At 43.8% G+C, this 144,179-nt stretch overlaps 1 protein-coding gene across 1 annotated transcript; it reads left to right on the forward strand.

Moving 5' to 3' along the window:
- Positions 1 to 21,052: 21,052 nt before the first annotated feature.
- Positions 21,053 to 109,678, forward strand: ITPKB (inositol-trisphosphate 3-kinase B). Its single transcript, XM_073671837.1, has 8 exons — positions 21,053 to 21,458; positions 28,638 to 29,946; positions 86,075 to 86,174; positions 86,395 to 86,608; positions 97,163 to 97,367; positions 101,468 to 101,569; positions 101,990 to 102,061; positions 108,802 to 109,678. The coding sequence occupies exons 2-8, from the start codon at positions 28,804 to 28,806 to the stop codon at positions 109,015 to 109,017; spliced, it is 2,052 nt and encodes a 683-aa protein (XP_073527938.1). The 5' UTR covers positions 21,053 to 21,458; positions 28,638 to 28,803; the 3' UTR covers positions 109,018 to 109,678.
- The last annotated feature ends 34,501 nt before the right edge of the window (positions 109,679 to 144,179 follow it).

Raw genomic sequence — 144,179 nt, forward strand, 5'->3', positions numbered from 1 at the left:
GTCATTATCCTGTACCCCAAGTGTCATTATTCTGTACCCCGAGTGTCATTATTCTGTACCCCGAGTGTCATTATTCTGTACCCCGAGTGTCAGTATTCTGTACCCCTACTATCAGTGTCATTATCCTGTACCCCGAGTGTCATTATCCTGTACCTCGAGTGTCATTATCCTGTACCCCAAGTGTCATTATTCTGTACCCCAAGTGTCATTATTCTGTACCTGAGTGTCAGTATCCTGTACCCCAAGTGTGTGTCATTATTCTGCACCCCGAGTGTCATTACACTGTACCCGAGTGTCACGAGTGTCATTATCCTGTACCCCAAGTGTCATTATCCTGTACCCGAGTGTAATTATCCTGTACCCAGAGTGTCATTATTTCTTTACCCCGAGTGTCATTATCCTGTACCCTGAGTGTCAGTGTCATTATCCTGTACCCCGAGTGTCATTATCCTGAACCCCACTAGCAGCACCTCGTTCCTCCGCCGGTGTGCGGTGATCATCTCCAGGGTCGGCAGGATTCGGGCTGCTTTCTCCTGAAATCTGATTTTAAGTAATTAAACGCCCTGAAAATATTATAGCTTCGCTTAGCAACCGTGATCTAATTTCAGAGCTTATTTAAGGCTTTATCTCGTTAAATCTATTAATCACAAGACATCTATTAAACCATAGCAACCAGTTTATGAAGAGACACCGGCCCAGAAGCCCGAGCCCGAGAATCCTCCTGCAGCAAATCCTGGCCGGTGATCGCTGCCCCGAGACGCCGGCTATAATGGACGCGTTATAATGTCACCGTACTAGTGAGGGTCACATGTGTCGCCCTTCAGTCAGGACCATTCCTCACATGTTCAGATATTTTACCATAATGAAAAGGCGCAGCGTGCTATACCCAAATACAAGCCAAGTGCCCCCCATTATAGTGTATGGAGGCTGTCTGTGCTATGGGTATCTGTCATGGGATGGATTAACCTCTTACAGTCATTCTGTATAACAAAGCAAGGCAAAGCCTATCTAGTAGAGATGAGAGAATACATTTGGGCTTTACAAAAGTCCAAACTCAACAAAATGCAGATTTTTTGAAATTCACTTCTGTGCGGATTTAGCAATATGGCGGCCGCTGGTCACCATTTTTCTGAATCATCAAAACGTTAAAAAAATACACTTCTCCAGCGCTCTGCTCCTCACCACCACCTGTCTGGTCCTCAACCCTCCCACCTTTGGATCGGCAGTGATGGTGGTGCTAAATTCCCTGGGCCTTGGTCGCTAGGCCGAGGTTTCCAGGTTTGCTAAGCCCAGGAGGGTTCTGTGCAAGGCCACGGTGACACCACGGATGTGACACAAGCTTTGCAGTCGCATGCACAGGACCCTTCCCGGTCTAGCAAGCCTGTAAGCCTTGGCCTAGCGACTGAGACCCAGGCAATTCAGCACTGCTGCCACCGATCTGAAGATTCGACAAGGATGGTGACGGTGAAGAGCAGAGGGGCCAGAGAGGTGAGCGGTGAGGTATTAGGATTTTTAGAATTTTTTACATATTACATTTATTATTCCCTGGGATCTGGAGAGACGCTGGAGCATAATAAAGGACATTAACTTCACCAAGAATAACGTCTTTGAGAATCAAATTTCCTGGGTAAAAATGTGTGAACAGGCGAATTCAAATTTTGTCTGATCCCATCATCTCTTCGATCTATCTATTATCTATCCATATATCTATCTATTATCTATCTCGTATCTATCTATCATCTATATATCTATTATCTATCTATCTAACTATTATCTACTATTATCTATCTATCATCTATCTATTATCTATCCATATATCTATCTATTATCTATCTCGTATCTATCTATCATCTATATATCTATTATCTATTATCTATCTATTATCTATCTATCATCTATCTATCATCTATCTATTATCTATCATCTATCTATCATCTATCTATTATCTATCCATATATCTATCTATTATCTATCTCGTATCTATCTATCATCTATATATCTATTATCTATCTATCTATTTATCTATTATCTACTATTATCTATCTATCATCTATCTATCATCTATCTATTATCTATCATCTATCTATCATCTATCTATTATCTATCTATCGACTCCGGTACACAATAAACTCATTAGAAACAGCAGGATGAACCAAAATTGTAATGTGTATGACGGTTTCTGGCTGTCCCCTGATAGATGATGTGAGGGAAGAGAAAGGCTGCCATGTTGGATTTCTAATGCACAATCCTTTTCTTCTCTGGGAGATAAGTTGGAAGTCAACAGAGCAATGTGAAGGAAGACAGAAAAATCTGAAAGGTCACAGAGAAGTGTGGAGGACAGAGGGATCTGGAAGAGGAGGACAGGGGAGTCTGAAGAAAAACAGATTGTTTTGAAGGAGGACAATGGGATCTGGAGGATGACAGAGAAGTCTGGAGGACAACTACAAAGGAGTCTGGAGGAGGACAGAGGGATCTAGAGGTGGACAGAGGTGTCTGGAGGAGGTCAGAGGAGTTTGGAAGAGGCCAGAGGAGTCTTGGGGAAGACAGAAGAGTCTTGAAGAGGACATAAGAGTCTGGAGAAAGAAAAAGGGATTTGAAGGAGGACAGGGGAGTCTGGAGGAAGAGGACAAAGAAGTCTGAGGATGAGGACAAAGGAGTCTGGAGGAGGAGGACAGAGAGATCAGGAGGAGGATACAGAGGTCTGGAGAAGTTGAACAGAGGGCTGTAGAGGTGGACAGAGGGGTCTGTAATCAGGCAGAAGAGTCTTGGGGAAAACAGAAGAGTCTTGAAGAGAAAAGTGGAGTCTGGAGAAGGACAGAGGAGTCTGGGAGACAACAGAGGAGTCGGGAACACAACAGAGGAGTCTGGCAGCGACTTTTTCATAGAGAACACAGGAGCTAAGGTGAGCGTTCCTATGTATGGGGACTCGCTCACAGCCATCCAGGTGACAGTTATGTGCACGAGATCCATTTACACAGTGGTCAAAATTGTTGGTACCCCTCGTTTAATGAAAAAAAAACCCACAATGGTCACAGAAATAACTTGAATCTGACAAAAGTAATAATAAATTAAAAATCTATGAAAATGAACAAATGAAAGTCAGACATTGCTTTTCAACCGTGCTTCCACAGAATTTTTAAAGAAATTAAACCAACCAGATTATCATGGAACAAGTGTTCTCAGGAAAGCTTATTCAAGTTAATTGTGCAAAGTAAATGCCCCTTTAATTGTCTCATATCACCTGTATCTGTGAATCCTCCGCTCTGTACAGAGAACCGTCCAGCCAATAATACAATGTCATACAGATAAGCTGACAATTTAAAGAGATTGTCCTCCTTTGGGGACAATTTTTGTTTCTTTTTACTTAAATGCATGTTTTTGAGAATAAAAATCATTTTTGCAATTGGCTTTCATTAAAAATTTGGCACCGCTAGGATACGTTACCACTATGAGCTTTCATCGACCTTTTGAAGTCACAGATTTTCTGCACCCATTAAGTAAAATAGGTTACTTGCTACACATACTCAACATGGGATCGTAGCCTTAGGCTTTTACAGATTCTTTGTTTCCCTGGGCATTAAACTTTGATGGGGGTTTGTGGCTATCAATCAGCTGAGAGGCAGCCAGAAAAAGTCAGAGCTAAGATCTACAAACTCTTCTCTTTTGTCAGAATGAGCTCACTGAGGGACTCTCAGTTAACTCATTCTACAGCCAGCAATAGACAGCACAAAACCGAGGTTATAGCTAGCAAACTTTTGAATGAAACCTAATTGCAAAAATCATTTTTAGCCCCAAATACATGCTTATAATTAAAAATGTCCCCATAAGTAGACAGCCCCTTTACGGTACAGTGGCCCTTTATGGTAAATTGAACTATATTTTATAACATTATTAATTGAGTATTTTTGTGACTATAGTATTTAATTTCTAACAATACAATAACTGTGTGATAAAAACTCGACGAACATCCTAGAATTGACTTAGAAATCTGTGAGAAGTTTCTGCCAGTGGGCAGTAATGTCTTCTCCATTGAAGGTTTCGACAATCGGGGAACGCCAGCATGGGATAAAATGTCTTACAATTTTTTTCCGTGCTGTGCATGGTTCCTTGTCTTGTAATTGATTATCTCCTCACCGAGGCTGTGAGACGGCAGGATCTACTATCAAAGGGACAGTGGGAGGACGCGACGCAGGTCCCTTTTCTTTGTCTCTGTCCTATTAAAACTGTTACATTTCCCATTATCTGAGACGCGATACAGGAGATTAAGAGACAGACCTGCTTTTTCCCCATCTCTCGCGGTTACTGTATGCGCAATGGGCCCTGTAACGATTTACAAGGAGAAGACGCACGGAAAACTTACACCGACTCTTCACAGTGGGGTTGACCCAAATCCATTGTCTGCAAATACTTAAATGAATATGGAAAAAGTTACAAAAAAAAAGTTAAAGTATAACTTAAAGCAGATGTCTGAGTAATGCTTGAAATTATCTGAAATTAATCAAGGATTTCAGCTACTGTCCAGTCTCATTCTATGCTTTACCCTGCAGCTTTGCTCACTGAGATTGAAGGTATTTGTGCAGCTCACTAGGAAATTACTATTACAGTAAGTAGAGAATGATGATAAAAATACAATCAGCTCATCTACCAGTGAGAAAAGGAAGGTTATCTGGAAGTAATAGAGGAAGGAGCCTCAAAAACCCTTTAGTGCTGCTCACACTCAAGAACAAGAGAAATTGTACATTTTTGATGTTAAGGGCATTAGCGACCCTTAAAGAGAGGATGCTCAGCACTGGTGGGTCTAATCTAATTTGCAATTGGGTGAAAGAACCTGTACTGGATGTCCCACCCAGAGGTGCTAAAAGACTATGAGCAGGAAGCCCCACCCCAGAGGAACTGAACCTGTACAGGACGTCCCACCCCATAGGAACCAAAAGACTCTGAGCAGGATGCCCCACCTCAGAGGAACTGAGAGAACGTGTTCAGGATGTCCCACCCCATAGGAACCAAAAGACTCTGAGCAGGAAGCCCCACCTCAGAGGAAGTGAGAGAACCTGTACAGGATATCCCACCCCATAGGAACCAAAAGACTCTGAGCAGGATGCCCCACCTCAGAGGAGCTGAACCTGTACAGGACGTCCCACACCATAGGAACCAAAAGACTCTCAGCAGGATACCCCACCTTAGAGGAACTGAGAGAACCTGTACAGGACGTCCCACCCCATAGGAACCAAAAGACTCTGAGCAGGATGCCCCACCTCAGAGGAACTGAGAGAACGTGTTCAGGATGTCCCACCCAGAGGTGCTAAAAGACTATGAGCAGGAAGCCCCACCCCAGAGGAACTGAACCTGTACAGGACGTTCCACCCCATAGGAACCAAAAGAATATGAGCAGGATGCCCCACCTCAGAGGAACTGAGAGAACCTGTACGGGATGCTCCCTTCAAAAGGAACTGAGAAAATGTGTGCAGGATGCCCCACCCCATAGGAACTGCATTACCAGCAATCAAGAGGGAGGTAGGCCGAAGAAAGTTTCTGGAAGGAGAAACAAGCCAGCAGATCCTTTTGGGTGGCAAAACCCAGCAGCATAATGGAGCCACATTTTGATGTTTGTTATGGGATCCCCTCTCTACTGTACATGTCACTGCATGCCCTGCCCCAATCAGCTTATGAAAGCCCAAAAGACCCAGAAATGTCCACTTTTGGCACATGTCTCACTGTCCTACCCTTTAAAATCCAGAAAATAGTTTATATTTCCCAAACAATGGTAATCCTATTGATCGAATAGTTTGTAGTAGTGGGTAAGGGGTACAACCAGCTCTTTACCTGGGAGGAGAAAACTCTTTAACCTCCCATTAACGATAGAGTGGAGCATGGTCCTAGCCTAGAGAACTATGCAGCTATTGCAAGTGGATCAGGATGAGCTGCAATACCAGATACTGACCACAGACAAAGGGAGCGCTATTTCTGGAGGTAAAAGAAAATTCCAATGGTAGGTTCACTTTAAATATAGCTGTAGAGCATCTGAGGATAGGGTGGTCCGTCAAACCTCTAAAATTACAAAAGCAGATTTTGTGCGGGAGTTTGAGCTCAGGATAATATTTCTCCATGACAGTCTTGACACACAGCTGGTAACATTTTCTTTCCTTGTTTTTCCTTTGCTAGAGTGGGTTCTCATTAAGATACTGTAAGGAGGCCGGAGCACAGAACGAGGGGCGCGGGTGACGGATCAATTTCTTCCTTCTCACATCCTTGGAATGTCGTGAACCCTTCAAATAAACATCTGTACATGGAAGTGGAAACAGGAAACGCTCTTGTTCTCTTCTGACTACGTTGGAATTTTCAATGGAGCTCAAGAGTTTATGTTTCTGGAAACTTTTTCAAAGTATTTTACTTTTTTTTTGTTTTGCTTTATTTTGAAAACAATTCTTGTATTATACCGACCCAGATCAACCTCTAATAACTTTTCTGCCCCTTACCATCCATACCCCTCCTGATTATTGCCGGTTCCTTCCTAGGATCCCCCTTCCGTCTACCTCTGTTTTCCCACTTTGGTGACCTACCATTTTGACTAATCCGTCAACACTCTATTTGACTTGAATATTTCTCATTACTCCTCCTTATGAGACTTATATAGATAGCTCTTTGTCTAGGTATCAGTGAACGGGTGTGCTACACTGGCTCATTTCCATCTGGGACCTTGAGAAGAATTTGGTGGTCATTAGGATCGATACATTGGATATTCCTATACATCTCTTAAAGGGGTCGTCTCATGAAGACTACTGCTGCTCAATTGTTCATTGATATTATGGAGGGAGTTTATCCCTTTCTGAAAGAGTATTAAATAGTTAAGTAAACCCATAGCAGTAACCAAAAATTGCCTTCCCAATGAGCCTTAAATTTTCCATCCCAAGACAATCTGTCTTGTGAATTGATGACTGTAACCAGTAGAACAATGGTGCACAACCTGCGGCCACAATGTCATTGTGTCCCCCAACCATCTGGTGACAGACATGTCCTCTGGCTACTCACAGAGGAGGAGAGGTGCTGTGGAGTCATTTGTCATTTTTGCCCCAATGCAAATTCTATAAAAGTTTCGGGGCCCCCTGCCCTGTCCCTACACTCTTAAAGGAGGAGATTCTTTGCCTTGTATTGTATCAGGATTCAGGAGTCATGTTGTATAACACGGAGCTGTCATGTATATACACGGCCAGGGGTGGATTAAGAGTAGCAAGGGCCCCGGGCAGTTTAGAAGGCGCACCCCCCCCCCCCCCCCACACACACACACACACCTGATGTATCACGTGACATGTCACATGATCCCCTGTGATAGATCATGTGATAGTTCACGTGAAATTAATTTTGCACAATATTAATTCTAATATTTTTTTTTAGGCTGTGTGCCCACTATGCGTTTTTTAAGCGTTTCCGCAGCGGCAATTACGCTGCAGAAACGCTTAAAAAACGCTTGGTAGAAGGTCTGCCATGTTCCCCAATGATAATTCGCATGTGCTGTGCACATGCTGCGGAAATTTCCACTGCGGATTATCATTGCGGAAAAATCCGCAGCACTATTTATTTTGCGGAACCGCGGCGTTTTCGCCGCCATTGACCTGCATTAGATCGCATGGAATCCGCATCACTGCATCTGTACATGCAGAATCCATGCGTTTCAATGTGCGGATGGTACCAGGGTGTGGAGGACAGGAGACTCTCCTCCGGACCCGGGTACCATAGTACCTGTAAAAAAAGAATAAAATAAAAAATAAATATTATACTTACCTTCTGATGGCCCCCGGTGTCTTTATCCGATGCGTCCTGGCTTGCCGGCAGCTCACGATGGTCTGAAAAGGACCTGCCGTAACATCATTTAGTCATGTGACGGGTCACGCGACCACTGACGTCGGCAGGCCATCAGAAGGTAAGTATATATTTATTTTTTATCATTCTTTTACGGTCATGTCGGTTGCATGGATTTATATAGTGTGACCAAGTTGTCAAGCACTTTCCAAGTGATGCTAAAATCTCTTGGAAAGCTCTTGTCAACCCGCATGTGAAGAACATCCGCATGTCCCTGGCAGGAAAAACGCATGTACAATCCGCATGGACAATCCGCATGGACAATCGCAATGCGTTTTTTCAGCCAGGGAGATACAGAAACGCTCAAAAAAAATCCGGAGCATTTCTGCATCGTGGGCACATAGCCTTACATTAATTGTATGCCTCAATATGGAGCACACGTAGCCATCTATACACAGCGGGAGGCCGCACGTAACCATCTATACACAGCAGGAGGCCACACGTAGCCATCTATACACAGCGGGAGGCCGCACGACACCATCTATACACAGCGGGAGGCCGCACGGCGCCATCTATACACAGCAGGGAGGCCGCACGGCGCCATCTATACACAGCAGGGAGGCCGCACGGCGCCATCTATACACAGCGGGGGCCCGCACGGCGCCATCTATACACAGCGGGGGCCCGCACGGCGCCATCTATACACAGCGGGAGGCAGCACGTAGCCATCTATACACAGCGGGGGGCCGCACGGCGCCATCTATACACAGCGGGGGGCCGCACGTAGCCATCTATACACAGCGGGGGGGCGCACGTAGCCATCTATACACAGCAGGGGGCCGCACGGCCCCATCTATACACAGCGGGGGGCCCCACGTAGCCATCTATACACAGTGGGGGGCCGCATGGCGCCATCTATACACAGCGGGGGCCCGCACGGCGCCATCTATACACAGCGGGAGGCAGCACGTAGCCATCTATGCACAGCGGGGGGCCGCACGGCGCCATCTATACACAGCGGGGGGCCGCACGTAGCCATCTATACACAGCGGGGGGGCGCACGTAGCCATCTATACACAGCAGGGGGCCGCACGGCCCCATCTATACACAGCGGGGGGCCCCACGTAGCCATCTATACACAGTGGGGGGCCGCATGGCGCCATCTATACACAGCGGGGGGCCGCACGGCACCATCTATACACAGTGGGGGGCCGCACGGCGCCATCTATACACAGCGGGGGGCCGGACGGCACCATCTATACACAGCGGGGGGCCCCACGTAGCCATCTATACACAGCGGGGGCCCGCACGGCGCCATCTATACACAGCGGGGGACCGCACGGCGCCATCTATACACAGCGGGAGGCCCCACGTAGCCATCTATACACAGCGGGGGGCCGCACGGCGCCATCTATACACAGCGGGGGGCCGCACGTAGCCATCTATACACAGCGGGGGGGCGCACGTAGCCATCTATACACAGCAGGGGGCCGCACGGCCCCATCTATACACAGCGGGGGGCCCCACGTAGCCATCTATACACAGTGGGGGGCCGCATGGCGCCATCTATACACAGCGGGGGCCCGCACGGCGCCATCTATACACAGCAGGAGGCAGCACGTAGCCATCTATACACAGCGGGGGGCCGCACGGCGCCATCTATACACAGCGGGGGGCCGCACGTAGCCATCTATACACAGCGGGGGGGCGCACGTAGCCATCTATACACAGCAGGGGGCCGCACGGCCCCATCTATACACAGCGGGGGGCCCCACGTAGCCATCTATACACAGTGGGGGGCCGCATGGCGCCATCTATACACAGCGGGGGGCCGCACGGCACCATCTATACACAGTGGGGGGCCGCACGGCGCCATCTATACACAGCGGGGGGCCGGACGGCGCCATCTATACACAGCGGGGGGCCCCACGTAGCCATCTATACACAGCGGGGGCCCGCACGGCGCCATCTATACACAGCGGGGGACCGCACGGCGCCATCTATACACAGCGGGAGGCCCCACGTAGCCATCTATACACAGCGGGGGCCCGCACGGCGCCATCTATACACAGCGGGGGCCCGCACGGCACCATCTATACACAGCAGGGGGCCGCACGGCGCCATCTATACTCAGCAGGAGGCCGCACGCAGTCACGCACACACAAACATATACAGACATATACGCATAAACACATTTGAAACACAAAAATACATATAAACAGACATCACACAATGATACACACCACACACAATCACCCGGCTCGGCTCCAGTCCTCATGCTCTTTTCCGGTGCAGCACTGCAGGCCGGGTGCGCACTGCGTGACGTCACAGCTAGGAGACACGGCCGTGCACAGAGACGTGTCTCCTAGCAGTGACGAGGCCGGGCCAGCACAGGGAAGTTAACTGCTGCAGTGCTGGCCCAGCCGAAGAAGAAGCAGCGGCCGTGCGCCGCTGCTGGGGGAGCGGTCAGGGAACCCCCCCGCCACTGTCTGCCGGTATGTTCCGCGGCGCCCCACATATAATGAGGGCAATCTGGCCATAGACACCCCGGAGCCCTGGGCCCCCTGGAGGTCCGGGCCCCGGGCGGCAGCCCGGATTGCCCTCATTATAATCCGCATATGTACACGGCTGTGCATGGTATCAGCATCATTCCCCCCAGACACACAACATTGCATTATTATTATTATTATAATAGCGCCATTTATTCCATGGCGCTTTTACATGTGAAAAAGGGGTATAATACAAGAACAATTACAATAATCTTGAACACAATGTGACAGCGACTGGTACAGGAGGAGTGAGGACCATCACACTGACTGCAACTGTGTCTAAAGGCTCCATATACTTGTATGGGAGGAAGGAGGAGGGTGTAACCAAATGACACAACGTTCCCACATGTCTGGCCAAAGTGTGGATGAATATGAATTCCAATATGTTTCTAAAGTGATTTCACACTCAGGAAACACAAATAAAAATTATACCAGCTGCAGATATGTAACAAAATATGCCCAGGTCATACCAGCTGTACATGTATAATTATATACATGAGAAACCCAGGTTATACCAGCTGTACATATATAATTATATACAGGAGATGCCCAGGTCATACCAGCTGTACATATAGAATTATATACAGGAGATGCCCAGGTTATACCAGCTGTACATATATAATTATATACAGGAGATGCCCAGGTTATACCAGCTGTAAATATATAATTATATAGAGGAGATGCCCAAGTTATACCAGCTGTACATATATAATTATATACAGGAGATACCCAGGTTATACCAGCTGTACATATATAATTATATACAGGAGATGCCCAGGTTATACCAGCTGTACATATATAATTATATACAGGAGATGCCCAGGTTATACCAGCTGTACATATATAATTATATACAGGAGATGCCCAGGTTATACCAGCTGTACATATATAATTATATAGAGGAGATGCCCAGGTTATACCAGCTGTACATATATAATTATATAGAGGAGATGCCCAAGTTATACCAGCTGTACATGTATAATTATATACAGGAGATGCCCAGGTTATACCAGCTGTACATACTGCATATAATTATACACAGGAGATGCCCAGGTTATACCAGCTGTACATGTATAATTATATACAGGAGATGCCCAGGTTATACCAGCTGTACATATATAATTATATACAGGAGATGCCCAGGTTATACCAGCTGTACATATATAATTATATACAGGAGATGCCCAGGTTATACCAGCTGTACATATATAATTATATACAGGAGATACCCAGGTTATACCAGCTGTACATATATAATTATATACAGGAGATGCCCAGGTTTTACCAGCTGTACATATATAATTATATACAGGAGATGCCCAGGTTATACCAGCTGTACATATATAATTATATACAGGAGATGCCCAGGTTTTACCAGCTGTACATATATAATTATATACAGGAGATGCCCAGGTTATACCAGCTGTACATATATAATTATATACAGGAGATGCCCAGGTTATACCAGCTGTACATACTGCATATAATTATACACAGGGGGTTTTCGTCTCATGTAATAAGTGAACACTTCTCGGAGGTATAAACAGTGTGCGGTGCGGTCATTAGTTATACTCTATGATGGTGGCGCTCGGCGTTCTTCATCCTCGGGCCGGGTGTGTAGATCCCGTGTAATCAGTGTACACAGCAGATCAATCACAGATTACTACAGGTCAGAATATTATTTCCTGTGAAAACAGGTTACAATGTATCACGTCATGACAAAAAAGCTTAGATACAACAGCAAGAATCACGTGATAAGATTAGATAAAACGGTTCAGCCGATAGAATTAATCATCATTTTCTCAGCTACACAAGCTCAGCGTCTAGTACCATATATAATTGGATTAGATACCCTGACATGTCAGGCTGTATCACCTCACAGGGTTAGATATGTCAGCTCAACAGCACAATATTGAATATCAGCTTAGATACACCAACTTAGCAGGCAGTGTGAAAAATCATAGGCTTGGATAGGCACATTCAACTGAGAATATCACACATCAAAGGCTTGGATACACTGCAGGAGTACAGTTTAATATATGATAGGATTAGATACAGCACCTTAGCAGACAGTGTCACACACATGCACCATAGTACAGCTCAGCAGACAGCATCAAACATGATAGGCTTAGATACACAGTCCAAAAGACAGTATCACATATGATAAGGATGGATACACAGCTAGGCAGACAGTATCATATATGATAGCATTAGATACACCTTAGCACATAGTATCATACATAAGCTTATATACAGCAGTTTAGCAAATAGTATCACTTATGAGTTGATTAGATACACAGTTCAGCAACAAAGTATTGCACATGATAGGCTTGGATACACAGCTAGGCAGACATTAACATATATCATAGATACGGCACCTTAAGGCATAGTATCATACAAAAGCTTAGATACAGCACATTAGCAGAAAGTATCACAAACACCATAGGATTAGATACACAACTCAGAAAACAGTATCACGCATTATAGCATTAGCTACAAAGCTCAGCAGACAGTACCACACATGATAGGCTTAGATACATAAGTTAAGCAGACAGTATCACACATTATAGGTTAAGATACAGCAGCTCAGCAGACAGTATCACACATTATAGGCTTAGATACAGCAGATCAGCAGATAGTATCACACATAAGCTTAGATACAGCAGGTCAGCAGACAGTATCACACATTATAGGCTTTGATACAGCAAATCAGCAGACAGTATCACATATTATAGGCTTAGATACAGCAGCTCAGCAGAAAGACTACATTATAGGCTTAGATACAGCAGCTCATCAGAAAGTATCACACATTTTAGGCTTAGATACAGCAGCTCAGCAGAAATAATACATTATGGGTTTAAATACAGCAGCTCAGCAGGCAGTATTATACATGATAGGCTTAGATACAGCAGCTCAGCACACAGTATCACACATTATAGGCTTAGATACAGCAGACAGCATCACACATTATAGGGTTAGATACAGCAGCTCAGCACACAGTATCACACATTATAGGCTTAGACACAGCAGTTCAGCATACAGTATCACACATGATAGGCTTAGATACAGCAGCTGAGCACACAGTATCGCATATTATAGGCTTAGATACAGCAGACAGTATCACACAATAGGCTTAGATACAGCAGTTCAGCATACAGTATCACACATTATAGGCTTAGATACAGCAGACAGCATCACACATTATAGGCTTAGATACAGCAGCTCAGCAGACAGTATCACACATTATAGGCTTAGATATAGCAGACAGTATCACACATTATAGACTTAGATACAGCAGCTCAGCAGACAGTATCACACATGATAGGGTTAGATACAACAGCTCAGCACACAGTATCACACATTATAGGCTTAGATATAGCAGACAGTATCACACATTATAGACTTAGATACAGCAGCTCAGCAGACAGTATCACACATTATAGGCTTAGACACAGCAGTTCAGCACACAGAATCACACATGATAGGGTTGGATACAGCAGCTGAGCACACAGTATCGCATATTATAGGCTTAGATAGAGCAGTCAGTATCACCCAATAGGCTTAGATACTGCAGACAGTATCACACAATAGGCTAAGATGCAGCAGCTCAGCAGACAGTATCACACATGATAGGCTTAGATACAGCAGCTCAGCACACAGGATCACACATTATAGGCTTAGATACAGCAGCTCAGCAGACAGTATTATACATGATAGGCTTAGATACAGCAGCTCAGCAGACAGTATTATACATGATAGGCTTAGATACAGCAGCTCAGCAGAGTACCACACGCTAGGCTTAGATACAGTACATTAGTTGCCCTTCGCCCCTATACATGGTCTCCGCCTGTCAGTAATCAGAGACAATTCTCACATCTCTTTTAAAGGTAAGAGCAGATTGTGCGTCGCTGGTGGGACGCCCGGAGCCTGGACCGCGCTCACATCCGCAGGCCTCAGGGAATTCTTTTCTTAGGCGAGAGACGTCTTGAGTTACAAGTTCTTACAGATCTTTCTTATGTTCTCCTGAGACATAGGGAATCTCTGCAGGACTCTGCGTCGTGGGATCCGGCGTTTGCAGGGGTTAATGGACGGCACGCGCTCGCTCATGAATTCCTCATTTGGTTTGGGTTTACATTTGTCTTCATTTAGCTGATCCTGGCTCTGCTCGTTACCAGGCAATGGATCCACCTATGTGATCTAATAGAGCGCGCCAAATGTGATTACACTGCAGCCTGACAGCCGGCTGGTGATACCGTAATACTTGTGTGGGAGACAGCTTTCAGTACCAATCTTGGCCACTACAAAATGTACGGCGCTGTTCCATTCCCATAACATTTGATCAGCACCACCTCGATCAGTTTCAAGGGAAAGCGGACAAGAAAACCCCTTGAAATAATATCCTCCTTTCTTGCTACTTCCACTACCAGGAGATACTTGAGGACTGATTAGTTGGATTTTCTGGGATCTGTATAAATCCCCTTTGATTTAGAGGGAGGTCCTAAAATAGTTTGATGTTTCAATGCAATCAGTGTTTTATCAGCAGGAGATTATCACTGCAGGTCTAGGTGTCATGTGCAAACCAGTCCAGCTAATCTGTGCAACCCCACCACTGATTGGCAGCTAGCCGACAATGTGCACAGGAAGCACCCAATCAGGAATGTGGGCGGGGTTATATAGAGCTCAGCATTTGAGCACTGCTAGATCTACAGCAGAGAAAACAGGGATTCTATTAAAACTGCAGCAAGCAGCCCAGTAAGTGATACATCGCTGGAATCAGGGTCTCTGCCCCTACATCATGCTGATTTCAGATTATATAGATAAAACTGCTGGCAGATTCCTTTTAAGGTGTAATTGAGTTACATTATATTTTATACTCCACTCACATCCAAAGTTATATCCAGTATTCTACTGAAACAGACAAACAGCGTATCCGCAACACTTCTCTACCATCGTTTTATTCATGTAAATGTCATTGCACTGCTTTCTGGTAACAGGAAACCAGTACGATTATAAATGCAGCTTTGGCTGTGACTAGAGTATAAGACAAAATACATCATTTAATTTTTCTGAATATTTCATGTGAAATAGTTGCTAGTTCTACCTTTTAAAGGAGATGAGCAGTAAAAAAAAAATTAAATAACAATCCAATGATGATTTATGACATTTTTACTATACAGTACGGAGCCACCTGGTGGTCAAAGTATATAACAGTGTGTACGGCCACCTGGTGGTCGCACATGCTTGGCCTCTGTATAGTGATCCTCTCAACTGCAGAGCAACCAATAGAAATAGCTTTCTGCCTGCTCGTCAGGAAAGGAGCAGAATAGTTCTATGGCAGTACAGTGGAGAGACTCCTTCTGCATGGGCAGTAAGAAGGGATTATATTGTCAGCTGCCAGAAGGGGAAGAGGACTGATTCTGTCCAACAAAGTTCTGAAAATGTTATTTTTGTTATGTGACAAAAACTGCAAATTACTTTTAAACAGCCATAAACAGTATTTTAAAACCTCTTCTAACATCTAAACATTTGTCTCTTGCACAGAGTGAGTTTTTCCGCTCTGCGGTGCGTCTCCCGTTCCCGGCTGGGTGCGCCCTGAGAGTTCATTTGCTCTGAATAAATAAAGCAGAATACACAAACAAGTCGTGTTTGTTTTCTCCCTTCTGTTGTTTTTCTTATACAGCAACTACCATATGTGTACAGTACACACGGCGTAATAGCCGGCGCCGTAACCATATACCGTATACACGCTATGACACATCCCCTATATAGACAGCCTTCTTTACGAGACAATGCCTCCCGCGTTACTATAGATACCTTGTTTTTTTATTTTATGGCAAAACACGACCATAATCCTTCCTATAGTCTTACATGCCAAGCAAACAACATACAGTGGACGTTTGCAAAACACACTGCAAACACTAATGTCCTCCTGTGTAATCCTGTGCTACTTAAAGGGGAACTCCACTTTTGAAAAAAGATTTACACATGACTGCTAAAATCCACATCAAATGATCAGTAACTTTGCAAATACTTTGCTTTACAAATTTTGTACTGATTTTCAGTTGAGAATGACATTTTGAAAGCTCAGATGCAAAATAGAGGTAAAGCCCTGGTGTCACGTATCTGGCAGGGGGTGCAGCTAAAGGGTCTGTTGTAAAGGGTCATCCGAAGCAGTTTGAATGCGAGAATAGATCAAATCTAAGAAAAAAGTAAAAAGAAATAGTAAAAAAAAAACCTTTGTATTCATGTATCCCCTTTGTTACTGCTATTAATTTGTGCTGCTGGACAGAATCAGTCTCCTTCCCCTTCTGGCAGCTGACAATATATTCCCTTATTACCCTAAAGAAAGAGTCTTCTCTACTATACTATCATACTACTGAATGAATTCCAACTTTAAAGGGTGAGGGTGTGACTGCAATTAAGACCTTTAAACCCTTCCCTAAACATACATCCTGTAGTTACAAGAAGGTGGTGCTAGTGTGCAGTGATGTAATAATTGGACTAATATATGATCATGCACTGTAAAGTTATAGCACTAGAACTGGAAGGATTAGCAAATATATAAACTGCCGCAAAGCACATAGACATTGCACATGCACACATGTATATACGCAGAGCACATACATGCACACATACAGTGCAGACCAAAAGTTTGGACACACCTCATTTAAAGATTTTTCTGTATTTTCATGACTATGAAAATTGTACATTCACACTGAAGGCATCAAAACTATGAATTAACACATGTGGAATTATATACTTAACAAAAAAATGTGACACAACTGAAAATATGTCTTATATTCTAAGTTCTTCAAAGTAGCCACCTTTTGCTTTAATGACTGCTTTGCACACTCTTGGCATTCTCTTGAGGAGCTTCAAGAGGTAGTCACCGAAAATGGTCCTCCAACAATCTTGAAGGATTTCCCAGAGATGCTTAGCCCTTGTTGGCCCTTTTGCCTTCACTCTGCGGTCCAGCTCACCCCAAACCATCTCGATTGGGTTCAGGTCTGGTGACTGTGGAGGCCAGGTCATCTGGCGTAGCACCCCATCACTCTCCTTCTTGGTCAAATAGCCCTTACACAGCCTGGAGGTGTGTTTGGGGTCATTGTCCTGTTGAAAAATAAATGATTGTATAACTAAAAGCAAACCGGATGGAATAGCATGCCGCTGCAAGATGCTGTGGTAGCCATGCTGGTTCAGTATGCCTTCAATTTTGAATAAATCCCCAACAGTGTCACCAGCAAAGCACCCCCACACCATCACACCTCCTCCTCCATGCTTCACGGTGGGAACCAGGCATGTAGAGTCCATCCGTTCACCTTTTCTGCATCGCACAAAGATACGGTGGTTGGAACCAAAGATCTCAAATTTGGACTCATCAGACCAAAGCACAGATTTCCACTGGTCTAATGTCCATTCCTCGTGTTCTTTAACCCAAACAAGTCTCTTCTGCTTGTTGCCTGTCCTTAGCAGTGGTTTCCTAGCAGCTATTTTACCATGAAGGCCTGCTGCACAAAGTCTCCTCTTAACAGTTGTTGTAGAGATGTGTCTGCTGCTAGAACTCTGTGTGGCATTGACCTGGTCTCTAATCTGAGCTGCTGTTAACCTGCGATTTCTGAGGCTGGTGACGCGGATAAACTTATCCTCAGAAGCAGAGGTGACTCTTGGTCTTCCTTTCCTGGGGCGGTCCTCATGTGAGCCAGTTTCTTTGTAGAACTTGATGGTTTTTGCAACTGCACTTGGGGACACTTTCAAAGTTTTCCCAATTTTTCAGACTGACTGACCTTCATTTCTTAAAGTAATGATGGCCACTCGTTGTTCTTTACTTAGCTGCTTTTTTCTTGCCATAATACAAATTCTAAAAGTCTATTCAGTAGGACTATCAGCTGTGTATCCACCAGACTTCTGCACAACACAACTGATGGTCCCAACCCCATTTATAATGCAAGAAATCCCACTTATTAAACCTGACAGGGCACACCTGTGAAGTGAAAACCATTTCCGGTGACTACCTCTTGAAGCTCATCAAGAGAATGCCAAGAGTGTGCAAAGCAGTCATCAATGCAAAAGGTGGCTACTTTGAAGAACCTAGAATATAAGACATATTTTCAGTTGTTTCACACATTTTTGTTAAGTATATAATTCCACATATGTTAATTCATAGTTTCGATGCCTTCAGTGTGAATGTACAATTTTCATAGTCATGAAAATACAAAAAAATCTTGAAATGAGAAGGTGTGTCCAAACTTTTGGTCTGTACTGTACATACACACATATACACAAAGCACATACATACACACATGAACATACACAGAGCACATACATACACACATATGTATACACAGAGCACATACACTATAGAGGACTTACCAGTCTGTCTTCTGTTCAGTTCTTCTAGAGCCCTGCAGAGTGTAGAACCTTTGTCACATGACCATAATGTCATCAAAGGTCTTGCTGCACTTTTAATATTGGAAGTTGCACTAATAACGCTGGACTGGTATTTAGTGCAATTCACGCTTGTAATTGCCAGAGACCCTTATGAGGATGGGGGCTTGAGCAATTGCCCTTTATGAAAACCCCACACACACACGTAACGCCGGCTCCGGGTGGGAGCAAAACATAAACACATTTAAAAAAAGAGCTACAAATGATTGAAATTTTCATGAAAACCTAAAGAAAAAAAGTGTTGTTATAGATTATAGATCCCTTTGGTGGGAGCAGAGGTTTCAGTCTATGGCTCTGAGGATCTACCAAGAAAATGCCAATGCCATGGACCATGAACATGTGCACCAAAAAAACAAGTGCATCTGTGTTATACATGCATGTGGCATTTTGAGCATGTGAGTCACGTGTCAGATTCCCCAGCCTTTGAATCATTTCATGTGCAGAACGTCTTGATGACATAGGACGGTCTCCTCCTAATGAATGACCCTAATAAGAGATATTAGTATATTAGTGATACCCAAAAGTATGGACCTTGGGGGTTGAGACAGACCCAAAGAGGGTGTGAAGAGAGAGGCCTGGAGAGGGTAAATAGATGCCCATGGATTGTAGGGGTGAAACCCACAGGGGCCTGAGAGGCCCAAGTGGTGGGTAGGCAAGAATGATGGAAAGAGGTCCAAAGAGGATGATCAGAGGAGGGTAAAGAAAGACCCAAGGAGGGAGAAGAGAGCATCCTAAAGGGGAAACCCATGGCTTCAGGAGGACATGGAGACTAAGTTAGGTCAAGGATGGAGAGGAGGCCATGAAGGGGAAAGAGAGAGACCCTAAGGCTGCGGAGCGGACGGAGGGAGGAAAAATACAGGAACAATTACATAAAATAAATTCTGTATGGTAAACATTCCCAGACACTGTCCGAGCAAATAGTGTCACCGATTATAGGATTAGATACACAGCTCAGCAGACAGTATCACTCATGGTAGGATTAGATACACGGCTCAGCAGACAGTATCACTCATGGTAGGATTAGATACACGGCTCAGCAGACAGTATCACTCATGGTAGGATTAGATACACAGCTCAGCAGACAGTATCACACAGGATAGGATTAGATACACGGCTCAGCAGACAGTATTACACAGGATAGGATTAGATACAAGGCTCAGCAGACAGTATCACTCATGATAGGATTAGATACACAGCTCAGCAGACAGTATCACTCATGGTAGGATTAGATAGAAGGCTCAGCAGTCAGTATCAGTCGTGATAGGATTAGATACACGGCTCAGCAGACAGTATCATACAGGATAGGATTAGATACACGGCTCAGCAGACAGTATCACACAGGATAGGATTAGATACACGGCTCAGCAGACAGTATCACTCATGGTAGGATTAGACACATGGCTCAGCAGACAGTATCACACAGGATAGGATTAGATACACGGCTCAGCAGACAGTATCACTCATGGTAGGATTGGATACAAGGCTCAGCAGACAGTATCACACAGGATAGGATTAGATACACAGCTCAGCTGACAGTATCACTCATGGTAGGATTAGATACACGGCTCAGCAGACAGTATCACTCATGGTAGGATTAGATACACGGCTCAGCAGACAGTATCACACAGGATAGGATTAGATACACAGCTCAGCAGACAGTATCACTCATGGTAGGATTAGATACAAGGCTCAGCTGACAGTATCACTCAGGATAGGATTAGATACACAGATCAGCAGACAGTATCACTCAGGATAGGATTAGATACACGGCTCAGCAGACAGTATCACTCATGGTAGGATTAGATACACGGCTCAGCAGACAGTATCACACAGGATAGGATTAGATACACGGCTCAGCAGACAGTATCACTCATGGTAGGATTAGATACAAGGCTCAGCTGACAGTATCACTCATGGTAGGATTAGATACAAGGCTCAGCAGTCAGTATCAGTCGTGATAGGATTAGATACACGGCTCAGCAGTCAGTATCACCCATGTCAGGTTTAGATACACCATCTGAGCAGCGCACTCTCCCCTAGACCAGTTCATAGTGTTTCTTTTATCACATCTGCCTCCTTCTTGTCTTTTACCCCTCGGTAGGAGTGATGGGCAGGAGTTATGCCCGGCTTTACACCCACACTGTGCCCATGCCAGGCAGCCCGGGCCGCCATTCATGCCAGTCTTTATTCCTCCTATCCTTCAGCCATGGAGCTGGCGTGTCCTCCTCCTGCATCCAGTGATTGGATGGGAGAGGAGAGAAAAGCCTTCTCCCGGCTCCCAGGCGCAGCAGTGGAAAGTAGCTGAGCTGCAGAGGGTGCACCGAGTCCTGACAATGGAAACTTTCTCAGTTCCCCCAGTACAAGGAAGCTTGTAGAGTTCAGCCCCAGACAAACTACACAACTTCCTTCCTGCTACATACTTTTACATTGCACATTGAACAAACACTGCAGAGGAGGCACAAAGAAAGCTGCAGAGCGGCTGATTCTGCTCATTCAGAGACCCCTGGGCTGCATCCAGAGACCCCTGGGCTGGATTCTGACTCCACAACTGGCTTCTTGCAGAAGAAAAGGTGCCCACTGGCGAGGAAGGCGAGAAAATCCTGCAGGAGACAGGGCTGTGGGAGCTGGACACCAGGGACTAGGTCCTGGGAGCCATCCCTTGTACAGGTAAAGTGTATCACACTGTCTTTGCTTAGATATAGCTACACCCCACAACCGTAACTATAATATACACCCATGGGGTGGTTTCAGGGTCGTGGGTGCCCGTCACTGGGTGCCCTGTGTGGGTGGATGTCTGTCTGTATTTGGTGTGCACTAATAATGCATCTGCTGCGCCAGGAACAGTTTTACTGTAAAATTTCTGTAAAAATTTTGCAAAAATTTCGCCCGATGTTGAAACGATAATGAAGGGAAATAATCGCCCCAAATAGTGGTAATCGCTGCCATGAGGATAAGAGCCAAATGACGAAACAACTTTTTATTTGCAGAAAAGTTTTGTGCATAACTTTTCGGACACATATTGGTGGGGTTACCACCCCCATCATGTGATGAAGGTAGTAGTACTATGTGGATTTTGGATCCGGTCTTAGTTACAGAAGCTATTAACCAGAAAATATTTTTAAAGGTGAAATTTCACTATAGAATATAAGGGAAATGCATAAATAACAATTCCCCATATTGTATCCATTAATGAAGGTCGCTTCTGCTGAAAACACCAGACCGGGGTGTTATAGCCACCTTAATTATCTCATTACACCTGCAGGAAGAACATATATATATACCGTATATATATATATATGTTCTTCCTGCAGGTGTAATGAAATAATTTATACATAAAGTTTATATTAATGCAGGAAATGCTATTTATGCAATTTCTCCACCTATAACAATTGTGTACGTCCATCAATACTCTAGGCAAACTTTTTGCAATAGCTGTAGCGTATATCATCTCAAGTTATCGTACAGTATGAATGGATATTGCACTTTAGGTGTACCTTTATTAGGGAATTGCATAAATATCAATTCCCTCAAATATATGCAATCACCCCCTATACAATGCGGTGGTCATCCAATCGTATTGATACAGAATTTCCATGGATCTGTAAATCTTTTTACTGTCCTTGCTCATTTTTGGAGATATCCCAATACAAGTTTGTATTAGGGTATTGCTTCATATGCAATTGCCCCACATATTATTAACACTTTATTGCCCTATGATCTGGTGCAGCATTATCCATTTGGTAATGGATCATTATTTTACTAACATCATTAGTAATTGTTCATAGGCCAGATTGCATTGCTCGCCAGCTGCCAGTAAATTCACTAACAGTTTGTGATCTGCAGAGTATATGAGTATGTGCTACAATAGGGGGTGACCCATAGAGTAAACTAAGCAGCCGCATAACATGAGAATTATGTCACCTGCGGGGACTATGAAAGGTGTGAACGCCGTAATGACCGGCAGTGGATCATTGTCGGTCAGGTGAATGATGGCAGGGTGACATATTGTTATGTTACTATGTTACCATATTGTTAATACTCCTGCAGATGTGTGGAGGGATAGGTCAGGCAGAGCTACATGAAATAGGTTCACTACTTTTGTCAATAAGGCATTAGTGAGCATACCCAGTGATCCAACCTACCATGAAGAAATTGTCACAACGCCTTGAAATGTACCATCATCTGTACTGTCTGAAGTCGTGGACTTCCACTTTAAATATGTAAATAAAGCATAGTGTTAATGTGCTAATAATTGAGGCTTCTTGTCATATTAGCATTATATAGTAACCATTAATATAGCTGACATTAAATAAGTAACAATCAAATTGAGTTCTGATTTACTTATCCTGTACTGATCCTGAGTTACATCCTATATTATACTGCAGAGCTGCACTCACTATTCTGCTGGTACAGTCACTGTGTACATACATTACATTACTTATCCTGTACTGATCCTGAGTTACATCCTGTATTATATTCCAGAGCTGCACTCACTATTCTGCTGGTGAAGTCGATGTGTACATACATTACATTACTGATCCTGAGTTACTACCTGTATTATCCTCAAGAGCTGCACTCACTATTCTGCTGGTGCAGTCACTGTGTACATACATTACATTACTGATCCTGAGTTACATCCTGTATTATACTCCAGAGCTGCACTCACTATTCTGCTGGTGCAGTCACTGTGTACATACATTACATTACTGATCCTGAGTTACATCCTGTATTATACTCCAGAGCTGCACTCACTATTCTGCTGGTGCAGTCGCTGTGTACATACATTACATTACTGATCCTGTACTGATCCTGAGTTACATCCTGTATTATACTCCAGAGCTGCACTCACTATTCTGCTGGTGCAGTCGCTGTGTACATACATTACATTACTGATCCTGTACTGATCCTGAGTTACATCCTGTATTATACTCCAGAGCTGCACTCACTATTCTGCAGGTGCAGTCACTGTGTACATACATTACATTACTGATCCTGTACTGATCCTGAGTTACATCCTATATCATACTGCAGAGCTGCACTCACTATTCTGCTGGTGGAGTCACTGTGTACATACATTACATTACTTATCCTGTACTGATCCTGAGTTACATCCTGTATTATATTCCAGAGCTTCACTCTCGATTCTGCTGGTGAAGTCGATGTGTACATACATTACATTAGTAATGTAATGTATGTACACATCGACTTCACCAGCAGAATCGAGAGTGAAGCTCTGGAATATAATACAGGATGTAACTCAGGATCAGTAATGTAACATTACTGATCCTGAGTTACATCCTGTATTATCCTCAAGAGCTGCACTCACTATTCTGCTGGTGCAGTCACTGTGTACATACATTACATTACTGATCCTGAGTTACATCCTGTATTATACTCCAGAGCTGCACTCACTATTCTGCTGGTGCAGTCACTGTGTACATACATTACATTACTGATCCTGAGTTACATCCTGTATTATACTCCAGAGCTGCACTCACTATTCTGCTGGTGCAGTCGCTGTGTACATACATTACATTACTGATCCTGTACTGATCCTGAGTTACATCCTGTATTATACTCCAGAGCTGCACTCACTATTCTGCTTGTGCAGTCACTGTGTACATACATTACATTACTGATCCTGTACTGATCCTGAGTTACATCCTGTATTATACTCCAGAGCTGCACTCACTATTCTGCTGGTGGAGTCACTGTGTACATACATTACATTACTGATCCTGTACTGATCCTGAGTTACATCCTGTATTATACTCCAGAGCTGCACTCACTATTCTGCTTGTGCAGTCACTGTGTACATACATTACATTACTGATCCTGTACTGATCCTGAGTTACATCCTGTATTATACTCCAGAGCTGCACTCACTATTCTGCACAGGCCCTTTGCTTCTACTGGATCCTTTTCCAATGTGAATCTTGCATCCAGAGACAGAGTGGCAGCCTGCCATGACTGTTGGTTTCTCATGTGGTTCCCTTCTCACCATAGTTTGTGCCCGGCCGCCCTTCCACCCCATAGTAACCCCTTTTGATGCCCTGTGCCCCTTAGAGATAATGGTTTCCCTATGTCTGTCAGGATTTTACCGCCTAGCCATTCTATTCTGGTTCACAACCCATTCATCTTTCCTGTAGTATTGGAGTTGTGTTTATGCAATGGATGCCAGCTGCGGGGGAATTCCCTGTGTATCCCGGCCATGGACAGTGCGGATAATTCTCTGCAGTACAAACACTGCTGCCTTGTGCAGAGCAATCACCTGTCGCTAAAACTGGTTCTGCATAATACCAGGGCTGGAAACGCGCCAGGCGTCAGGTTCCCATCCTGTTACTGATGAGCTGGAAGATGCGCCATCCATTATAATCTACAACATGTCGCACAGTACAGGTTTTACATGAGAACAGAAAGAAATTCATTTTTCACTTAATATTATGTGGTCACGAGGCAGACAGTAATGGCGCTTGTGTCGCTATTGCAATAGACCCAATTTTTCATATCCATTGCATTGAGTACAATAGGATTTGTGCTGCAATATTTTCGATACGTTACTAGGCCTCATTTATTCTTGTTGTCCATAGCAACCAATAAGGACTCAGCTTTCATTTCCCCACAGCAGTTGAAACTGTAAAAGCTGAACTCTGATTGGTTGCTATGGGCAACAGTGAGGCCTACTTTTACAAATGAGGCCTATGCAATGTAATTGTTTACTTAGTTATCAACATTAATATCCAAATCACAAGAAATATCCTGAAAGAAAAGCCAGAAACCATCCTTTTTAATACATATTTGCATAAACCATCCCATTTTTCTCTGGGAACTGTTAGCACGTATTTTATTAGTCAATTCCTTTCCTTTATCTCCCGGGCAACTTTTCCATTTACCTCCCTTTCTTCCAAGAGCCATAAATTTTTTCATGTATGTATTTTTTCCTTGACACTATTCATTTTACCGCAGAATGTACCGAAAAACTGGAAAAAACATTTAAAGTGGGGTGAAATGGTGAAGAAACACAACCCGCCCTTACTTTTTGGGTTTCACCTGTTGTATTGTTAAAATGGCTTGACAACATGGTTCTCCTCAGTACGATTACGGCCATACTGAACATGGAGAACTTTTTATTTTTATTTTAGTTGTTAAAAACAATTCAGAACTTTGTAGTAGAAAGTAAAATTAAGGTTTTTTTTTGCCACTTTCCAAGACTGGCAATTTTTTATTTTTCCATCCATTGAGCTGTATGAGAATTTTTTTGTTTTTTTTTGCATGGCCAGCTGCAGTTTTGTTGATAGCATTGTGGGGTACATTCAATATTTTTATTACTTTTCCTTCACTTTTTAAAGATGATTCAGTGACCAAAAAAACTGCAATTCCGACATATATATTTTTTACTCTTCGCTGTGTTCATTAATTTTTAATTTGAGTCTACGTTCCCACGATGAGCTTTTGGTGCATTTTTGTTGCCGCAGAAAGAACACAGCGTCTTAGGCTATGTTCACACATGTTGGGTTTTTCAGCGTTTTTTGCTGCAGATTTTTATGCAAATTTTCAGCTGCGTTTTGCAGTACCAGCAAAGTCTATGAGAAACCAGAATTCTCTATTCACACATCATGTTTTTTTTTGTTCAGGATTTTGTGCCTTGGTTGGGTTTTTTGGAAAATAGATCATGTCACTTTTTTCAGCGTTTTTTCACCCATAGGAAGTAATGGGTGGTGAAAAAAAACGCTGAAAAAAACGCACCAAAATTTGTATCAGCGTTTTTGATGACAAAATAGAATGGGGTTCTTTTTCTTCACAGAACTTTATGTACATGAATAGATAGAGACAGAAGGACAGTGAAAAAAACGCATTAAAAACGCACTAAAATTTGTGTCAGCGTTTTTGATGGCAAAATAGAATGGGGTTATTTTTTTTTCACAGAACTTTATGTACATGCATAAATAAAGACAGAAGGACAGTGAAAAAAACGCTGAAAAAACGCATAAAAAAACGCAGCAAAACCTGCGTTTTTATGCAGCTGATTTTCTGCCAGAGATTAGGTTTTGCTGCAGATTTGTGACGCTGAAAAACCCAACATGTGTGAACATACCCATACAGTTATAGCAAAGTGGATGGGATTTATAGAAATCTCATGCCCTGTGCTTTTATTTTTACGCAGCGTAAACTGACCTGCGGTGCGTGTTTCAAATCCGCAGCATGTCAATCTGTCTTGTGGGCACGCTGAGTTTTCTGTTCAGATTTTCCCCACAGACTTAAATTAGATGCGGAAAATCTGCAGGTGAAAAATGCGTTTTTTACGTTGCGTTCCGTTTTTAGTGCATTTCCGCGGCAGAAACACATCAAATACCCATGTAATCCGCACCTAAGTATGTCAATAAGCCAAATACCAGGAAGCATCAAAAACCAAGTAGATTTTAAAACATGATACACCAACAGGAGACAAAAACCACAGCGTCAAAACGCGCTAAAAACGTATGTTAAAAAAATGCACCCAAAAACGCAATGAAAAACCGCAAGTAACCCAATTTAAATAATAGCTGCAGAAATTCTGCAGCGTCAAAAACTGACCAAAAGCTCATCGTGTGAACGTAGCCTAATGGTTCAGTGGCGATATCAAATACGTTTATTTTTCTCGTTTCTTTAGTTTTGACCTGGGATTGTGATCTGATGTTGCGAGTCAATCTTTTATATTTTTAATAAAAAAAAATTTTTACTATATTTTTTAGTCCCCCAAGGGAACTTTATCCTGCGATTATTTGATCGCTTGTTCTACACACTGCAGTACATCAGTATTGTAGTATATAGTGAGCATGATTGGCTTCACAGGAGTACCAAGACAATGTTGGGGGAACGATAGCCACCAATCCACACAGAGATGCCGCTGTTGGCGATTAACAGTGGCATTTAAGGGGTTAAACAGCAGTGATCGGAGCTAGCTCCAATCACTGCTGTATATAACACATCATACATCGGGAAGATGAGCCGTCTGACAGCTCAGACCAAAGCCACCCTGTGTAAGATAATGCCATGGTAAATTACAAAATGACATCTAGTATAAAATAAAATCTATAAAAATATAATATAAAAATACAAAATAAAAAATCGAAATTATTTTTTTTAGAACATAAAAGTATATAAGGAACAACCCAAGTCCAGAAAATAATTTAGCCGATGCCTTTTCATTTATTTTGGGGAATTGATGTTTTTTTTTTACCTTCTACTGTATTTTTCTTTTGATCTTTTTTTTTGTGTGTTATCCCTTGCAAAATGGAATTTAAAGAAAAATGACAAGATATATGATGTTGAAAATATTGCCATAAATATTGACTTTTTTTGTTTCATTGTAATTATTATCCATTATGTGTCTAAAAACCAACCCATAATTCAATCCCTTCAAAATAAAAATCACAAAAAATAAAGAAATAAAGACTCATTGTAAAAAATTGTTAAAAATTATGGGGAAAAAATGGGTGCTAGAGGCCAATAGTTAGCCCTAAGGGGTTAGTGTATGTTTTTTTTTTTTTTACAATTTTTCCCACACTGTGCTATGTATATTCCACATTGTACATGGCACAAGAGGTTAAATAATGGAGAGGGAAGCGGCTCTGGGAGGGCTCTCTCACATTTCTGACATGGTTCTACATGCCCGTTCTTGCGTCTGACATCACGCCTTGTTTACAATACAGGTTGTAAGTCTTGGGCAGGTATATGCAAATGGCGTCCTCCTTTATCGGAGTGAATGACGGCCGTGAACTGCAGACTTTTTTTTTTATGATCTTGCAGGTAGAAAGAGTCCGGGTCAGCGTCATTTACATTTCTCTCTTCTCTTCTCATTTACAGCTGATTTGTTTATGGAGGTCTGGGCACTTGCCCGGCTCAGTCGTCATCTGCTCAACTCTTCTAACAATGTCGCTGCTGTGGACGAGAAGACGTCTTTGGGACCCGTGTGTGTGAGCCGGCGGTGCCCTGCACGCCCCGTATCTGCCGCTCCTCTCATCACAGGACTATGGCTGTGTATTGCTATGCCTTGAATAGCTTGGTCATGATGAATAACAACGGTGTGACGAAGACGAGCCAGAGACCCGTGCTGCCTGTGCCAGAGAGACGTAGCGCCTATTGTCCACTGTTGGTTCGATCACCACTGCCTATCCATAGCCCCGGTTCCACCAGTCCCGGTAGCTCTCCACGGAACCACAACGCAACCTCTTTTGTCTTTCCTGAATCTGGTGAACGATCCACGTCAAGAAGTCGAAGTCCAAGTTTTAACGGCAAAGAGGAGCACTCTCCAAGGCTGGCAAGGTTTAGAAGGTGTCCCTCGCCTTTGCGACTTCATGGAGGGAATGTTGGGGAAGCGGTTTCTGTAATAGATTCACGAACGGGGTCATTGTTGGGTTTGGTGCATGGCAATGGGTCAGGAATAGGACTTGGAGAATCGGAAGAGAAGAGACGTCTTGCTCAGATACAACGAGAACTTCAAAACGTTCAGGTCAATCAAGTGGTGGGACTCTTCGAAGCCCATATTCAAGCCAAAAACCAGTCGGTTTCTCCAGTGCTTAGAAGTCCTCGTCTGGGCAGCAGATCCCCCTCACCTCTACGATTTAGTAAACGGGAGAATAATGTGTTTAGTTTTACTCACGATAGAGGACATAAATCATCATGTTCTAGCTTGGAAGGAACATCAACCCCTACATCACCTATATCACCATCAGTGGTCCCAGTATCACTATCGGTGGTTCCACTATCACCATCGGTGTTCACATTATCACCAACAGTGGTTCCACTATCACCATCAGTGGTCTCCTCTTCGGAAAAGGACAAATGTAGAACTTACAATAGACCCAAATCTGAGCAAAACCTCAACACCCCTGAGGACTCAAGCAAGACCACCCCATCTAAGGTTATTTCTCCAGGACTTATCCCTGCTGTCATAGTCACTGACCACGGAGAAGACTGTGAAGGTCAGGTGGACAGTAATAGCCTAAGCATCAATCCTACTAATCTTCCTAGGAAATTATCCTCGTCTTCAGCTTCATCCACTGGCTTCTCTTCTTCTTGGGACGAATCTGAGGATGATGTATCCAGCGATCCCGAGAAATCCCCAGAACACAGCACCCCATTTCTGCAAACAATTGAGCAAAAGCCAAGAGTGGTGAGTAGTCAACTGGTGATGATCTAAGCTCGTCACCGATGCAGCAGAGCTGAGCTGGGGCTTCATTATTGACAACTTTCTAAGCTGAGAGTATATGTTATCTGACATTTTCAGCTCTGCTGCATCATCCTCACTCAGATCTGCGGCTTTTTGTCATTCAAAGTTTCGGAGTTTTGCATTGTGCCTCATCCATATTGCTGTGTCTGTGTTTTTACAGATTGTTGGTTTCGCATCGTTGTGCAACAGTCAGAAGTTTTTTTGTGCAGTAAAACTACTACTTTGCAAAAGTATTCAACCCCATAACAACAAAAAATTGCTAATTTTTGATTGTGGTGTAACCATCAGATGTGGATAAATGATGTATCATATATGTACGGTAGAGTGGAGCAAAGAACTTCTCAGGACCCGGGTCCAGCGGGCACGTCGGTAGTCAGGGGACAACAGATCAGAATCCTGCGAATCTCTTCATACCCTTCGGCATCTTTTGATTTTGTGTCATTATTGCGTTGTGACTTGACATCGCGGGGGTCTACTAGCCAAAAGAGGCGCTGAGGATGCCAGCAGTTAGGAGAAGGTTCACATGGTTCTGATCTGGCAGTCAAAGACAACCGATGTGGATGCTGGACCAGTGTACTATGGCTTGCAAAAGTATTCAACCCTGCAAGGAAAAAAAAATAGTTGGTTTGAGATTGTTGTGCAACCATCAGATGCTTATATAATATATACCATGTACAGGGCCTGGACAAAAGTATGTACACCCCTCCAAGAGACTTTACCAGATGTTATTAGGGGGTGAAAACATTGTATATAGAAATAAACAATAGGAAATAGAAGATTGGAAATTCTTTGTGGATATTTCCATTTTACTTCTGCTTTAGAATCAGCCCTTTTACAATTCTATGCATGGGAGGAAGCTATGGGGCTGTTCATCCTGAGCCTCCTGGTTCATGGTTAAAATTCCAGACTACATCTCCCAAAAAAGAGTCTTCTGTATATTTGGGGTATTTTTAATGAGTTTCAATCACACAAAGCAGAGGAAACATGGCATAAAATGTGGCGCCCAGCCCTTGCATTAATTCCACCACACCCTGCTGCATGAACTTCACGTGGTACCCGCGACCTTCACCAAAATACAGAACCTGCCTGTAGATACTTTCTTTTGCAGAAGTTATATTAAGGTCACTGGCAATACTAAACATTTACTGTAGACGCTTATAGTGCGTAGACCTGGGGGGTCATGTCATCAGTTTGGCGGTTTTTACGCAGTTTCAGTGTCACAATTATTTTTTTGGGTCCCGTAAATTAGACCGTTAAGTTAGTAACAAAAAGTTACAACAGATTACAACCTCTAAAGGAACAGGCACTGTATGCTTCTATTATTTGGGCACTGTATGGCTGTATTACACGAGCACAGTATATGGTGTAAGGCTTAGGCACTGTATAATTCTACTGTATGGACACTGCATGGCTGTATTAATGGAGCACAGTACTATGTAAGGTTTAGGCACTGTATGGTTCTACTGTATGGACACTGTATGGCTGTATTATTGGAGCACAGTATGATGTAAGGTTTAGGCACTGTATGGTTCTATTGTATCTGCACTGTACAGCGGTATTATTGGAGCACAGTATATGGTGTAAGGCTTAGGCACTGTATAGTTCTCCCTGTATCTGCACAGTATGGCTGTATTATTTGAGCGCAGTATTATGTAAGGTTAGGCACTGTATGGTTCTATTATTTGGGCACTGTATGACTGTATTAATGGAGCACAATATTATATAAGGTTTAGGCACTGTATGGTTCTATTAGATTTGGTCACTGTATGGCTGTATTATTGGAGCACAGTATGATGTAAGGTTTAGGCACTGTATGGTTCTATTAGATTTGGTCACTGTATGGCTGTATTATTGGAGCACAGTATGATGTAAGGTTTAGGCACTGTATAGTTCTACTGCATCGGCACTGTATGGCTTTATTAATGGAGCACGGTATTATGTAAGGTTTAGCCACTGTAAGGTTCTATTATTTAGGCACTGAATGGCTGTATTATTGGAGCACCTTATGGTGTATGGCTCAGTCACGTTATATTTCTGGTATTTGGGCATTGTGTGGATGTATTATTGGCACACAATATGGCTTATAGTTTAGTCATTGTATAGCTGTAGTATAATGGCATTATATTACTATGTTATATGGGCACAGTGTATAGTATAGTTTATGTATTGTAATGTTCTGTTTTATTTTGTAGATTGAATGTCGGTGTTATATGTGTACAATATGGCAGTATTATCGAGCACAGTATAATGTATAGTTCATGTACTATACAGTTCTTGTATTTGGGCATTGCATGGCGGTGTTATATGGGCACAGTATGGCTATATTATGGGGCATAGCATATTGTATAGTTTTTGTACTGATATTTGGGCATATTACGGTTGTGTTATATGGGCACTGTAGGGCTGTATTATGAGGCAGGTATTTGTTGGATGTAATCCTACCCTGTCTGATTGTCTACTGGCGTATAGACGTATATAGGGTCTGAGAGCTTGTATGCTGAGCGAGATCAGCTGCTTCACACATGAAATACTTTCCCCTACCCTGTCCCTCCTCAATTCCTTTCCCCATCTAATGAAGTGTAACATACATATATTAGTAGCATATACTGCAGCGCTTATACACAGTGCGTTTATTTGTGTCGGAATCCGCTCCAGAAGAGCTTACAATCTAACTCCCTGACGCCATAAACACGCACAGACTGGAAGTCATCAGTATGGAGGGGATTGATCTGCGGTATGTGTCTGGTTTGTGGATAGAAGCGCCCTGAGGATATAGGAACAATCACGGAAAACATGCAAATTCCGTTCAGATGTCTCCGCCGGTCGTGTATTGAACACATGGCTCCAGTCATCACTATAATAATACCGCACTTAAAGGGATTTTCCACTATGTCAGAGAGAAGATCCCTCTGATTCCCTGAAAGAAATGCCTGAAAATGTCTCAGTAAAGATGTTTTACCAATTTGATCACTGCGTGGCGGTATGACTTGAACACGTCTTACAGTAGCTACCTCGTGTGGCACTACTACAGTGTATCTTGTAGTAGTCTATGGCAGGGGTGGTACTACACAGCATTGTATTAAAGTGCAATTACTTTATGTATGGAGCTACTATTTAATCACCATATAGTGGTATTATTTAATCACTGTATGGCAGTTATATTTATACAATGCACAATGGTATTTTCAACATGTGCACTGATACAGTTTATTTTGCAGTATATGGTGCAGGTGGCATTTTATAGCATCATATTGGAGTGCTATGGAGCTGCTCTATAATTACCCTATGGTGGTATTATTTAAGTCTGTACGGCGGTATGTACATTGTGTAGTTTCTAAACTATATTTTACCGTTTTTGGAGGGGATGTCACTATAGAGCATCACATTGAAGTCCTATTAATTTATGGATACAGCTGCTATTTAATCACTGTATTGCGGTATAATTTAATATCTGTATGATGGTGTTATTTAAACACTATACGGTGGCACTGCTAAAGTATATTTTGCAGTCTATGGTGAGGATGGCATCTTATTGCATCATATTGAAGTGCTATTACTTTATGTATGGAGATGCTGTTTGGTTACTGTATGACGGTATTATTTAAGCACTGTATGGTAACATTTTCATTTTGTGGAGCTGCTACAGTATATTATGCAGTCAGTGGTGGGGGCAGAACTATATAGCATTGTATTGAAGTGCTATTACTTTAAGTATGGAGTTGTTATCTGGTCATTGTATGTTGATATTATTTGACCACTATATGACGGTATTATTTAAGTACTGTATGGTGGTATTTTCATATTGTGCATTCAGTTGGAGGCAGTTCTATCTAGCATTGTATTGAAGTGCTATTACCTTAAGTATGGAGTTGTTATCTAGTCATTGTATGTTGGTATTATTTGACCACTATATGACAGTATTATTTAAGTGCTGTATGGTGGTATTTTCATATTGTGCATTCAGTTGAAGGCAGCTCTATATAGCATTGTATTGAAGTGATATTACTTTATGTATGGCGTTGTTATCTGGTCATTGTATGTTGGTATTATTTGACCACTGTATGACGGTATTATTTAAGTGCTGTATGGTGGTATTTTCATTGTATTGCACTGCTACAATATATTGCACATTCAGGTGGGGGCGGCTCTATATAGCATTGTATTGAAGTGCTATTACTTTATATGTTTAGGTGTTATTAGCACATTGTATGTTGATTTTATTTGAGCACTATATGGTAGTATTAACTTGAGCGACACTACTGTATTTTATGTGCTCTGATACAGTTTTTTTTTTGCAGTCTATGGTGGGGGTGGCATTATATAGCATCATACTATCATATTTTTGCAGTGGATTGCTGTAGTGGCACTCTGCAGGTTTTTTTTTTTGCCCACCATCTAAAACAGGGTTCCCCAACTCCAGTCCTCAAGGCCCACCAACAGGTCATGTTTTCAGGATTTCCTTAGTATTGCACAGGTGATGGAATTATTGCCTGTGCAGGTGATGCAATTATCACCTGTGTAATACTAAGGAAATCCTGAAAACATGACCTGTTGGTGGGCCTTGAGGACTGGAGTTGGGGAACCCTGATCTAAAAGACTTAATATGGAAGAATTATGTGTGCACTGTATGGCGGTACCTTATATGGGATAGGAAAGGCAACTAAAAATTAAGTCTCAAATCTCTGAACACTTTGTTGGCATTCAGCCTGGTGACCTTTTAGCTAGCTGGACATGCTGATTCATGTAGTGCCATTATGTCCACAGAGCTGCATGTTCCTATTATAGCAGCAGTGGCCTATTAATCGTGTGCACAGTCTGGCACCGTCTTGTACTTTTCATATGATTGCAGTAATCCGCAGGGATCCACTGACTGCGGCGCGGATTTAAATAACATCCATCGGACGGGGGGTGCGCACAGCGGCCGCAGATATGGCAGAATTCACTTTTTATGGAGCACGAATCGAGCGGTGCGATAAAAATAGCACAACAGCTGCGGGACGAAATCCAGAAAAAACAAAATCGCTATTTCTGCCTGATCCTCTATACGTCCGTTTATAGGAAACGATGGCGGTAGATTGGGGGGGGTGGCCACGACCAAAGAAAATAAACATCAATGTATATTGGACGGTGGAATGCTGCTGTCACCAGAAGCGGCGCCTCTGCGGGGAAGTGGCGCTTTGTTATGGAGGGATTGATCCCTACGGTCAAGTCATATCTGGGCAAGCTGGGTGACAGCCAATACGGTCGCCATTGCGTCTAACCCAACGGCTCATCCGAATCAAGTTTCTTTGCAAATAAATGCTTTAATCATCTTCTACTGATTCTATCATCTAATACTCTAGTCACATCTAGAGCTGTTGTTCTTTTAGAGCTGCACTCAAAATTCAGGGCATCTAAAATACTCGTCAAAACTCCTAAACTTTTCTAGAGTTTGATAGATCTGGACACAGTTCTGTCTGTTATCGTGTCCTAGAAAATCCAAATACTATGTTTTATTTCTCTAGTCGCCTCCAAAGCAGCATTCAGTATTCAGCTCATCTGAAGTGTTTGGTGAGTCCTAGTTTTTTGAAAACACGGAAACACTTTTATATAAAGTTTTGCATGTTGTAGCATCCTGGAAATTTAAAATAAATACTTTGTTTTACTTCTCTAATCGCATCCAGAGCTGCATTCAGAATTCAGTGTGTCTGAAATAAATGCAAACAGTCCTAATTTCTATGGCGTTGATAGACTTGGATCAGGTTTTTGGCAGTTTTAGCATCCGAGAAGTCCAAATACTTTGAATTACTCCTCTAGTCACCTCCAGAGCTGCATTCAAAATTCAGCATATCTAAAATGATTGATGAGTCCTAGTTTTTACGAAACATTTTTATATAAAGTTTTGCCAGTTGTAGCATCCTGGAAATTTAAAATAAATACTTTTATTTTACTTCTCTAGTTACATCCAGAGCTGTATTTAGAATTCAGTGTGTGACTGAAATAAATGTGAGTCCTAATCTCGATGGAGTTTGATCTAGATCTTGTTTTGTCTGTTTTAGCATCCTGGAAGTCCAACTATTCACCTCCAGAGCTGCTTTCAAAATTCAATGACTGAAATACCTACCGAGTCCTAATTTGATAGATCTAGTTACCTCTAAAGCCGCACACAATGTATGAATTATCTGCCATGAAAATACTTCTCTTAACACTGTAACTTGCATATGTAGATCTGGATAAGAGTTTCATCCTGATAACTCAACTACTTTTCTTTAATTCTATATTCACATCCAAAGCTGCATTTGTTATTCAGTTTCTGTAAAATACCCTCCAATAGTCCTTATTCTTATGAAAATACTTGCCTTACCAGTGCAACGGGCTTACGTAGATCTGCATTAGTTTTTCCATTTACTTTGTTTTACTCCTCTAATCACCTCCAGAGCTGCATTCAAAATTCAGTGTTTGAAATTCCTGCCAAGAGTCCTGATTTTCATACAGTTTGATGTATCTGGATACAGTTTTTCCCTATTATAGGGTCCTAGATATCTAAATGCTATGTTTAATTTCTCTAGTCACCTCCAAATCTGCATTCAAAGTTCAGTGAGTCTGTATTACCTGCCAAACGCAGATTTAGTGAAAATACCTCTTTTACCAATGCAATCAGCATGGAACGATATGGATAAGGTTTTGGAAATCTAAACACTTTGTTTTATTTCTCAAGTCACCTCTAGAGCTGCATTCAGTACCCACTTTGTCTGAATAACCTGCCGCAAAGAGTTTTAATTTTTTATGAAAATATATATTTTTTAACATTGCTACCATTTTGTATAGACCTAGATAAGGTTTTACCAGCTAAAGAATCCTGGAAATCCAAAATTTTTGTTTTATTTCTCCAGTCACCTCCAGAGCTGCATTAAAAATTCACTATGTCACACAACTGTCGAGTATCCTAATTTTTATGAACATACTTCTTTAACCACTGGTTTTATAGCTCTGGATAACATTTTGCCAGTTTTAGTTTCCAAGAAACCCAACTATTATATTTTATTTCTCTAGTCACCTCCAAAGCCGCATTCAAAATTCAGTGTGTCTGAAATATCTACCCAAAGTCCTAACTTTTTCTGAAAATCTGTCTTTTAGCAATGAGCTTACACAGACCTGGGTAGAGGCGTTGCCAATGATAGCACCTGTGGAGTCAAAATACTTTGTTTTATTTCTCTAGTCACAACCAAAGCTGCATCCACAATTCAAAATAGAGCTTCCAATTTTTGTGAAAATGCTACTTTTTAACAACGCAATGAGTTTAGGTAGATTTGGGTAAGAATTTACCTCCAAATTGTTATCTCTATCGCTGATTTTGCCCACCAGTATGTTGTATACTCTAGTCACATCCAGAGCTGCATTCAGAATTGTCATTAACAGTCCACATTTTTATGAAACTGCATTATTTTAACAAGTCTGGCTGAAGCTCCTTTACATTACAGTGAGATATACCCGTGGTGGTCACTGACCAGAAATGGCCACGCCCACTCCAGGAGAGGTGTAGCTGCAAAGCATCATGGTCCCTAATTACAACCCCTTAAAAATAGCAAACAGGAGGAATTTTACCTTAAACGAACCCACTACACCTAATCATGGATCCCGATTTCACCTGTGTATAAATATATATTTGGTGGAGTTGCCCTTTAAGTTGAATTCGAAATTGGTATTTCCTTTCATGGAGATATTAGAGGAGGTTTCTGGCGTCCCTTGTCCTGCGTATGAGAGGTGTATGGGGTGCAATCCTCACACCATCTGTCCAGGCTATTCATGGACATAGAAGTCGGAGCGCCCTTTTTCCCATATCGCACATTCGCTCTACTCTGCTTTTGATGAAAAGTACAAGATATGCCCATAGTATTACGGAACTTTCCGGATCTGCAAATCTTATCCCCGCAGATTTATTAAACTGCACTGGTGGAGCTGGGAAATATTTTCCAGTCGATTGTTGGATTAGACTGTAGATTTGAGGGAGGAATAAATCACTTTATATAACGGGCGGCAGCGCTGCAATTTTTATTTTTTTTTATTTTCCAGATTGAGTGACCATATTTTTTTTATGCCTTTGGTGGGGAAGTCAATGGTTTTGACACACAAAAATGATATATTGTAAAGTCTTATGACCTGTGCACTGTATGGGCGGCACATGGGCACTCTTATTACGGGATGCCTCTGATCAAAGGGTTAATCTCCATCTTCATGGATGGATACTCTCTGGATAGTCCTTGTAAAAACAAGCACTTTTGCAATTTACTGCTTGTTAAAATTTGCAACTGTTCTTGAGATATTAACACTTTTCTTTTGTTTACAGCTCGTTACCTAGGAGACCGACCACCTCTGCTTTCTAGCTTTTAAGCAATGCGCTGAACCTGGCTGGGATTAGAATATAACAGCGCACTCCATCGATCCTGGCCAGCTTCAAAACAGTGTTTACAAGCTCAATAGAAAAGAGGTGGTAAGCACTGCGCATAGAAAAGAGGTGGTAAGCACTGCGCATGTTCGTGGTCGGTCGCCAAGGCAACCAGCTGTAAACAAAAGAAAAGAAAAATGTTGATATCTCAAAAACGGCTGCAAATTTTAATAAGCAGTAAATTGCAAAAGTGCTTGGATTTCTCAGCACTATCACAAGGAACCTTTCAAGAATCGCTGATATACAGAAGATTTGCCAACTTTGCCAGGACAGGATCCTACCGGATGGGGAGAAGTGAAATTTATTATAAAAAAAATCCAACTTCTAGTGAAGCTTTAAATCAATCCACACACACTGCTTGTTAAAGGGGATGTCTTGTAAGAAGGATCCCTTTTTTTATTAAAGAGGATTCCCCAGCTATAGGTTGCTGACCTGATGTCCTGCTGCTTAAACCTCCAGCGATCGACTGTGGTGGATCCCTGGAGAAACTGCTTCATTTCCCTACAGCACCACCACAGGCACATGAAGTATTACACATTCTCCTTGAAATCAAGAACATGCTGGGTCCTCCAGAGAGATGATGAGGATACTGAACAACTCCAACCTGCTCATATATACTGTATTGGTGTTTATTAGTATAGTTTCTATTTGTATAATTATATCTTTAACATTCTAAATAATATATATTGTGTGCATGAATATATATATATATATATATATACATATATATATATATATATCATACAACTATACATATATATATATATATTGTAGATACATATTTAACTATATAAATTAGACATTTATATAAAATGCTATAAATATTTATATATTTTATTATTATTATTATTATTATTATTATTATTAATCATAATCCCATTTTCATTTCTACATTGTGTTTTTGCATTTAGACATTAAATATGTCAGAGTCCAAAGCATCGGATGCTTTGATATAAAAAGTATAAGGGGTTAAATTGAGGGAAAAAACAACAAAGGGAAAATGTATTAAATATATATATATATATTTATAGCTATAATTTAATTTTCTTTTTATTAAATATTATACTTAGCGTTCCGTTGTCCTGTTAATCACTAAACATCATCAGACCACATTTACTTGCAAATGTTAAATTGCCCTAAAAAATTTTTTTTAACCCCCTCACCCACCACCTTTTCCCCACCCATGTAATTGGCACATGGGATGGTACTATTTTTGTAAGTGCTACTTACATTGAAAGGGTTAAACGCGTGTCGCTTTGTGCCTGGCTGTATACTCTGCCACGTTATGTCATACTATAACACAGCCGCCTGTGTTTGGTGGGCCGGGCGTGGGCGCGGCACACTTACTACAGAGTGGAAACTTCACGTTGCATGTGGTTTCCAGCTTTGCAGAAAACTTTGTGCAGGATAAACTTGATGATGCACGGAGGGGATTTGCAGGGGTTCACTTAATTTATTAACCCACTTTGGTATATTACCAACATGTTGGTATATTACAAGATCGACCCATTTATTTTCATGAGAACCATGTAATCCTCCATTTCACCAGTGGTGGCGCTGTAGGAAAAACTGTACACTCATGTATTTGCTCCTCAGCAGGTGATCAGACGATCACTGGTGAATCGCCGCAGTCCTGCAGCCTCTGTAATACGCTTATTATTGATGGATCGTCCTTAAAGGAGACCCCCCCTTTAAAGCTTATTATGGTTCCCAATGTAGATTTATCCTATTAACGCCATCACTTATAAATATGTAAATATGTCTCTGTTGCTTAGCTACAATATTCCTCATTATCTGAAAAAAGAGAAATTCTCCTTGACTGCTTCATCCGTCAGTGACAACCAGTGACTTTTATAAGACTGCGAGGTTGTCAGAGCCCGGCCTGTCGTTGTAAAACTAGGAGATAATCATGAAGCACGGTAATAGATAATATTAGCAAAATTAAAGGGGTTCTCCATTATGAGAAAAACATGGCTGCTTTCTTCTATGTACAGCGCCACACCTGTCCACAGGCTATGCGTGGTATTGCAGCTCAGCCCTGTTTACTTTATTGGAGACGACAAAATGCAGAGCCCATAAGAAACACTAAGATGCGAGATACTAGGTCAGTAGAGGGATTTTTCAATACACTGACAGCAATCAGAGATCTTAGAAAGTTTATAAGAAAGAAGCAGAATGTTTCATAATAATTACACAAATGTGGGAACTCCCTTTAAGCTGTTTGTGAGATGAAATGGCAAATCTGCTTCACTTTGCAATGATCTATTCCTCCACCCATTATCCGTGTTATACTAGGACTCTGAATTTAAAGGGGATCGGCCAGCAATATTTTTTTTATCCTAGTGTGAATGCCGCTGTTCTCCTGAATCCGACGATGTTTTTCTTTTGTTCCTGCGCCTCTCCGTTCCTGAGATATGGCCCCATCTTCCTTGTGTATAAATCTACTCTTGTTAGCCAAGGAGGAGTGGTCCTCATTAACACGCCCACAAAGAGTTGAGAATCACACCCTCTTGGCTTCCAAGACTTGATTTATACACAGGGAAAAGGAGGCCATATCTCAGGAACAGGGAAGCACAGGAACAAAAGAAAAACATCGCCGGATTCAGGAGAACAGCGGCTTTTACACCAGGTACAAAATAAATGACATATTTATAAGTGACACGTTCTCTTTAAAGGTTCTCTTTGAAGGGGTGGATGCTTTTAATCTTACATCTTGTTATGAAGAATTATGAAGAAATGTCCACGCTGTATCACATGATCCAACAAAGCCCTTGATACACTCTGTGCTGTGAAACATGTCTGCTTTCAGTAATAGCGCCACTCTTGGCCATTGGTTGCTTCTGGTACTGCAGCTCAGTCCCATTCAAATATGATTTCATACATACAGTTTATGGACAGAGGTGGCACAAGTACTTGGATGAAGTCAAGCATGTTTTCCTAATCTCCGACGATCCCTTTAAGGCAGAGTGTTTTTTTGTTGCCCTTTTTTTTTATGCATTTTTGTGATTAAAATGGGAACTTTCATACGAAAAAGAAAGAAAAAAGTTGACCTCATAGAATTTCCTGCTCTATAATGGAAAATAAGCTGAGACTGTCTCAAAGTTTAACGGGGGGGAAGGGCAAGCGAAGCAACTTCAGTCTTTACTACAAATTGTAGAATGTCCGCCTGTTCCTGGGGGAGTCATGAATGAATCAGGGAATCGCTCGACTAGTAATTCCCTAATTATTAGAATTGCAGGGTTATCTGACAATGGCCCGGAAAGCTTTAGATTCTTGCCACCTGTAGGGAATGGCAAACTAGGCATTTGCATAGGGCTCCCTTTGCCGGTACTGTAAATTACTGCATATTTTACTGAAAATTTGCGCAAAATACGCATCTTTTGATCACAGTTTTAAACAGATTTTTGCTACTTTCCCATAAAACGAGAATACTGCAGATTTTTCGATGTGTACATGCTTGCTACGGGGCGCAGAATAGCAGGAGGGACCCAGGATGTGGACAGGCAAGTAGAACAAATGCGCGCACATCACCACCTGTCCCCCCTGCTGTGCTGCCTGATCCTCCACTAGAGGGAGCGCGTTGTATACAATTTTCTTATAGAGTTCAATGCATGATCAGTATGCAGCATGTTCCTGAGCTCCCCCTAGTGGTGTCTGCAGGCAGACAGGATTTTATCAGCTATCTCTATGTCTATGCAGGGAACTTCAGATAAATGAAGTTCACCACTATAAAGATATATAATGAATTTAACCAGCTTTAGTCCTAAAGAAAAATCTTGATAGTAAAAAGGAGATTCCCTTTAAATTTGTTCTCAGGAGGATCTGATTTTCTGTGTCAGACGGGGAGTGAGTGGGCGGTCGGGGAGTGAGTGGGCGGTCGGGGAGTGAGTGGGCGATCGGGGAGTGAGTGGGCGGTCGCGTGATTTTTAGAATTTTTCTGTTGACGGTTGAATGGACGTCTAATTGCTTCTGTCACTACACAGACAACATGGAAGCCGGGTTGTTATTTCCTCCCGGACGACTTCTCTCTGAAACTTTTTACAGTTTTCATTTAATTTAGACAGAAGATCTCATTAACTGAAGCGTGGCCAAAACAGTCAGTGACCGAAGGCATCTGATTGGTGGATTATGGCGATACAAGGCTGGAGCTGAAATCTCCCAGCATTCCCTGCTTTGTTTCCAGTCTAGATAAGGTTCACTCTAGTGTTTTACATTCTGTGTATTGTCATCTTTATATCAGGGTATGTACACAGTGACTGCACCAGCAGAATAGTGAGTGCAGCTCTGGAGTATAATACAGGATGTAACTCCGGATCAGTAATGTAATGTATGTACACAGTGACTGCACCAGCAGAATAGTGAGTGCAGCTCTGGAGTATAATACAGGATGTAACTCAGGATCAGTAATGTAATATATGTACACAGTGACTGCACCAGCAGAATAGTGAGTGCAGCTCTGGAGTATAATACAGGATGTAACTCAGGATCAGTAATGTAATGTATGTACACAGTGACTCCACCAGCAGAATAGTGAGTGCAGCTCTGGAGTATAATACAGGATGTAACTCAGGATCAGTAATGTAATGTATGTACACAGTGACTGCACCAGCAGAATAGTGAGTGCAGCTCTTGAGTATAATACAGGATGTAACTCAGGATCAGTAATGTAATGTATAGATATATGATAGCTAGTTGTCCTGTGTATATATCCTCTGTATCCTGTGCTCCGCAGTGAGTGTAGTAGTACTGGCAGGAGCCAGCGTTGCTCTGACCCATCCCTGTACAGGGCATCCCTTGTAACGTAGCTCTGCTTGGTTTGTTGACACAGTGAAACGTGTCGTGTTGTGTGCACAGGGACAGGATTCTCCATGGAAAGCTGTGACCTTTCATGAGGACTTCACAGCTGAGAAAATCTGACACTTGTAGTTTGTTCAAGAGTCCAATCTTCTTGAGGTTTTCCAATAACAGTTTCTTTTCACGTCTGTTTGTCCAGCACGATACAGATTCTGCGTCATGGCGAATATCATACAGGACGTAGCTGCAGGGGTCACCGTAACATCTTACCTTTACTGATTTTCAGTTTACAAGTCAATCGCTTATTACAATTCCCTAATGTAATGTTGCTATCTACCAGTCTTCCCTGATTGCTACAATGGCACCATCTTTCCTTTTCTGTCGTTCCTCTGTTATTCCTCTTGGAAATGTACATACTTATTTCCATTCAGTTGCATTTGTCCTTTCGGTGCTAATATTGTTAGACTAGGCAGAGACTCGACCTATTGACAGGGGCAGTGGTAACGCCCAGGAGGAATAACATATTTCCAGGAGGAATAACAGAGGGATAAAATTGGACAAGTTGCTTGAGAGTTATTTTGACATATTTATTCACACGTTCTGGGTGAAATACTTTGAGACTTGCTCATTTTTCACCCTTGATGTTACATTTCCGGTAAATATTTTCGCCTTGTATCAGAGAGACGGATCACCTGCGCGGATTTGCGTCACCTCTCTGAATCCCTCCGCTTCCTTCCCATTGTCTCCGAGCTTTACATCATCCTATACATCCCTTATTAGAGAAATCCTCTGTGTTCTGCTCAGACAAAAAAGAGTGTTTGTGGTGCAGAGCGAGCGGTCGACATGACTTCTTTCCTGTTGAATATTTTCCTGACAGCCGGACGTTTCACAGCTTCGGGTTTGGACGATAGAAAGGCGCAAAAAGATGCAGCCAGTGGTAATTATTATCATTACTGGCCGGGCTGCCGCCGCACATGGAAAGTGTCACAAGTCAGGTTTTGTTGTGTGCACAGTCCTGACATGGGGGGAAGATCCTAAAATATGACAGCAGGCGCTACAAAGTCCTTTCTATATAATATGTATCCATATTCTATCTATATATTTACCTGCCTACAGGGGATATAAAAAGTCTGCACATCCCTTTTAAAATACCAAGTTTTTATCATGTAAAAAAAAACAACACTCTTTTTCCACTTTTACTGTCGTCCATAATCTGTTCAAATCCATTGAAAAATAGACTAAATTGACTGATATTTGGAACTGTTCATAATTTCTTCCATATTATCTAAAGCCCCAGTTTCAGATGTTAAAAAACTGCCCCAAAGCACAATGCTGACTCCACCATGCTTCACTGTGGGTATGGTGTTCCTTTGTTGATGCATAGTGTTGGTTTTGCACCTTATGGGAGTATGGCTGAAAAGTTCCACCTTGATCTCATCAGACATAACATGTTTCCCACTTGCTTTTGGAAGAATTGATGTAGCTTTTGGCAAAACATAGTCAGGCCTGGGTGTTTTTCTTTGTAAAAAAAAGGCTTTCCGTCTTGCCACCCTAATCCACAGGCCTGATGTATGAAGAGTACAGAGATTGTTGTCACATGCCGGACACTACCAGGCTTTCCGTCTTGCCACCCTAATCCACAGGCCAGATGTATGAAGAGTATAGAGATTGTTGTCACATGCCGGACACAACCAGCACTTGTCAGAAATTCCTGCAGCTCCTTTATTGTTGTTGTCGGCCTCTTAGCAGCCTCCCAAATCAATTTTCCTTTTGTCGTTACACAAAATTTGTGATGGACATCCAGTTCTAGGTAATGTCACTGTTGTGCCAGATTGAAACCACTTCTTGATGACGTGTTTACAGATAGATCTAATGCATTGGACATTTTTGTTGTACCCTTCTCCAGACTGATAACTTTTAACAATGAGATCACTTTGCTGTGTTGTCTGCTGTTTATGGATCAGAAAATGTCAGAAAAATCCTCCTAGAACAGCAAAAACTTTCTCTGGGGTTAATCAGAATTGCTGTAAATGACGGCGGCCGAGCACTGACTACTATGTAACATGAGGGTAAATGTGACTGGCCAATTCTGAACACAACCACATCGCCAATTATAAGAGGGCTTTCACACTTATGCAACCACATTATTTTAGTCTTGTTCTTTTTATTTCCCCTTCAAAATTATTATTAGTTTGTTTCTCAATGGATTTGTATAGTTTATGGGCGACATTAAAGGTGGAAAAAAAACGTTCTTAATTGATTCTTCTCGGTTGGATTTTTTTACATGACAAAAACCTAGAATTTTAACAGGGGTGTGTAGACTTTTTATATCCACTGTATCTAACTATATCTTTCTACAGTTGCAATCAAAATTATTCGCCCCCATTGATTTATGCTGTGTACAATAAACCAATAAAGCAGGAACAGCAAATCGAAGAGTATTAGTGACTTGGAGCCCATTGCCAATGAGGAATGGGCTACGGTTCCTCAGGAACATTGCCAGTAGTTGGTGTCTGGCTATACATCACATCTGCAGCAGGTTATTACAGTCAGATGGGCAACAGGTTTAACAGTCAGAGGGGCAACAGGTTATAACAGCCAGACGGGCAGCAGGTTATAACAGCCAGAAGAGAAGCAGGTTATAACAGCCAAAGGGGCAGCAGGTTATAACAGCCAGAGGGGCAACAGGTTATAACAGCCAGAAGAGCAGCAGGTTATAACAGCCAGTGGGGCAACAGGTTATAACAGCCAGAGGGGCAACAGGTTATAACAGCCAGAAGAGCATCAGGTTATAACAGCCAGAGGGGCAGCAGGTTATAACAGCCAGAGGGGCAACAGGTTATAACAGCCTGAAGAGCAGCAGGTTATAACAGTCAGAGGGGCTGCAGGTTATAACAGCCAGAAAAGCAGCAGGTTATAACAGCCAGATGGGCAGCAGGTTATAACAGCCAGAAGGGCAGCAGGTTACAACAGCCAGAAGAGCAGCAGGTCATAACAGCCAGAATGGCTTTACTAAGTATTAAAGAAGCTTTCAATGAATAGTAAATAGTTCTGAGACTGCAGTAGTCAGTAAATGTGGCACTTTGTGCTGAATTTGGAGAAACTTCTTGTTATATTAGTCGTTTGATTGGATTTCTGTATTGTTCGTGGTTCTCCTGACCCGAGCTCAACAGCATCATTGGCATTTTTAAGCAGAAATCTCGGTCCTTTCATGGATCATGAAACATGGATGTGTCAAACCGGCCATAAACAGAGCAGAGCTGGTGTGAAAAGGAGGGCGGAGGAGCCTTCACACAGCAGTAATATAATATTGCACTTATACTGTACGGTTTTATTAATATATATATATATATATATATATATATATATATGTGTTGCTATTAATATATATTCTATGCTTGGTATTGCTGCTCAGTCCTTTTATTTTTTCTTTCACCTATACCATGAATGATGAAGATTTGCATACAGCTAATTTTACGCCCTCCTGCACAGCAGATCCGAGTAGCTCTCCATGGAGTATTTTTACCTATAGGTTGGTTCTTATTGCTTTACATAGAAGGGAGCAACGTCACTATGTGCAGCATGACACAACGTCTCACTTTTCCCAAGAACCCAGCAGCAAATATTTAGCAATCTGAAATATTTCAGATGTTCAAGCACTCAGTTCAAAATGTGCCCGGGGGTCTCCTCAAATCGTAACTCCCCCAGACATTGATGTGGACAACGTCTAAGCAGCCCCTAAATCTCCAAAAATGCCTTATATAAGATCTGAAGCTGGAATGTAAGACATATGCCGTTAACCCATGATCCCCTGGAGCTGTACAAAGAGTATATAATTCTATACCATATGACTATTTTGATTTACCACCTTAAAGGGAATGTGTCACCCCCCAAAAAAAATGTTTTACAAAAAAATGTAAAATGTTTTAATTAAAAAAAAAAAAAATTAATATGTTTTTAATGTTATAAAATCTGAAAAATAAGTTACAAACGTTTTGATATTTTTCACTTTTAAACACTAGGGGGAGCAGCTGCTGAAACTTGTCATGAAAACCTTGTGTAGTGCTGTTTCGCCTTATGACTGCTGTAAATGTGGGCGGGATCTGATCACATGTGTGTGACCTCACTCCTCTCCTCCCCCTTCTGGGCGTTTGCAAAAGGATAAGGAAGGATGAAGCTTAGGATCACAGTGTGGAGCCATTACTGGTGACCGCAAAGTGATACCGGCGATTTGGAAAGTGTCACCGAGGACATCCGGAGGGCCGATTCTGTTAGTTGGTGCTGATCTCTGTATCATGATCAGGGATTAGATACACAGACTGTATCACATGCTAAAATTGGATAAGCGGACTGTATCAGTGAAGAGGTTAGATATGCTTCATGTATCATGCGCTGGGGTTAGATATGCGGCGAGTATCACGCACTGGGGTTAGATACATGGATTGTATCACAGTCTGGGGTTAGGTATGCAGCGAGTATCACGCACTAGGGTTAGATACATGGATTTTATCACAGTCTGGGGTTAGATACATGCACTGTATCATGTGCTGGGGTTAGATATGCAGCGAGTATCACGCACTAGGGTTAGATACACGGACTGTATCGTGCTGGGGTTAGATATGCAGTGAGTATCACGCACTGGGGTTAGATACACAGATTGTATCGTGCTGGGGTTAGATATGCTGCAAGTATCACTCTCTGGAGTCAAATACACAGACTATATCATGTGCTGGGGTTAGATATGCGGCAAGTATCACGCACTAGGGTTAGATACATGGATTGTATCACTCTGGAATTAGATACACGGACTGTATCACGCACTGGGGTTAGATACATGGACTGTATCACACGTTGGGATTAAATATGCGGCGAGTATCACGCACTGGGGTTAGATACATGGACTGTATCACGCGTTGGGATTAGATATGCGGCGAGTATCACGCACTGGGGTTAGATACATGGACTGTATCATGCGTTGGGATTAGATATGCGGTGAGTATCATTCACTGGGGTTAGACTATGTCATGTGCTGGAGTTAGATATGCGGCAAGTATCACTCACTAGGGTTAGATACATGGATTGTATCACTCTGGCATTAGATACACGGACTGTATCATGCACTGGGGTTAGATACATGGACTGTATCACGCGTTGGGATTAGATATGCGGCGAGTATCACGCACTGGGGTTAGATACATGGACTGTATCACGCGTTGGGATTAGATATGCGACGAGTATCACGCACTGGGGTTAGATACATGGACTGTATCACGCGTTGGGATTAGATATGCGACGAGTATCACGCACTGGGGTTAGATACATGGACTGTATCACGCGTTGGGATTAGATATGCGGTGAGTATCACGCACTGGGGTTAGACTATATCATGTGCTGGAGTTAGATATGCGGCAAGTATCATGCGCTGGGATTAGATACATGGGCTGTATCACGCGTTGGGCTTAGATATGCGGCGTGTATCATGTGCTGGGATTAGATACGCGATACTGCTGCTTCATTGTAAATATTGAGGCTTTACATAAACTTGATGTATTTGTCAATAAAAGTTTAAAAACTTCTGAAAAGTTTATAATTGTCCTTCAGTAACCAGAGAAAAATATCCGACTAAAAGAGCAAAAAACACTGAAAATGTGACAACCAAACTTGTGGTGTCAATCTCAAAACGTTGTCCCCGACTGTCGCTGGTACGTTGTAGCTGGTCCTCTATTAGTGATGGAGCCTCGTTCTGTGCGGTGCAGTCAGAATACACGACGCTACTGTTACTGTGCTGGTTTGTCGGTGGATTATACGTGCACCGCTACAATGGAAAATTAAGGGCTCCATTTTCCTGTTTCAAACGAGTGTTTCCCCTCGGGGTCACAAACCACTTCCCCCCCGAGCAACAAGTAGCGCAGTAAATAGAAACACTCACCGAGTATTTCCCTTTATAAGTCGGTGCTTGCTGAGTAAAGCGACAGAGCAGCGCTGGGGTCTTTAGTCAGGGGAAAATCAACTTGCAAAGCAAAAAATTAAAAATAATAATAATTTGTTTTTCCCCCAAAAATCCCGAACGTTCTCCCAAGTGCCATATACTGTATACACAGCAATACTGTGGAATTACTGTGCATAATACAAACGATCAGACGATCGCAGGTTCAATTCCCCAGAGAGGGTTATAAAATACAGTGAAAAGTAAAAATAAAATAAAATAAAATATGAAAAAAATAAAAAAAATATTAAAGTTCCCCTTTAAAAATGAAGAAATAAAAAATACACAAAAGTGGTATCACTACATCTTTAAAAATGTCCAATTTATCAAAATATAAAATGAGTTAGCACTATTGGTAAACAGCATAATGAAAAAAAAATCAAAACGGAAAAAGTGCGTTTTTTCGATCCCCGCAAGAACTGAAATTTTTTTTTTTAGAATAAGAGACGATCAAAATATCTTATCTATGTCAAGAAAAATGTTGGCTCAGGGCACAAAAGACAAGCACTCGCACAGCCCCATTGACCGAAAATTGAAAACGTTACTGGTCTCAGGAAAATGGCGACACAAGCAATTATATTTTTACGAATTTCCGAATTAAAAAAAAGAACAAAAAACTGAGCATGTTTGGCATCGCCGTAATCGTACTGACCTGCAGAACCACATATCCAGCTTATTTTACTGCATAATGCACACCATAAAAATGAAACCCAAAAATTGTGCTTTTTTTTGCAATTTTGCCGCAGTTGGAATGTTCTTCGTGCTTTCCAATACATCACGTAATGCAAATACGAAGCTGTCGACAATTCAGCCCCCTCCTTCTCAGAATCGATCATGCCCTATTGCAACTTGTGTTTTATATGCTCGTCTTCACTTTATGTTGTGTTTTATGCACTTTTATACACTTTTTTAGGGTGCAGTCTGGGCCAAGGGCCATGAATTTTGTGTTAGGGGCCAGAAACTTCAAGCTACTCTTTTGACTTTGCAGGTACCTGGGTGACAACGGAGCAATGGTCACTTTTTTTTTTTTTCACACCCAATTTTTTTTAAATGTTTTCTAATATAAAGCCATTTGTCGTGTTGTTCAGTGTCTACGGACATGTTATCGCTTTAAGTGAAATTTTCATTTTTTTTAAATTATTTATTTATTTATTTTTACCTATTTTTTTTTTTTTATTGAGTATGTGTAAAGTGTTTTGCCTCTACATGCGGTGAAACATTTTAAGTTTGCTTCTTTTTTTTTTTACTGTAATCTTTTAATCATCTCACTTTGAAGACACGGCGTTCAAGGTATAAATACATTGCTGCTATATATTTTCCTCCATGCTGTTTTCTAACCGAAAAAAAAAAAAAAATAATGCAATAAAAAAAAATATTAATAAAGTAATAATAAATAGTAGTAATACATGTAAAAAAAACCATAGGGGACTCTAGTGACTCGTCTCGTAAATGTAGTTTGAGCCTATTGTGATGGCTTAGTGACTGTGGTGAAATTTTCTAGTTTTTAGGGAGCTGTGGGGGGCTATCATAGTGTTTATAAGGGGGCTGTGGGGCCCTTATTCTGCATATAGGGGAGCTGTGGGGGCATCATAATGTATATAGGGAGCTGTAGGGACCCCAAACTGCATATAGGGAAGCTGTGGGGGCCATCTTACTATATTTAATACTTTTTTGGGATATCATATTGCATATAGAGGATCTGTGGGGACCATCATACTATGTATGGGGGACTGTGGGGCCTCCATACTTCATATAGGGGAGCTTTGTGGACATTTTTTAAATGCTTTATTTTAATTTTTTAAAGACAATGAAAATATTAACAATTAACAACTAAAGAGTCATATATACCGTAAACACTTAGTACATACAACCTTATACACAACACACAATCATACTGGTCCCCATGCCCACCCCCCTACAGCTTTGGGGACATCTTAACTTATGTAGGGAGCTGTGGAGATATCATACTGCGTATAGAGGAGCTTTTGGGGCAATAATACTGTGTATAGGGGTCTGTGGAGCTATCAAACTGCATATAGGGGAGCTGTGGGGGCCATCGTACTGTATATAGGGAGCTGTGGGGATATAATACTGCATATAGAGGAACTGTAGTGCCATAAGACTGTATATATGGGGCTGTGGAGATATCAAACTGCATATAGGGGAGCTGTTGGGGCCATATTACTGTATATAGGGAGCTGTGGGGATATCATACTGCATATACGGGAATTACCTTACTCTATATATAGAGCTGTGGGGATATCTTACTGCATATAGTGGAGCTGTGGGGACATTGTAATATATATAGGGAGCTGTGGGGAACGCAAACTGCGTATAGGGGAGCTGTGGGGCCATCTTACTGTATATAGGTAGCTGTGCGGCATTATACTGCATATAGAGAAACTGTGGGGCATCATACTGCATGCAGAGAGCTGTGGGTAAATCATACCATATATAGGAAGTTGTGGGGTCATCATACTGCATATAGGGGAGCTGTGGGTGCCCTCTTACTATATATAAGGAGCTGAAAGGGCATCATATTGCATATAGGAATCAGTGGGGGCATCATACTGATTGTAGAGGGGCTATGTTGCATTTTTCTTTAAATAAATGTGGTAAAAGCAATAATGCAGGACCCCCGCTGCCCTCTGTCAGACAGATTCCGTTTACTACCCGTGGCTACGTGCCGGGAAAGTTGTTTGGGAAGAAGCATTCACTATAAGGAATTACATCTTCTCAGGGCTGACAGGATGTGTAAATGTCATATAGTGCATATATACAGTACAGACCAAAAGTTTGGACACACCTACTCATTTAAAGATTTTTCTGTATTTTCATTACTTTGAAAATTGTTCATTCACACTGAAGGCATCAAAACTATGAATTAACACATGTGGAATTATATACTTAACAAAAAAGTGTGAAACAACTGAAAATATGTCTTATATTCTAGGTTCTTCAAAGTAGCCACCTTTTGCCTTGATGACTGCTTTGCACACTCTTGGCATTCTCTTGATGAGCTTCAAGAGGTAGTCACCGGAAATGGTTTTCACTTCACAGGTGTGCCCTGTCAGGTTTATTAAGTGGGATTTCTTGTCTTATAAATGGGGTTGGGACCATCAGTTGTGTTGTGCAGAAGTCAGGTGGATACACAGCTGATAGTCCTACTGAATAGACTGTTAGAATTCGTATTATGGCAAGAAAAAAGCAGCTAAGTAAAGAAAAACGAGTGGCCATCATTGCTTTAAGAAATGAAGGTCAGTCAGTCTGAAAAATTGGGCAAACTTTGAAATTGTCCCCAAGTGCAGTTGCAAAAACCATCAAGCGCTACAAAGAAACTGGCTCACATGAGGACCGCCCCAGGAAAGGAAGACCAAGAGTCACCTCTGCTTCTGAGGATAAGTTTATTCGAGTCACCAGCCTCAGAAATCGCAGGTTAACAGCAGCTCAGATTAGAGACCAGGTCAATGCCACACAGAGTTCTAGCAGCAGACACATCTCTACAACAACTGTTAAGAGGAGACTTTGTGCAGCAGGCCTTCATGGTAAAATAGCTGCTAGGAAACCACTGCTAAGGACAGGCAACAAGCAGAAGAGACTTGTTTGGGCTAAAGAACACAAGGAATGGACATTAGACCAGTGGAAATCTGTGCTTTGGTCTGATGAGTCCAAATTTGAGATCTTTGGTTCCAACCACCGTGTCTTTGTGCGACGCAGAAAAGGTGAACGGATGGACTCTACATGCCTGGTTCCCACCGTGAAGCATGGAGGAGGAGGTGTGATGGTGTGGGGGTGCTTTGCTGGTGACAATGTTGGGGATTTATTCAAAATTGAAGGCATACTGAACCAGCATGGCTACCACAGCATCTTGCAGCGGCATGCTATTCCATCCGGTTTGCGTTTAGTTGGACCATCATTTATTTTTCAACAGGACAATGACCCCAAACACACCTCCAGGCTGTGTAAGGGCTATTTGACCAAGAGGGAGAGTGATGGGTGCTACGCCAGATGACCTGGCTTCCACAGTCACCAGACCTGAACCCAGTCGAGATGGTTTGGGGTGAGCTGGACCGCAGAGTGAAGGCAAAAGGGCCAACAAGTGCTAAGCATCTCTGGGAACTCCTTCAAGATTGTTGGAAGACCATTTCTGGTGACTACCTCTTGAAGCTCCTCAAGAGAATGGCAAGAGTGTGCAAAGCAGTCATCAAAGCAAAAGGTGGCTACTTTGAAGAACCTAGAATATAAGACATATTTTCAGTTGTTTCACACTTTTTTGTTAAGTATATAATTCCACATGTGTTAATTCATAGTTTTGATGCCTTCAGTGTGAATGTACAATTTTCATAGTCATGAAAATACAGAAAAATTAAATGAGGTGTGTCCAAACTTTTGGTCTGTACTGTATATATATATATATATATATATATATATATATATATATATATATATATACAGTATATATATATATACAGTATATATATATATATATATATACTATATGACATATAGTGTGCATGTAGATGGGACATATCTAGTGTATTTATATATACATTTAAATATTTCTGTATATAAGTGCTCATCCTTAGTCCCTTTCCCACGGGAGACTCTGAAGTGCAGAATACCGAGGCGACCTTTGCATTACTTGCATGGAAAGTGTGCAAGGTTTAATGCTGACTGCCACCATCGTCCCATGACGTGACTGTGCATTGATGCTAGGAGCATTGCAGTATTTCCGTTCAGCCTCAGTGGATATTTCCATTGTAAGAAAAAAATGTAGAAAGAATGAATTGCAAAATTAAAATCTTATGTACAAGTGCTTAGATGATTCTAAAGTGTAAAATAGATGAAATGAGGCCTACAAAGAAAAGAACACAGTACCTACAGTCAAATATGGTGGAGGTTCACATATGTTTTGGTTGTTTTGCTGCCTCTGGCACTGGGTGCCTTGACTGTGTGCAAGGCATCATGAAATCTGAAGATTACCAAAGGATTTTGGGTGGCAATGTAGTGTCCAGTATCAGCTGGGTTTGCGTCCAAGATCTTAAAATTGCTGTTGGGAGAAGTTGCCTTCACATATGAGAGACCTGGAGCAGTTTGTAAAAGAAGAGTCCAAGATTCCAGCTGAGAGGTGTAAGACGCTGATGGTTATAGGAAGCGATTGCAGTTATTTATTACAAAGGTCTTGAAACCAAATATTAAGTTGAAGGTGCCAACAATTTTGTCCGGCCCATTTTTGGGATTTTATGTGAAATTCTGTGCAATTTGGCTTTTTTTCTCAGTTTTTTTCTGTTGTTCCAATACACACAAAGGAAATAAATATGGGTATAACAATGCACGTGTAATTGCAATAATTTTCTGGGAGAAATACTTCATTTTCTGGAACAATTTCAAGGGTGCCAACACTTTCTGCCATGACTGTATATACCAGGATGTGCCTGTGATGGGGAACATATATACCAGGATGGGGAATATATACAGGTGCATCTCACAAAATTAGAATATCATCAAAAAGTTCATTTATTTCAGTTCTTCAATTCAAAAAGTGAAACTCCTATATTATATAGAGTCATTACACACAGAGTGATCAATTTCAAGTGTTTATTTCTGTTAATGCTGATGATTATGACTTACAGCCAATGAAAACACAAAAGTCATTATCTCAGTAAATTAGAATACTTTATAACAACAGCTTGAGAAATTATTTTAAAATCTGAAATGTTGTCCTACTGAAATGTATGGTCAGTAAATGCCCTCAATACTTGGTCCGGCTCCTTTTACATCAATTACTGCATCAATGCGGCAATGTGGCATGGAGGTGATCAGCCTGTGGCACTGCTGAGGTGTTATGGAAGCCCAGGTGGCTTTGATAGCAGCCTTCAGCTCGTCTGCATTGTTGGCTCTGGGGTCTCTCATCTTCCTCTTGACAATACCCCATAGATTCTCTATAATAGATTCTCTATGGGGTTAAGGTCAGGCGAGTTTGCTGCCAATCAAGCACAGTGATACTGTTGTGTGTAAACCAGGTATTGGTACTTTTGGCCGTGTGGACAGGGGCCAAGTCCTGCTGGAGAATGACATTTCCATCTCCAAAAAGCTTGTCGGCAGAGGGAAGCGTGAAGGGCTCTAAAATCTCCTGGTAGACGGCTGCGCTGACTTTGGTCTTGATAAAACACAGTGGACCTACACCAGCAGATGACATGGCTCCCCAAACCATCACTGATTGTGGAAACTTCACACTAGACCTCCAGCAGCTTGGATTGTGGCCTCTCCACTCTTCCTACAGACTCTGGGACCTTGTGGGGGGTGTCAATGACTGCCTTCTGGACATCTGTCAAGTCAGCAGTCTTCCCCATGATTGTGGAGCCTACTGAAACAGACTAAGGGACCTTTTTAAACGCTTAGGAAGCCTTTGCAGGTGTTTTTTGTTAATTATTGTAATTTACTGAGATAATGCCTTTTGTGTTTTCATTGGCTGTAAGCCATAATCATCAACATTAACAGAAATGAGCACGTGAAATAGATCACTCTGTGTGTAATGACTCTATATAATATAGGAGTTTCACTTTTTGTATTGAAGAACTGAAATAAATTAACTTTTTGACGATATTCTAATTTAGTGAGATGCACCTATATACAAGGATAGGGACCATATATAACTGGATGTGGCCCAGGTTGGGGAACATATATTGTATACCATGATGAAGGTCATATACACCAGGATGGAGGACATATATGTATATATATACCAGGATGGGGCCAGGATGAGGAATATATATACCAGGAAGAAGCCCAGGATGAGGGACATTACTACATGATGGGGAGGGGGTGGGCAACTCTTATGTCCTTATAGGATTTAGAACGCTACAAGGGACCATACAGCTGACCAACATGGTGGATGGGGTGTGGGAGTGCGGGTGTGTGTGTGGGAGGCCTATCGGAATCTAGTTACGCCACTGATAATAGGTGATGTTTAATCACCCATAATGTCAACGTTTCGGCTCATTTGAGGACCTTTCTAAAAAAGAAAGATAGATTAGACAGACACTGATAGAAAGATTGATAGATAATAGATAGATGATAGATAATAGATAGATAGATAGATAGATAATAGATAGAAAATAGATAGATACATAGATAGATAATAGATAGATACTTCATACTGTTGTACCTGCTTGGATTCTTATCTGGGATTACACTAGAAATAGTCCGAGGAAGTCAGGATCTCACCCGTTACTTGTACTCCGTCCAGCAGACTGTTGACATTAATTCTGACCAGAGATTAAAATAAAGGAAATGTCGGCCTTACAGTTTACATTGTACAGAAGTTTTTCCTCTTTTGTCTACTTCACTCCCAGCAGATAAAGTTATATTATAAATCTGTTTAAATCCAGGCAGTGCAATACCATGTCGGAGTGTTCCTGTCATCTATCTATCTATCTATCTATCTATCTATCTATCTATCTATCTATCTATCTATATATCATCTATCTATTATCTATCATCTATCTATTATCTATCATCTATCTATCTATTATCTATATATTATCTAACTATCTTTCTATCGATGGCTGTCTAATCCATCTTTCTTTTTCACATATGTCTTGTATCCTGAATTTTTCATCAGTTTTCCCCTCTGCAGAATCTGACTCTAATTTCCAGCTGTCTATGAGTGGAAATTAGCAGCTATAATGTGCTCTATACACAGTACACACAGACATGAGGGAATCCTCCTCCCCTGTAGCATACATGCAGAAGCAGCAGCATAGAAGGCATTAGAGTGGTATAGCTGTGAATCCAGCTCTATAGGACATTATAGTGAAGTACTGAGCAGTGTACCTGTGAATCCAACACTGGGGTGTGATAAGATACAGGAAAGGAACCGCATGAAAGGTCTTATACAGCAGTGCTGAGCATTCTGGCTGTGAATCCAAATGTAGGGTGAGATAAAAACTTACAAGAAAGCAGAAGCATGGAGAACATTTTATAGCAGTACTGAGCAGTGTAACTGTGAATCCAGGCCTAGGGTGAGTTAAACATGTACAAGAAAGCAGAAGCATAGGGGACACTACAGTAGTACTATGCGGCGTAGCTGTGAATACAGGTCTAGGGTGAGATAAACACATGAAAGCAGAAGCTTGCAGGAAATTACATATCAGTAGTAAGCTGTACTGCTCTCTGAGGTAAGATACAGCACCTAATAGAAAGCGGAAGAAGTGAACACATTTTATAGCAGTACTGAGCGGCGTAGCTGTGAATACAGGTCTAGGGTATGATAAACACTTATATGAAAGCAGAAGCATGGAGGAAATTACATATCAATACTAAGATGTACTGCTCTCTGAGGTAAGATACAGCACCTAATAAAAAACCGAAGAAAGGAGGACATTTTACAGCAGTACTATGCGGCGTAGCTGTGAATACAGGTCTAGGGTGAGATAAACACTTACATGAAAGCAGAAGTATGGAGGAAAGTACATATCAGTATTAAGCTGTACTGCTCTCTGGGGTAAGACACAGCACCTAATAGAAAGTGGAAGAATGGAGGACATTTTATACAGGGCTGTGGAGTCGGAGTTGGTATAAAATGGACCAACTCCGACTCCTAAAATATATAATAAATTGGGTACAGTAGTTCAATGCAGTTTGTGGGGAATAGTTTTTCATAAGAATTTGGGAAAGTTCTGAAATGTCCTATAAATGTCTGTCCTATTCCTGATCTAAGGGTCTGGACTTTTAGCTGAGATGAATCTTTGCTACAGTACATTTATCACTTAAACATGAGCCAAGTATGAGGGAGTTGGAGTCGTGGAGTCAGAGTTGGAGTCGGTGTCATGGAAATTGAGGAGTTGGAGTCGGAGGTTTGGCTTACCGACTCCACAGCCCTGATTTTATAGCAGTACTCAAGGGTGTAGCTGTGAATACAGGTCTACAGTGAGATACACACTTACAAGAAAGCAGAAGCATGGAGGACATCACATAGCATTACTAAGCACTACTGCTCTCTGGAGTAAGATACAACATGTAATAGGAATCAGAAAAATGGAGGACATTTTATAGCAGTACTGAGCAGTGTAGCTGTGATTACATGTCTAGGGTGAGATACTTACTAGAAAGCAAAAGCATGGAAGACATTATACAACAGTACCAAGCGACATAACTGTGAACCCAGGTTTCAGTAAGAAATAAAATTTACTAACAAGCAGCAGAAGAGAGGACATTATACAGTGGTTGATGAGTGTAGATGTTAAGCAATTAGGGGGAGATAAAAGACTAGAAAGCAGCAGCATGGAGGACAATATAGGACAATATACAGCAAATTCCTCCTCCTATGCTGTAATTCTGGGCCCATTTATCGAACTTCCTGGATTATCAGATGCCTTTTTACTGGAATTTTACATACAAGCTTTCATAGAAGGGATGATAAAGAGCACAGTTGTCCGCCATCACTCAAACCTGTTATATGTTATTGGAAATTCACAGCGAAGATAAATATTAGCCTTCACTTTCATGTAGATGGAAACTCCATTTCTGCGGTCAGTAAAGTTGTCATTTATTAAACATTTGGCTTCGTAATTCCTGGTGAAAATCCCGACCTCGGATTCGTCCTGACATCTCTGACTCAATAAAACAACGTTTCATCTGGCAGAAAGTTCCATCTGACGGGGCCGAGACGGATGGGAAATATGACATTAACCAAAAATGAACAAGTTTGACATAAAATCAACAAATTTTTTTTTTTTTTCAAACTCAGAAAAGAAAAACACTTCTCTGCTCTGCTGCTACAATTGCTGCAACAAGTAACACTCACACTGTAGTTTTCCTATTATACAGGATATATCAAGGTGTCACGGTTCTTGGGGCTGAAATGGTCGTGATACAGCTTTCTGTGACACCTGATAGGGCAAAAATGTCTACACACACAGCAAAGTCCAGAGCGTAGCTATAGGGGGTGTGGAGGGAGCAGTCGCCCCCATAGGTCCCTGTGCCATCTAATAGGATGCCAGTATTGGGGCCACATGATGGCCGTGAACCTAGAATCCAGCAGACATGCCACATAGTACACCATATTATGACGCAATCTCCTCTAATAATATGATAAACTACAGAGACACCATATGGCGGCACATGCCTGGCATCCAACTCTGCAGCACACGGGTGAACACATTTGGGGGAACATGTTTTGCCTCTTTACCAGTAGAACTCCTGGCTTATGTACAGAACCCAACCATAAAAGCGTCGCTTTGGCATCTTTTTGGGGTGGTATGTGTTGGCATACTTTGTTTTTTACCTATGTAGGAAAGTTCAGCAGATTGCGCTATAATGTGGGTCACCATGTGGTATATTTATTATCGTGACCAATGACTGACATTTGCCACTGTATGGCTACACGGTACCACGTGTGGGAGGTATATATCGGAGGTATATGTCAGAAGTATAAGTCAGGAGATATACACTGCTCAAAAAAATAAAGGGAACACTTAAACAACAGAATATAACTCCAAGTAGATCAAACTTCTGTGAAATCAAACTGTCCACTTTGGAAGCAACACTGATTGACAATCAATTTCACATGCTGTTGTGCAAATGGAATAGACAATAGATTGAAATTAATGGCAATTATCAAGACACCCTCAATAAAGGAGTAGTTCTGCAGGTGGGGACCACAGACCACATCTCAGTACCAATGTTTTCTGGCTGATATTTTGGTCACTTTTGAATGTTGGTTGTGCTTTCACACTCGTGCTAGCATGAGACGGACTCTACAACCCACAGAAGTTGCTCAGGTAGTGCAGCTCATCCAGGATGGCACATCAGTGTGAGCTGTGGCAAGAAGGTTTGCTGTGTCTGTCAGCGTAGTGTCCAGAGGCTGGAGGTGCTACCAGGAGACCGGCCAGTACACCAGGAGATGTGGAGGGGGCCATAGGAGGGCAACAACCCAGCAGCAGGACCGCTATCTCCACCTTTGTGCAAGGAGGAACAGGAGGAGCTCTGCCAGAGCCCTGCAAAATGGCCTCCAGCAGGCCACAAATGTGCATGTGTCTGCACAAACAGTTAGAAACAGACTCCATGAGGGTGGTATGAGGGCTCAACATCCACAGATGGGGGTTGTGCTCACTACTCAACACCGTGCAGGACGCTTGGCATTTGCTACAGAACACCAGGATTGGCAAAGTTGCCACTGGTGCCCTGTGATCTTGACAGATCAAAGCAGGTTCAAACTGAGCACATGTGTCAGACGTGACAGAGTCTGGAGACGCCGTGGAGAGCGATCTGCTGCCTGCAACATCCTTCAGCATGACCGGTTTGGCAGTGGGTCAGTAATGGTGTGGGGTGGCATTTCTTTGGAGGGCCGCACAGCCCTCCATGGGCTCGCCAGAGGTAGCCTGACTGCCATTAGGTACCGAGATGAGATCCTCAGACCCCTTGTGAGACCATATGCTGGTGCGGTTGGCCCTGGGTTCCTCCTAATGCAGGACAATGCCAGACCTCATGTGGCTGGAGTGTGTCAGCAGTTCCTGCAAGATGAAGGCATTGAAGCTATGGACTGGCACGCCCGTTCCCCAGACCTGAATCCGATTGAGCACATCTGGGACATCATGTCTCGCTCCATCCACCAACGTCACATTGCACCACAGACTGTCCAGGAGTTGGCGGATGCTTTAGTCCAGGTCTGGGAGGAGATCCCACAGGAGACCATCCGCAACCTCATCAGGAGCATGCCCAGGCATTGTAGGGAGGTCATACAGGCACGTGGAGGCCACACACAATACTGAGCCTTATTTTGACTTGTTTTAAGGACATTACATCAAAGTTGGATCAGCCTGTAGTGTGTTTTTCCACTTTAATTTTGGGAGTGACTCCAAATCCAGGCCGCCATTGGTTAATAAATGTGATTTCCATTGATGATTTTTGTGTGATTTTGTTGTCCGCACATTCAGCTTTGTACAGAACAAAGTATTCAATGAGAATATTTCATTCATTCAGATCTAGGATGTGTTATTTGAGTGTTCCCTTTATTTTTTTGAGCAGTGTACAATATATGTCGGCGGTAGAGTACTGTGCAAAAGTTCCAAAATAGAAGTTCGTTTTTATCAATTACCAAAATGGAAAGTGAATGAACAAAAGAGAAATCTGTAACCTATCAGTGACCGCCCGTCACCTCCATCACTTCTTCTCAGTCACTTACACACAGTTTTTGAAGAATCTCGACAGGAGATGGTTCCAAACATCTTGGAGACCTGATCCCAGATCTTCTGTGTATGAGGCTTGTGCAGATCCTTCATGTGATCCCAAACAGACTGGATAATTTGAGATCAGGACAAGGTGGGACCGGATCATCACCCCCAGGACTCATCGTTCTTAATGACATTGGCTGGATGTTTGGGGTCGTTTATTGGCTGCAGAGTCAATCAGACGCCTACCACATAATTCTCAGCATTGAGGACCCGATTAATCCTGACCAAATCCACATCTCCATTTACTGAAATGCAGTCACAAACTTGCAGGACCCTCCACCGTATTCCACTGTTCCTGCAGACGCTCATTATTGTTCCGCTCTCCTGCACTTCCGGAACAAACTGGCAGATATTTCCCATTGTGACTCCTCAGTCCAGAGCTCCTGCTGGCATTTTTCTACACCCAAGCTCCTGTGTTTTCGTGGATAGTTGAGTCGCTTGTCTCTGTTCATATTGAAGGTATGGTTTTTGGCCGCAATTCTGAAGACCACTTCTGACCAGACTTCTCCGAACAATAGATGGTATAGCTGAATCTGGTTGCTGCCATTTCCGAGCTGATGGTACTGCTGAACATCTTCTGATTTCGATGGGCAGTAATCATAAAATATCTTTCATCTGCTGGGCTAAGTTTCCTTGGCCTATCCCTGCATCTACGGTCCTCAATGTTGCCCATTTCTTGATGCTCTTCAAAAGAGCTTGAACAGCTCATCACCAAACCCCAGTCTGCTTTGAAATCTTTTCCTGGGAGAGACCTGGCTGATGCAGTATAACTACCTTGTGTGTTGTTGCTGTGTTCACTCTTACCATGCTGTGACATGAAACTGTCTTCCACAACATCACCTTCGTAGCAGAGTTTGGCTGTTCCTCACCCAGTTAGAAGCCTCCTACACAGTTGTTACTGTTCCAGTTAATGACTGTGTTACAACCTACATATGAAAATAATGATCATTAACACCTCTTTGGTATAATTGGCTATAATCCTGCAAAATCCTTGACTTTGCGCAAGTGTAGCTGGAAGAATTGATGAAGGCGACGTCACCAAACATTGATGGGATATCTCTTTTGTTCATTCACTTTGCATTTTGTTAATTGATAAAAAATAAACTATTATCACTTCTATTTTTGAAAGCTTCTTACTTTGGAGCATTGTTTACACACCTGCCTAAAACTTCTGCACAGTAGTGTAATGGAGGCCACCCATCTTTACTGGGATCAGAAGGACGACTGACAATTTCCTGGATTTTTGGATAATCGTAATTCATCACGTCCAGTGTATAAATCCATAAATCCCCATTGTCGGGAGTCCGCCGTGAGCTCCCCCTCAAATCTGATGAAATATGGATGTGTTGACAGATGTAGCATAGGATGGAAAAGTAAACTGAGGCTCAGCTAAACAAGTGTGCTTTGTACAAGGCTGGCAAACATTGCTGCTATTTATAAAATCAGGGCCCTGACACAAAGCAAACGCTGTTGGTGAGCGTGCGATGACCAATGGGACTTCCCAATTATTAAACGCCATACGAGACGCCGACCGCGGTGACACAAGACGGGGACAAAGGCTCACAGCAGCCGCGCTCATGCCTTCGTCATTATGGAAAATAAAAAGGAGAAAATTAGATTTATTATTAGTTATGAAAGGAGCTGTATGTCGTATAAAAGTGACCTCCTACCCAAAAAAATCAAGACGGGGTATAACAACAAAAAAAAAAAAATACATTATTATGTCTACATTTGTAATTATGTTTTATATAAATTCACTCCTCAACATTACACCACCCAGAAGGAAAAGTGGTGGCGTTCTGGAAGGCTCAGAATGGAGACATTTCTGATGAAAATTGGAAATAGCATTTCCAAAGCATCTCGATTTATTCAATCTGGTGTCTGAGTCACGTGCAGAAATCCCGGCACCTCCAGCCACGGCTGCTGTCACTGAGGATGTTAATGGTTGTCTGACGAAGGTTCTGCCGCTGAATGCACTTGGACACATCATCAAGATCCGCTGCCAGCAGCTCCTGTGTAATCACCGACCTATGACGTCCTCAATTTGCGTGATGGGAGACAAGTCTGGAGACGCTGCAGCCATGGGAGCATGTTTAGGCCACAGTAGTACGAGCCTGGTCTTGTCATGTTGAAAAACGGCAGCTGGGACACTTTGGAGAAATGTCCTTACCACTGGTTCCACCAACAAATCAATGTAATAACTGGAATGAAGAGTAGAGGGGTTTGACTGCCACAAATTATTCCGCCTAACACCATAATTCCAGGAGTAGGACCAGTGTGAGGTTCCTATATGAAGACTTCTTCATGGTGTTGCCCATGTGGTCTCCAGACCAATCTCCGGTTATTATGGGTCCAAGATAAAAGCGAGACTCATCGCTAAAGAAGACAGACCTTCATTGCCGTCTTGTTCTGCTCCATAATAGCCTTTGTAAGAAGTGGTATGAGATCAATAAAGAGGCCTTCACATGGGAACCTCAACCGGTCCTACTTCTGTGATTATGGTGTGGGGTGGCATAACGTACGGTAGCCGGACCCCTCTAAAAAAAAATACCTGATTTAAGCCATAAGTCGTTTTCTGATGATAGTTTCCCTTTTAGAGTAATTAAGGTTGAACAAAAAGATTCACTGGACCCTGGTTAAGCAGGAACAGTGGTAGACAGTGACCACCAGACCTTAGTCCTGAGAACCTTCTTCTGCCGGCATCTCCACTTTTGACTAGTTCTCATCATTTCTGCACCAAATCACAACAATGACGTTGGTCAACTGATCCCAGAAGACCTGGCAGGTAAGAGATGGTTTGATCCGACAGCCATGGACTACCAAAGTGGCCGCTGGACCAGGGTCCTGTCAATCATTTTTGCTCAACTCTTGTGATGGCTATTAAAGAAACAGGTGCATGGGAAAAAGTTGAGACTAATATAACAGAAAAATTGTGCCAAAGTTGTAATGGCCACATGAACCACTTTAGGGGCTGTTTGCCCCATTTTTGCAATCCCCGTTGTCCCTATAATAAATGCTCCCCACTTTTTCTTGCTCACTCCACATCATGGAAGGTGAACATTCTACCAATGTTTTTTTGCAAAAATAATGGCGCCTGTTTATTTTTTTTTGCAGGTGCCACTAATGTTTTTTTTTGCAAAAATAATGGTGCCCATTTATTTTTTTTTTGCAGGTGCCACCAATGTTTTTTTGCAAAAATAGTGGTGCCCATTTATGTTTTTTTGCAAAAATAATGGCGCCCATTTATTTTTATTTTTTTGCAGGTGCCAGGTAGGGTTAATTCCTTTTTCTGCAGGTTACATCGTGTTCTGGGAAGTTGCCGATGAGCGTGGTCACGGCCTGTCCAGGCTTGCACCGAATAACTCATGTAATACACGTGTCATGTGTGTCTAACGCAGGAGGGGAAGGGCAAAAAGGGCAATAATTATGGAGATGATAATGGTGAAGTCGTTCTTCTCTGTCCTCGTTTTTCACCTGTGGACGGGCAGAATGGTCTCTCAGGGAAACCCTGCAGGAGATTAAGCGATCGCTGGCAACAATGGAAAATTCAACAAGCATTTGTTCTGCTATTTAAAGGCCAGAATAAATAGACTGGGGCCTGTAGAGCGCGGCTCGCAGGGTTCCTCTCCGCCGGGATGATGGCTGAGATGTTTATTAAATTAACACTTTACAAAAGCAAAGTTACACAATGGACTCTGCGCTGCTTGTAGAGCAAGGACTGTAGGGTTTGTGGATAGGAAACTATTATGTAAGCGGTTACGTGTGTGGATTAATGACAAAGTACACCGAGTTCTTCGAGGAACCGATCTCTACAGGAGACGTATATGGATAAATGACGGGAAAAAAAAGTAAAAAATGAAAAAAGCAGGCATGATTATATCCTTCAATTGTTCACTTATTTTTTTCATTTTTAATTTTTTTTTTTTTTAGAATCAACAATTTTTTTTTTTTGTTTCATCTTGAAAAATATCAGCCAGTCCTGTAGGGTTTATAGATAGGAATTTACTATGTAAACGGATACGTATGCGGATTGATGACAAGGGGTAGGGAGTTCTTCGAGGAAGACAGTATGTGCATATAGCATTAAATGACGTGAATAAAAAAAATAAAAAATACAGGCATGATTTTTTTATTATTGCATTTTTCATATTTTTTATGCATTTTTCACATTTTTTTAAAAGCTCTTTTTTCTTAATTTGTCTTGAAAATTGCTTAATGCTTCACCAGTCCTAGAGTTTGTGGATAGAAAACTATTATATAAGTGGATACATATGCGGATTATTGACAAAGGGCAGGGAGTTCTTCAAGGAACTGTTCTCTGCATAAGTGGATAGTGGATATAATGTTAAATTACGCAAATAAAATAAACGCATAGAAAACCAGGAATGATTTTTTTCATTGTATTTTTCACATTGTTTCACATTTTTTTGTAATGCAGATTATTGAAAAAGGTCAGAGAGTTCTTCCAGGAACTGTTCTTGGCAAGAAACATAGATATAGCATTAAATGATGCATATGTATGTATATATATATATATATATATATATATATATATATATATATATATATATATATATATATATATGTATATGTATATATATATATATATATATATATATATATATATATATATATATATATATATACACAGTACAGTTTGGACACACCTCATTTAAAGATTTTTCTGTATTTTCATGACTATGAAAATTGTACATTCACACTGAAGGCATCAAAACTATGAATTAACACATGTGGAATTATATACTTAACAAAAAAGTGTGAAACAACTGAAAATATGTCTTATATTCTAGGTTCTTCAAAGTAGCCACCTTTTGCTTTGATGACTGCTTTGCACACTCTTGGCATTCTCTTGATGAGCTTCAAGAGGTAGTCACCGGAAATGGTCTTCCAACAATCTTGAAGGAGTTCCCAGAGATGCTTAGCACTTGTTGGCCCTTTTGCCTTCACTCTACGGTCCAGCTCACCCCAAACCATCTCGATTGGGTTCAGGTCTGGTGACTGTGGAGGCCAGGTCGTCTGGCGTAGCACCCCATCACTCTCCTTCTTGGTCAGATAGCCCTTACACAGCCTGGAGGTGTGTTTGGGGTCATTGTCCTGTTGAAAAATAAATGATGGTCCAACTAAACGCAAACCAGATGGAATAGCTTGCCGCTGCAAGATGCTGTGGTAGCCATGCTGGTTCAGTATGCCTTCAATTTTGAATAAATCCCCAACAGTGTCACCAGCAAAGCACCCCCACACCATCACACCTCCTCCTCCATGCTTCACGGTGGGAACCAGGCATGTAGAGTCCATCCGTTCACCTTTTCTGAGTCGCACAAAGACACGGTGGTTGGAACCAAAGATCTCAAATTTGGACTCATCAGACCAAAGCACAGATTTCCACTGGTCTAATGTCCATTCCTTGTGTTCTTTAGCCCAAACAAGTCTCTTCTGCGTGTTGCCTGTCCTTAGCAGTGGTTTCCTAGCAGCTATTTTACCATGAAGGCCTGCTGCACAAAGTCTCCTCTTAACAGTTGTTGTAGAGATGTGTCTGCTGCTAGAACTCTGTGTGGCATTGACCTGGTCTCTAATCTGAGCTGCTGTTAACCTGCGATTTCTGAGGCTGGTGACTCGGATAAACTTATCCTCAGAAGCATAGGTGACTCTTGGTCTTCCTTTCCTGGGGCGGTCCTCATGTGAGCCAGTTTCTTTGTAGCGCTTGATGGTTTTTGCAACTGCACTTGGGGACACTTTCAAAGTTTTCCCAATTTTTCGGACTGACTGACCTTCATTTCTTAAAGTAATGATGGCCACTCATTTTTCTTTACTTAGCTGCTTTTTTCTTGCCATAATACAAATTCTAACAGTCTATTCAGTAGGACTATCAGCTGTGTATCCACCTGACTTCTGCACAACACAACTGATGGTCCTCACCCCATTTATAAGGCAAGAAATCCCACTTATTAAACCTGACAGGGCACACCTGTGAAGTGAAGACCATTTCCGGTGACTACCTCTTGAAGCTCATCAAGAGAATGCCAAGAGTGTGCAAAGCAGTCATCAAAGCAAAAGGTGGCTACTTTGAAGAACCTAGAATATAAGACATATTTTCAGTTGTTTCACACTTTTTTGTTAAGTATATAATTCCACATGTGTTAGTTCATAGTTTTGATGCCTTCAGTGTGAATGTACAATTTTCATAGTCATGAAAATACAGAAAAATCTTTAAATGAGAAAGTGTGTCCAAACTTTTGGTCTGTACTGTATATATATGTGTATATATATATATATATATATATATATATCAACAAACAATAATAAAATGCAGGGATAATTAATAAATAAATGCATAGAAAACCAGGCATGATTTTTTTTTCATTGTATTTTTCTCTTTTTTTAAAAAAAATTCACATTTTTTTTCTTATGCAAATTTTTGAAAAAGGACAGGGAGTTCTTTGAAGAACTGGTCTCTGCAAGAAACATTGATATAGCATTAAAGGATGCAAATATATATATAAAAAGAAAGAAAAACAGGCATAATTATCCTTAAATTTTTCACATTTTTTAATTTATTTATTTTTTAAATTTCTTATACAGATTATTGAAATAATATATATATATATATACACACAGTGCATTGTGAAAGTATTTGGCCCCTTGAACTTTTCTACCTTTTGCCACATTTCTGGCTTCAAACATAAAGATATAAAATTCTATTTTTTTTGGGAAGAATCAACAACAAGTGGGACACAATCGTGAAGTGGAACGAAATTTATTGGATATTTTAAACTTTTTTAACAAATTAAAAACTGAAAAGTGGGACGTGCAATATTATTCGGCCCCTTTACTTTCAGTGCAGAAGTTCAGTGAGGATCTCTGAATGATCCAATGTTGTCCTAAATGACTGGTAATGATCAATAGAATCCACCTGTGTGTAATCAAGTCTCCGTATAAATGCACCTGCTCTGTGATAGTCTCAGGGTTCTGTTTCAAGTGCAGAGAGCATCATGAAGACCAAGGAACACACCAGGAAGGTCCGAGATACTGTTGTGGCGAAGTTTAAAGCCGGATTTGGATACAAAAAGATTTCCCAAGTTTTAAACAACTCAAGGAGCACTGTGCAAGCGATCATATTGAAATGGAAGGAGTATCAGACCACTGCAAATTTACCCTGCCGTCCCTCTAAACTTTCATCTCTAACAAGGAGAAGACTGATCAGAGATGCAGCCAAAAGGCCCATGATCACTCTGGATGAACTGCAGAGATCTACAGCTGAGGTGGGAGAGTCTGTCCATAGGACAACAATCAGTCTTACACTGCACAAATCTGGCCTTTATGGAAGAGTGGCAAGAAGAAAGCCATTTCTCAAAGATATCCATAAAAAGTCTCGTTTGAAGTTTGCCACAAGCCACCTGAGAGACACACCAAACATGTGGAATAAGGTGCTCTGGTCAGATGAAACCAAAATCAAACTTTTTGGCCACAATGCAAAACGATATGTTTGGCGTAAAAGCAACACAGCTCATCACCGTCAAAACACCATCCCCACTGTCAAACATGGTGGTGGCAGCATCATGGTTTGGGCCTGCTTTTCTTCAGCAGGGACAGAGAAGATGGTTAAAATTGATGGGAAGATGGACGGAGCCAAATACAGGACCATTCTGGAAGAAAACATGTTGGAGTCTGCAAAAGACCTGAGACTGGGACGGAGATTTATCTTCCAACAAGACAATGATCCCAAACATAAAGCAAAATCTACAATGGAATGGTTCAAAAATAAACATATCCAGGTGTTAGAATGGCCAAGTCAAAGTCCAGACCTGAATCCAATCGAGAATCTGTGGAAAGAGCTGAAAACTGCTGTTCACAAACGCCCTCCATCCAACCTCACTGAGCTTGAGCTGTTTTGCAAGGAAGAATGGGCAAGAATTTCAGCCTCTCGATGTGCAAAACTGATAGAGACATATGCCAAGCGTCTTACAGCTGTAATCGCAGCAAAAGGTGGCGCTACAAAGTATTAACTCAAGGGGGCCGAATAATATTGCACGCCCCACTTTTCAGCTTTTAATTTGTTAAAAAAGTTTAAAATATCCAATAAATTTCGTTCCACTTCACGATTGTGTCCCACTTGTTGTTGATTCTTCCCCAAAAAATTAGAATTTTATATCTTTATGCTTGAAGCCAGAAATGTGGCAAAAGGTAGAAAAGTTCAAGGGGGCCAAATACTTTTACGATATAATGTGTGTATATATATATATATATATATATATATATATATATATATATATATATATATATATATATATATATATATAGCATTAAATTATGCAATTATATATATATATAAAAAAGAAAAAAACAGGCTTAATTATCCTTATATTTTTCACATTTTTTTTTTCAGAAGCTCCCATTTTTTTTCTAACATCAGCCAGTCCTGTAGCCTTTGTGGATTGGAAACTATTATGTAAGTGTATATATATGCGGGGATTAATGACACAGGGCAGGGAGTTCTTTGAGAAACTGTTCACTGCTAGACATGTATGTGGATACAGCATTAAATGATGCACATTAAAAAAAAAAAAGATTTATATTTTTCACATTTTTTTGTGTTTTTCACAATTTTTTTTAATACGCTCCCAATGTTTTTTTTTATTGTTTCATCTAGACAAATCATAAGCCAATCTTCGGTCCTGTTCTTCGTTTCCTACGTTCTTTTTTTATTTTCTTGTACCGTCCATGTAATAAAAATAATAACAATAAAACTGCAAAAAAAAAACAATTAAAATTATTATGACCTTCATACACGACAAATCCATAGATTACACAATTCCTGCTAATTTTATACCCAATAATATACGGCAATTCTGAATTTTCAGAAAGTAACCTAAAACCATCCCTGGGGCACTGAACTGAATGTGCCGCCACATGGTGCTCCATATGACACCACATGATAGTGATGTTCTCCTCTCAGTGCAATAGCTTGTACAATGGTGTCTGATGGTACTTGCCATGATTTTTACATGTGCCCCCCCCCCCCAAAAGATGTACAGTAAAGCACAACAGATGTCCAAGAATGTCCTATTGTGGCGCCAGACAAGTCTGAGGTTCTGCAGAGCTATAATGTGCTCTAAAGAGTCCAGGTGCAGACAAAAGTTGTTTTACTAGACATTCACCAAAATGACATTAATAAGTATTATGTAAAACATCTGATAGTCTGGAATATCCAGTAGTCCGGTATCTCGCAGTCCACATGATTTCGGATTATTTACCGTTTATCCTCGTTGGTGTAAATATTGCAGCACTATTTAGCTCATTAAAAAGCCACAGAACAGAACTTTGCTATTTTTCACTACATTCATTTATTGATTCATATTACAACTGAGATTCATGATAAATAACCGGACTCAGGCCAGGTGGCAAATCCAACCACAGAACATTTGTTCTGCTCCTTCCATGTCCTGGCACCAAAGTGCGGCATCTGTTATCAAACACACAACTCAGAATATCAGACGGAAAAGAATAGAAGGCGGATTTATATATCAGCAACAATCACTTATTAATAATATGTGGGTAATAGGGGGCAGTACTATAGTACTTATATTCTTGTATATAGGGAGCAGTATTATAGTAGTTATATTCTTGTACATAGGAGCAGTATTATAGTAGTTATATTCTTGTACGTAGGAGCAGTATTATAGTAGTTATATTCTTGTACATAGAGGGCAGTATTATAGTAGTTATATTCTTGTACATAGGAGGCAGTATTATAGTAGTTATATTCTTGTACATAGGGGGCAGTATTATAGTGGTTATATTCCTGAACATAGGGAGCAGTATTATAGTAGTTATATTCTTGTACATAGGGGGCAGTATTATAGTAGTTATATTCTTGTACATAGGGAGCAGTATTATAGTAGTTATATTTTTGTACATAGAGGGCAGTATTATAGTAGTTATATTCTGGCACATAGGAGCAGTATTATAGTAGTTATATTCTTGTACATAGGAGCAGTATTATAGTAGTTATATTCTTGTACATAGGGAGCAGTATTATAGTAGTTATATTCTTGTACATAGGGGCAGTATTATAGTAGTTATATTCTTGTACATAGAGAGCAGTATTATAGTAGTTATATTCTTGTACATAGGAGCAGTATTATAGTAATTATATTCTTGTACATAGAGAGCAGTATTATAGTAGTTATATTCTTGTACATAGGAGCAGTATTATAGTAGTTATATTCTTGTACATAGGAGCAGTATTATAGTATTTATATTCTTGTACATAGGAGGCAGTATTATAGTAGTTATATTCTTGTACATAGGGGGCAGTATTATAGTAGTTATATTCTTGTACATAGGGGGCAGTATTATAGTAGTTATATTCTTGTACATAGGGGGCAGTATTATAGTACTTATATTCTTGAACATAGGGGGCAGTATTATAGTAGTTATATTCTTGTACATAGAGGGCAGTATTATAGCAGTTATATTCTTGTACATAGGGAGCAGTATTATAGTAGTTACATTCTTGTACATAGAGGGCAGTATTATAGTAGTTATATTCTTGTACATAGGGGGCAGTATTATAGTGGTTATATTACTGAACATAGGGAGCAGTATTATAGTAGTTATATTCTTGTACATAGGGGGCAGTATTATAGTAGTTATATTCTTGTACATAGGGAGCAGTATTATAGTAGTTATATTCTTGTACATAGAGGGCAGTATTATAGTAGTTATATTCTTGCACATAGGAGCAGTATTATAGTAGTTATATTCTTGTACATAGGAGCAGTATTATAGTAGTTATATTCTTGTACATAGGGAGCAGTATTATAGTAGTTATATTCTTGTACATAGGGGGCAGTATTATAGTAGTTATATTCTTGTACATAGGGAGCAGTATTATAGTAGTTATATTCTTGTACATAGAGGGCAGTATTATAGTAGTTATATTCTTGTACATAGGGGCAGTATTATAGTAGTTATATTCTTGTACATAGGAGCAGTATTATAGTAGTTATATTCTTGTACATAGGGGCAGTATTATAGTAGTTATATTCTTGAACACAGGAGGCAGTATTATAGTAGGTATATTCTTGTACATAGGAGGCAGTATTATAGTAGTTATATTCTTGTACATAGGAGGCAGTATTATAGTAGTTATATTCTTGTACATAGGGAGCAGTATTATAGTAGTTATATTCTTGTACATAGAGGGCAGTATTATAGTAGTTATATTCTTGTACATAGGGGGCAGTATTATAGTAGTTATATTCTTGTACATAGGAGCAGTATTATAGTAGTTATATTCTTGTACATAGGGGCAGTATTATAGTAGGTACATTCTTGAACACAGGAGGCAGTATTATAGTAGGTATATTCTTGTACATAGGAGGCAGTATTATAGTAGTTATATTCTTGTACATAGGAGGCAGTATTATAGTAGTTATATTCTTGTATATAGGAGCAGTATTATAGTAGTTATATTCTTGTATATAGGAGCAGTATTATAGTAGTTATATTCTTTTACATAGGGGGCAGTATTATAGTAGTTATATTCTTGTATATAGGAGCAGTATTATAGTAGTTATATTCTTGTACATAGGAGCAGTATTATAGTAGTTATATTCTTGTACATAGGGGGCAGTATTATAGTAGTTATATTCTTGTATATAGGAGCAGTATTATAGTAGTTATATTCTTGTACATAGGAGCAGTATTATAGTAGTTATATTCTTGTACATAGGAGCAGTATTATAGTAGTTATATTCTTGTACATAGGGGGCAGTATTATAGTAGTTATATTCTTGTACATAGGAGCAGTATTATAGTAGTTATATTCTTGTACATAGGGGGCAGTATTATAGTAGTTATATTCTTGTATATAGGAGCAGTATTATAGTAGTTATATTCTTGTACATAGGAGCAGTATTATAGTAGTTATATTCTTGTATATAGGAGCAGTATTATAGTAGTTATATTCTTGTACATAGGGGGCAGTATTATAGTAGTTATATTCTTGTACATAGGAGCAGTATTATAGTAGTTATATTCTTGTACATAGGGGCAGTATTATAGTAGTTATGTTCTTGAACACAGGAGGCAGTATTATAGTAGGTATATTCTTGTACATAGGAGGCAGTATTATAGTAGTTATATTCTTGTACATAGGAGGCAGTATTATAGTAGGTATATTCTTGTACATAGGGGCAGTATTATAGTAAGTATATTCTAGTACACAGGGGGCGGTATTATAGTAGGTATATTCTTGTACATAGGGGCAGTATTATATTTGTAGTATATATTTTATATATATAACATTTGTACTACATGTATCACAGTATCGTGCTCCATATGACATCATATTACAGTGATACGATCTTCCAAAACCATTTCTCCACAGTTTGGCATCTGATGGGTACTCAGAACAGACTGATACTTGATCATTGCTCTTTTGCATTCTTTTTCTACTTTACAACAATTAAGTGAAGACTTCTCATCTGTTGTCCTCTCTCCACAGCAGATCCCTGCAACCACCTGATCCTCTTCTACAGGCACTTTAAATATTTCCATCAGTGGTCATTTAGAGATGATACCTCCCAGGGTGTATTAAAAGGACACATGAAGCACATGTCATTGCGGGGTGGGGGTGTAATTTTAACTGCAGCTCATATTCAGGCTCCATTTACAGATCCCAGAATGATGCAATTCCACATTACAGATGTGCTGTTCTGCTGGGGTGGAAGACTGATACCTGGAACCAGCACAGATCTGCAGATTTTTATAACGTCTTCAGTTACAAAATCCCCTTTAATAATACAAGAAGTCACAAAAGAAAATATGTGTCAGTCATTGAACCTATCAGTGGCCGAGCAATGCCCTTCTTTCCAGCTCGGCCACCAGATGGTGCTGTGTAAACTAGGCGCATCGCCATCCGGCAGCTGTTCCCTTTCCAATGGCTTTCTTATAGCCACCAACAATCCCTGAATTTCTTCTAAGGGTTGTCAAAAGCATTTTTATGCTCTTGGTATGGTCTTAAAGGGGTTAAACTAGACCTTGGTTTATAACAGGCAAAAACACTCCCATAAAATGATGTTTTCAACTTGAGGCTAAACATCTTCCAGGAATCCCGGCCCTGGAAACAAAAGGTGTGGCCGCTAAAGAAAATGTCTAAACAACACCCAGGGACAACAATAGCTGAAAATTTGGCCATTGTGCGGAAATATCAGATTTTTAAGGTCAACGTTTCTGTATTTACCACGTTTTCTTTTTTCATTTTAAGGATCCTTGAGCTTTTTAAACGGGTATGCCACCATTTAAAGGGGTAGTACAAGATAAAGAGCAGGTCAACCATGACCCCATTTCCCCATAGTGAGAACCAAGATAAAATAGCCATTCTCTCTTATGCAGTTTTGCAGCACAATGGGCATGACCTTGTGAGTTTCTGCCTATTCTGCTCTATATGATCCATATTAGATTATGCATATTAGTAAAATAATCCTGTATATTAAGACATTTTTACCTAATAAGTGAATGTTATGGAATGGTTTAGGCTTTTTTATACTGTATATTAGACTTTTCTACCATATATTTGGTCATTTTGACTGTATATTAGGGGCATTAACTTTACAAGTTGGAGTTATGTTGTGTTTTCGGCTATTTATACTTTATATTAGGCAATGGTTTTCTTACTTAAGGGCTTCATATGACATAATAGGGTATTTATGCTGTATTTTAGGTATTTTTTTACTGTTTATCATGACATTTATATTGCATATTAGGCTATTTGTGCTTTATATTCAGGCATTTTGGTACTTTAGGCTGTTTATATTTTATTTTATTTTGCTTCATGAATACTGGACTTTCTACTGTACATTAGGACATCAATACTATATATTAGGTAATTTTTACTGAATACTTTGGCAGTTATACTGTATATTAGGTTATTTTGCTGTATACTGCAGCATTTATATTTTATATAGGCTATTTTTACTGGCTGGTACAGTGGGTACGGAAACTATTCAGACCCCTTTACATTTTTCACTCTTTGTTTCATTGCAGCCATTTGGTAAATTCTAAAAAGTTCATTTTTTTCTCATTAAAGTACACTCTGCACCCCATCTTGACTGAAAAAAAAATAGAAATGTAGAAATGTTTGTAAATACGTTAAAAAAGAAAAACTGAAATATCACATGGTCATAAGTATTCAGACCCTTTGCTCAGTATTGAGTAGAAGCGCCCTTTTGAGCTAGTACAGCCATGAGTCTTCTTGGGAATGATGTAACAAGTTTTTCACACCTGGATTTGGGGATCCTCTGCCATTCTTCCTTGCAGATCCTCTCCAGTTCTGTCAGGTTGGATGGTGAATGTTGGTGGACAGCCATTTTCAGGTCTCTCCAGAGATGCTCAATTGGGTTTAGGTCAGGGCTCTGGCTGGATCAGTCAAGAATGGTCACAGAGTTGTTCTGAAGCCACTCTTTTGTTATTTTAGCTGTGTGCTTAGGGTCATTGTCTTGTTGGAAGGTGAACCTTCGGCCAAGTCTGAGGTCCAGAGCACTCTGGAAGAGGTTTTCATCCAGGATATCTCTGTACTTGGCCACATTCATTTTTCCTTCAATTGCAACCAGTCGTCCTGTCCCTGCAGCTGAAAAGCACCCTCATAGCATGATGCTGCCACCACCATGTTTCACTGTTGGGATTGTATTGGGCAGGTGATGAGCAGTGCCTGGTTTTCTCCACACATACCGCTTAGAATTATCACCAAAAAGTTCTATCTTCGTCTCATCAGACCAGAGAATCTTATTTCTCATAGTCTGGGAGTCCTTCATGTGTTTTTGAGCAAACTCTATGCGGGCTTTCATATGTCTTGCACTGAGGAGAGGCTTCCGTCGGGCCACTCTGCCATACAGGGCCGACTGGTGGAGGGCTGCAGTGATAGTTGACTTTGTGGCACTTTCTCCCATCTCCCTACTGCATCTCTGGAGCTCAGCCACAGTGATCTTGGGGTTCTTCTTTACCTCTCTCACCAAGGCTCTTCTCCCACGATTGCTCAGTTTGGCTGGACGGCCAGGTCTAGGAAGACTTCTGGTGGTCTCAAACTTCTTCCATTTAAGGATTATGGAGGCCACTGTGCTCTTAGGAACCTTGAGTAATGCAGAAATTCTTTTGTAACCTTGGCAGATCTGTGTCTGCCACAATTCTGTCTCTGAGCTCCTTGGGCAGTTCCTTTGAGCTCGTGATTCTCATTTGGTCTGACATGCACTGTGAGCTGTGAGGTCTTATATAGACAGGTGTGTGCCTTTCCAAATCAAGTCCTATCAGTTTAATTAAACACAGCTGAACTCCAATGAAGGAGTAGAACCATCTCAAGGAGGATCACAAGGAAATGGACAGCATGTGACTTAAATATGAGTGTCTGAGCAAAGGGTCTGAATACTTATGACCTTATGATATTTCAGTTTTTCTTTTTTAATAAATTTGCAAAAATTTCTACATTTCTGTTTTTTTCAGTCAAGATGGGGTGCAGAGTGTACTTTAATGAGAAAAAAAATTAACTTTTTAGAATTTACCAAATGGCTGCAATGAAACAAAGAGTGAAAAAAATTAAAGGGCTCTGAATACTTTCCGTACCCACCATATAACATTTATACTGTATATTAGGCCATTTTCCTTAATGCTGTTGAATTTATACTGTATATTGTGCTATTTGTATTATATCATCTGTCATTGTTACTGTACAGTGGCATGTAAAAGTTTGGGCACCCTGGTCAAAATTACTGTTATTGTGAACAGTTAAGCAAGTTGAAGATGAAATGATCTCTAAAAGGCCTAAAGTTAAAGATGACACAATTCCTTTGTATTTTAGGCAAAAAAAATATATATATATTTTCATCTTTTACATTTTAAAAATGACAAAAAGGAAAATGGGCCGGTGCAAAAGTTTGGGCACCCTTCATGGTTAGTACCTAGTAGTGCCCCCTTTTAAAAGTTTAACAGCTTGTAAATGCTTTTTGTAGCCAGACAAGAGTCTTTCAATTCTTGTTTGAGGGATTTTCATCTATTCTTTCTTGGAAAGTTCTTCCAGTTCTGTGAGATTCCTGGCTTGTCTTGCATCCTCTGCTATTTTGAGCTCTAGCCACAGATTTTCAATGATGTTCAGATCAGGGGACTGTGAGGGCCGTAGCAAAACCTTCAGCTTGCACCTTTTGAGGTCGTCTATTGTGGATTTTGACGTGTGTTTAGGATCATTATCCATTTGTGGAAGCCATCCTCTTCATCCTCTTTTCAACTTTAGCTTTTTTACAGATGGTGTTATGTTTGCATCAAGAATTTATTGAAATTTCATTGAATCCATTCTTCCCTCTACCCCTGAAATATTCCCCGTGCCATTGGCTGCAACACAACCCTAAAGCATGATTGATCCTCCCCCATGCTTACTGGTTGGCGAGATGTTCTTTCCCTGAAATTCTGTGCCCTTTTTTCTCCACACATACCTTTGATCATTGTGGCCAAAGAGTTCTATTTTCACCTCGTCGGTCCATAGGACTTGTTTCCAAAATGCATCAGTCTTGTTTAGATGTTCTTTTTCATACTTCTGATGCTGAATTTTGTGGTAAGGATTCATGGGAGGTTTTCTTCTGATGACTTTGCCATGAAGGTCATTTTTGTGCAGGTGTCTCTGAACAGTAGAAAAATGTACTACAACTCACTCCAGAGTCTGCTAAATATTTCTGAAGGTCTTTTGCAGTCAAGCTTGGTTCTGATTTGCCTCTCTAGCAATCCTACGAGCAGCTCTCACTGAAATTATGCTTGGTCTTCCAGACCTTATCTTGACCTCCAATGTTACAGTTAGCTGCCATTTCTTAATTCGAACTAAGGAAAGGGCAACTTGAAAACGCTTTGCTATCTTTTTATAGCCTTCTCCTGCTTTGTGAACCTCCACCATTTTCATTTTCAGTGCTCGGCAGTTGCTTAGAAGAACCAATGGCACAAGGTTAGAGGAGGCTGGATTTTTATAAAGCTGGGAAATTTACATCACCGGCCTTTCCTAACGATGATAGTGAACAAGCCGTAACCGTAACAGGGTAATTAAGGTCTGAAGCCTTGGTCAAAGTTATCTGAGCAAACAAATCTCCAAGGGTGCCAAAACTTTTGCATTGGCCCATTTTCCTTTTTGTCATTTTTAAAATGTAAAAAAATTACTACCGTATATATATTTTTTGCCTAAAATACAAAGGAAATGTGTCATCTTTAACTTTAGGCCTTTTAGAGATCATTTCATCTTCAACTTGCTTAACTGTTCACAATAACAATAATTTTGACCAGGGTGCCCAAACTTTTACATGCCACTGTATATCGTGGATACTTTATGTTGTGTTACATTGTATATTAGTATATTCATACTGTATACTATTACATTTTCTACTCTATATGAGGCGGTTTTATTGAATTCTGACCCTTCATGACCGATACTGTATACACAGCTGTGGATTATGGTTGCGATACTTCGCTATGATATATCCCATACGATTGTGTCGGCCGCTCGCTTCCTGCCGGAGTGGGAATGGGGGAGAGTTCAGTATTCCCAGCATGTCCTCCTGCAAGATGCAGACTTTTGTTTCACTGATGTTGAACTTTGAAACAAGAACGCTGGAACGTTTTCTTTTTTTTTGTGCGACTTCAGCGCTGCTTTTGTGTTTTCGCTCCCCTTGAAGTTTTCTTCTTTTTACATTTCCGAAACCGTACACGAGGATAATAGGGATCGCTTAGTGTTACTTTTCATGCATTAGATACCCTGTAAATTATTCGCTAGGGTCAGCCTGGAGGACCCAATACTCATTGATTACAATGGCCACCTCATACCTCCAGTGGTGGTGCTGCAGGGGATTTCCATACTTACTACAGATTTACAGCCGATCAATGGGCACTCTGTGATCAACTTCTGACAAAAAGTCATTGATGGGTCCTTTAATTGTGCTGATCTGCGGAGAGTACGGAGGTTAGGACCCCCGCCAGATAAAGACAGCCTATCAAAGGATCAACTATAGTGATGGAAACCCCCTTTAAGTATCATCTCTGTGGTGACCTCTTCAGTCGCGATTTTCTGACTTTTGTGGTAATGTACCCACAAAACACATAAACTTCAGCTAAATATACGAGGCCATAAGTAATATGATGACTATTAATTCTATCTATGTATGTATCCATCTATATACAGAGCCTTGATAAAGTATTTGCACCCCCATGAACTTTTCCACATTTTTTCACGTTACACCCACAAACTTAAATGTATTTTATTGTGATTTTGTTATATACCAACACAAAGTAGTAAATTATTTGTGAAGTGTAAAGGAAATGATGCTTGGTTTTATAAATATTAAAAAAATAGAAATCTGAAAATTGTGACGTGCATTTATATTCAGACCCCTGTAGTCCGGTGCCCCCAATTACCTTCCGAAATCATATAATTCGAAAATTGAGTCCACCTGTGTGTAATTTATTCTCAGTATAACTACAACTGTACTGTGAAGGCCTCAGAGGTTTGTATGAGAACATTAGAGATCAAACTGCATCATGAAAACCAAGGAGCACACCAGACAGGTCAGGGATAAAGTTGTGAAGAGTAAAACAGGGTTAGGTTATAGAAAATAGCCCAAGCTCTGAACATCTCTGGAGCACAACTGCAAACCTACCAAGACATGGCCGTTCATATAAACTGACATCCTAAGCAAGGTGTAACGCAGGAATCCCTGCATGCCTCCTCTTCCTCCCTTCGACAGGGACACTGAAATACACACCACGACGGCCGCTCAGCGGCACCTCGTGCTCCAGCCGCGGCTCCAAGGTCCCAGCACCCACGCTTCTTAAAGTGCGCAAACTCCGGAAATGTCCCCTGCCTATAGCTGGGAGGCATTAGGTATTTAACGCACCCTTCCCTGTAGGGAGGTGCCTAAGAAACTTCAGTATCTACAGTCATGGCCAAAAGTTTTGAGAATGACACCAAAATTATATTTTCACATGATCTGCTGGCCTCTGGTTTTTATTAGTGTTTGTCTGATGTTTATATCACATACAGAAATATAATTGCAATCATATTATGAGTACCAATAGGTTATATTGACAGTTAGAATGAGTTAATGCAGCAAGTCAATATTTGCAGTGTTGCCCCTTCTTCTTCAAGACCTCTGTAATTCTCCCTGGCATGCTGTCAATCAACTTTTGGACCAAATCCTGACTGATAGCAGTCCATTCTTGCATAATCAATGCTTGCATTTTGCCAGAATTTGTTGGTTTTTGTTTGTCCACCCGTCTCTTGATGATTGACCACAAGTTCTCAATGGGATTAAGATCTGGGGAGTTTCCAGGCCATGGACCCAAAATCTCTATGTTTTGTTCCATGGGCCATTTAGTTATCACCTTTGCTTTATGGCAAGGTGCTCCATCATGCTGGAAAAGGCATTGTTGGGCGCCAAACTGCTCTTGGACGGTTGGGAGAAGTTGCTCTTGGAGGACATTCTGGTACCAGTCTTTATTCATGGCTGTGTTTTTAGGCAAGACTGTGCGTGAGCCGATTCCCTTGGCTGAGAAGCAACCCCACACATGAATGGTTTCAGGATGCTTTACAGTTGGCATGAGACAAGACTGGTGGTAGCGCTCACCTCTTCTTCTCCGAATAAGCTGTTTTCCAGATGTCCCAAACAATCGAAAAGGGGATTCATCAGAGAAAACGACTTTGCCCCAGTCCTTAGCAGTCCACTCCCTGTACCTTTTGCAGAATATCAGTCGGTCCCTGATGTTTTTTTCTGGAGAGAAGTGGCTTCTTTGCTGCCCTCCTTGAAACCAGCCCTTGCTCAAAGAGTCTCCGCCTCACAGTGCGTGCAGAAGCACTCACACCAGCCTGCTGCCATTCCTGAGCAAGCTCGGCACTGCTGGTAGTCCGATCCCGCAGCTGAAACGGTTTTAAGATACGGTCCTGGCGCTTGCTGGTCTTTCTTGGGCGCCCTGGAGCCTTTTTAACAACAATGGAAGCTCTCTCCTTGAAGTTCTTGATGATGCGATAGATTGTTGACTGAGGTGCAATCTTTGTAGCTGCGATACTCTTCCCTGTTAGGCCATTTTTGTGCAGTGCAATGATGGCTGCACGTGTTTCTTTAGAGATAACCATGGTTAACTGAAGAGAAACAATGATACCAAGAACCAGCCTCCTTTTAAAGTGTCCAGTGATGTCATTCTTACTTAATCATGACTGATTGATCGCCAGCCCTGTCCTCATCAACACCCACACCTGTGTTAATGGATCAATCACTAAAACGATGTTAGCTGCTCCTTTTAAGGCAGGACTGCAATGATGTTGAAATGTGTTTTGGGGGTTAAAGTTCATTTTCTGGGCAAATATTGACTTTGCAAGTACAGTAATTGCTGTTAAGCTGATCACTCTTTGACATTCAGGAGCATATGCAAATTGCCATTACAAAAAATGAAGCAGTAAACTTTGGAAAAATTACTATTTGTCTCATTCTCAATACTTTTGGCCATGACTGTAGTGTGTTTCTAAGCTACTAGTCCATTGTGCGATCCTGCACCCCTACCTGTCCAGTGATCCTGAGGCCGTCCTCTCTGAACCAACCATTCTGTCCGAACCTGAACCTATTCTGTCTGAACCGGCACCAGTATCCATACCGCCAGTGATCCTGATCCTGTCCTGCCTGACACTCCCGAGTCCATACCTGCATCCCTGACCCCTGAGGTCAGCTGCTGCAGTACCGGTTTGTCGTGGAGTGGTAACTGGTGGCTATCTGCAGCACAAGCCTAACCTCACCATTAGAGGCTTTAGTGAAGAACCAGGTAGTCGCTTAGTTACACCCCTCCAGGGTAAGCCCGGCCCGTGGTGCAGTAGGTCCACACCTACCAGCGTGACACAAGGAGAGCACTAATTAGAGTAGCAGCTGAGAGGCCCATAGTCACTCTGGAGGAGCTGTAAAGATCCACAGCTCAGGTGGGAGAATCTGTCCTCAGGACAACTATTAGTCGTGTACTCCTCAAATCTGGCCTTTATGGAAGAGTGACACGAAGAAAGTTGTTTTTGAAAGCCATAAGAAGTCCCGTTTTCACAAAAAGCCATGGAGAGGACACAGCAAGCATGTGGAAGAAGTTGCTCTGCTCAGATGAGACCAAATGAGAACTTTTTGGGCTAAATGCAAAACGCTATGTGTGGCGGAAAACTAACACTGCACATCACCTTGAAAACACCATCCCCACCGCCACACATGGTGGCAGCATCCTGCTGCGGGGAGGATTTTCTTTTCTTCAGCAGGGATAGGGAAGCTGGTCAGATCTGATGGGAAGATGGATGGAGCTAAATACAGGGCAATCCTGGAGGAAAAACTGTTAGAGGCTGCAATAGACTGGAGCTTGGGTCAAAGGTTCATCTTCCAGCAGGACAAGAACCAGTGGCGTAACTAGAATCCGAAAGGCACCAGTGCAAAATTTGGACCTGGGCCCCCAGATGCATGTTGGTCAGATGTATGTGACCTTGTAGCGTTCTAGATCCAATAAAGGCATTCATGTTCGCCCCCCATATAATATTGTCCCCCCTTCCTGGTTTCTTGTAATAATCTTCCCCATCCTGGGCCTCATGATATAACATTTTCCCCCATCCTGGGCCCTTACTTGGCGTAGTGTCTCTCCATCTTGTTATAATGGCATCCTTCCTGGTATAATGTCCCCTATTCTGGTATAATGTCTCTCATTCTGGTATAATGTCCCCATCCTGATATAATGCCCCCCATCCTGGAATAATGTCCTCATTCTGGTATAATGTCCCCATTCTGGAATAATGTCCCTCATCCTGGTATAATGTCCGCCATCCTGGTATAATGTCCCTCATTTTGGTATAATGTCCCCCATTCTGGTATAATGTCCCCCTTCCTGATATAATGTCCCTATTCTGGTATAATGTCCCCCATTCTGGTATAATGTTCCTTCCTGATATAATGTCCCCCATCCTGATATAATGCCCCTATTCTGGAATAATGTCTCTCATGCTGGTATAATGTCCCCTATCCTGGTATAATGTCCTTATTCTGGTATAATGTCCCTCTTCCTGATATAATGTCCCCATTCTGGTATAATGTCCCCCATCCCGGTATAATGTCTCCCATTCTGGTATAATGTCCCCATTCTGGTATAATGTCTTCATTCTGGTATAATGTCCCCATTCTGGTATAATGTCCCCATCCTGGTATATTGTCTTCATTCTGGTATAATGTCCCCCATTCTGGTATAATGTCCCTCCTTCTGGTATGATGTCCCCCATTCTGGTATAATGTCCCCATCCTGGTATATTGTCTTCATTCTGGTATAATGTCCCCCATTCTGGTATAATGTCCCCCATCCTGGTATAATGTCCCCCTTCCTGATATAATGTCCCTATTCTGGTATAATGTCCCCCATTCTGGTATAATGTTCCTTCCTGATATAATGTCCCCCATCCTGATATAATGCCCCTATTCTGGAATAATGTCTCTCATGCTGGTATAATGTCCCCTATCCTGGTATAATGTCCTTATTCTGGTATAATGTCCCTCTTCCTGATATAATGTCCCCATTCTGGTATAATGTCCCCCATCCCGGTATAATGTCTCCCATTCTGGTATAATGTCCCCATTCTGGTATAATGTCTTCATTCTGGTATAATGTCCCCATTCTGGTATAATGTCCCCATCCTGGTATATTGTCTTCATTCTGGTATAATGTCCCCCATTCTGGTATAATGTCCCTCCTTCTGGTATGATGTCCCCCATTCTGGTATAATGTCCCCATCCTGGTATATTGTCTTCATTCTGGTATAATGTCCCCCATTCTGGTATAATGTCCCCCATCCTGGTATAATGTCCCTCTTTCTGGTATAATGTCCCCATTCTGGTATTATGTCCCTATTCTGGTATAATGTCCCTATTCTGGTATAATGTCCCCATCCTGGTATAATGTCTTCATTCTGGTATAATGTCCCCATTCTGGTATAATGTCCCTCTTTCTGTTATAATGTCCCCCATCCTGGTATGATGTCCCCTTTCCTAATATAATGTCCCCATTCTGGTATAATGTCCCCATCCTGGTATGATGTCTCCCATCCTGGTATAATGTCCCCATTCTGGTTTAATGTCCCCATCCTGGTATAATGTCCCCATTCTGGTATGATGTCTCCCTTCCTGATATAATGTCCCCATTCTGGTATAATGTCCCCCATTCTGGTATGATGTCCCCCTTCCTGATATAATGTCCCCATTCTGGTATAATGTCCCCATTCTGGTATAATGTCTTCATTCTGGTATAATGTCCCTCTTTCTGGTATAATGTCCCCATTCTGGTATAATGTCTTCATTCTGGTATGATGTCCCTATTCTGGTATCATGTCTCCCATCCTAGTATAATGTCCTCATTCTGGTATAATGTCCCCATTCTGATATGATGTCCCCCTTCCTGATAAAATGTCCCCATTCTGGTATAATGTCCGTCATCCTGGTATAATGTCCCCATTCTGGTATGATGTCCCCCTTCCTGATATAATGTCCCCATTCTGGTATAATGTCCCCATTCTGGTATAATGTCTTCATTCTGGTATAATGTCCCTCTTTCTGGTATAATGTCCCCATTCTGGTATAATGTCTTCATTCTGGTATGATGTCCCTATTCTGGTATCATGTCTCCCATCCTAGTATAATGTCCCCATTCTGGTATAATGTCCGTCATCCTGGTATAATGTTCCCATTCTGGTATGATATCCCCCTTCCTGATATAATGTCCCTATTCTGTTATAATGTCCCCATTCTGGTATAATGTCCCCATTCTGGTATAATGTCCCTCTTTCTGGTATAATGTCCCTATTCTGGTATCATGTCTCCTATCCTGGTATAATGTCCTCATTCTGGTATAATGTCCCCATTCTGATATGATGTCCCCCTTCCTGATAAAATGTCCCCATTCTGGTATAATGTCCCCCATCCTGGTATAATGTCTTTATCCTGGTATAATGTCCCCCATTCTGGTATAATGTCCCCCATCCTGGTATAATGTCTTCATCCTGGTATAATGTCCCCCATTCTGATATAATGTCCCCCATCCTGGTATAATGTCTTCATCCTGGTATAATGCCTCCCTTGCTGGTAATAATGTCCCCCATACTATGCCTCTTCCATTTTTCTCCAGCACATTTTAAAAAGAAATAATCTATTCTGCTCACCTTCACCTGCTCCCAGGCCACGCGGCGTCCTGTTCTGTAGCCCGTGTAGGAGCTGGCAGCTGACTGTGGCGTCCTGGCACAGGCAGCGCATGATAACACTGCCATGCGCTACACCTCACTGGCACGCCGATGTCTGTTGCCGGCCTCTGATTGGCCAGAAGCGTGTAAATAAAATACATATAAGTCTGTGGGTGAACGTTAAAAAATATGAAAATGTTCACGGGGTATGAATACTTTTTCAAGATTTTCTATCTAGAAATAAAGCAATATATTATAATATATTCTAAAAATATACAAAAAAATAACAAACAATATTAATAATATAGAGAAGCACGAGACTCAGGCCACTAATCTGATTTCTGATATTCTTTAATTTTCAGAGCAAATCATGGAGAAAAATCAAGAACATGGTCCATTGGTCGCCCTTCGTTATGTCATTCAAGAAGAAATATCCGTGGGTCCAGCTGGCAGGACATGCAGGTACAGGACAGATGCTGTGGCTGCCACCTAGTGGCCTGGATCTGGTGAAGTTAGCACCTATATGAGAGTTCACTTGTTGGTGGTCGGGCCGATGGCATTTATTGTCACCTCTAGTCTGTAGACCTTCTATTAGGTCAGGACACACAATTACATGTTAAAAAGTTTGTGCCCCCCCCTGTTTACCAATAAGCTGAGAGGCTTCTTGTCTTTGGATTTACAGGTAGTTTTAAGGCGGCGGCCAATGGTAAAATCCTGAAGAAGCACTGTGACTGTGAGCAGCGGTGCCTGAGCCAGCTGATGAGCGACGTCCTGAAGCCGTATGTACCCGCTTATCACGGGGACGTGCTGAAAGACGGGGAAAGATACAACCAGATGGAAGATCTGCTCTCCGAGTTCGACAGCCCCTGTGTCATGGATTGTAAGATGGGCGTGAGGTGAGGTTTATGTCCAAGAGGGTCTCATGTAGGAGACCGGTCACAAGAACATGAGGGACCTGTACAATGTCCTATCTAAGTGGGACAGGGGGGGCAACCCAGAAAATGTAAATGATCCCCCAAAAATAAGGGGACAAATAAGTTATCTCCACCTCAACCCCTCCTTACTAGTCAGAGCTTTTGGGAAATGGGTGATGTGACTATTCTGGATTCTGCTCTGACCTCTAAACTCAGACCTTTTAAACGTATACAACCCCCAAACCGTACCCCCTAAATAAATACATACCCAAGACTGGCCCACCAAAACTAATATAGATCCCAGATACTCTAAATACAAAGTACAGAACAGATCCCCTAAATATATACAGACAACCTAAAGAAATACAGATGCCAGATAACACTCCCTAAACTAATACAGCCCCCAAGCCAGACCCCTTAAACAAATGCAGATTTTAAATGACCCTCTGAATACTTATGGACTATAGACCAGACCCCCATAAATACTCTCTTAAGTAAAAACCAGACCAGACCCCTAAATAAATACAGACTCCAAATCAGACCCTTAAGTAAAGACTCTAGACTAGACCCCTAATCAAATACAAACACCAGAGCTCTAATCAAATATAGACCCCTAAACAAGAACACACCCCAGACCAGATGCCTAAGCAAACATAGACCCTGAAACAAGAACAGACCCCAGACCAGACCCCTAAACATATACAGACTCCTCAATAAATACAGACCCCAGACCAGGCCCCCAAACAAATACAGACTCCTAAATAAATACAGACCCCAGACCAGGCCCCCAAACAAATATAGACCCCTAAATAAATACAGACCCCAGACCAGACCCCTAAACAAATACAGACACCTAAATAAATACAGACCCTAGACCAGACCCCTAAACAAATACAGACTCCTAAATGAATACAGATTCCAGACCAGGCCCCTAAACAAATATAGACCCATAAATAAATACCGATCCCAGACCAGGCCCCCAAACAAGTACAGACCCTAGACCTGACCCCTAAATAAATACGGACCCGAAGTCAGTCCCCTAAATAAAGACTATAGACTGGATCCTTAAACAATTAAAAACCCTGAAACCAAACTCCTAAACAAATCTAGACCCCAGAAACATCCCCTAAATAATGCAAACGCCAGACCAGATGACTGTATAAATATGGACCCTATACCAGAGCCCTGAACAAGTATAGACTCCAGACCAGACCCCTAAACAAATACAGACCCCAGACCAAACCCATAAGCAAATACAGACCACATGCCATACCCCTAATTAAATACAGACCCTAGACCAGACCCCTAAATAGATACAGACCCCAGACCAGACCCCTAAACAAATACAGACCCCAGACCAAACCCATAAGCAAATACAGACCACATGCCATACCCCTAATTAAATACAGACCCTAGACCAGACCCCTAAATAGATACAGACCCCAGACCAGGCCTTCTAGATAAATGCAGACCCTAGACCAGACCCCTAAACACATACAGACCCCAAAGCCCTAAATGAACACAGACTCCCTGGATAAATACGTACCCAAGACCAGAACCCCTAAGTAAATGTAGTCCCCAGACCAGACCCCTAAATACAATCCCCAGATCCTGTAGAAAAACACAGTCCCTGACCGGACCCCTAAATAAATACTGACCCCCTAACTAAATAAATATGGACCCAAGACCAGACCCCCTAAATAAAGAGACACTAAACCAGCTCACTAAATCAATGCAACCCCCAGACCAGATCCCTTCAATTAATACAAGTTTCAGACTGTCTTCAGACCCCTCCTGTAAGCTCCGCTGCCCCCTAATGGTCACTACTAATATCATCTATAGGAATTGTCATGTAAGCGATTCTCTGATATTTTCTCCCTTGCTCCCTAGCTGTTTTTTATTAATACAGAATTAATATAGTTTCTGGAAATGTTTTTGGGTCTGAAAATCAGATGCTGGGAAAAATAATAGCAATGAGGGATAATTTAGTCAGAGGTCGGTCAGAAGAACGGAGACACATGGATGTGACAGCTGATGACCGCAGCCTTCCAGCATCCGAGGGGTTAAAGGAGCTGCCTAAAGCCAGATAGTGCGTGGGTGTGCGCTGTATATAGATGGAAGGAAGCCCGGCTACATGTGTCTATGCTGACAGTGATAAGTGCAGCCGGAGCTCTGCCCCCCAGCCACAGAGCCCCCAAAATACCCGAGGAGCGACTGAGGGAGGCGTGTGCAGGAGAAGGACATTATTATTGCCATTGTTCATACGAGGGCTAGGAATAAATATTTGGATTCATGTAGTCATACCGGTACTAGCCACAGTGCCCCCATAACAGAGCCCGACACAGTGCCACATAACAGAGCCCGACACAGTGCCACATATCAGAGCCTGACACAGTGCCCCCATAACAGAGCCAGACACAGTGCCCCCATAACAGATCTAGCCATAGTGTCCCCATAACAGAGCAGGACACAGTGCCCCAATAACAGACTTGGATACAGTGCCCCATAACAGATTCAACCACAGTGCCCCCATAACATATCCAGCCATAGTGCCCCCATAATAGGCCCATCCACAGTGCCCCCATAACAGAGCCAGACACAGTGCCCCCATAACAGAGCCAGACACAGTGCCCCCATAACAGATCTAGCCATAGTGTCCCCATAACAGAGCAGGACACAGTGCCCCAATAACAGACCCGGATACAGTGCCCCATAACAGATTCAACCACAGTGCCCCCATAACATATCCAGCCATAGTGCCCCCATAATAGGCCCATCCACAGTGCCCCCATAACAGAGCCAGACACAGTGCCCCCATAACAGATCTAGCCATAGTGTCCCCATAACAGAGCAGGACACAGTGCCCCAATAACAGACCCGGATACAGTGCCCCATAACAGATTCAACCACAGTGCCCCCATAACATATCCAGCCATAGTGCCCCCATAATAGGCCCATCCACAGTGCCCCTATAACAGAGCCAGACACAGTGCCCCCATAACAGATCTAGACATAGTGTCCCCATAACAGAGCAGGACACAGTGCCCCAATAACAGTGCCCCCATAACAGATTCAGTTAGTGTCCCCATAACAGAGCCAGACACAGTGCCCCCATAACTGATTCAGTCATAGTGTCCCCATAACAGAGCCGGACACAGTGCCCCCGTAACAGAGCTGGACACAGTGCCCCCATAACAGATCCAGCCACAGTGCCCCCATAACAGAGCCGGACACAGTGCCCCCATAACAGAGCCAGACACAGTGTCCCCATAACAGATCCAGCCACAGTGTCCCCACCACAGCGCTGGACACAGTGCCCCCATAACAGAGCCCGACACAGTGTCCCCATAACAGATTCAGCCACAGTGTCCCCACCACAGAGCCAGACACAGTGCTCCCATAACAGAGCCGGACACAGTGCCCCCATAACAGAGCCGGACACAGTGCCCCCATAACAGAGCCGGAAACAGTGCCCCCATAGCAGAGCCAGACACAGTGCCCCCATAACAGTGCTCCCATAACAGAGCCGGACACAGTGCCCCGATAACAGTGCCGGACACAGTGCCACCATAACAGAGCCAGACCCAGTGCCCACATAACAGTGCTCCCATAACAGAGCCGGACACAGTGCCCCCATAACAGAGCCGGACACAGTGCCCCCATAACAGAGCCGGACACAGTGCCCCAATAACAGTGCCCCCATAACAGATTCAGTTAGTGTCCCCGTAACAGAGCCAGACACAGTGCCCCCATAACAGATTCAGTCATAGTGTCCCCATAACAGGGCCGGACACAGTGCCCCCGTAACAGATCCAGCCACAGTGCCCCCATAACAGAGCCAGACACAGTGCCCCCATAACAGAGCCAGACACAGTGTCCCCATAACAGATCCAGCCACAGTGTCCCCACCACAGCGCCGGACACAGTGCCCTCATAACAGAGCCCGACACAGTGTCCCCATAACAGAGCCAGACACAATGCTCCCATAACAAAGCCGGACACAGTGCCCCCATAACAGAGCCGGACACAGTGCCCCATAACAGACCCAGATACAGTGCCCCATAACAAATTCAACCACAGTGCCCCCATAACATATCCAGCCATAGTGCCCCCATAATAGGCCCATCCACAGTGTCCCCATAACAGATCCAGCCACAGTGCCCCGTAACAGATTCAGCCATAGTGTCCCCATAACAGAGCTAGACGCAGTGCCCCATAACAGATACTGCCACAGTGCCCCTATAACAGATCCAGCCACAGTGCCCCCATAACAGAGCTGGACACAGTGCCCCCTAACAGAGCCCCGGACATGGTGCCTCCATAACAGATTCAGTCATAGTGTCCCCATAACAGAGTCGGACACAGTGCTCCCATAACAGATCTAGGTATAGTGCCCACATAACAGAGCCGGACATAGTGCCCCCATTACAGATCCAGCCATAGTGTCCCCATAACAGAGCTGGACACAGTGCCCCCATAACAGAGCCGGACACAGTACCACCGTAACAGATCCAGCCATAGTGCCCACATAACACAGCTGGACACAGTGCCCCCATAACTGATCCAGCCATAGTGTCCCCATAACAGAGCCAGACACAGTGCCCCCATAACAGAGCCAGACACAGTGCCCCCATAACAGATCTAGCCATAATGTCCCCATAACAGACAGGACACAGTGCCGCCCCCATAACAGAGCCGGACACAGTGCCCCCATAACAGAGCCGGACACAGTGCCCCCATAACAGACCCTGATACAGTGCCCCATAACAAATTCAACCATAGTGCCCCCATAACATATCCAGCCATAGTGCCTCCATAATAGGCCAATCCACAGTGCCCCATAACAGATTCAGCCATAGTGTCCCCATAACAGATCCAGCCACAGTGTCCCCACAACAGAGCCGGACCCAGTGCCCCCATAACAGAGCCGGACCCAGTGCCCCCATAACAGAGCCGGACACAGTGCCCCCATAACAGAGCTGGACACAGTGCCCCCATAACAGAGCCATACACAGTGCTCCCATAACAGATTCAGTCATAGTGTCCCCATAACAGAGCCAGACACAGTGCCCCCATAACAGAGCCGGACATAGTGCTCCCATAACAGATTCAGTCATAGTGTCCCCATAACAGAGCCGGACACAGTGCCCCCTAACAGAGCCGGACATAGTGCCTCCATAACAGATTCAGTCATAGTGTCCCCATAATAGAGTGGGACACAGTGCCCCCATAACAGATCTAGGCATAGTGCCCACATAACAGAGCCGGACATAGTGCCCCCATTACAGATCCAGCCATAGTGTCCCCATAACAGAGCCGGACACAGTGCCCCCATAACAGAGCCGGACACAGTGCCCCCATAACAGATCCAGCCATAGTGCCCACATAACACAGCTGGACACAGTGCCCCCATAACAGATCCAGCCATAGTGTCCCCATAACAGAGCCAGACACAGTGCCCCCATAATAGAGCCAGACACAGTGCCCCCATAACAGATCTAGCCATAGTGTCCCCATAACAGAGCAGGACACAGTGCCCCCATAACAGAGCCAGACACAGTGCCCCCATAACAGATCTAGCCATAGTATCCCCATAACAGAGCAAGACAGTGCCGCCCCCATAACAGAGCTGGACTCAGTGCCTCCATAACAGATTCAGTCATAGTGTCCCCAGAACAGAGTCGGACACAGTGCCCCCATAACAGAACTAGGCATAGTGCCCACATTAACAGAGCCGGACATAGTGCCCCCATTACAGATCCAGACATAGTGTCCCCATCTCAGAGCCGGACACAGTGCCCACATAACAGATCCAACCATAGTGCCCACATAACACAGCTGGACACAGTGCCCCCATAACAGATCCAGCCATAGTGTCCCCATAACAGAGCCAGACACAGTGCCCCCATAACAGAGCCAGACACAGTGCCCCCATAACAGAGCCAGACACAGTGCCCCCATAACAGATCTAGCCATAGTGTCCCCATAACAGAGCAGGACACAGTGCCACCCCCATAACAGAGCCGGACACAGTGCCCCCATAACAGACCCGGATACAGTGCCCCATAACAGATTCAACCACAGTGTCCCCATAACATAGCCAGCCATAGTGCCTCCATAATAGGCCATCCAAAGTGTCCCCATAACAGATCCAGCCACATTGTCCCATAACAGATTCAGTCATTGTATCCCCATAACAGAGCCAGACGCAGTGCCTCCATAACAGATCCAGCCACAGTGCCCCCATAACAGATCCAGCCACAGTGCCCCCATAACAGATCCTGCCACAGTACCCCTATAACAGATCCAGCCACAGTGCCCCCATAACAGATCCAGCCACAGTGCCCCCATAACAGAGCCAGACGCAGTGCCCCCTTAACAGATCCAGCCACAGTGCCCCATAACAAATCCATCCACAGTGCCCCCATAACAGATCTAGCCATAATGTCCCCATAACAGAGCAGGACACAGTGTCGCCCCCATAACAGAGCCGGACACAGTGCCCCCATAACAGAGCCCGACACAGTGTCCGCATAATAGAGCTGGACACAGTGCCCCCATAACAGAGCCGGACACAGTGCCCCCATAACAGATCCAGCCATAGTGCCCACATAACACAGCTGGACACAGTGCCCCCATAACAGATCCAGCCATAGTGTCCCCATAACAGAGCCAGACACAGTGCCACCATAACAGAGCCAGACACAGTGCCCCCATAACAGATCTAGCCATAGTGTCCCCATAACAGAGCAGGACACAGTGCCCTCATAACAGAGCCGGACACAGTGCCCCCATAACAGACCCGGATACAGTGCCCCATAACAGATTCAACCACAGTGCCCCCATAACATAGCCAGCCATAGTGCCTCCATAATAGGCCCATCCACAGTGCCCCCATAACAGATCCAGCCACATTGCCCCATAACAGATTCAGCCATTGTGTCCCCATAACAGAGCCAGACGCAGTGCCCCATAACAGATCCAGCCACAGTGCCCCCATAAGAGAACCAGCCACAGTTCCCCCATAACCGAGCCAGACGCAGTGCCCCCATAACAGATCCAGCCACAGTGCCCCATAACAGATCCATCCATAGTGCCCCTATAACAGATCCAGCCAGAGTACCCCTGTAACAGATCCAGCCACAGTGCCCCCATAACAGATCCAGCCACAGTGCCCCATAACAGATCCAGCCACAGTGCCCCCATAACAGATCCAGCCACAGTTCCCCCATAACAGAGCCAGACGCAGTGCCCCCATAACAGATCCAGCCACAGTGCCCCATAACAGATCCATCCACAGTCCCCCTATAACAGATCCAGCCACAGTGCCCCCATAACAGATCCAGCCACAGTGTCCCATAACAGATCCAGCCACAGTGCCCCCATAACAGATCCAGTCACACTGCCCCATAACAGATCCAGCCACAGTGCCCCATAACAGATACTGCCACAGTGCCCCTATAACAGATCCAGCCACAGTGCCCCTATAACAGATCCAGCCACAGTGCCCCATAACAGATCAAGCCACAGTGCCCCCATTACAGATCCAGCCACAGTGCCCCCATTACAGATACTGCCACAGTGCCCCATAACAGATCCAGCCACAGTTCCCCCATAACAGAGCCAGACGCAGTGCCCCCATAACAGATCCAGCCACAGTGCCCCATAACAGATCCAGCCACAGTTCCCCCATAACAGAGCCAGACACAGTGCCCCCATAACAGAGCCGGACACAGTGCCCCCATAACAGACCCGGATACAGTGCCCCATAACAGATTCAACCACAGTGCCCCCATAACATAGCCAGCCATAGTGCCTCCATAATAGGCCCATCCACAGTGCCCCCATAACAGATCCAGCCACATTGCCCCATAACAGATTCAGCCATTGTGTCCCCATAACAGAGCCAGACGCAGTGCCCCATAACAGATCCAGCCACAGTGCCCCCATAAGAGATCCAGCCACAGTTCCCCCATAACAGAGCCAGACGCAGTGCCCCCATAACAGATCCAGCCACAGTGCCCCATAACAGATCCATCCATAGTGCCCCTATAACAGATCCAGCCAGAGTACCCCTGTAACAGATCCAGCCACAGTGCCCCCATAACAGATCCAGCCACAGTGCCCCATAACAGATCCAGCCACAGTGCCCCCATAACAGATCCAGCCACAGTGCCCCCATAACAGAGCCAGACGCAGTGCCCCCATAACAGATCCAGCCACAGTGCCCCATAACAGATCCATCCACAGTCCCCCTATAACAGATCCAGCCACAGTGCCCCCATAACAGATCCAGCCACAGTGTCCCATAACAGATCCAGCCACAGTGCCCCCATAACAGATCCAGCCACAGTGCCCCATAACAGATTCAGCCACAGTGCTCCATAACAGATACTGCCACAGTGCCCCTATAACAGATCCAGCCACAGTGCCCCTATAACAGATCCAGCCACAGTGCCCCATAACAGATACTGCCACAGTGCTCCATAACAGATACTGCCACAGTGCCCCTATAACAGATCCAGCCACAGTGCCCCTATAACAGATCCAGCCACAGTGCCCCATAACAGATCCAGCCACAGTGCCCCATAACAGATACTGCCACAGTGCCCCTATAACAGATCCAGCCACAGTGCCCCTATAACAGATCCAGCCACAGTGCCCCATAACAGATACTGCCACAGTGCCCCCATTACAGATCCAACCACAGTGCCCCTATAACAGATACTGCCACAGTGCCCCCATTACAGATCCAACCACAGTGCCCCTATAACAGATACTGCCACAGTGCCCCCATTACAGATCCAACCACAGTGCCCCATAACAGATACTGCCACAGTGCCCCTATAACAGATCCAGCCACAGTGCCCCTATAACAGATCCAGCCACAGTGCCCCATAACAGATCCAGCCACAGTGCCCCATAACAGATACTGCCACAGTGCCCCTATAACAGATCCAGCCACAGTGCCCCTATAACAGATCCAGCCACAGTGCCCCATAACAGATACTGCCACAGTGCCCCCATTACAGATCCAACCACAGTGCCCCTATAACAGATACTGCCACAGTGCCCCCATTACAGATCCAACCACAGTGCCCCTATAACAGATACTGCCACAGTGCCCCCATTACAGATCCAACCACAGTGCCCCATAACAGATACTGCCACAGTGCCCCTATAACAGATCCAGCCACAGTGCCCCTATAACAGATCCAGCCACAGTGCCCCATAACAGATACTGCCACAGTGCCCCTATAACAGATCCAACCACAGTGCCCCATAACAGATCAAGCCACAGTGCCCCCATTACAGATCCAGCCACAGTGCCCCCATTACAGATCCAGCCACAGTGCCCCCATTACAGATCCAGCCACAGTGCCCCATAACAGATCAAGCCACAGTGCCCCCATAACAGATCCATCCACAGTGCCTCCATACTAGACACAGTGTCCCAAAAACCTTCCCTACATAACAGGGCCAGGTGTATTGGCTGTAACAAAGCCATCCACAGCACACCACAAGAGGTCCAACCGTGGTGCTCTCATACAAGATCCAGCCACAGTGCCCCCATAACAAAGCAAGCCACAGTGCTCCCATAACAGTGCTAGCTATCCTGCACTTATACTAGTATCCGCCACAGTCCATATACATCAGAGACTGAACCCCCATAACGCAGACACGCACAGACACTGGAGCTCCTGTTTGTGACATGTTCTACCCCCCATGTCCCATTACATAGTCTCGATGTATTTTGCACGTGTCGGGGACGGTGGATCCGGTCGCCCAGGTGAAGGCTGCTCTATTATTCCATGAGACCTTGACCTTTGCTCCTCAGTGTTACACTGTGGCATTGGCTTTTCTTGTGGTTCTTCCTTATCTCCTCGGCTCCTCTTCCTGTTTGCTCTCTGGAAACTCTTCCTTCGTCAGTGTAATTATTACACAGGCTATTGTTATACACATCAGCGCACAAGTTTCCATTGTCGACAAGACCCGAAGCAGAGCGAAAAGCGAACGGATCCAAAATACATAGACAATAAGGTGCACACCCTGTCCTTCCGTACGGCCCACCGCAGGGACTGGGAGAAGGAGTCCAGAGGCCTTCAACGTCCCACAGTCCTTTCCAGCATTAAAAATGCATGTACAGTAAAATTCCTTTAATCCGTCACCTGATAATCCAAAAAGTCTGATAAGTAAGCAGACTGGCCTTCCCGCTGGAGGACTCGACAGAGACATGTAATGTATGGTTGACCATTCATTTGAATGTGAGCCATGTAATACCACTCTTCTCCTGCAGTGGCCACTGTAGGAATAATGTGCAGCTCTTTACAGCTTTTCCTGGCGATCATAGGTGATCACTGAGGATTTGAGATGAAATTAGCGGACCCTTGTTTACAGAAGGGGTTGTCCAGATGAGACCACGCGTTTGAAGAGTTATTATTACCAAATTTTAAAGCAGAGTTGATAATGATGTGACAGCTGACACCTGCTTTCCTCCCTCTCCTCTGATATCTACTGATGTCTCATTGTATGCAGGACCTACTTAGAGGAAGAACTGACCAAAGCCAGGAAAAAGCCAAGTCTGAGGAAGGACATGTACGTCAAGATGATCGAGGTCGACCCCAGCGCCCCAACTGACGAAGAAAACCAGCAGAGGGCGGTCACCAAACCACGATACATGACATGGAGGGAAACCATCAGCTCCACCGCCACCCTGGGCTTCAGAATCGAAGGCATAAAGGTACAGACCAGAATTAAAGGGGTACTCCATCTTCAACCTCTGACCTCTGGTCAACTTTCATGGTCCATGTATGGACCCCAATTTAGGTCCATACAGGGTTACAGTCTTTAGATACAAACAAGAATGTCTGCTTATCGGCTGGGCATTGTTATATCACACAGGACATTGTTATATAACAGCTGTGTCCCATACGTGACCGGCCGCCGTGTCTCAGGAAGGATGTATACCGCTGTAGGTTCACTAATGGGATCATACAGGAATATACATTCATAATGGGATCATACAGGATGTGTATTTTCCTTCCATCATGTCAGCGCCTTCCTTTAAGGAAAAGGGCCTGGAGTATTTAAGTGAGTCCACACTTGACGTGAGGATTGCCGTCACCTGCGGTGTTGACTGTCACTGACGTGATTTAAATTGTATTAATACTATTTTGGGCTAACATTTATTTTTTTGTTGCTTCTCCATCGCTGTATTTCAAAAAAATATATAACTAAAAGGGGACCTTTTTAAATTTAATCTGAGTACTTCAACCATTTGCCACTATTTCCCTGATTCTAGAACAGTTTTTCTTTTTCTTCTGTGCCCTCCTGTTCCAAAGTTATGCCCCCGGTAATAATGGGGCATATTTTTCCTTCAACTAATTGGGCGTGTACCACCAAACGACTCTGTGGGCGTGGATGTGTTATGATTGGTCAGCGCCATAGGAGAAAAAAAGCAAACGCCCACAGAGAAATACTGTGGTACACGCCCAGTTAATGGAAGGGAACATATGCACCATTATTATCAGGGGGTGTAACTTTGGAATGGAGGGGCATAGACGAAAAAGAAAAACTGTTCCAAAATCAGTGGAACAGCGGCAATTGGAGGAGTTCCTCAGTTTTAAATTAAAAATCCAGTAAAAGTCCCCTTTAAGTGTTAAATAAGCGATTTTCTTAGTTTTTATGTTTGTCAGAGCCAGTTGTATTTTTAAACAGATTCAAGTCACCTAAGGAGAATAAAACAATGTAAAAAAAATATATATTTTTCAAAAATATAAAAAAAAAAAATCAACTAATGTAAAAGTTTCACTCACACTCCTTTTGACAAATATTGTGTAATTGTTGGAACTAAATAAAGTATAAAAAATATCAAAATGTCAGAATCTATTTTTTGGCCACGTCACACCCCCCCTTCCCAGAAATGGAATATAAAATAATCAAAAAGTCATGTGGACACCAAAATTTTAGCAAAACAAACTACAGCTTGCTCCATAATAAATCAAGGTATTCTATATAAAAAAGTAACGGCTCTCAGTATATGGCGATGAATAGAACGACTGACACGCGGATGAGCAGTGTTATGGGGGACATACCAGGAATGGATTCATATAAAGGTCTCGGAGGCTACTGGGGGGGAGAGAGTTGGATTCAATATGAAATAAAAGCGAATGAGACGTCTGGAAAGTTCCCTTACATGGAACATCGTGTGAATGTTGCCAGAAGCGAAATACATGGAGATTTAATAAAGAAATACCTGCGCCCGGAGCCCAGTGCCAAAACCGAAATGTGACTCTCCCACATCAGAGCCGCGGAATATGGACTTATTTCTTTTTATTTTTTACTTGTCATGAGGCTTTGTAGCAAAGTGACAGTTTTGTAAATCACTTCATTAGGAAGATTTCATGGCCCCTGGCTGCAGACTGGCAGGATCTCTTCTCCCCAAATTAGTTATCAGAGTAATTAACTTTTTTTTCTTTACATTTACTTTTTTAAATATTTTCTCCAGCATGGAAAGTTATAAAACTTTGCGAATCACTTTATTAGGGGATTTGTCTTCATTCCTGTAAAAAAAAAAAAAGGCTTTTCTATTTGCTGCCTTTTGCTACATTCACATCAGATCATACTCATTTGGAGTACAGATGATGGCAGTGATGGGTCAGCTCAGCTCCTGTTTCTCACTAATACAGGGGATAAGCTGCGGCAGGGGATGGTTCTGATAAGCATAACACTTAGAGGTGGAGCCAGGAGCGGAGCAGATCCATCACTGCCATCATCTGTACTCCAAATGATAGACCGGCGTGCAATGCAGGAGCTTAGAAGCCACTCACATTCATTTTTTTTTTGCAGGAATAAAGAAAAATTCCCTAATAAAGTGATTTGCAAAGTTTCGTAAATTTTCATGCTGGACAAACTTATATATATATATATATATATATATATATATATATATATATATATATATGTAAAAGTTTACTTACCTTTTGAAGCACGACACAGCACCTGGGGTCGACATCTCTCTACTTGACCAATGGAGGTTTAAATAGTTAACTCTTTAAAACACCCTAAAAGAGCATTTCTAAAGCAGATCGTCCAGCGCTGTCCCCTATATTAATTCTATGGTTTAACCACAATAAGGTTAGATGAATTTGAATAGTCCTTAAAGAGGATATTTTTTTTTACGTATTTTAGGCTGAAAATAATATTTGATATTGGGGATAATTTTTTTTTTTTTACCTATTTGCAAAATTTGCAATTGGGTTTCATGAAAAATGTTGCATTATTTGGCTTTTATTTGGTTTGTGCACATAAATCAGCCGAGAGGAGCTCAGAAAAAATGATAAAAGAGTTATAAACTCTCCCCATCATACCTGTCAGAATGAGATCACTGATAGATTCTCAGTTGGCTCATTCTGCAGCCAACGATACAAGACAGAGGCTGTGGAAAAAACATGGTACTCAATTTTTAATGAAACCCAACATATAGTGTCCTCTGGGGTATTTATGGCAGATGTACAACCACTGGTGTCCATTATGCTCTCCCGATGGCGGCACTACATACAATGCTGAAGCGACTGTCATTGCATGTGATATTGCCATATGGCGACATTGTATCCCATCATGTCACTCTGTAGTAGCCGTAATATAGGATAAAGGGTTAAAAAAATATTATTTTTTTCATAAATATTTACGATTTTTATTTACTTTTTACACTTTTTGTTTCATTTTTTACTTTTATGTTTGTGTGGGTTTCCTCCAGGTTCTCCTGTTTCCTCCAACATTATAAAACATCCTGATAGGGAATCTATATTGTGAGCCCCAATGGGGACAGAGACGATGATGTCTGGAAAGCACTGCGGTATGTGATGGCGCTATATAAGCCTGTAAAGTAAATAAATTCTTTCTTGGTTACAGGAGACGCTTCTGCCATGAACATTTCTTTATTTTTACGTCCGGGACTTGGACGCTGACCACAAAACCACTGATAACCTTTAAAATGTGTCGACAGCGCGATGCAGGAAAAGACTAAAATAATATTTTTTTTTCTTAGTTTGCATTAAATGAAATTCCCGCTGTAACTGCGCACAAATGTCAGCGATATTGAAGAATTAATATTTATTTTTAATTAATAATTATTTTAGTGTTTTTTTTATATATGTATATATTTATATATATACATTTATTAACTTTTTTTTTCTTGTCAAACCAGATCATCCCGATGCTGCACTAACAACCTTAAAATCCCAATTCACGTGACATTTAACCCCCAGCCTCTTACTTGCCTAAAAAAAAAAAATAATCCAAAAATATATATTTTTTTATTATTAATTTTATTTTTTTGTGGTTAGGTTTCATGTCTGTCTCAAGAAAATACCAATACAGCTATAAAGTCAGACTCCAGCTTAGATACGCTATATATTGGAGGCTGTAGAAATCGGAAAGTCCACTCCTTATCTTAGTCTGCTTTGTCTCTCCGCCATGCTTTACACTGCAGCTTGGATTATCCAAACTGTCAGCTGTATTTCTATAGAATAATTACATTCTAAATCATCTTATTTTCTTTTTTTCTCTGTTATAAATCAGTATAAACTTTGCCACTTTTGGGGTCTACTTTGCACGACTGGTTCCAAAAAATAACGAAACATCGATTAACACGGACTCCAGCTTAGATATATATCGACATATATATATATATATATATATACGCTGTATATTGGAGACTAGGGTCATGTGAAACCCCCCTTCCTTATTTCAGTTGCTTTTTTTGTCTTTCCCCCATGCTTTACACTGCAGCCCTGATTGTCCATTCTAAGTCTAAGTGTTTTGTTTCTTTTTTTGCAGAAGGAAGACGGAACTGTGAACAAAGACTTTAAAAAGACTAAAAGCCGGGATCAAGTCATGGCCGCCTTCAGAGAGTTTACAAAAGCTAATGCTAACATTTTAGTGAGTGTTGCGGGTTGTGTTACGGCTGCTTGATTGACTTAAAGGGCTAGTCCCGTCTTAAAAGTCCACCTTATATCCGCAGGATAGGGCATATATACTTAATAGGACCTTCCTCTATCAGGGGTCCTATCACCCACATTCACTTATTCAGGCTGTCCTAAATTGGTAAATGGAGGTCATTATTTTGCTGTTCTTCACATCCAGAGCTGCATTCATAATTCTGCTGGTTAATGGTCTGTGCAGAACCATCTATGCCATGGTGCATTGTGAGAGATGTAGTGTTCTCAGCAGACATTGAAATAAATAAAATCCCAAAATGGACCCCCCAAAAAGTCAGTGCGTGATAAGATCTCTGTTAGGGGCATTGAATTTAAACTTGTCTTCTTGCCATCGTAATACACCATAGCTTTATTTTTGCAGAAGTCTTACCTGAACCGTTTAGAAGATATCCGCAGCATATTGGAACAGTCCCACTTCTTCAAGACCCACGAGGTGAGTTGTAATTCCGGGTCGTGACTTTTGTGTTACAAATTGATACATAACATTCCAATTGATTCTCTTGTGTGGCCACCAGCTGGCGCTGTGTCTGGATGACATGAGACCACCCTGTAGTCATAAAAGGGGGAAAGTGAACTCTAAGAGAGCGCTCCTGTATTCTCACCGCCTCCAGACAATTCTCCCGCCTATGAAAAAAAAGATCGGACATGTTGAGTTTCAACATGCCCAATCACGGGATAATTATCTGACATCGAGGAGAATTAGGACAACTCCATAAACATTAGAAGTCTGGACGGTACCGCTGATATTGACAGGTACAGACAACATGTATCTAATGTGTATGGCCACCTTAAAGGGGTTGTCCACTCCTGATTTATTTTTTTCAAGGATAAATAATATCTACTCTTCTTACCGATCAAACTCAATGGTTCCTCTTCCAGTTGGACGGGCAATTGACCATAGGTCACCACCGCGGCCGCTGGTTGGGCACATGCCGGTGTGGCCATAGGGGGAAGCAAAGAGACCCAGCAAGTGAATGGAAACCTCACAGTGGAGGGTTTGTTGCAATGTATCAGTCTAGTGAACTAAACAAAGCGCCGATGACTTCCATTCAGTTATAGCAAGCAGAGATCTGGATTAGCGCAAAGTTTATTATAAAGTTGCAGCTTTGTGGCACAATTACTAATCTGCACTGACCCGTTGGCCGATCCTCAGATCAGGGACCGCCGGATTCTTGGCTGAGGACCCTGCCGCTCACTGGTGGAATGTGGGTTGCGTCAGCCCCCCGACATAGGGTAACCCGTATTTACGGGGTCTCACTCCGCTCTCTTAGCAACAAGAGCAAATATTGTTTGAGCCGATGAAAATGAGAATTCTGTCCACGACCCGATGTTTATTTATACGGAGGAGGAGATGAATATTCCCCAGTGTCTCCAGCGTGTGGGACGTTTTCTCAGGCTTCTGCCAGGACACTTGTCCCTTCAGAGGACTTTACAGGGGGTCATCTAGAGTCAGCGTTTCCCGAGGAGAGGAATTCTGCAAGACACTGAGACCCCCGAAGACGGAATATTCCATGGAAGCCATCGCAACAATTGCTGGCTTCATTGATAAATTTTGCATAGAATGAACATTGCGGAGAGAGAAATCCAATACTGAATAGTAAATGAGAAGAAGTCCTGTTAGGACAAGAGTTCTGTGTCTCTGCATCTCTGCAGAAAAGCTGGGTGACTCTCAATATGGCCGTCTAACCAGCATCCATAGGGGGTTGTCACCCAGCTTTCCCATCACTCAGCTTTCCCGTCATCAAGTTTTCCTGTCACTCAGATTTTCTGTCATCCCGCTTTCCCATCACTCAGCTTTCTCATTACCCAGCTTTATTGTTTTCCAGCATTCCCAGCACCCAGCTTTCCCAGCACCCAGCTTTCACAGCACACAGCTTTACCATGGCCCAGTTTTCTCGTCACGTCACCCAGCTTTTTTATGATCCAGGTTTCCCATCACCCAACTTTCCCATCATCAAGTTTTCCCATCACCCAGCTTTCCTGTTACTCAGATTTCTTATCAGTCAGTTTTTTCCAACATCCAGCTTTGACATCACTTAGTTTTCCCATCACCCAGCTTTTCTGTCGTCCAGCTTTTTTATAATCCAAGTTTCCCATCACCCAACTTTGCCATCGCCACGTTTTTCCGTCACCCAGCTTTTCCGTCACTCAGTTTTCCCCTCACCCAGTTCTCTCATTAAACAGCTTTTCACTCATCCAGCTTTCCCATCACTTAGTTTACCATTATTTAGCTTTACTGTTGTCCAGCATTCCCACCACACAGCTTTCCCATGGCCCGGTTTTCCCGTCACCTCACCCAGCTTTCCAGTCACTTAGCTTTCCTGGCAATCAGCTTTCCTATCACCCAGCGTTCCTATCACTCAACATTCCCATTATCCAGCTATCCTGTCACCCAGCTTTCCCGTCATCTAGCTTTTCCATCATCCAGCATTCCTATCACCCAGCTTTTCTATCACCCAGATTTCCCATCATTCAGCTTTTTATGCAATAAAATACATAATTTTAGGTTATTGCTTGAATATCCAGCCCCCCCCCCCCATTACAGGTCGTGTTCCCCAGAATCCCCTCCTCTGAGCTGATGAGCGCCCCCTGCAGCCTCCCTCGTGTTCCTCTTCCCTTTATGGACACGTCTCGGTCACTGTTTGCTGGAGAGGTGACTTCACTCTGACTTTGCTGCAGGGAGCTGCAGATATTTGCCTCCATTTATGATGTGACATCCGCTCTGTGCCATCTGTTTGCTCGTATAACATGTACCTGGAAAGGTAAATATTCTGTGGAGTGCACCCCGCCCTGGCATGCAGTCCTCAGCTCCAGAGGCGTTGGCACAGGCGGGCATGGCTCAGACAATGACAAGGTGGTCTGTGCCCGGACACAGCGGATGTGACGTTATATGGTCCCTGGCATCTGGACCTCCAGGGCTTTATGGCAGAATAATGGGGGGATTTCAAAACTCTTGGGCTACTTTTTATTACATTGCAAAACTTCTCACAACTCAGGGAACAAATTGAGGCTCAAGAGCATGGCTGGTACTTGTAGTTCTAGTGTATGATCGATTCTTGTTCATTATGGTTACGAGCTTTACAAAGACTTAGGGTTCTAGAGCATTACAGATGCTTGGGTCCTAATGTGTTTGCTTTGGAGGAGCTGAGGGTCTAGAAGATCACCAATACTTGGGATTCTGGAGCTCTATTGACTCCTTAGGTTCTAGAACATTACGGATACTTTTTGAGGCATTACTGAGGTTCTGGAGTATTATTGAGCCAGTATTTATAAAGCATTACAGAAACTAAGGGGTTCTAGAGCCTTACGAATGATTGTAGTTCTGGAGCGCCACTTATACCTGAGGTTCTAGAATATTACTGATACTTAGTGCTCCTAAGCATTACTGACACTTGGAGTTGTGGAACACTTTTATATATGATGTTCTAGAACATTACTGGTACTTGGGATTCTGAAGCATTACCAATCTTTGGGTCCTGGAGTATTTCTGATAGGCGTGGTACTGATGTTCTGGAGCACTACTGATACTTGGGGATCTGTAACATGACCAGTAATTGGTGTTTTGGAGCATTGCTGATATTATTATAATTGCTGATACTTTGCCGATATTCGTGGTTCTGGAGCAATAATGAAACTTGTGTTCTAGAGCCTTACTGATACCTGAGGTCCTTTTGATACTTGGAGGTCTAGAATATCACTCTTTCTTGATGTTCTAAAGCATTACTGACACCTGGAGTTGTGGAACATTTTTATATTTGAGTTTATAGAACATTTCTGATGCTTTTTGAGACATCGCTGGTATTTGAGATTCTGGAGCATTATTGATACCTGGATTTCTAGAACATTACTGATACATGGAGATGTGAAACCTTTTTACATATGAGATTCTAGAACATTACTGGTACTTGGGATTCAAAAGCATTACCAATCTTTGGGTTCTGGAGCATTATTGAGAGGTGTTGAAGCACTGCTACTTGGGATTCTAGAACATTATAAATGCTTCTGGCTCTAGAGCATTACTGACACTTGGGGTCTAGAATATCACTGTCTCTTGATGTTCTAAAACATTCTTGATGCTTGGTGTCCCCAAAACTTGAGGTTCTGGGGCATTTTTTCATATTTGGGGTTCTAGATCATTATTGATGCTTAGGGCACTTTATATTTGCTCTTCAGCATTGCTGATACTTGGGGATATATAATAGAACTGACAATTGGGATTCTGGAACATTGCTGATACTTTACTTGTAATTGGGGGTCTGGAGCACTGATGAAACTTGTGGTTCTGGAGCATTACTGAAGCTTGGAGTTATAGAACAATACTGATACTTGTAGTTATAGATGGTTTGGGTTCTCTAACATTACAGACAATGAGATCTAGAACAGTGTGATTCGAGAACATTCCTACAAAGCACTAATTAGGGGTCCAGAAAACATTCTTGATATTTAGGGTTCTTGAGCAATACTGAGCCTCAGAGCTGGAGATTTACTGACATTTGTAATTCTTCCTGACACTGGGGCTCGATTCATCATTTGCGTTTTTCTTTTAAGTCACTTTTATTTTTTATCTTGTAATATTCGCTGAGGTTTTATGTGATTAATTCCTCAAAAATGGCGCTCACGGTTCATGAATTTAGCTTTAATAATGGTCCTTTTTACTGTATTTAACCAGTTTTGCAATAATTTAAAGCAAAGAGTCACGCGTTTTGCAAAAAAAACCCTTCAAAAAAAAATTTCTCAAAAATTTCTGGGATTCATAAAATCACTCTGGGAAAGGACTAGATAGAGAAAATTTGCGACAAATATTGCAACATTTTAATAAAGCGAAAACATCTGGAAAACTTGAACTACGACCGCAGTAAAGAACTAAAAAAAAAAGAAATTAAAAAAACAGGTAAAAACATATAAAAACAACTTCAATAAAGGCAAAAATGGAAAAATCAATTGGGTGGCAAAAAAAAAAAAGTTGCAAAACACCAAAAACTCAAAATAAAAAAGAGGCGGAAATTCAATAATGAATTGAGCCCTTGGTGTTCTAGAACATTTCTTTGGTCGGGTTCTAGACTGTTATGGAACCTTCGATGTGAGTTTTGATGCAGATTTAACCCATGAAGTGCTGGTAGAAATGAATTTCGGTTTTACGTGGCACTATGGGCCCGGGTTATCGTGCGTCTGGAAGCCATCATCTTAGACTCGGAGCGGCTTCGGTGCTCGGAGCTTCCAGTGCGGAGCTCTGGCTTTTTATAGGCCACCGCGAGCTGCTAAATATGGCTCCTTGTGAAGCACAATACATCTTAATCTTTTTTTTATGACTCATTTACTGTACAACAAAGCTCTTATTATCTCCTTAGAAGCGTTAATAGTTTTATGCCGACTGCCTGCACACGAGAGCGAGCGCCGCGCCAAGTACATTGGCTTAGGGGATAGTAGGATTTACAGCAGAACTAGGAACTGACATGTGCAGCATGGTTTGCGTAATCGGTTATATGTGTTTAGATTTACATAAACAGTTCAGTAACTTTACAGTTTTTACTTTACTGGGTTTTTTTTTTAGTCTTTTTCCTCCATTCACATCCAGAGCTGCTCTCAAAAATTTGGGCTGCGCTAGTACAAAATTGTAGAGTCCTATATTGGACTAAGCTACATTTTGTGTGCAGTTTGAGAGTGTCAGGGGTACAGATTCGCATTTTGAATATGTAATTATTAGTAATTATTAATTAATTAAGTAATTATTAGTTAGTTTAGTTATTATTTGGGATGTTTTTTTAGAATTCACGTCCAGAGCTGCATTCATAATTCTTCTGACCTGTTTTTTTCTAATTCACGTCCAGAGCTGCATTCATAATTCTTCTGATCTTTTTTTTACTAATTCACATCCAGAGCTGCATTCATAATTCTTCTGACCTGTTTTTTAAAATTCACATCCTGAGCTGCATTCATAATTTTTCTGACCTGTTTTTTTAGAATTCAGATCCAGAGCTGCATTCTTAATTCTTCTGACCTGTTTTTTTAGAATTCACATCCAGAGCTGCATTCATAATTCTTCTGACCTGTTTTTTTTTTAGAATTCACATCCAGAGCTGCATTCATAATTCTTCTGACCTGTTTTTTTTAGAATTCAGACCCAGAGCTGCATTCATAATTCTTCTCACCACCCAAGGTTTCTGTATGCTCTAGGATCTCATGACTTTGCCTCTGTACATACTTTCCATCACAAATTTTTGGAAATAATCCTCAAAAATTTGGGTTTATCCCAGTCCAAAAAGAAGTGAGGTTTACATAAACTCCGCACAAAGGTGGTCATTCCTGGAAAAGTCTTAGGAGCATGACTTAAAGGGGTTGTCTGGTGAAAACTAATTATTACGTGTCCATGGGGGTAGGTGATAACTTATTGATCAGTAGGGGTCCGACCACTGGGACACGCACCATTCGACAGAATGGGGCATTTTTATTTTCAGTGCTCATGTGTGACCAGCGCTCCATTCATTCCCTATCAAGCTGCCAAGTGCTGCGCTCCGCTTTTTCTGGCTGACTCATAGAGAATGATTGTAGTCGCAGTCACGGCATCCCATCTGCTGCTCGATTTTGTAATGGGGATAAAAGTGTCCAATCAGTGATAAAAATTCCCCGTTCTGCCGATCAGTGAGGGCTCCAGCGATCGGACCCCCACGATCAGTAAGTTATCACTTATATGCTCAGTGTCCTGCAGTCACACTCTGCATCATATGATGCGCTTTGGAACTACTGATTGGCTGAAAAGGATCATGTGATACACCATGTGGTCACACGTAAACAGGAAGTGTCGGTTTTGGTACTTTTGGGGGTCTGTCTAATTCTTGTAATGTTGCTCCCACAAATGTATTTCTATTGCGATATCATTATTTTAATTGGTCCATCACGGTGCTGTATTGCCTTTACTTTTTGCATGGAAGCCCCTTTAAGAGTAGAGATGTCTTTTAAAGGGGTTAGAAAATCTTCTAGAAACATCTCCACAGGTTCTTTCTGGTAAAGGAGCTCTGCTGAAATAACTTTGGCTGAGCTGCAGTACCCAATACAACCTGTGGGCAGGTGTGGGGCTGTTTTTGGAAAAAAAATTTAATCCTGTAAAGACCCCTTTAAATGGGCTGACGAGCTTGATTAGGGCATAAAACTTTTTTTTTTGTGTTCCTCCTTCAGGTCATTGGAAGTTCCTTACTTTTTATCCACGACAAGAGGGAACAAGCCAAAGTCTGGATGATCGACTTCGGAAAAACCACGCAGTTACCAGAAGGCGAAGAGTTGAACCACAGGATAGCCTGGCTGGAGGGCAACCGCGAGGACGGCTACCTGTACGGACTGGATAATCTGATAGACATCCTCAAAGAGATGGCAGACGAAAAAGATATTAATTAACGGGGCGGGGGAGGGGTCATCCTTCTCCCGACTGACGCTCCATGAATGCACTACAGGACGCTTATAGGGATCACCCACCTACAGATACTGGAAACCCTGCAGTGACCCTCTTACTGTAGTAGGGTGGATGAAGACCTATTTTTATATTAATGCCGTGATCGGAGAACTTTTTTTTTTGTAAATACTCGTCAGAACAAAGAGACTTTTTTTTTTTTAACCGGAATGTTCTATGGACTTGTAGGCGGCTATTTCTATGTCCTCAGTCTCGTCGTCTTTTTATCCTTTATCTTAATATCTCATTAACTCGCACACCTGCCAGTGATACACAATGGAGGCTGCCATTTTATTCTCCACCCCCAGATGGTGCAGCCTAATAATTAAGCTGTAAGGGCTGGTCCAAAAACTCTATTCATGGCTTCTTCTTAAAAGGGCATTTGTCATCAGATCAAAAGTGGCCAATTTTTGCTTCTATTTTATTCCTGCTTTTCCCCTGAATGTTTCGTTTTTTGTTTTTTTCTAAATCCACCATACGGTCCAAGAGATATGAGCCTTTTCATTCAGGCAAATTTTTATGGTCTTTACAAGGGGGCGTGGCTCAAAGAACACTCTGGGGGCGTGGCTCCAGTTTGCTGTCTGAGCCACACCCACTTTATAAAGACCATAAAAATTGGAACTAAATAAAAAGGCCCATATCTCTAGGACCGTATGGCGGATTTAGAAAAAAACAAAAAGTGGAATACTCAGGGGAGCAACGGGAATAAAATAAGACCTAAAACTGGACACTTTTAACCCAGTGACAGGTCCTCTTTAAAAAATAGTGTTCCAGAAAATGGCTGCCCCCATTGTCTGTCGGTTCACTGTAATATTTTCAAGCCGGAGGATAATGAGGGGTTAAGTGACGTGTCTGGCCCTTTGTGCGCCGTGCCACGTTGTGCCGACATTACCTGCCCTATCCATTTCAAATATCATCATTAGAGTGTAAGCTCTTTGGTTGAGTCACCTCGATATAAACGTGCTTAGATATAAACCTAAAGATTCACAGCAGCAAAAAATAAAGCAGTTCCAGTTTAATGTGTGAACTTTCCCACCCGTTCAGTTCCATATTTTTGTCCATAGGGGGCAGTATTGATATATTGAACACCGATTGTCAGACAGTAATACACTCAAAGCCGTTGTCACATCCCTTCCCCGGTCTATAGTACAGGGGGCGATGATGAGCACAAGTTTATAGATTATGGGCCTCATAAATTAATACTATAACTCAAAGCAACCAATCAGAGAGCAGCTGTCATTTTTCCTATTTTTTTTTCCTATTTTTTTTTCCAGAGCACTTTAACCCCTTTTTGCCATGACCGTTTTTTTTTATATTTTAACCATATGACGACTTGTTTTTTTGTGGCACGAGTTGCAGTTTTGAATGACCTCATTCAATATACCATATAATGTATTGAAAAACGGGGAAAAAAAAATCGAAGTGCGGTGAAATGTTGAAAAAAATCCAATTCTGCCATTGTTTTTTTTTTTTGGGGCATCTTGTTTTTACAGCATTCATTGTTCAGTAAAAATGATGCAGTAACGATTCTCCGGGTCAGTACGATTACGGTGATACCAAATTTGTATATATTTTTTCAGTAAAAACATTTTTTATATAAAAATTCAGATCTTTGTAAAAAAAAAAATAAAAAAAAGTGTTTTTTTTTGTCGCCATTTTCTGAGACAGTAACTATCTTTTTTTTAAGAATTTTTTAATGCCATTTACCGTACAGGTTAATAAATTTATAATTTCATAGATCTGACATTTCTGGTGATATCAAATATGTTTTAACTTTTTTTTTCCTATTTCTATATTTTTGGGGAAAAGGGGGGAGATAATTCAAATGTTTATACTTTTTTTAAAAAAAATTTTTTTTTAATTTTTACTTTTTTTTTTTAGTCCCCCTAGGGGACTTGAACCTGTGATTGTTTAACAATCTCCTATGAAGTCTGGTCACAGGGAGTACAAACATGCCGTGAGCTGGGCCTGTCATAGGCTCCCAGCTGTCATTTTAAGCCATCAGCACCCAGAGATTAAAAGCAGCATCTAAATGGTTAACCACAGTTATTGGAGCTCAGCTCCCACTCCATACCCCTGCACCCGATGTATGACTATTACGACCTTTGTCAGGAAGGGGTTAATAAATGAAAACTGAGTTCTGATTGGTTGTTATGAACAGCAAAGACAGTTTTGATAAATAAGGCCCAGTGACTGTGCTCCACCTAAAGGGTCGGCGGAAGGAAAGTTCATAATTGATTAAAAAAATTTTAAGAGAAAAATCAATTTTTAATATATTATGACTCGGGAAGGATTACAGTGTAATTCGTGTAAAAATCAGCAATGACTAAAGTTGCCCTTTAAGGTGTCCCTTTATATATAATAATGCCTCAGTATTGGCCACACAACTTATTTGTGTCCTGAAAGCAAGGCGCCATCATTACTTGTACTAAAAATGCTTTTAGCTGACACACTTGCCATATTTAGAGTTATTAACAAATTCTGGTTACCTCCAGCCACCACGAGAGGGAGCTTAGGAGCTTACTGCATACTCTTTTATTTTTAAGTTTCTAAACTCCTGCGCTCCCTCTAGTGGTCGCTGCAGGTAAGCAGAGGATTTGGAGCTCTGTATCAGGAAAAATGGAGCTCTGCCTGCTATACAGAGTTCTAAAAATGACCCAGCACAGAATATAATGGCTCTAAGGACGACATGTTCTTAAAAGGTGGAGATTGTTTTATGCATCCAGAATCCTTAGGCTGTTGCGGTTTAGCAGTAGTGGGCATGTACGTTTTGGATGTATGTGCATCGTATACAGAATATATATATATATATATATATATATATATATATACACAGTTAGGTCCATATATTTGGACAGAGACAACATTTTTCACATTTTGGTTCTAGACATTACCACAATGAATTTTAAACAAAACAATTCAGATGCAGTTGAAGTTCAGACTTTCAGCTTTCATTTGAGGATATCCACATTAAAATTGGATGAAGGGTTTAGGAGTTTCAGCTCCTTAACATGTGACACCCTGTTTTTAAAGGGACCAAAAGTAATTGGACAGATTAAATAATTGTAAATAAAATGTTCATTTCTAGTACTTGGTTGAAAACCCTTTGTTGGCAATGGCTGCCTGAAGTCTTGAACTCATGGACATCACCAGACGCTGGGTTTCCCACCTTTTTGATGCTCTGCCAGGCCTTCACTGCCAAAGGGAAGGGGAGAGTAATAAAATATTTTAAGGCACTTTTATGACCATGTTTATCAAGACTTGTGACATTTCCTATAAAGGGTAATTAAGATCAGTCCTGATCATTTCCATAAAAGCCTTTCTGTTGCAGGATGTAGATAATTAGAATATGAAGCACATCAAATACGATACACCTCTAAAATATATTGAAAAAAAAAATAAATTAAATTCTAAATTTAATTAAAATGTAAAAATTCCAGTGGCTATAACTACTGAAAGCATGGCAGCGCCAATTATAGGCTAATTTACCATACTGGAGATTATTCTGGAAATTTACATGGTGAACATTTTTGTTTAGAATTATTTATAACGAAAAAAAACATTTACAATATAAATTGCAAAATTTAGTAAAATCAGTTACAAATCCCCTTTAATTGTGGTGCTGACTGCCACCTTTTGGTAGCATAAGGAACAGCATTTTTCCAATGTTTTTCTGAGAATTAAATTTTATGCTTGTATTTTCCTGAACAATATGTCTTTTCAGGATATCCTCCCTAGGGACTGCAGTCACTGGATTATCCCACCTTTACTCATTAGCAGATATCCGGGTCACCTTTGTGACTTTACATCCAGTGCACTGACGCTGTTTACTCCACTAATGCAATTTTTTTTCTACAAAAACAATGCAAAAAAAAAAATTCAAACAAGTTTCCTGTCAATTTCCAAGAGCTGAACAAAGCACGTTCCTCAATCTCCGCAGTGGGTGTAAGGGGTCACGTGTTTGTAATAAGGAAGATGGGGGTCACATATTTAAAACAAACAAAAACTTTGGCGCTATGCAAGCCTCAATTTGCAAATATGTAATTAAAATTACATCATCTACCCTTTATAGAACTCCTGCACCACAGCTGTAATCACGCTATTAAACATTGGTTGTAATCCTCCATGGTAACTTTTTAATTTTTAATGTGTAATGTTGTAGTTTTGTACAGTACACATTGTACCGGCAGCAGTGATAATTCATTGTAATCCTTCATGGCAATGTTTTTATCTTTAATTTGTAATATTCCAGTCTAAAACAGCACATATTGTACTGGAGGATATGTATGTTGGTTGTAATCCTCCATGATAATTCTTTAATCTCTAATGTGAATTGTTCTAGCCTAGAACGGTACATATTGTACTGGAGGATGTGAACATTGGTTGTTATCATCCATAGTAATTTATGCAGCTTTAATGTGTAATATTCTAGTCTACAACAGTACATATTATACTGGAGTGTGCAAACATTGGTTGTAATCCTCCATGGTAATTGTTTAATCTTTAATGTTCAATACTGTAATCAAGAACAGTACATATAGTACTGAAGGATATGAATGTTGGTTGATATCCTCCATGGTAATTTTTGCATCTTTAATATGTAATGTTCTAGTCTACAATGATACATATTATACTGGAGTGTGCAAAAATTGGTTTTAATTCTCCATGGTAATTGTTTCATCTTTTATGTTCAATATTGTAGCCTAGAACAGTACATATTGTACTGGAGGATCTGTAGGTTGGTTGTAATTCTCCATGGTAATTTTTTAATCTCTAAAGTGTAAGGTTCTAGTCTAGAACTGTACATATTGTACTGGAGGATGTGAACATTGGTTGTTATCCTTCATAGTAATTTATGCAGCTTTAATATGTAATGTTCTACTCTACAACAGTACATATTATGCTGGAGTGTGCAGAAATTGGTTGTAATCCTCCATGGTAATTCTTTAATCTCTAATGTGTAATGTTCTTGTTTAGAACGGTACATATTGTTCTGGAGGATGTGAACATTGGTTGTTATCTTCCATGGTAATTTATGCACCTTTAATGTGTAATGTTCTACTCTACAACAGTACATTTTATACTGGGAGTGTGCAGAAATTGGTTGTAATCCTCCAAGGTAATTGTTTCATCTTTAATGTTCACTATTGTAGCCTAGAACAGTACATATTGTACTGGAGGATGGGATGTGTCCACAGATAATATTTCATGTTACCGTGCACATGGCCTAATTAATTTCACAAGTCATTAAGTTAATATTGTAACATTTATATATGCTGCCATAATTTACGTCCTGGGATACAGAACAGCGGTCAGCAGCGCCCCTTGTTGGTCAGAACAGGGAACTGCACAAGGCCATTAGCAGAACATAGGCCTCGGAGTAGAGTAACGTGGGCATGTAACTTCAATAGTGGAGCATTGCATTAGTGAGGTAGGAGGCACGGGGGCGCCTCGTAAGGGTAGCCATACAATTGAGAGAGAGTGTTTCTATTATGATTTTTTAGAAATTGACTGTATGACTCGTAAAGTGCAGTGAGGGCCCAAAACTTGAATACGGTCCCCATTCTGAATAAAGGATAAAATGATTATCCCCCATAAACATTATCATATCACAGAGCAGGTGGTGGCCTTCTTATTGTTGCTGTGTACCATACTGGCCAATCAGAATTAAGCTTACGAATATCCGTGGCATATGATTGGCAGTTAATGGTGAAAGCATAGTGGACCTTATTCATAACAACCAATCAGATCGCAGCTTACACCGCACGGAAAATAAGAGCCTCATTCATTGGTTGCTATGGGCAACACCTATGTCCGCACTGGTTTCTATACATTATGAACCATTTTTAATGAATACATTCCCATTAGTCAAAGCCATACATTTGTTTTACACGTCTTCTTTCTACCTGTCGACCTTTTCTGTCGTTAGTTGTTAATAAAACAATCTCTTCAGTCGTTTCCTTATAGGTTTCTGGGGGAAGATGAATGACAAGCAAAATGGCCGCCGTGCCAACATTCACAAACCTATGTAGTGTTGATGCAGTATATACCACCTGACTAGACTGATTTGTGATTGTGATGAAACGGCGGCCATGTTGGTTGTCCAAAATCAGAAAAGACAGAAGAGTTTTTTTTTTCTTGGGGTGCTCCTTATGTTGTATATTTCCTTCCCCCCCATTTGCCGGCACGTTTACATTGTTACATGTAGATTATATATTTATATTATCTGTACATTATAAAGTGCCTGAATAACTTGCTTTTGCTTTTTTTTCTGTCATGTTTTTAATTTATATTTATTTTATTTTATTTTTTTTTTATTGCACGGGACACTAACAGCATGGCGGCGCGTGTGTTATTCCGGCTTGGTTAGTCTTATATTGCGGCATGTCTCGCTGTACATACGGTTTGCGGGGGTTGTTTTCTCATGGCGGGCGGCGGGTGGGGGAGGGGTATCTGGAACGTGTTTCTTTGCTGTGAATATTATCTGGTACATGCTTTAGTTTGGACGTAGAGGACGCACCCGGCTCCGGTGCCTCTAGCCCCGTTTATCCAATAAAGGCATGTATATGAGATTTCTCTGGTGTTGGTGATTTTTATTTGTGAGATCGGAGTGATCGGTGCAGCCATCATTCCCGCAGAGACAGCTATATGCAGGGTGCAGAGGTAGCGGTCATATCCAAAGTCTGATACCGTGGGGACCTGATGGCCTTCTGCTACATAAGAAGACACCAATGCCATAACACATGCGTGGTATATAGGTGGTCCTGCTTAGAGTTTACATTGGGGTCTAGGAGCTTCAGTACTTCTTACCAGCTGACTGGTTGGCTATGGCGGGTCCTTCTCATTTCGACTCTCTTGCACCTTTGTCTCCCCACACATCCCTCCTGCACATACACAACATCTCTTAGATGGGCGCCCATCTTAGATTGGCAACTGGCACGGCCCCTCTGCTGTTCATAAGTCTCTGCTGGTGGCATAATTTGGGTTCCACCGATTGCGACACAGTAGTATAATAAGGAAAGAAGACCTACCCACTTAGATGCTATGGTCGCTGCTCACCACGGCATCTAAGGGGGTTAAGCTGCTGTGATCAGAGCTAACTCTGATGGCAGAAATTAGCAATGGGTGTTTAAGGTTCTCAGAATTCCTGCTGTCCTTCTACAGTTTGACCACTAGTGTCTGCTATAGTTCACCTTAATAATTGTGCTCCAATCCCACTCCTTACCACTGGAGGCTGCTGGTGTGTTCTGCATTTGCCCTTTACTAAGATGGCAGATTCTGAACCTATGGGATCGATCTTGTTTCCTGTTTGGGCCTACTTAAAGGATCTCTCACTCATTGCTTGAGTATTGCGTCTAGCTGTTAGCCTAGTTGCAGTCTCCAGCTCCTGAACATTCTTACCCAGACTGTTCTCACCTATCTACGGATTGTTTCCTACAACTCCTTTGCTAACTCCAAGAACTTCTACTACCGCTTGCGTTTCTTGCTCGTGCTCCTTCGGCCACTGGTTGGTTTCCAGCAGTGCTACGCCAGTATCGTAACAAAGGTTGGTTGGTTCTTTCGCATGAGCTCACTCCATATAAATCCTTCTTACTCCTGATGTACATATACGGGAGAAGTGGGTATATGCCTGGCAGGAATGGCAGGCATTTGGCACCAAAAACAAAACTTATATCTCTATTCTCACTCCACCTATGGGTCCACACATTTCTGCCTATTGTGTCCTGAACTACAAGAACCCGCCACTCTCTGGACCTGGACGCCGGGGCCACACTTTCTCCATTGACATGCGTACAAAATGGGAGCTGAGAAAACGTCAAGCTACTTTATAAGGGAAACAACCTGCCGCCAACTCCTACAGTGTAAAAAAATGTTATAAGAACATTTCTTTAGGTAGAGGTAAGACCATGTGAGAGAGATGATGAAGCCCTCATCAAAAATCTAAAAGGTTCAGCAGCAAAGGCAATACCCAAATATGAGTGTTAGATAGCTGTTTGTCAGTGTGCCCGAGTGCAAGGAATAATAGTAACAAAAATAAAAAAGATGTATTCACAAAAAAAAACCTAATCATAATAAATAAAAAGAAAAGTCACTAAAATAAAAAGAAACAATCACAAAAAAATAAAAAAACAATCTCATAAATAAAAAACAATTACAAATTACAAAAGTGAAAAAGTCACAAAATAAACCCATCATCAAAAAATTAAAAAGCGCCTTTTCTCCTGAAGTATTTTCCACTGCACCATTGATCTTATTTTAGAATGACGGTCTTAAGTCTCTTGGTGCTTGTTTGATGAAGGTCATGTCTACCGAAACGTCACGTTACTATGCATCATATTGGACCGTTTGCATTGAATAAATTTCACTTTCATTCATATTTTGAAATGGTGGATTTCCTTTCTGTTGTATTACTACGGGGTTGGACCCTATCCGAGTACCCGAAAGCCTAGGAGTGCCATATTGCCTTATCTATCAAAAAAATGAATAAAAAGACATAATCATAATCACAAAAAATAACCAATCACAAAAATAAAAAGACAATAAAAAAAACAAAAAAAAAAATCATGAAAATAAAATTACATAATTACAAAATAATGCAAAACCTATGTAACAAAACAATAAAAAAATGTGTAATCACCAAATTAAAAAAACATAATCATAAAACAAAAAGGCATAATCACAGAAAATGAACAAGCCATAATAAAAAAAGACAATAAACATAATCACAAAACAGAAGGACATAATCACAAAAAAAAATAAAAAAAGACAATCACTAGAACAGAAAAGAATAATCACAACAAATAAAGTCATAATCACAGAAGATAGAAAAAATCACAAAGATAAAAAGGACATATTCACAAAAATATTAAAAGAGACATAATCACAGAAAAAAATAAAAAGTTACATAATCACAATAAAAAAGACCTAATCAATTGCAAAAAAAAATGAAAACACATAAAAAAAATAATGGCCAAATTAAAATAAATCACAATTTTTTATTGAAATCCTGCATCACAAAATAAGTAAGTAAAAGGCAGCAATTTGAGGGTGGCGGACACAGAGTGAGAATAATGTAATAATGGTCATAATATAGAGGGCATTAATATGAAAAATGCAGTGATATGAAGAAAAATATCTAATTCTTTCACAAAAATGAATATTTACTACAAAAGCTCTTGTAATAATAGGAAAACAGGAATACAAATACTAAACAAGTTACTCATTCACACTTGTTATCTCCAGCTTTGAAGCAGCTCCAGCGTTTCAGAGCCGCATTCCCCTTCTTCTTTGTGGGACTTGTTTTTAATCTATTTGTATTGTAGGATTTTACTTTTAATGTTAGCAATTATGGATTGATTATTATTCTTATAGGTTTCTGTATAAGCCGTTCATCCAAACTTATTTCATGAGTTGTGACCATTGTGGGTTTTTCTTTCATTAAATGAGGGGTACCAACGATTTTGACCACGTGTGTATAATATATTTGCGGATATTATGCAGTTTATGCCCCTTTGATAAGCAGCATCCCAGATTGTATTGTCTATGGTACCTTACATGGCAGGTAAAACTGGAAAAGTGCTTCCCCTAAAAATGTAATACCTTGATATTCATGATTGTTCATTAATTGTAAAAACGACAAATAACCAGAACTGGAGATTAAGTGAAAAATATCCAATTATTTTTGCCACCACTAGGGTCATGCTGCACAGCGTGAGACCTAGTGGCTGTGAACTGCGGCAACCTTAATGACGTCACCTCTGTTCACAGCGGCCGGGTCTCAAGGAGTGCAGCATGAGACTAGGCAGCGCCTGCTGCTCAAGTCTATGGAGCTTCATTTTTCAAATAAAGGACTTTTGAGTGTGTGTGTTTATTTCTTTTGACTACTGGGTTAATAATGGGATTGTCTGACAGATGCCTCTCCATTACTAACCCCCGTGCTTGATATCAGCGCCAGCTGCTGACATCAATCCCAAAACCATTACCCTGATTGCCAAAGCACCAGGGAAATTGGGAAGAGCTGAGGCTAAACGCCAGAATTGGCGCATCTAATAGATGTGCCATTTCTGGGGTGGCTGAGGGCTGGTCTTATTAGGCTGGGAAGGGGCCAATATTGATGGACTTCCCCAGCCTGTTAATATCATCCCCCAGCGGTCTGCTTTGCCTTGGCTGGTTATTAAAAATAGGGAGGACTCATATTTTTTTTAATAACCAGCAAAGGCAAAGTAGACAGCTGTGGGCTGATATTAATAGGCCGGGAAGATCCACGGATATTGGTTCTTTCTCAGCATAATAAGGCTGTGTGCCCACGATGCGTTTTTTAAGCGTTTCCGCAGCGGCAAAAACGCTGCAGAAACGCTTAAAAAACGCTTGGTAGAAGGTCTGCCATGTTCCCCAATGATAATCCGCATGTGCTGTGCACATGCTGCGGAAATTTCCGCTGCGGATTATCATTGCGGAAAAATCCGCAGCACTACCAATTATTTTGCGGAAGCGCTGCGTTTTCGCCGCCATTGACTTGCATTGGATCGCATGGAATCCGCATCACTGGATCTGTACATCCGGAATCCATGCGATTCAATGTGCGCATGGTACCCGGGTCTGGAGGACTTCTGATGGCCCCCGGTGTGCTTGGCTTCCCTTGCCGGCAGATCGCGATGGACTGAAGGACCCACTGACGTCATAGTCATGTGACGGCAGATCCTTCAGTGTAGTGTACCGCGAGCTGCCGGCAAGCCAGGACGGAGCGAATAAAGACTCCAGGGGCCAGTCTGCATGCCATTTTGTGCTGTCCCATTGCCTTTCCTTCCCCATACTTTTATCTGAATTTTTGTCCTGAATTATTGCTATTATCTTTTAAAATATCTATGAAAAGTTATATCTTAAGGTGTATACTTTATGTTCTCTGTGGTTTTTGCATTTTTTGATACACCTATTTAACACTAACATTTGAGCCTTTGGTTCTTGGTTTTACCATCAGAAGGTAAGTATAGATTTATTTTTTTATTTTTAAACATTCTTTAAGGTCACACTATATAAATCCATTCCATTTGCATGGATTTATATAGTGTGACCAAGTTGTCAGGCACTTTCCAAGTGATGCTAAAATCTCTTGGAAAGTGCTTGTCAACCCGCATGCGGAAATGCATGTGAAGAACGCTTCACATCCGCATGTCCCTGGCAGGAAAAACGCATGTACAATCCGCATGTACAATCCACATGTACAATCCGCATGCGTTTTTTCTGCCAGAGAGATGGAGAAACGATCAGGAAAAAATCCTGAGCATTTCTGCATCGTGGGCACATAGCCTGAGACTGCTTCCTTTGTCTGCTTTCCCTTGTGTAACATCGGCATCTCTGCCTCCTGCCGGGCAGAGACGCCGTTCCCCTCACCGCCGCGGTCCCGGTCTGGCGTCTTCCTGTTCCCCTGCTGCTAAGGCGCACACTGCGCGCAGCTTCCCAGGCACTGTGCTTAGGGCGCGCACGCGATCCCTCCGTCTTAAAGGGGCCACGCGCGCCGTCCTAAAGAGTCACTGGCCAATGGCCGGAGGACTTCCCCTATATTAAGCACCTCCTCCAAAATGGAGGTGCCTGTGCAAGGTTGTTGTTTGTGTGCTAACACTCTCCTCAGCCCTCAAGTTCCTTGCCCGCCAATCTGTCTAGCAGTCCTACCCACCAATCTGTCTATCAGCCGTGCCCACCAGTCTGCCTACCCGGAGCACCTGCCAGTTACCCGCTGTACCCGCCAGCCTGCCTACCCGGAGCACCTGCCAGATTACCTGCCGTGCCCGCCAGACTGCCTACCCGGAGCACCTGCCAGTTACCTGCCATATCCGCCTGCTCGTTTACCTGGAGTACCTGTCTGGCTATCCGCCGTACCCGCCTGCTTGTCTACCCGGGTCACCCGCCAGCCTACCTACCGTGCTCATCCGCTGTACCGGTCAGCTCCTGTCATCTGACCCGTGGGAGTCACCTGCTCTCATACAAGGTGGGTCCCAGAGTGGCACCTGGTTCACCTGTCCGGTCCCTCCTTGGTTCACGGAGTCGACTAAGCTGCCGTGTGACCTGGGTCGGTCTGAGTAGGCACTTAGTTACGCCCCTCTGATCCCTTCTTGCATCAAAGCACAGAGGTTCCACCACCCGGACCCGTAACAGTTTGCACAGGCCATGGAATCCGGTGGCTCCCAGGCTCCTTTGCTCTCTGACTTGTACCAGGAGGTCTCTTGTCAGAGATCCCAATAGGAGACTATCCTGTCCTATCTGCGGACAGTCAACTCCCGCCTGGACACGCTGTCCACTCCGACAGTGTCCGACTCTATTCGAGCGGTACCCACTCCGGCGTCACCCCAACCCTGTGGCGCTGTGGCACCCGGCTTTGGATCCCGGCTTTCTGCACCTCCACGTTTCAATGGTGATCCTGTGCTATATCGGGGCTTCATAAATCAGTGCACGCTGCACTTTGAACTTCTGGCACACCAGTCCATCTCCGACCGGGCCAAGGTGGCATTCATCATGTCTCACCTCACCGGAGAGGCGTTGGCGTGGCTTAACCTTCTGTGGGAGAGTGGGGATCCTCTGGTGTCTGATCTCCAGGCCTTCCTCGCGGCTTTCCAGAAAGTGTTCGATGAACCTGGACGAAGATCTTCTACTGCCTCCTCACTTCTCCGACTCCATCAAGGGAGTCTTTCTGTTGGACGGTATGCCGTGCGTTTCTGCACCCTCGCGTTTGAACTGGCCTGGAAGAATCAGGCACTGGTGTCCACCTTTTGGGAGGGCCTTTCTGGACGGATCAAGAATGAGCTAGCCGGCCAAGACATACCTCGCACCCTGGGCGACCTGGTGTCTTTAGCAACCCGGATCGACATCCGCTTTCTGGAACGTGCTAAGGAGACGACCCGGGAGAGAAGACCTCCGCGTCTCTCTCCAACCTTCCAAAGGCCTGTCTCGCAACCAGCAATCCCCCGGGTGTCTTCTCCAGAGCCAATGCAAATTGACCAAGTGAAGATGGTCAAGTCTCGCCAGAAGACACGCCGCGCCGAGGGGAGTTGCTTCTACTGTGGCAATATAGAGCATCTGATCCGTTCCTGCCTGGAGAGACCAGGAAACTTCAATGTTTCAGACCGCTTGGAGAGGTCGTCCTAGGCAAGAGTTCTTCTTCTCCGTCCTTGACTCTGTCCGTTTCTGTCACCAGTGGTGAGACCCGCTTCTTCGAGGCTGCTTTTCTGGATTGCGGAGCCGCAAGGAATCTCATTCAACAGGCCATTGTGGAGCGTTATCAGATCCCTACCATACATCTGGCTGAACCTGTGGCGGTTTCCTCAGTGGTTGGGAAGCTTCTTCCGGAGACCATCTTGCTGGTCACTGAACCTGTAACTCTTCAGGTGGGAATGCTGCACTCTGAGAAGATTTCCTTTCATGTGCTGTCCGGCCTCTCTCATCCCCTCTTGCTTGGTCTGCCCTGGTTACAGAGACATGCACCCGTCCTGAATTGGAGATCTGGTGAAGTGCTCTGTTGGGGTCAGGAATGCCATGAATCCTGTCTGGGTCCGGTTCGTCCTGCTCGACCCCCGTCTACACCGGCTAAACTACCTGGCCTGCCGGCACCCTACTAGTCCTATGTGGACATCTTTGACAAAAAGGAGGCTGAGACACTACCACCTCATAGGCCGTATGATTGCCCCATCGACCTAATACCTGGTGCCTCACCTCCTCGTGGGCGAATCTATCCCTTATCGTTGGCCGAGACTCGCGCTATGTCTGAGTACATTGAGGAGAATCTTGCCAGGGGATTTATCTGGAAATCCACCTCTCCGGCTGGAGCAGGATTCTTCTTCATCAAGAAGAAAGATGGCTCTCTGCGTCCTTATATTGACTATAGGGGTCTAAACCAGATTGCCATCAAAAATAAATACCCCCTGCCTCTCATCTCGGAGTTGTTTGACCGCCTAAAAGGCGTGAAGATCTTCACCAAGCTCGATCTTCGGGAGGTGTACAATCTGGTCTGGATTCGCCAGGGAGACGAGTGGAAGACGGCATTCAACACCTGGGACGGTCACTGCGAATACTGCATGATGCCCTTCGGTCTCCGTAATGCTCCAGCCGTCTTCCAGGAGCTAGTTAACAACATCTTCCGAGATCTCCTGTATTCCTGCGTGGTGGTGTACCTGGACGACATCTTGGTGTTCTCCCCGGATCTGCCTTCACACCGGAGGGATGTTCATCAGGTTCTGCTGAGGCTCCGGAAGAATCGCCTGTATGCTAAATACGAGAAATTCCTCTTTGAGCAGACCTCCTTGCCGTTTCTTGGTTACATCATTTCTGAGACCGGTCTGCGCATGGATCCCGAGAAGGTGTCAGCCGTCTTAAAGTGGCCCCGACTGGAGGGATTGCAGGCGATTCAACGGCTTCTGGGTTTCGCAAACTATTATCGCCTTTTCATTCCTCATTTTTCCTCCTGGACTGCTCCCATCTCTGCTCTCACCCCTAAAGGAGCAAATCCCAGGGAGTGGTCTTCCGAGGCGGAGAAAGCCTTCGTCTACCTAAAAGAAGCCTTCTCCACTCCAGTGCTACACCGTCCGGATTGCAACAAGCAGTTCTTCCTGGAGGTTGATGCCTCCTCCTCCGGGGCCGGAGCAGTGCTCACCCAGAAATCCTCGTCCGGAAGAATGGTAACCTGCGGCTTCTTCTCCAAGCTCTTCTCCTCGATCAAACACAACTACTCCATAGGAAATCAGGAGCGGCTGGCCATCAAATTAGCGCTGGAGGAGTGGCGCTACTTGCTGGAGGGGGCTCTGTACCCTGTGGTCATCTACACTGACCATAAAAACGTCACTTATTTGCAGAATGCCCAAAGACTAAACCCGCGTCAGGCCAGATGATCACTATTCTTCGCTCAATTCTGCATTACTCTTCACTACCGCCCGGCAGACAAGAACATTAAAGCCGACGCACTATCCCGTTCATTTTTGTCTACCTACCAGGAGGACGAGCCTCTACATATCATTGATCCCTCCAAAATAATGACTGTTGCTCCGTTTGACCTGTCTCATCTTCCTCCCGGTAAGACCTTTGTAGCAGTTCAGGATCGGAAGAAGGTATTACAGTGGGGTCATTCGTCCAACTTGCTGGTCACGCCGGCCAGAGGAAGACATTTCTGCTCATTGCCCGACATTATTGGTGGCCCACCCTGAGCAAGGATGTTGCGGAATTTGTTGCGGCTTGTTCCTCTTGTGCCCATAACAAGATAATAAATCCAAGATAGCAAAATATTTGGTGACCAGATGTCCCTTATTATATATAAAACCTATAAATGTGACTCATGGTCAATAATATAAAAAACTCATTTATTGAAATATTCGTGCCCATAACAAGATACCTAGGCATCTTCCAGCCGGTCGTCTTCTTCCTCTTCCCGTGCCTTCCGCTCCGTGGCAACATATCGCTATGAACTTCATCACGGATCTCCCTGTTCCTGCCGTTTGTACTGCCATTTGAGTGGTCGCTGACCGCTTTTCTAAGATGGCCCACTTCATTCCCCTGCCTGGTCTTCCGTCTGCACCGGTGCTGGCTAAGGACTTCATCCATCACATCTTCCGTCTTCACGGCTTACCCCTCCACATTGTCTCGGATCGAGGAGTTCAATTCACTTTGAGCTTCTGGAGAGCCATGTGCAAGCTGCTGGATGTCTCCTTGGATTTTTCTTCGGCCTATCATCCTCAGTCCATTGGCAAGTGGAACGCATCAATCAAATCCTCACCAGTTTTCTTTGACACTTTGTCAAAGCTCACCATAGCGATTAGGTTGATCTCCTGCCCTGGGTTGAGTTTTCCTATAACACCCATGAGAGCGAGTCTTCTGCTAAAACTCTGTTTTTTGTGGTCTACGGTCAACACCCCCAGATTCCGTTTCCAGTTTCCTCTTCAGTGGACAATCCTGCCATGGAGTCTCTGGTCAGCGAATTTTCTGCAATTTGGGAAGACACTAGATCTGCGCTTCTTCAGTCCTCGGAGCGGATGCTGATAAGAGACGTCGGGATCCGCCTCAATTCCGTCCGGGAGACAAAGTCTGGCTTTCTTCTAAATATGTTCGTCTTAAGATACCATCTTACAAGTTGGGTCCGCGGTTCATTGGTCCGTTCGAGGTCCTGAACCAAATTAATCCAGTGACTTACAAGCTGAAACTCCCGGTCACCTTACGGATTCCCAACTCCTTTCACGTGTCTCTCCTCAAACCGGTTGTCCTTAATTCTTTCTCTGACGATCCAGGTACCCCCCCAACTCCAGTCTCCGCTGAGGACGTATTTGAGGTAGAAAACATTTTGGCCACCAAGAGGGTAAGAGGAAAGACTTTCTTTCTTGTGGATTGGAAGGAGTTTGGCCCTGAGGAGAGGTCTTGGGAGGCCGGGGAGAACATTCATGCCCCTCATCTTCTAGAAAAATTTCTTGCGGGCTTAAAGAAGAGGGGGCGTAAAGGTAGGGGGTACTGTAGCATCGGTGTCTCTGCCTCCTGCCGGGCAGAGACGCCGTTCCCCTCACTGCCGCGGTCCCGGTCTGGCGTCTTCCTGTACCCCTGCGCTTCCCGGGCGCTGTGCTTAGGGCGCGTGCACGCTCCCTCCCTCTTTAAGGGGCCGCACGCGGCGTCCTAAAGAGTCCCCGGCCAATGGCCGGAGGACTTCCCCTATGTTAAGCACCTCCTCCAAAATGGAGGTGCCTGTGCAAGGTTGTTGTTTGTGTGCTAACACTCTCCTCAGCCCTCAGGTTCCTTGTCCGCCAGTCTGTCTAACAGTCCTATCCGCCAGTCTGTCTATCAGCCGTGCCCACCAGCCTGCCTACCCGGAGCACCTGCCAGATTACCTTCCATGCCCGCCTGCCTGCCTACTCGGAGCACCTGCTAGTTAACTGCCGTGCTCGCCATCCTGCCAACCCAGAGCACCTGCCAGTTACCTGCCGTACCCGCCTGCTCGTTTACCCGGAGTACCTGTCTGGCTATCCGCCGTACCCGCCTGCTTGTCTACCCGGATCACCCGCCAGCCTACCTACCGTGCTCATCCGCTGTACCGGTCAGCTGCTGTCACCTGACCCGTGGGAGTCACCTGCTCTCACACAAGGTCGGTCCCAGAGTGGCACCTGGTTCACCTGCCTGGTCCCTCCTTGGTTCACGGAGTCGACTAAGCTGCCGTGTGACCTGGGTCGGTCCGAGCAGGCACTTAGTTACGCCCCTCTGGTCCCTCCTTGCATCAAAGCACAGAGGTTCCACCACCCGGACCCATAACACCTTGGCTGGTTATAAAAAATAGGGAGGACCGCACATTGTTTCTTTAAATCATTTATTTCTTTAATACGGTTATGCAGGCCAGGTCACGTAGTGCTGTGATGAGGCCAGAAGTGCCCACAGCCTTAAAGCTTGTTGATTGGCTGCACTACAGCCTTTCAACAAGGTTTATTTGGCTGTCAAACCCAAGCAGTAACACAAATTTCTGGGAGAAGTCTGTTTTCGTGGCTCAACACTGGACACCACTAGTTATCCGGCACGAATCCCAAACTTTACCGTTCGGGTTCGCTCATCCTTAATCTCCACTTTTAGATCAGATGGACAGAGTGGAGAGCAGTGTGAGCGGTATCTACTTACATCTGATCCCCTGATATCTCCAGTATTAGATCAGATAGACAGAGTGAACATTAGTGTAAGCAGCCTCTTCTTACCTCAGCACCTCTGGTATCTTCAGTATTAGATCAGATAAACAAGGTGGACAGCAGTGTAAGCAGCCTCCTTTACCTCAGCTCTGCTGGTATGACCAGTATTAAATCAGAAAGACAGAGTGGACAGCAGTGTGAGCAGCATCTTCTTATCTTAGCAATCTGATATATCCAGTATTAGATCAGATAGACAGAGGGCCAGTAGAGGGAGCAGACTCTTATTATCTCAGCACTCCTGCTACTCCAGTATTAGATCAGATACACAGAGGGACAGCAGTGTGAGCAGTCTCTTTTTACCTCAGCACCCTGGTATCTCCAGAATTAAATCATATAAACAGGGTGGACAGCAGTGAGAACAGCCTTTTCTTACCCCAGAACTCCTGGTATCTTCAGTAATAGATCAGATGAACGGACAGCAGTGTGAGCATCCTCTTCTTACCTCAGTACTCCTGGTATCTCCAGTATTAGATCAGATAGACAGGGTGGTCAGCAATTTGAGCAGCCTCTCCTTAACTCAACACCTTTCGTATCTCCAGTATTAGATCAGATAGACAAAGAGAACAGCAGTGTGAGCAGCCTCTCCTTACTTCAGCACCTTTGGTATCTCCAGTGTTAGATCAGATAGGGTGGACAGCAGTGTGAGCAGTTTCTCATTACCTCACCACCCCTGATATCTCCAGTATTATATCAGGTGGACAGCAGTGTGAGCAGCCTCTTCTTACCTCAGAACCTTTGGTATCTCCAGTGTTAGATCAGATAGACAGGGTGGACAGCAGTGTGAGCAGTCTCTCCTTACCTCATCACCTTTGGTGTCTCCAGTATTAGATAAGATAGACAGGATGGACAGCAGTGTGAGCAGCATCTTCTTACCTCAGCACCTTTGGTACTTCCAGTATTAGATCAGATAGACAGAGTGGACAGCAGCTTGGATGTAGCCAAGTTGGAACATTAGAGTTGTTGTAGTTTAGACCGATGTAGCATTGCTGGATCATGAGATTTGTGAGATCATGGAGACTATGTGGAACAGATCTGGAACTAGAACTTAGATGAATAAACCAACAAAGTAGCAGCAGAAAAGCTAACTACCAATCCAGAGACATAATATCATTTGAATGAGTTGGGAGATGGAGAAGATGGGGGGCCACAGGAGTAGCATGATGCATTACTAGCCATGAACCAGAAGAATCCCGTGTATATTACTTAAATAAAATTCAATTATAGGTACACTTTCCTTACACATCATCTAACAACATAATTACCACTAATAGACCTTTACAGATATTAGATACCAAAGTCGCAGAGCAGACTAGACAAAAGATATACACTGGTCAAAAAAATAAAGGGAACACTCAAATAACACCTCCTAGATCTGAATGAATGAAATATTCTCATTGAATACTTGGTTCTGTACAAAGTTGAATGTGCTGACAACAAAATCACACAAAAATCATCAATGGAAATCAAATGTATTAACCAATGGAGGCCTGGATTTGGAGTCACCCCCAAATTAAACTGGAAAAACACACTACAGGCTGATCCAACTTTGATGTAATGTCTTTAAAACAAGTCAAAATGAGGCTCAGTATTGTGTGTGGCCTCCACGTGCCTGTGTGACCTCCCTACAACGCCTGGGCATGCTCCTGATGAGGTTGCGGAGGGTCTCCTGTGGGATCTCCTCCCAGACCTGGACTAAAGCATCCGCCAACTCCTGGACAGTCTGTGGTGCAACGTGACGTTGGTGGATGGACCGAGACATGATGTCTTAGATGTGCTCAATCGGATTCAGGTCTGGGGAACGGGCGGGCCAGTCCATAGCTTCAATGCCTTCATCTTGCAGGAACTGCTGACACACTCCAGCCACATGAGGTCTGGCATTGTCCTGCATTAGGAGGAACCCAGGGCCAACCGCACCAGCATATGGTCTCACAAGGGGTCTGAGGATCTCATCTCGGTACCTAATGGCAGTCAGGCTACCTCTGGCGAGCACATGGAGGGCGGTGCGGCCTTCCAAAGAAATGCCACCCCACACCATTACTGACCCACTGCCAAACCAGTCATGCTGAAGGATGTTGCAACCAGCAGATCGCTCTCCACGGCGTCTCCAGACTCTGTCACGTCTGTCACATGTGCTCAGTGTGGACCTGCTTTCATCTGTGAAGAGCACAGGGCGCCAGTGGCGACTTTGCCAATCCTGGTGTTCTGTAGCAAATGCCAAGCGTCCTGCACAGTGTAGGGCTGTGAGCACAGCCCCCATCTGTGGACGTCGGGCCCTCATACCACCCTCATGGAGTCGGTGTGCGGAGGTAGCGGTCCTGCTGCTAGGTTGTTGCCCTCCTATGGCCCCCTCAACGTCTCCTGATGTACTGGCCTGTCTCCTGGTAGCGCCTCCAGCCTCTGGACACTACGCTGACAGACACAGCAAACCTTCTTGCCACAGCTCGCGTTGATGTACCATCCTGGATGAGCTGCACTACCTGAGCAACTTCTGTGGGTTATACAGTCCGTCTCATGCTACCACGTGTGTGAAAGCACAACCAACATTCAAAAGTGACCAAAACATCAGCCAGAAAGCATTGGTACTGAGATGTGGTCTGTGGTCCCCACATGCAGAACCACTGCTTTTATTGAGGGTGTCTTGATAATTGCCATTAATTTCCATCTATTGTCTATTCCATTTGCACAACAGCATGTGAAATTGATTGTCAATCAGTGTTGCTTCCTAAGTGGACAGTTTGATCCACAGAAGTTTGATTTACTTGGAGTTATATTTTGTTGTTTAAGTGTTCCCTTCATTTTTTTGAACAGTGTATATTCTGCAAAGCTGTAGTTTTATGAAAATCCCACAAGGTGGCAGTGTGTGCATTCATTTCAATACTTGACATAATTGTTACTCTCAACTAAGGAGAGACCTGGGAGTTGGGAGAAAATCACCGCCTAATGCAAACTTAAAGGGATTGTCCACTACTCAGACAACCCTTTCTTAAATACTATTTTCCTCAGTGTAGGTAAGAATAACAGATACTCACCTCCTGCAGTGCTCACATGGCATAACAATGTCACTCCAGCCCTGGGAGACCTGGCACTGGCACTGACATCACTGGAACCACGCGGGTGCAGGAGCTGACTATCTGTTATTCTTATTTGATACTGTGGAATATAGTATTTAAGAAGATGTTGTCTGAGTAGTGGACAACCCCTTTAAAAGGTTTGCAAAAATTCCAGCTTGTGTCACTATTTTACACCCATAGGGACTGACTGAGGACTGTCTTTCCTCCTAGGGACTATATATTCTGCTTCCTATCTCCTCTAGTGCACAGACCAAAAAGGGCCCTTGTGTAAGAACAGTATATGGGCCCTTTACAGTCCAATAGTTTTTCCTAATTCAACATTTCACCTGCTTGCTTTGGAGCTGGTAGTGGCCCCCTTTCCTCTTGGGCCCCTGTGCAGCTGCGCAGGTTGCACCAATGATACGTCCGGCTCCAGTAGTCTCCAACCTGTGGTTCCCCGGCTTGCCCTGTGGAAGGGAGTCATGCATGACTTCAGGATCTGACTACAATGAGTCTGTAAACATGGAGACTAGTGATGAGCGAGCGTGCTCGCCACTGCTCGGTACTCGCCTGAGCATCTCACTGCTCGAGATGCTCAGCGCTCGCCGAGTATTTCCGGGGTTGCTCGGCGGGAGCTCGGGTCCCCTCCCTGCATGTTTGGCGCTCTTTACAGAGCCAATGAACATGCAGGGATTTCCTGCCACTCACTGTAATGCCGTAGCCATGTTGGTTGTGGGCATTACAGTGATTGGCTGGCCGCACAGCGTCATCAGGTCTATATCAGACCTGGCGCCGCCATGCTCGTCACAGTCACTCCGGAATCAGACAGTGCAGGGAAAGGTGCTGCTGAGCTAGGGAGAGATTTAAACCTTGTATTAGGTAGTGTAGGGAGAAAAAACGTACATTACAAATACAGTAGAGACCAAAAGTTTGGACACACCTTCTCATTTAAAGATTTTTCTGTATTTTCATGACTATGAAAATTGTACATTCACACTGAAGGCATCAAAACTATGAATTAACACATGTGGAATTATATACTTAACAAAAAAGTGTGAAATAACTGAAAATATGTCTTATATTCTAGGTTCTTCAAAGTAGCCACCTTTTGCTTTGATGACTGCTTTGCACACTCTTGGCATTCTCTTGATGAGCTTCAAGAGGTAGTCACCGGAAATGGTCTTCCAACAATCTTGAAGGAGTTCCCAGAGATGCTTAGCACTTGTTGGTCCTTTTGCCTTCATTCTGCGGTCCAGCTCACCCCAAACCATCTCGATTGGGTTCAGGTCTGGTGACTGTGGAGGCCAGGTCATCTGGCATAGCACCCCATCACTCTCCTTCTTGGTCAAATAGCCCTTACACAGCCTGGAGGTGTGTTTGGGGTCATTGTCCTGTTGAAAAATGGTCCAACTAAACGCAAACCGGATAGAATAGCATGCCGCTGCAAGATGCTGTGGTAGCCATGCTGGTTCAGTATGCCTTCAATTTTGAATAAATCCGAAACAGTGTCACCAGCAAAGCACCCCCACTCCATCACACCTCCTCCTCCATGCTTCACGGTGGGAACCAGGCATGTAGAGTCCATCCGTTCACCTTTTCTACGTCGCACAAAGACACGGTGGTTGGAACCAAAGATCTCAAATTTGGACTCATCAGACCAAAGCACAGATTTCCACTGGTCTAATGTCCATTCCTTGTGTTCTTTAGCCCAAACAAGTCTCTTCTGCTTGTTGCCTGTCCTTAGCAGTGGTTTCCTAGCAGCTATTTTACCATGAAGGCCTGCTGCACAAAGTCTCCTCTTAACAGTTGTTGAAGAGATGTGTCTGCTGCTAGAACTCTGTGTGGCATTGACCTGGTCTCTAATCTGAGCTGCTGTTAACCTGCGATTTCTGAGTCTGGTGACTCGGATAAACTTATCCTCAGAAGCAGAGGTGACTCTTGGTCTTCCTTTCCTGGGGCGGTCCTCATGTGAGCCAGTTTCTTTGCAGCGCTTGATGGTTTTTGCAACTGCACTTGGGGACACAAAGTTTTCCCAATTTTTCGGACTGACTGACCTTCATTTCTTAAAGTAATGATGGCCACTCGTATTTCTTTACTTAGCTGCTTTTTTCTTGCCATAATACAAATTCTAACAGTCTATTCAATAGGACTATCAGCGGTGTATCCACCAGACTTCTGCACAACACAACTGATGGTTCCAACCCAATTTATAAGGCAAGAAATCCCACTTATTAAACCTGACAGGGCACACCTGTGAAGTGAAAACCATTTCCGGTGACTACCTCTTGAAGCTCATCAAGAGAATGCCAAGAGTGTGCAAAGCAGTCATCAAAGCAAAAGGTGGCTACTTTGAAGAAACTAGAATATAAGACATATTTTCAGTTGTTTCACACTTTTTATGTTAAGTATATAATTCCACATGTGTTAATTCATAGTTTTGATGCCCTCAGTGTGAATGTACAATTTTCATAGTCATGAAAATACAGAAAAATCTTTAAATGAGAAGGTGTGTCCAAACTTTTGGTCTGTACTGTATTCATCTTAACAAACAGTCCTTCTGAGGACTAATCCATCTGCTGAGATATCAGGCAGGCAGTGTATATAGGCAGGCAGGGTATATAGGCAGGCAGGCAGGGTATATAGCAGACTGCAGTGCATATAGCACAAGAGGCTCCATTCTAGTTCTGCCTTCTGCTGCTGTTAGATATTTCTATACAAAGGCCCAGGTCTCAGGGGCCAGGAATAAGTTTTTTGGATCTTAATCCTCATTATTTGTTTAAAAAGCAATCCAGAGAACACAGTTTTTCTGCGCCATTTGCTTGTTGGCACTGCAGAATACAGCCAGGTCCTTTCCATATTACAGCGCTAGAAATCCTGCTATTTAAAACTGTTTTCTCCGTCAAACGGATCACATATACGTTGTCAGAAAATGCTGCCATTTCTGGCCTCCATTAAAAATTTCCTTTAGTGTGTCAGTGAAACAATTCACAGCAGTTTGCTGGTCAAACTATTTACCTACAGGCCAGGTATTTAAAACTCTGTTTTCTCCGTCACACGGATCACATATAAGTTCGCTCCAAACTCAGTCATTTGTAGTGAGCGTGGAAGATACTATCCTCCATTTAAAATGGGCAAGGCACGTGGCAAGGGACGGAGAACTGGACGTGATGGTAATGGTGCATGCAGAGGCCAAGGACAAGGCCGTGGGCAAGCTCGACCTTCCTGTCCCAATTTCTAGGGGACCGCAGCACATCACTATTGAACCCATAGCAGTGTCAAAAGGTTGTTGGTTGGATAGCAGATAATGTTTCCAGTCACTTAGCCACCATCACCACCACCACCCTGTCTTCCACACGGTCAAGTCTCAGTAGCCGTGAGTCTCGATCGCATATTCCTCCCTCTGATCTTCCTTCCTCCCACCATGCCGAGTGCACAGAGACAACTGATCCCACACTTGGACATTCTGAAGAGCTGTTCACTTTTCCATTTATAGATTCGGGCCCCTCGCCCGGTCCACTTGAAGTGGGGCAAGAGGAGATCGCATGTAGCGATGCCCAAATATTTGAGCAGCCACGGTCACATGAAGGCAACGGTGGGAAAGTGTCACAAGAGGTGGATGATGATGTGACACAATTGCCAGAAAGTCAGGAGGAGGACCGGAGTGCGGAAGTGGAAGACGAGGTGGTGGATGATATAGTAACTGACCCAACCTGGCAGAAGGACATGCAGAGCGAGGACAGCACACAGGGGGAGGGAGGCAGAGCACCCCAACAGGCAGGAAGAAGCAGTGTGGTGGCCGCAGACAGAAGGCAGGTAAGCGTTCCCCGTAACACCAACACGAAGGAAGTTGCCAGTACAACTTTGCACCACCTGCCAGGCCAGCATCAGCAGGGGTGGCAAAACGACCAGCCTGACCACCACCAGCATGATCAGGCACATGGCAGCAAAGCACCCGACTTTGTGGGCTGAACCCCAGGGTCCAGGAACAGTGTCTGCAGGTGGCACCATTGCTTCTTCCGCTGTTGTGCATGCAAGCCAATCCCCTGTCCATGGTGCATGTGACGCGCCCCCTGGGCCATGTTGTTAGGGATACCCGGAGCCGGATCAGATGGGGTTGTAGTCTCCGAGTGGCTGTGACCCGGTCCGTGCCCAGGGTGTCAAACTCAGTGTGCGGCAGTCCTTGCAGATGTTCTTAGTGTCGACTACGCCACCCGTTGATTTGCGGTCAAAAGGCCGCCGCTGCAGGATGGTCCGCTGAGGCTGGTGGTGTGTGTGCAGCTGTGGTAGTATAACCCCCAACGGGAGGGGTATAGCCTCAGGGGGTCAGACGTGGAGGATGGTGGTTGTGAAGGTGCAGCAAGGAGACTCAGAGGCATGAAATGCAGTTTCAGGGTTTTTACTCACTGGTGTTGCTCGGGTCACTCTGTACAGCAGTGACCACCCAAGCCGTGCTGCGTCCACCAGGTGCGGGACTCGGTCAACTCCCGGGCAATTCCTGAGTATGGTCCTGAGCTCCCTTCTTCTCTCTCTCTCTGGCCGTTCTCACCAGGGATCCACCTATGTCCGGCTCCCTCGGGTCTCTTGGTGGTTGAACCTCCTCTGGCTTCCCTGACCCTATGCTCGGTGTGCCATTCTGGTGGATTTGGTGAGGGTCGTGGCAAATCTTGCCCACGACCTCCGGTTCCTGGCTAAGGTTTGCTTTGGCCTCCGCCAGCTTGGGATCCGGTGCCCTTTTGCCGACCCTTCACCCTTTTGTCCTTATTCTGGGATCTTGGGGTCCCCTCTCTTCCTGCGCCTCTGGGTCCCTCTTCCTTCTCCTCTCCTGGAGTTACTGCTGACTCACTGACTGACTGACTGACCCTGTCCTAAGATGGTGCCCACCTTATATACTCCCTCTATGTGTGAGCTCAGGTGACCAGCACCCAATGAGCTCCTACATTTACCCAGACTACTCCCCCTATCTGCCCCTACACTACTGGGATGTTCCACCCCCCTCCCACTCCAGCCAGGGACAGACGCTGTCGTACCTGCACATATACTGGTGGGAGTACCGTAGTTCTGTCCCCCGGAAATGGGATGTATGTAGTGCATGCAGCCTTCTGAGCTCAGTTCCACACCCCATCCTTACCCGGGAGTGGAATACCACACCTCTGGCTTGAGGTGTAATACCCCTGTAGCAGCCGAGTCCTCAGGGTGCTACATTCCCCCCTGGTAAACCACAGCACGTCCTCGGGCTGTAAAAGAATAAAATATCCAAAAACATACATTTTTTTCAAAACATCATAAACATATAAAACACTATATATATATCAGCAGCATAATACTCTTCATATAAAACTTTTCATTATAAACATTCTTGTTCCTCCGGCCACGGTGCAACTTGTGACCGGGTAAAGTGCAACAGTCTCTTGTAGAAAAAACGCAGTTTCCTATAAAACCGGTAGGGGGCGCTTTAAGAAGCGCAACTATGTACAAAGGGGAATATGGCCGCTCTCAGTCCTCGGCCAGTGGGGAAAAGGAATGGCTGTTCACAGTCCTCAGCCTGTTAAGGGATAGGGACACACGGGTATTCACTTGCTGGTCCCGACGGGGACTACACTTTGGTAGCAACAGTTTTAGTACCCACACGGGTAACTATTTACATATTCTATTTACAGTTCATCAGTGGCGGTGTGCTCTTGGCTGAGGGTAATCTTTAGACCCGTCCGGGTCCTCTTGATCCTCCTCACCCCGTAGCTCCTTCTCAGTAAGTCTATGCACGTGCAGGGCATACGGGCCCTTGGCGCACTGATGCCGGGTGAAGGTGACCTCATCACCCAGGTATAGGTCACGACCTCTGTGTCCCTCCGGCAGATGACTTTCAACGTCTCTGCGGGTGACAAAGACGTCGCCGGGGGTCTTGTGGTCCCGGATGAAACCCCACCCGTGCTCCAACTGGAATTTTATTACAGTCCCGCTGGCACGGGGACCGTGGGCAGCACGGGGGTTTCTGCGGGCTCGGCTCTTCTGCTCGGCGCTCTTCACTTGGAGCCGCTCCTCGCGGACCCGCCTCTCTCGTCGCTCTCTAGCAAAAACCTCCAATTGTTGCTGGCAGCACTCCGCACGCTGGGCTGCGGCTGCCCGGGTCTCCTCGGTGAACCCGATGAGGTCTTCTCCGGTGGGGTCCCACGCAAACTGTGCTTCCTCCAACGAGAGTGAGGTGGTCTTGGCGGGCGCCGGAGCCGGGATCAGGGGCTCATCCAGGGGTCTTTCCTTCCGGAGTCGGGGATGGTGGAACTCCGGTGGCCACACAAAGGGCTGCCCATCCGGGCATGTGTGCTGGGCAAATAGGTCTTCACCCAGGTGTGGCGCTGTGGACGTTGAGGGCGCTGTTGTTGTGGCGGCGCCCGGGTTCACCAGGCCTTGCGACCAGGCCTGGGGCACCCTGAATGTAAAGGGCACCGTGAAGACGGCGGCGCCCGGGGTTACCTGGCCCAGTGACCAGGCCGGTGGCTCAGTGGAGGTAGAGGGCGCTGTTGGCACTGCGGCGCCCGGGGGCACTCGGCCTTGCGACCAGGCCGGTGGCGTCTCCTGCTTGGCCGTGCTCTGGATCGAGGCGCGTGACGTCACAGGGGACGTGGCCGCAGCTCCGGCCGCTTGAGGCCTAGCTTGGAGCGATGACGCAGCGGCTACGGGAACGGTGAGTGGGGCTTCGGGCTCTGCGACGAGGAGCTGGGGCAGGTTTAAGGCTTCTGGGCACGGGATATTGTCGTCCCCATTACCTGCCTTCATCTCTCCGGCTCCCTCCGCGACGTCGTCTCCGGCCGTCGTCCCTCCTTCGCCGTCCTCAGAGGTGGACTTGCTCCTCGCTGCGGGTGGCATGCTTCGCTGGCAGGCTCCAGCCTGCAGGGCCATCTCTCGGGTCCACTCCGCCAGTGTTTCTCGCTGCACCCGGGCCATCCTTCGTGCGAGGCCCTCCAGCGCGGTCTGTGCACGCTCCCGATCTCCGGGGAGCTGCGCCAGGATCTCCAGCAGGCCTGCTGGAGTGGCGGCCTGCAACAGGCTCCTGACCACAGGGTCGGTGCTGCCTGACTCTCCCTCCATCTCCGGGTGTGTTCTCTCTGGACTCCTCTCCAGACTCCTCCAAGCTGCTCCCATCTTCTTCTTTTTGTTCTGTACCCGCCCACATTGGGGGTCGTCCTGGGGCAACTTTGTGATTGTCAGTTCCAGGGGCAGTTCCCTCACGCTGATGGACATATCAATCATCACAGTCTCTGCTGGTGGGGGCGGTTTCCACTTTTGGCGCCATTTTCGATCCTGGCCCACGATGGGAGGTGGCCTCTTGCCATCCTCTGGCACGCCCATAATGGCGTCCGCTCTGCCAAGGAGGGAAATCTTCTCAGATGGCGGGAACCGCTTCCCAGTGGCGGGAAACACTGCAGATGGCGGGAAAAGACTGCAGATGACGGGCAAATGGCGGGAACTGATCCGAGATGGCGTCCGATGGCGGGGACCCTCTGGAATTGGCGGGAGACTTCTTTTTACGGTAGATAAACTTTTCTTCAGGCACGCAGTACCCGGTGGTTGCAGGCACGTTATCCTGCCGACTACGCCAAAGTTGACGCGCCCCCTGGGCCATGTTGTTAGGGATACCCGGAGCCGGATCAGATGGGGGTTGTAGTCTCCGAGTGGCTGTGACCCGGTCCGTGCCCAGGGTGTCAAACTCAGTGTGCGGCAGTCCTTGCAGATGTTCTTAGTGTCGACTACGCCACCCGTTGATTTGCGGTCAAAAGGCCGCCGCTGCAGGATGGTCCGCTGAGGCTGGTGGTGTGTGTGCAGCTGTGGTAGTATAACCCCCAACGGGAGGGGTATAGCCTCAGGGGGTCAGACGTGGAGGATGGTGGTTGTGAAGGTGCAGCAAGGAGACTCAGAGGCATGAAATGCAGTTTCAGGGTTTTTACTCACTGGTGTTGCTCGGGTCACTCTGTACAGCAGTGACCACCCAAGCCGTGCTGCGTCCACCAGGTGCGGGACTCGGTCAACTCCCGGGCAATTCCTGAGTATGGTCCTGAGCTCCCTTCTTCTCTCTCTCTCTGGCCGTTCTCACCAGGGATCCACCTATGTCCGGCTCCCTCGGGTCTCTTGGTGGTTGAACCTTCTCTGGCTTCCCTGACCCTATGCTCGGTGTGCCATTCTGGTGGATTTGGTGAGGGTCGTGGCAAATCTTGCCCACGACCTCCGGTTCCTGGCTAAGGTTTGCTTTGGCCTCCGCCAGCTTGGGATCCGGTGCCCTTTTGCCGACCCTTCACCCTTTTGTCCTTATTCTGGGATCTTGGGGTCCCCTCTCTTCCTGCGCCTCTGGGTCCCTCTTCCTTCTCCTCTCCTGGAGTTACTGCTGACTCACTGACTGACTGACTGACCCTGTCCTAAGATGGTGCCCACCTTATATACTCCCTCTATGTGTGAGCTCAGGTGACCAGCACCCAATGAGCTCCTACATTTACCCAGACTACTCCCCCTATCTGCCCCTACACTACTGGGATGTTCCACCCCCCTCCCACTCCAGCCAGGGACAGACGCTGTCGTACCTGCACATATACTGGTGGGAGTACCGTAGTTCTGTCCCCCGGAAATGGGATGTATGTAGTGCATGCAGCCTTCTGAGCTCAGTTCCACACCCCATCCTTACCCGGGAGTGGAATACCACACCTCTGGCTTGAGGTGTAATACCCCTGTAGCAGCCGAGTCCTCAGGGTGCTACACATGCGAAGATGCCTCCTGCCCTGCACCTGTCGTTGTACACTCTCAAGTAGCAGCATCAGGAAGCACGTCCAAGTCCTTCTCCCAGCGCGGCATTCAGTTGTCCATATGTAGCACCCCGAGGGCTCGGCTGCTACAGGGGTATTGCACCTCAAACCAGAGGTGTGATATTCCACTCCCGGGAAAGGATGGAGTGTGGACCAGGACTCGTTAGGCTGCATGCACCACACACACCCCATTTCCGAGGGACAGCTCAACGGTGCTCCCACAGAAGTGCAGGCACGACAGCTTCTGTCCCTGGCTGGAGTGGGGAGGGGAAGGAAAACCCAGTGGTGTAGGAGCAGATAGGGGTGGGTCTCTGGGCTTAGGTAGGAGCCCATTGGTTGCTAGTCACCTAGGCTCGGGTGCTAGAGGGAGGTATAAAAGGTGGGCACCATCTTAGGACAGTGTGAGTTCAGAGAGGAGTGCAGTCTGAGGAGGAGTGACAAGGAGCAGAGCTGCTGCATGGGCTCTGCTCCCCAGGCAGGCCTTGTCAGGAGGCCGGGGCCTGAGAGAGAGAGAGAGATAGAAGAAGGAACAGAAAGGAAAGTAAGAAAGGAACAAGAACATCAAGAAAGGCCCAGAGACACGAGGACAGAGGGAACCCCAAAGGCCCAGGAGATTGCGGGTGAAGGGTTGGCAGAGCAAGGTACCAGGACCCAAATTGGTGGAGGCAACAGATTCCTCAGCCAAAGACCGGAGGTTGTGACCACATCTTGGTGCGACCCCTCACTACATCCACCAGGAAAGCATACCATATAGGGTCAGGGAAACCGGAGATAGGTTTCGCCAATAGAAGGCCCGAGGAAGCTGGACAAAGGTGGGTCACTGGTGAGGACGGCCAGAGAAGGGAAGAGAAGGGAGCCCTGTGCCACGCTCTGGAATTGCCTGGGAGTTGGTCGAGTCCCCTGCCTGGTGGACGCAGCACGGCTTGGGCAGTCATCGCCTGCAGGATTGACACAAATAACAACTGTGAGTAAAGCATTGGAAACTGCAACCCCACGTCTCTGTGTTTCATCACCGCACCAGCACCATCAGTACTGGGACGCTCACACCATCACTCCCATCATCCACACTAGCTGCCCTGAGGCAATACTCCTCCCGTGGGGAGTTATCCCATACTTGGCTGCGCTTACAACATCAGCCTCAGTGGCCTGCAGCGCAGCAGCGGTCCCCACTGACCGCAATCCACGGGTGGCGTAGTCGGACATTTGTTATTACACTAAGACTGCCACTGGTCTGACCACCCTGAGCCACGGACCGGGTCGCCGCCACACTGAGACCACCACCCCCAGCATCCCACCTGAGGCCCGGCTCCGGGTTCCCCACGCGGCCCAGGGGGCGAGTCAGCTTTGGCGTAGTCAGCCGGATTCAAACCAACCCGCCACCAACGGGTATTGCGTGCCTGAAGAAGATTGTACATGTGCCTTGAAAAGAAGTCTCCCGCCATTTCCAGAAGTTTCCCGCCATCCGGAGTCGTTTCCCGCCATCCGGAGCCGATTCCCGCCATCAGACGCCATCTTGGACCGTTTCCCGCCATCTTCATCCGTTTTTCCCGCCCTGGCAGAGCGGACGCCATTATGTGCGCACCAAAAGACAGCAGGAAGCTGCCTCCCATCGTGGGCCAGGTCCCAGAGTGGCGCCAAAGAAGGGGCCTGCCCCCAGCAACTATGAGTGCAGCAGTGGAAATGTCCATCAACGTGGGGGGGCTGCCCCTAAGGGTGATTGTCAGCAGATGCCCCCAAGACCACCCCCCATGGGGGCGGATAGGAAAGAAAACTGCGGGGCTGGGCGCGGCCTGGATCAGTCTGGACCTGCTGCACCCGGAGATGGAGGGACCAGCGAACCCCACCATCACCCTGGCCTGCAGCCTGCTGCAAGCTGAGCCACCCTGCAGCTTAACGGAGTTGCTGGCACAACTGCCCAGAGACCCGGACTGCACGCGAGCTGCGCTGGAGGACCTAAATAGGACGATGGTCCGGGCGCAGCGAGATGTGTTTGCCGGGTGGAAGGAGGAGCTGGCCTGGCAGCACGTAACCGGCCAGCAGGAGACACCGCGAGGACCAAGCGGCGCGCCTGCCTCTGAGGGCGGAGAAGATGGACCGGCGGCTGCGGACGACGCTGCGGAGGAAGCCACGGAGGCCGAGGCAGGTAATGGGGACGTCATCGCCCCAAGCCCTGAGATCACCAGCCTGCCCCCACCCTCCGTTGCGGGACCCGAAGCCCCGGGGACCGTACCTGACACCACTCCTCCACTGCCGCCAGCTAGGCCTCAGGCAGCAAGCACCGTCGTCACGCCCCGCCCCGCGCTGTGCCCTCTGAACCCGGGCGCCGCTGCCTCACCAGCGCCCCCTGCCTTGGTGGTGTCATCCCCGGGCGCGGCAAAAGAGGAAGTACCACCGGCCTGGTCGCAAGGCCTGGTGAACCCGGGCGCCGTTGCCCCTCCAGCGCCCTCTTCCTCAACAGTGCCACCCCCAGGCCCAACCGGAAATTCCACGGCCTGGTCGCAAGGCTGAGTGCCCCCGGGCGCTGCTCCCCAAAGGGGGTCCCGTGCCATGCCACCCTTGGGCGCAGACCTCTATGCGCAACATACCAGCCCGGACGGGCTGCCCTTCGAGTGGCCACCGGAGTTCGTCAACCCCCGTCTCCGGAGAGAACAACCCCTGAGCGAGCCTCTGATCCCGGCCCCGGAGCTTGCCAAAATCGCTCCACCCCCGCTGGAGGATGCCCAGTTTGCATGGGATCCCACCGGTGAGAGTCTCATGGGGTTCACCCAGGAGACCCGGGCGGAAGCAGCCTGTCGCCTGGATCCCTGCCGTCAGCAGCTGGCCACCTTTGAAAGGGAGCGGCGGCAGAGGCGCATCAGGGAGGAGCGACTCCAAGCCCGGAGCGCGGAGCAGAAGAGGAGGGCCCGTCAGGACTCCCAAGCCATCCGCGGTCCCCGAGCCACCGGGACCGTAGTAAAGTTCCAGCTGGAGCACAGCTGGGGCTTCGTCAGAGACCTGGAGGCTGACACCGATGTCATCGTCACTAGAAGGGACGTTGAAAGCCACCTGCCAGAGGGACATCACGGACGTGACCTGTACCCCGGTGACGTGGTCACCTACACCAGGCACAAGGGCGCAAAAGGACTGTACGCCCTCCATGTCCACCGTCTAACGGAGGAGGAACTGCGGTACCGCCCAGACATGGATTACCCTGAAGGCCCGGACGGGTCTGAAGATTATGAGGAAGGTGCGCAAGGAGGACATCGCCACTGAAAGGTGACAGTGCACAACTGTAAATAGTTACCCGTTGGGGTATGAGAACTGTTGCTGATTGAAGTGTGGCCCCCGTTGGGACTAATGTGGACTGTTACCTGTGTGCCCCTAATCCCTAACCAGGCTGAGGACTGTGAGCAGCCATTCCCCTATCCCCACTGGCCGAGGACTGAGAGCGGCCACCCTTGTAAATAGTTGCGCTTCTTAAAGCGCCCCCTACTGGTTTTATACAAAAACCGCAACGTCTACCTCAAGATTAACTGGACTGTTGCACCTTTACCTGGTCGCAAGTTGCACAGCGGCCAGAACTCAAGAATGTGTTTGTGGAAGAATGTTTTACTTGACAATGTTTTCTACTGAAAAAGTTTGATATGCTGCTAAAATAGAAGTGCCAAAGTTTATATAGTGTTTTATAAAAGAGTTCCGGTGGCATTAGCAAAATGTTTTATAATGATTATACCAGTAACGTTGAAAAGAAAAGAGTACCTCCCATAAAGGGATGAGTTTTTGGTTAATGTCTTATATGCGAGTGCACTTTAAATAAAATTTGTATGTTTAAATTGTTTTGCTCTTTTCCAGCCCGAGGATGTGCTGTGATTTACCAGGGGGGAATGTAGCACCCCGAGGGCTCGGCTGCTACAGGGGTATTGCACCTCAAACCAGAGGTGTGATATTCCACTCCCGGGTAAGGATGGAGTGTGGACCAGGACTCGTTAGGCTGCATGCACCACACACACCCCATTTCCGAGGGACAGCTCAACGGTGCTCCCACAGAAGTGCAGGCACTACAGCTTCTGTCCCTGGCTGGAGTGGGGAGGGGAAGGAAAACCCAGTGGTGTAGGAGCAGATAGGGGTGGGTCTCTGGGCATAGGTAGGAACCCATTGGTTGCTAGTCACCTAGGCTCGGGTGCTAGAGGGAGGTATAAAAGGTGGGCACCATCTTAGGACAGTGTGAGTTCAGAGAGGAGTGCAGTCTGAGGAGGAGTGACAAGGAGCAGAGCTGCTGCATGGGCTCTGCTCCCCAGGCAGGCCTTTTCAGGAGGCCGGGGCCTGAGAGAGAGAGAGAGAGAGAGAAGAAGGAACAGAAAGGAAAGTAAGAAAGGAACAAGAACATCAAGAAAGGCCCAGAGACACGAGGACAGAGGGAACCCCAAAGGCCCAGGAGATTGCGGGTGAAGGGTTGGCAGAGCAGGGTACCGGGACCCAAATTGGTGGAGGCAACAGATTCCTCAGCCAAAGACCGGAGGTTGTGACCACATCTTGGTGCGACCCCTCACTACATCCACCAGGAAAGCATACCATATAGGGTCAGGGAAACCGGAGATAGGTTTCGCCAATAGAAGGCCCGAGGAAGCTGGACAAAGGTGGGTCACTGGTGAGGACGGCCAGAGAAGGGAAGAGAAGGGAGCCCTGTGCCACGCTCTGGAATTGCCTGGGAGTTGGTCGAGTCCCCTGCCTGGTGGACGCAGCACGGCTTGGGCAGTCATCGCCTGCAGGATTGACACGAATAACAACTGTGAGTAAAGCATTGGAAACTGCAACCCCACGTCTCTGTGTTTCATCGCCGCACCAGCACCATCAGTACTGGGACGCTCACACCATCACTCCCATCATCCACACTAGCTGTCCTGAGGCAATACTCCTCCCGTGGGGAGTTATCCCATACTTGGCTGCGCTTACAACATCAGCCTCAGTGGCCTGCAGCGCAGCTGCTGTCCCCACTGACCACAATCCACGGGTGGCGTAGTCGGACATTTGTTATTACACTAAGACAGCCACTGGTCTGACCACCCTGAGCCACGGACCGGGTCGCCGCCACACTGAGACTACCACCCCCAGCATCCCACCAGAGGCCCGGCTCCTAGTTCCCCACGCGGCCCAGGGGGCGAGTCACATACCCCAGTCCTTGGAACGCAAGCGCAAATATGCAGCCAATGCTCCACAGGCCACACTACTAAATTCTCACATTTCACAACTGCTTGCGCTCAAAATGTTGCCTTTTAGACTCGTGGAGACGGAAGCATTCCGCAACCTGATGGCGGCGGCCGTTCCTCGGTACTCGGTCCACAGCCGCCACTATTTCTCCCAGTGTGCTGTCCCCGCATTACACAAGCAAGTCTCCCAAAACATTAGCCGTGCCCTCAACAACGCAGTTACCGGGAAAGTCCACCTAACCACGGACATGTGGACAAGTGCTTGTGGGCAGGGACGGTACATCTCGCTGACAGCACACTGGGTTAACATAGTGGAAGCCGGGACCCAGTTGGACCTTGGGACGGAACACGTCCTCCCGACGCCAAGAATTGCAGGCCCTAGGTCAATCAGGGTTGCC

This window comes from Phyllobates terribilis, unplaced genomic scaffold, assembly GCF_046119375.1.
Source record: "Phyllobates terribilis strain yellow unplaced genomic scaffold, ASM4611937v1 Scaffold_3__8_contigs__length_932513732, whole genome shotgun sequence".
Classification (NCBI taxonomy): domain Eukaryota; kingdom Metazoa; phylum Chordata; class Amphibia; order Anura; family Dendrobatidae; genus Phyllobates; species Phyllobates terribilis.

Excerpts from the sequence above, each read along its gene's own strand:
- ITPKB (XM_073671837.1), top strand. The coding sequence starts at position 28,804 with ATGGCTGTGTATTGCTATGCCTTGAATAGCTTGGTCATGATGAATAAC. Across the intron at positions 86,175-86,394 it reads CCAGCTGGCAGGACATGCAG|GTAGTTTTAAGGCGGCGGCC; the intron begins GTACAGGACAGA and ends TTGGATTTACAG. Across the intron at positions 97,368-101,467 it reads TCAGAATCGAAGGCATAAAG|AAGGAAGACGGAACTGTGAA; the intron begins GTACAGACCAGA and ends CTTTTTTTGCAG.